Source organism: Neoarius graeffei, chromosome 1, assembly GCF_027579695.1.
Source record: "Neoarius graeffei isolate fNeoGra1 chromosome 1, fNeoGra1.pri, whole genome shotgun sequence".
NCBI lineage: Eukaryota > Metazoa > Chordata > Actinopteri > Siluriformes > Ariidae > Neoarius > Neoarius graeffei.
Genome location: NC_083569.1, coordinates 95110964 through 95255142, shown reverse-complemented (window position 1 = coordinate 95255142; position 144179 = coordinate 95110964). Strand labels below are relative to the sequence as shown.

Here is a 144179-nt window from a genome sequence, read left to right as displayed (position 1 = left end):
ATTGCGGGGAACTTAAACAACATTGGCGCGAAACAGCGCGCGTCAGTGATGGAGGGCAGAAAGAGGCCAGGTGGAACCGAAAGGGCGAAGCTTAAAAAAAGGAAGGAGGTGGCAGCAAAATGTGCCAAATTGACAGATATGTTCTCAAGACCAGCTGGTAGGTTACGAAAGATATGGAGTATGATAACCCTGTTTGTCAATTTTATCAGTCTATGCTAGGCCTATAATGTGTCGATAGTTTGCGATGTCAATTCAGCTTTTTGATGTCATGTGAAATCTCGCAATTTACACGGTATAGATGTGGTGTATGTCTTAATTCTAAGAAGAACCGGACATTGCTTTACATCCCAGTTATTAACAATTTTAGATGAACAGGTCCCAAATGTGCTGTTGGGCGTTATTTCCTCATCCAGCCTATTTCATCTCGCTGTCACACCGTGCATTTCCACAGGCGTGCGCACATTGTGGTTATGAACACATAGGCCTAGAAGTCATATTTGATGTTAAATAATTGTTGTTAAATATATAACTTAGAAGAGGTGTATGCGTATGCCAATATTCTAAGCAGAATCGAACACTTGCTTTAGCCTACATTTCATTTAACCATTTTTGAGTTGCCTAATGCGCCCTCACGCTTTATCTGCCGGTTGCTGAGTACCCAGCATTGTTGATTTGCCATTATTTTTGAGGCGTATGCGGCATGTAATGCACAAGCATTGGTTCAAATGCACGCGAGATGGGTGCTTTCGGTATTTTAAGACTATGTGACTAAAAATGTGTTGTGTAATTCGTCTTAAATAACGCGAAACAATCGGCCATACTCGCTGCTTTGCTATTTGGAGTGGCAGTCAGCTGGATTTCGCCCCCGACGTAAAAGTTCATTCCCACACCCGGGCCGAAGATGCCGATTTCTGAAGATGCATGTCCTTTGGATGTGTTTTCAAATATTTTCACTAAGGAACTTTGGGACATGTTGGTGACACAGATAAATGTATATGCGGATTAGACACGCGGCCACACACCATCCAATTTTAAGTGGAGCCCCGTCTCAAACTAGATGAAATCGTTCGTCGGTCTCTGCATTACGTTTGTGGTCATTAAACTACCGCGTAATGGAAGTTTTATTAACCCTAAAGTAATGCAGAGAACAACGAACAACATACATTGTCACTACCTGAATTTAAACCAAATAAAAAGCATTGTGAAAGAACAGTTATTTGTTTTATCTTTTTTAATGTACTCAAATTCCTCCTCCATTTCAAAGTGGCCTGAATGTGAATTAAACTCCCGGACTGAAAACAGGGCCCACTCCGGCCCTGTATACAACTGTTCCTCCTTCATTAGAGACCATCACTATACACAGTAATTTTGTGAACTTGGGGCTTAATCAAGCATTTACATTCAACACTTACTGCAAAAGCTACAATTGTATGCCTTTTCTGACAATTTGCAGGACATTGTCTTTATGATTAAATTCATGATTGAACTGAAGAAGTCTAAACATCACTGTGTTTGGTGTTATTTTGCTTCCCCCCCCCCCACACACACACACTCTCTCTCTCAGGGCCTTAAATCCTCACAAGACAGCTGAACCGTCACAGAGTCCCGAAGGCCTGTGCTGAACAGATTGCAGCGGTGTAGACAGACATTTAACTCCTTTTTTACACAGGAAACAATCTCACAAGCTCTCAAGTCCTCTGTTATAGTACCGGAACTTAAAAAAAACAAAACACACCCACAATGAACGACTTCAGGCCAGTAGCACTTACATCGGTTGCTAAGAAGTGCCTGGAAAAGCTGGTTCTCCAATCCATAAACATTGTGGTTCTAGACAAAGTGGACATCCTACAGTTCGCCTACCACCCGAACAGATCAGTAGACGATGTGGTGGCCCTGACACTTCACTCTACACTGGAACACTTGGATACTAAGCGAATATATGGACACATGCTCTTTCTGGATTTTGGCTCTGCTATCAACATGACCTTTCCAATGAAGCTGATTGTGAAGTTGGCAGACCTTGGAGTGCCAGTACCCACTTGTAACTGGATTTTCTTAGATGGACAGACCCCAGGTGGTGAGGATGGGGCAAAAGGTCTCTGGCTGAGCTCACAGGTCAACACAGGAACCCCCTATACACTGCCAAAAACATCTACAATGGGCACAAGAATATCAGAACTGGACCAAGGAACAATGGAAGAAGGTGGCCTGGTATGAGGAATCATGTTTTCTTTTACATCATGTGGATGGCATGGTGTATGTACATTGCTTACTTGGGGAAGAGATGGCACCAGGATGCACTATGAGTAGAAGGCAAGTTGGCAGTAGCATTATGATGGGTTGGGCTATGTTCTGCTGGGAAACCATGTGAATGTTACTTTGGCACATATCACCTACCTAAATATTGTTGCTGACCAAGTACGCCCTGGCATGGCAGTGATATTTCCTACCAGCAGTGGCCTCTTTCAGCAGGATAATGTGCCCTGCCACACTGCAAAATTGTTCAGGAATGGTTTGAGAAACATAAGAATTCAAGGTGGTAACTTGGCCTCCAAATCCCCCAAATCTCAATTTGATCAAGCATCTGTGGGACGTGATGGAGAAACAAATTACTCAATTTCCCCTAAGGATTATTAAAGCATTTCTGATTCTGTCTGATCCTGGAGGTCCCACCTCCTAATTTAGAGGACTTAAAAGATCTGTTCCTAATGCCTTGGTGCCTGATACCACAGCACACTAATATTTTGTTGGACCACTTTTAGCTTTGATTACAGCATGCATTCTCCATGGAATTGTTTCTATATTTATTTCCATCCAGCGCTTCATTAATTTTTCACCGAGATCTTGTATTGATGACAGGTGAGTCGAACCACTCCGTGAAGTGTTCTCCAGCAAATCCCAAAAACTTTCAATGAGGTTAAGATCAGAACTCTGTGGTGGCCAGTTAATGTGTAAACATCATCCCTCATGCTCCCTGAATCATTGTCTCACAATCCAAGCCCGACAAATCCTGGCATTGTTGTCCTGGAATATGCCCGTGACATCAGGGAAGAAAAAAAAATCCATTCATGGGATAACCTGGTTATTCAGTATGTTCAGGTCATCAGCTGACTTCATTTTATTACCACATAACATTACTGAGCCTCGACCTGACCAACTGAAGCAACCACAGATCACAACACTGCCTCCAGTGGCTTCTACAGTGGCCACTTTTTACCCTGCTACACCCATCACTCTGGAATAGGGTAAAGTGGATTGGAAGACAGAATGCGTTTTATGGCAAAGACATTGCCTGATATTTTCTTGTTTAAGGTTTCTATTAATATGCCACCCCATATAAACCAAATAAATACAAATTATTAGGCTTTCTGGCAGATTTTCAGAGAAAGATATCTGCTTAAGTATTCACTTCATAAAATCTTACAAGATAAACCATATGAGTCAATTACAAAAGAGAAGTCTTTATTTAAATCATACAGTCAAGCACAGTGAAATATTTCCTCTGCATTTAACCCATCTGCAGCAGTGAACACACACAAGTGAGTAATGAGCATGCACACACATACAGAGCAGTGGGCAGCTATGCTACAGTGCCTGGAAAACAGTTGGGGGTTAGGTGCCTTGCTCAAGGACACTTCAACCCAACCTCAGGCCATGGTTACCCCATGTTAATCGAACTGCATGCCCTTAGATTGTGGGGGAAACCGGAGCACCTGGACACAGGAAGAACATGCAAACTCCCCTGTCGGCCACTGGGCTCAAACCCAGAACCTTCTTGCTGTGAAGCGACAGTACTAACCCACTACATCACTGTGCCGCCATGCATTACACTGTATCAAACCATTATTGATGGCTATTATTATGGCCATTATTACATATTTACCGTGAGCTGGCCTAGTGGTTAACGCATCAGCCTCCTGATTGGGAGATGGCAAGTTCTACTCGTGGTTGGGTCATACCAAAAGACCATCATAAAAATGGTACCTCCTGCCATCTGGTACCTGGCACACTGCAATACAGATACGAGTAGGGAGTCAAACTTTTCGCAGTTACCAGAGGACTAGCCCCTCACTGTAACCCTAGCTAATGAGAGCCCAAGGGCTATAGAAACGGAAACCAGGGCTGCACCCATGCGCCTCAAGCGATGGCTGGGACAGGAGACTGCCTGGGAAGACTAGATCCTGGCGTAGGAGGAACCTTGACTTGACTTTGAAATGCTAAATTGGGTAAATGCCGGCTAAAGTTTACAAATTAGTATTCGATTTTAAACAAAGTAAAAATCATATAGTTAAGAACACAAAATCATCTCATCTCATCTCATTATCTCTAGCCGCTTTATCCTTCTACAGGGTCGCAGGCAAGCTGGAGCCTATCCCAGCTGACTACGGGCGAAAGGCGGGGTACACCCTGGACAAGTCGCCAGGTCATCACAGGGCTGACACATAGACACAGACAACCATTCACACTCACATTCACACCTACGGTCAATTTAGAGTCACCAGTTAACCTAACCTGCATGTCTTTGGACTGTGGGGGAAACCGGAGCACCCGGAGGAAACCCACGCGGACACGGGGAGAACATGCAAACTCCACACAGAAAGGCCCTCGCCGGCCCCGGGGCTCGAACCCAGGACCTTCTTGCTGTGACACAAAATCATCACACACACACACATCACATTATCTCTAGCCGCTTTATCCTTCTACAGGGTCGCAGGCAAGCTGGAGCCTATCCCAGCTGACTACGGGCGAAAGGCGGGGTACACCCTGGACAAGTCGCCAGGTCATCACAGGGCTGACACATAGACACAGACAACCATTCACACTGACATTCACACCTACGGTCAATTCAGAGTCACCAGTTAACCTAACCTGCATGTCTTTGGACTGTGGGGGAAACCGGAGCACCCGGAGGAAACCCACGCGGACACGGGGAGAACATGCAAACTCCACACAGAAAGGCCCTCGCCGGCCCCGGGGCTCGAACCCAGGACCTTCTTGCTGTGACACAAAATCATGTAAAGTAAAATTTTAAATAGTGAAAAGAAAGTACACATAAGTAACACAAAAGGAATCGTACCAGGAACAGAAATCACTCAATAATAAAACTAAAAATTTTTATTATATTTTAAAGATCTGGGGAGGGGGGAGGCCCAAAAAAAAAAAAAAAGGAGCTGAACCAGAATCCCAGCTGCTCATCACTAAATCTGTACTTACTGACAGAACATACACAAAAACATGTTCGCTACTGCACTGGGAGCCGTTTTTAAAAAACTGGATTCAAAAGGTAAATGTGAAAACTTGCCATTTAATGCTCAGACAGATGCTTCAGCTTCTATCACTCTGTATGGTCTGTTGTCGTCATGGTTCAGCCATAAAATACACATTAACGAGCAGTTCAGTTTAGCCTACTGATAAAGGTTAGTGAGGCATTTTGTGAAGGTCATGATGGTGAATCAGATGCAGTCTTGGTTGCTTTGACAATACTGTACTTTTATGTCTCTTTTTGAGTTTCCTTTACTCCAAATACAGAAACTTCTTGAAAGATTGATTGACAGCACTATAATATTTTTCAATATTTATTGGAGTCACAGACCTTTTTATTCATGGACTTTCCACTGATATAACTGTGCCCAAGTTGACATTATTTATAGGCCTACACGTTTTTAAGATATTAGACTAGATGAAAGCCATTTCATTCAACTGACTACTGTGAGAAAATTTAGTCTCGAGCTTGTGGTTTTAAGCTTCAGAATGTGTTGGGATTTCTGTAGACTTTCTGTGTCTGGAGGCACCAAAAAGTTTGAAGATCTCGGTCTCTGTAGCCACAGTCATGGGCGCCGCCAGGGGGGGAAAGGTTAGAACAATTCTAGGGGCCCAGCACTGCCATGGGGCCCTTTAAGGGGCTGATAATATGCTTTTAATGATTTTAATAAGACTTTTGAAATAACAACAATGCAATATTCCATCTGGTAAAATGAGCTAATTGAACAAGGTTGTCTATTTCTTGAGTTCTTCAACATATTGTCATTTAACCCTCCCCCTTTTGCGAAATGGTATGGTCCAGTTCTGGTAGAAGCGCGATGCGTTAAATCTGTGTGCTGATCAGTGCAACGCTACTTGCTGCTGTGTCGCGGTGCAGCAGCCAGCCAGCCAGCAGTGGAGTGCGTACAGTCTATGATCGCTAAATATGAAGAGTGGCTGTCAAAAATGTAAAGAAAGGCAGCTGAAAGCTGAGAGGGACCGGAGAGGCAGGCAACTGGTCACTCAGTTTTTCCCAAAGAAAGGTAGCTATCGCTCACGTGTGTGTTCAAAATATTAGCGAATGGTAAATGAACAGTATGAACGTGGTTGGATTAGCCTATCAAGAGAACACTTTTACAGTTTGTACAGTGACATTTTTTCCATTTTAATAACTGAACTGACTTGTGTGATAAACAAAATGAAATATTACGTTATGCTGGTGCTAATAACTAGTGTTAATAACCAGTTTCATAACTAATGGGGTGCCCTAAATATGCACAGATTCAGCCTCAGGGGGACCTCCGCCCTACCAAACCACTGAACCCCCCCCCTTTGGAGAAGGAGGTAAGCAGCAATACAACCCATAAATGCTTTAGGATTGAAGTTTTTAATGAGCGAGCGCCATATACAGTTTGCTAGATTAAAGCGTTGCTAATGTAACAGATGTTGCGTTGTGTTGTTCACCAGTCTTTTTATTCTGAAGAAATGAGACACAAATACACTGCTGAGGACGGGCTGCAAACGTCCAGTGGCATTGGCACTTTATTTCCAAACCGAACTGAAAGAGGCCAGCACCTCGTTCCCATAACTACCTGCGCTCTTAAAGGGCCAGCGCAGAATTTCCCCACCACTACACACAATGGCAAGTGGAAAAAAATAAACCCGTTACACTAATAACGGACACCAGTCAAGTGTTTGACATGGTTACGTGTGTGGAATGTTCACATGTTCTAAACCATTGGTTTCAACCATTGGCTAATACATAAAACGTAATAACAAAGTCACAAACTCAAGGTCCATGGGCTATCAAAAGTCAAATAATGACAATAGTGCAATTGTGACGAGGGTGGGCAAAGTTGGGGGCCCCAAAATTCTAATCTTTCATGGGGCCCAAAATTTCTGGCGGCGCCCCTGGCCACAGTGTAGCCGTGGTTATCTTTTTGATCCGTTGTTGACTAGGTTAGAAAGACTGCTCTCCCATTTCAATATTTTATGGACTTCACAGCTCCAGTCACAAACAAACCAGAGAGATACAAACTGTTTTAGTCAATTGTATCCCCAATTAACATAACCTTTCCTGTAACATGCATAAACAATGCAATAGCAGTTTTTCTATTTTCCCAGGTCCATCTGCATTTTTTACTCCTAAGTAGCAGGTAGTAGTAGCAGCAGTAATAAATGTAATTGTAGTAACTTGCACATTATACAAATACGTAAATCTTAAACACGTCAAACTTGTTAAATGCTCATAAAAATAAAAAAAATGGTGCATTTGAGGATAGATGAAACAGCAATTTTCCATACAAGTGTTTATTTCAGAGATTCAATTTTATAGTACTTTTTGCTCCCAAACCCTTAGTACACTGCACTTACATTAGAATGTGCACTTCTTATGGATTAGACAACATCTGTTATACAGCAGCATTATTCTGTATTTGCAGCCAGCTTTGTTTTCTAAAATAGAAAATAAACCCTTGACTTTTTATGCTGTTTATCAGTCAGAATATCAGGGTAGGAATGTAAGGCACATTTTGTGAGATTGTAGAACAACTATAATTGGATTGTAAACCATACATAACCGCACATATTAAAACAAACACTGACCTGCAAGGGAAATGCTGTGCAAGCAAAATCTTAGCTAGTGACTGCTTTAAGTAATCCTAGTGGTTTCTGCTTGAGTGTATAAGCAACAACAAAATCATGTAGTCTGACACCACATGATTTCTTGCATTTCATCTCAATGAACAGATCATGCATTTGTAAACGTATGTTTTTCTTTGGAGCATCATTGGGTATACAAAGCTCGGCTCCAAGTTAACTGTCTGCTTGTACGTTATTTTTGTCTTGTTTCTTCCTCCTGCCTTTCCTCTTCTGACCCCTTTTCTGCTGCTCTTCATCAGAGTCAGACTCGTAACTCTCCAGCTCCACATCAGCAGAAGAGCGCATTCTTCTATGCCTTCTAGGCTGATCTTTGTTCCTTATGGGTCTCCCGATTGGTTTGTTCTCCTCTGCTAGCACACAGCTAGAGTCAGTGATGCCATGGTGCCTCTGCCGGTGGTTCCTCAGGCTGATGTTGTGATTAAAAGACTCTCCACAATGCTCACATAGGAAGGGTTTCTCCCCCGTGTGGAGACGCATGTGGGATTTCAAATGCCCATCCTGGTTGAAAGAACGGTTACACACCTCACACTTGAAAGGCTTCTCCCCTGAATGGATACGCAAATGTCTCTCAAATCTGTGAAGTTGGGCAAATTTCCGATTGCATATGCTGCAGATGTGTCTCTTTTGACCTGAGTGGGTCTTTAAATGCTCATTGCGCGTAACAAAGTCTTTGAACTTTTCTGGACAGTCTGGGCATAGGTAGCACAGCATGTCTTCTGTGTGACTCTGCTCATGCTCTAGCTTGGACTGTTTTGTATCAAACACCATCATGCAGTACCTGCAGGTGTGTTGGTAGTCCCTGTGCAAGCGACGGTAATGCACTTTTTGTCCGATTTCTGTGATGAAGCGTTTGTGACACACATTACAGGAAAACGGTTTGATCTTGTACTCGCACACATGGCCCTTCTTGTTGGGATCCGTCTCCACCCTGATTGTTTTGTTACAGTCCTGACAGATCTTGTGTTCGTAAAGCTTTTCCATGCCACAATGCTCGACAATGGCATGCAGATGAAAACTCTGGATGTCACTAAAATGAACAGAGTAGTCCTTTAAACTGAGGTTCTCGACAGCATCGCCAGAGACGCACTCTGCACAGCAATAGTTCTTCTTGTGCCGCTGAATTGTACAAAACGTTTTAGCTACAGCTTCACAGTCTATACACCAAATTACTGGTTTAATAGTGTTCTGAAATGGTTTCTTGGTAAAGCCCTTATCAGATATTCCTTCATCACAGCTCTCCAAAGCCTCATCTAAGGAGCTCGGCATGTACTCATCTGAATGCTCTCGCAGTCTCTTTTTAGAGGACTTACTGCTCATTTTCTTAGTGAGCTCTTCACTACTGTCCTCATCAGTACATAGTTCTTCCTCTGAGGAGTTTGGCAGGTACTCATCTGTATCATCTTGTGTGTTTTGAGAGGAGTGGTCAGCGGTCAGCGTGTCGGAAGACTCAGGGTAATTTGGGTTAGTGGTTTCATCACTTATCAGTGCAAGGATTGTAACCTCTTCCTCAGCACTGTCCTCGTGTGTTTCCATCAGGAGACTCAGCTCCTCCTCCTTCACATTCTCATCATGTTTCTCTCTCACCGAGATGGAATCAGCAGCAGCCTGAGCATTGTCCTCACACGTCAGCTTTGGAGACTCATCACTTGTGTGTTCCTGGTCAACAGTCACAGGTATGTCATCAGATGACGGTCCACGAGCATCACCACATGGTGAACACTCAGTCACCTGAGAAGAGACAGGCAAGGAATTACCAACCTGTATACTGAAACTATTTCCTGAGTCAACAAACAAAGCTTTCACAGAAATCAAAAAGTCAGGAAAAAACAGCATGGAAGTGAAGTTCACCAGAACTACTATGACGTCCATTAAACATGGAAAAGTTATTCGATTGTGTGTTTTAAGTCCAACTAGCTGTAGGGACTTCTTGTCCTGAAATACACACCTTGTTGTTTGGTAGATCGGCTGCCTGAGAGGTCCACACTCTGTAGTTACAGCAGATCAGGCACTCTTGTCTGAAAGTGAGATTCTGACCTCTGCCTTTCCCTCGGATCCGACACTCACTGGAGCACTCCAGACAGCAGAACATCAGACGCTCAAATGTCTCCTTGGTCAAGGATACATATCTGGTTCTATCACATACATGACTTAATGAGTTATACCATTATTAACTGTAAAATAGTGACATTATATACAACCTCAAATCAGAAAATGTTGGGATGGTAAGGTGAAATTGAATTAAAACTGAACACAATATTTTGTAAATAAACTTTGACCTGCATTAAACTCAAACAATACAACAGTACATTATTTTCCATTTCATCTCATGAATTTCATTTTTTTAAAGAAACACTTTTCAATTTTGATTTTTGCAACAAATTTCAAAAGAAGTTGGGATGGTAAAGCATTTACCACTTTATAAAGGTAATTCCTCCTCACAACACTTAAAAGATGTTTAAGGACTGAAGACGCCAAGTGATGAAGCATTTCAGGTGTTATTTTGCCTCTTTCTTCCTGCAACCAGGTCTTACAGTGTGCAACAGTGAAGGATCACTGATTTTCCATTTTTAATTTCAAAATTCACCACACATTGTCTACTGCGGACAGGTTATGACTGCAGGCAGGCCAGTCCAGCACTCGTTTCTTCCACAGTCATGCCTTTGAAACATGGTTTTGCATTGTCTTATTGAAATATGCATTGGTGTCCCTGGAAAAGACGTCGTCTTGAAGGCAGCATATGTCGCTCCAAAATCTCAGTGTACTTTTCTGCATTGATGCTGCCACCACAGAAGGGCAAGTTACCTTTGGCAAGGGGACGGACAACCTCGTACCATGACAGACCCTGGCTTTTGGACTTGATGCTGGTAACAATCTGGATGGTATTTTTTCTTCTTTGGTCCGGAGCACATGGCGTCCATTTCTTACAAAAAAGGACCTGGAATACTGATTCGTCTGAACACAATACACATTTTCACTGTGTGATGGTCCATCCCAAAATACCTCCAAGTCCAGAGACATTGACAGTGCTTATGGACACAGTTAACATAAGGCTTCCTTTTTGCACAGTAAAATTTTAACTGGGATTTGTAGATTGCTTGACAAGTTTCCCAAGCTCATGTGGTTATACACAGTTTCTGCTGTGAGCAGTGGCTTGACTGCACTGTTTAATCACATCATAATCAGAATCAACTTGTCTGCACACAACTGACAAAATTTCAGTTTGAATAACACTTGCCATACTGTGGTTGCAATACCAGCTTTGTCGCAAGCTAGTGTGAATATCTATAATCATGTTTTAATACGATATTAAATTGTACTAAATTCTTAGAGCTGTCCTTTCTGTTTCAACTGAATATTTAGTCTATTCACTCTTACACAAAACAAACTGGAAATTTTACTATGCATGAGTGATTTTTTTTTTTTAATGCCATGTCAGCACCTGAAGCTATATCATAGCAAGAGCATTTCTAAAAGATTCATTCATTCATTCATCTCTAGCCGCTTTATCCTTCTACAGGGTCGCAGGCAAGCTGGAGCCTATCCCAGCTGACTACGGGCGAAAGGCGGGGTACACCCTGGACGAGTCGCCAGGTCATCACAGGGCTGACACATAGACACAGACAACTATTCACACTCACATTCACACCTACGGTCAATTTAGAGTCACCAGTTAACCTAACCTGCATGTCTTTGGACTGTGGGGGAAACCGGAGCACCTGGAGGAAACCCACGCGGACACGGGGAGAACATGCAAACTCCGCACAGAAAGGCCCTCGCCGGCCCCGGGGCTCGAACCCAGGACCTTCTTGCTGTGAGGCGACAGCGCTAACCACTACACCACCGTGCCGCCATTTCTAAAAGATATTATAGTTATTTATTTATAAAGTAAAACAAATACAAATGAACTAACAGACAGACAGACAGATATTGACAGTAAAAACTTTGGAATTTTTTTTTCTGTTATTAATAAAATTATGACTTCTAATTCCTGGATGCAAACAACTTCAGTTGATCATCAACATTTAAATCAAGTAAGAAAATACAACATACACATCTACTGTATTGACGAATGAAAGATAATATACTTTAACATATGTATGACCCTGTTCACACCTGTCATTAACATACATGTTGGGTGATCAGGTCTCCAGTGGTTAAAGCATATACGCAGAGCTGTAGGTGCAGTGGGCTTACCAAATCAGTCTCATCAAATCAGTCTCATAAATTCATTAACCAGCCTCATAAATTAATTAATCATTAATTCAAGTATCTAACAGTTTATAGCTAAACTATTATAATCAATCAATCAATCAATCAATCAATCAATCAATCAAATCGGTCTCATGTAAAAAGGTATCAGTCTCAAATTCATTAATCAATCAAATCAGTCTCATTTCAAAAGGAATCAGTCTCATAAATTCATTAACAAAATGGGTGAAGGCAATTAGAGTTCTTTTCTTGATAGAGGTTGGAACTTCAGTGAATACTGTAACACAGTTTATTCCAAAGATACCATTTATTGAAATAGCTGACAGGAATTAGCGAACTAATACTGATCAGATATAGCAACAATAGCAGCCAAGGAATAATTTAGTATAAATGATACAATATATACAAAATATATACATATAAGCATCAGTAGTGTATGATAATTAAGGCACTAATGGTGCTCAGAAGTAATAACTAGTCAGTGTTACAGTATAAGGGCGAGTGGATGTTAAAATTATGATAAGGAGGCCGCGTGTGTGTGTGTGAGTGAGTGAGTGAGTGAGAGAGAGAGAGAGAGAGAGAGAGAGAGAGAGAGAGAGAGAGATGGAATGCTACCATGCCCAGAAAGGGGGAGGGTCAGCACAGCGGGTGAAAATTAAGACAAAGGAATCTGTGGTTTAACTAGCCCAGGTAGGCCTTAAACTCAAACTGGTCAGCACAGCGGAAATGAACAAAGAAATCTGTAGTTTAACTAGCCTTGGCTAGGCCTTAAACCCAGACTCTACTGAAATCCCAGTACGGGAAATGTACGACGAAAGGAGTTGAGAGAGAGAGAGAGAGAGAGAGAGAGAGAGAGAGAGAGAGAGAGCATGCACAATCGAGCTAAACACAGATATTAAACAAAGTAAATCAACACACGGTCTAAGACCGACTTTCATGTGAATCAAAATGCATACATTTAAATCATAAATTAATTCAAATAAACAAAACACTGTTCGTGTTAACTAGCTACAAGTAAAAACTAACAACTTTGCCCAGATGCCAGCCTTACTCGTTAGCGATTGGAAGTGTGCCTTCTATGATTCGGGAAGATGGTACTGAACTGAGCCTTCTGATCCGAGATAGCGCGGAATGCAGATCTGGAAAGACGCGGTTTTGCTCCTTCCGCAGCTCGTCAGCTGGAGATCCTTGGCATCTCGTTGGGCACCCAATGATCTAGAAAGAGTCTTGCTTATAATTTCGTCGATGCTGGAAAAGATGAGAGGGAATTCCGGTCGCCTCTCTTCTTTGAAACACTGCGTAGGGTAGTAATTAACCGGTTCAGTTATCACTGCAACTCTGTGAAGGCCAAGCACATTGAACTTTGGCAAAAGTTTAGTATCAATAGCTGGTTCTTTGTTCTCTGTCCTTCTGTAGCGCCAAATGCATCGGCCTCTCTTTCACGTGTGGAGTCCACCAGAGGGGACATCCATGGCCAGAGAGAACGGAATTTGTTTCCCTCGCTGATTTAAAGCAATCGTGACATCACTGTACCTGATATCCGGTATCCTCTGTATCCAATACTGTTACAGGGAGTCAGAGGAAGGGGCGGAGATAGAACATGGCGTTGAGGTGTGTTCCAAACTGGTTGTGAAGGGGGGATGGTTGCTATGGCTACGGGCATGGCCGCTGTCCCTACAGAGCCATGGCCTCACTTTCATTTATAAATGCCTTGAGACCTCAAGAATGGCATAGGAATAGTTTTAAGTGTTAACAATAAATCTAATCTAGTAATTTTTATGATTAAAGTGATTCATATAGGTAGCAGTCTGAGTGAATGACCTTGATGTCCGTAATGTCACAGCAAGAAGGCTATCGGTCTCATCACCATTTCCGCTATACTAAAACACAGAGCTGACTGTAACTCCGATCCTCCATTTTAAGCTAATTTATCACCATGCCACGTAGATGTGTTGCTGGCCGGTGCAGCAACACGACAGAAGGTGGATTTACGTTGCATTCATGGCTCAAGAATGCTCAAACTGCAAAGATTTGGATGCGTTTTGCAAGAAGTTCATGGGCACATTGGGCACCTATGAAGTGGTCTTTCCTCTGACCTGCACATTTTACTGAAGACTCGTACGAGACCTCTGATCTGTTGAGGAGTGTTGGCTATAAGCCCGTATTGAAAGAGGGTGCAGTACCAACAATTAAAGAAAAAGAAAACAAGAAGTCTTTATTTTATTTATTTATTTTTTAAAAGGAAAGTGAGTTCAGTTACACCAGTCCTCCCGGAGTGAGCTGAGGGCTGTTGCTAAAACTTGGGACGGAACGGGACGGGACATATCGCTTGGGCAGTGACCTCCCTGTGGTTGTTGCTAAAACCGGTGACATCCCGTTCCGTCCCGGGATTTAGTAATTGCCTGAGCCGAGCAGTAATGGCGGAACACACAGTATGAAGAAAAGTGAATCAGTGGAGCAGCCACCTGATTTCTAAACTGGATATTGCTGCCATCTCGCGCTTACATGGAAGAAGTGAATGAACGGAGAACTGAACAAATAACTGAAAGTCAGATTGTTTCAAAAACAATCAGCCACAAGATCGGCCTTCAAGAAGCGAGAACACAGACAGGTAAGCTCCGACTCTAATTTGGATAAAAACACAACACGTTGTTTACCTGCATTTAGATTAATACATATAACTTGTATTGTGTGTTCAGGTTACCGGTATAATAATATTTCATTTGCTTCAGAATGTGATTGTCTCAATTCATCTGATTTTTCTGAAAAAGTCTCAGGTCATCTGAAAAACTAGCCTTTTACGTTTTATCAGTGAAAATGCATGCACGTACATGTATGTTGTGTAAGTTATAACACCTATCCTGTTTTAATGAGAGTCAACCCACAATCAGTGAAGTCAAATCAGTCTTAGTTGAGCAAGTCAGTAATGGTATTTCCTACTTTCACCATAAATTTTTATTTATATGACTTTGGTCTGTAGCTGTAAAAGGCCTCGGCCTTAAAACTAGTCCCTGCAATGACATCATGCCCTCAGGCATGGCTGGCTCAGTGGGGCAGCTCGAATGCCAACTTTGCGGTCGATTTTAACTCTCAAAAATGTATTTTTTTTTTATTCCCATTTATGCAGCATACACGAGTCAAGGACAGAGATACTATCCACTCAGACATTTATTTAAAAATAAAGGCTCTGCGTATCTCCTTTAACAAAGTACATCAGTTCACATCTGACATTAGGATGCGTCTCCACATGCATCAAGTGATGACTTGTGATCAGCTCTCACTTCCCTGCTCTATATGCAAATAACCAGATACATCATGTCCGTTTGCAAAGACAATTTTTTTTAACCAGCAGGAGGCAGTAGTGCGCATCCCGTGGCCTGTCCGTCAGAAATGAAAAGAAGAAATCAAAACTTAAATCAAACCAAGTCGCACAATAACATGACACTGTTGGTGCATGAATGAGTATGTACTTCTGTTTACACAGAGGACATCAACTGTGTAGGCAATCCTTCAGTGTGGCTCAGACCACCTCTGAATGTGGTCCAAGTGGTTGAATCACAATGCATCTTTGCAGCAAACATGACGCTGGTCACACCTGTACTTCGAGCAGATCACCTGTGACCTGATCACCCAGGTTGCACATTAATGCCATGTGTGAACAGGGTCTTTATGTAACTGTGTAAACAAAAAGGACATACCGAGATAAATTTATCGGTGTACCTGCAGTGAATGGCTTCCTTTGCACATCTGGGGGAAAAAAAGAAAAAGATTACTTTAAAAACACTGAAATATTTGTCTGCTTCCCCACCCCACATTTTCTCTCCAATTCAGTCTTAATTCCCACCTACTCCCCAATTCTCCCCTCTTATATGACAGCTACCAACCAGGGAGGGTGAAGGTTAACATGTGAAGCCAACTGCATCTTTTTACACTGCTACTTATGTTGCATCACAAGGTAGCATAACACATAGAGGAAAGTGCCATCTACTCTCTTACACATACATGAGTTCAAAGATGCCCACGATTGGACAGTGTCACTGTGATTGACAAGGGAGAAATCGTGTGGTAGGGTGAATGCTTTTCTGTTCTGTCACTCGGGAGCCCTGTCTCCTCACCAAAGCCTTTTAACCCAAAGCCATGACTTCAGCTTCTAAAACTTTTAAATACATCCTTAAATACCATGAATAAAACAACAAAGGTCAAGCACACAATTTTCATTATCTTCGTAAAGGACCTTCCGAGTAATTTTCTGGAAAAAAACAAAAACCCCTCACCTCTTCTGTTCCAGCTGACGACGTCTTGTGAACCTGCCACTGGCTTATTCGTCATGCTTTTTGTTAACACCTATAAAAAGTGAAATTGTCGCATCAGAATGAGTCGAATTGCATTCAAAGGGAAATGATCTTAATTTTCTCAAGTCAACAACCCAGTAGCTGGAATGATACAGAATACACCAAGGGCTGGACAATTGTCTAATAACCAGTCCATACTTGAACCAATTAAAAAAAATATATATCTTAGAAGCGGCAGAGAAGTCTTCCCAATGGCTCTGGCTGAAGAGGGGTGACACGTGGCAGAGTACGCTACCTGGACACAAGTTGGGGTCTGATCACCGTTAGCTGGATCGCTTGGGTGAGGATATCTGATGTCAAGACCTGAAACACCCAATGACCTCAGAAAATATCACTGAGGATGTGTCCAGGCTGCACCACAGTTGTATCATAGAACCTGTTCAGCATGGCGTCACCACTGACATCCAGGAAGATGCTGGATAACAACCATGAAGAGGGTGGTGACAACTGGAGAGACAGTGGACAGTTCAGAAAGATGGGAACCAAGACAGGTGAGGGTTAGCACCCCAAACCACAGCTTTCATGAAGGAGCAGCCACAATTATGCTACAAAGAACCCTTCAATGATATACCCTTAGGGGTGCCCATGAGGGGGAGAGGATGAGCACCCTGAACAGATAGAGTCACCAGTAATGACCCAAGGAATGGATATAAGGATGATGCTGCTTTGCGACAATGTTTATTGTTAAAAGCGCTATACAAATAAACTTGACTTGAGTTGAACTGTTGCCTGCAGATGTAGCAAAGTCTGCAAAAAACCAAAGGTTCTAAAGATCCATCAGACCAATGTGGGCTGTTTGAGGAAGGAGCACTGCCAGTCTTTGACCTGGCAGCTGGTGAGACAGAGGAGGAGCTAGGCCCACAGCCACCCCACAGTACACCGCATCTCCAAGCACCAAACACACCAACCCCAAACAGACCCTGGGAACAGGCTAGTGTTGTGGCCAGCCGTGAGCCAAGGAGTGAGATGGTGCCAGTTTGATGATGATGTAGCAGCCATACTAGATACAACAGCCAAAGGGAATGTGGACCGAAGACTTCAGACATTGAGCACTGTCATAGTCAGCAGTGCCACAGAGAAGTTTGGTGTCAAGGAACAATTCACCACCAAGAATGTTCCAGCACCAAAACCAAATAGATGAGAGATCAAGATCACTCACAGCTTAGACAGGAGCTGAAGTCACTGAGGAGCCAGTTCAAGATAGCTTGTAAGGATGAGGAAAATAACCCTTGCATAACTCAGAGGCAGTGAGGGGGAAGCTAACCACCCTTCGATGTGCTGAATGGCATAGAAGGAGGGGCCGGAATAAAGCACGCAAGTAAAGTGCCTTCTTTGCAAACCAATTGGGATTTGCAAGGAAGCTGCTGCACCAGAAGCACAGCAGATTCCTGTCATGCCCCAAGGAGGAGATCAACAGCCACCTTAGATGCACCTATAGTGACAGCTTAAGGGATCATGACCTTGGTCATTGTGCTTCCCTCACACGCCCACCTCTGCCCAGCATCCTCTTTGACCTCAAGGAACCTACACTGAAGGAGGTCAGGGAGACCATCATGTCAACGAGGGTATCTTCATCCCCAGGCCCAAGTGGAGTTCAATAGAAGGTCTTCAAGCAATACCCCAAACTTCTGGAGAACCTCTGGAAGATCTTAAGGGTGGTCTGGAGAAGGGGGAGAGTACCACAGCAGTGGAGATGCACAGAGGGTGTTTGGATTCCCAAAGAGGAGAATGCTAATAACATTGGGCAATTCAGAATCATCTCACTCCTTAGTGTGGAATACAAGATCATCTTGAAGATAGTTGCAAACCACCTCATGGATTTCCTCTAATTTTTACATAGACACTTCGGTGCAGGAGGGAGGAGTTCCAGGTGTTTCCCGCTGTATGGAAAATACTAGGGTGGTAACGAAGCTGATCAGAGAGGCACAAGGGAGCAGGGGTGACTTGGCAGTGCTGTGGCTGGACCTTGCCAATGCCTATGACTCAATCCCACAAAAGCTAGTTGAAAGAGCCCTGTCCATCTACCAAGTTCCCAAAAAGATCCAAAGTCTCGTAATCAACTATTCCAACAACTTTTTTCCGAGGGTGTCTTCAGGAACAGCAACATCAGTATGGCACGGTTTGGAGAACAGTATCATTACTGGCTGCACGAGCTTAGTCTCCCTGTTCGTACTAGTGATAAACATGATTGTGAAGTCAGCAGAGGTAGAATGCAGAAGCTCATTGTCCAAGTCAGGAATCCGTTAACCTCCAATCAGGGCATTCATGGGTGACCTGACGGTCACTACTACATCAGTGCCTGGATGCAGGCAGCTTCTGCAGCGGCTTGAGAGGCTCATGTTATGGGCAAAAATGAGCTTCAAGCCCAAAAAGTCCAGGTCACTGGTCCTAAGGAAAGGAAGGAGTTACAGACAATTTCTATTTCTTTCTTAGAGATAGTAAAATTCCATCACTCACACAGAAGCCAGTCAACAGTCTATGTAAGATCTTCACCAGCAAGCTGAAGGACACAGCAGCATTGCAAAAAGCCAGCAACAACCTCAGTGCCTGGCTTAGCACAGCAGACAGGTCAGGGCTTCCGGGAACATTTAAAGCCTGGATTTACCAATACAGAATCCAGCCCAGTCTCCTCTGGCCACTACTCATGTATAAATGTTCCAACCACCATCATTGAAGGTCTTGAGAGAAACATCAGGAGTTTCTGTGCAGATGGCTAGGCCTACCACAAGGCTTAAGCAGCACTGTGCTTTACAGGCACAACACCAAGCTGCAGCTACTGTACCATTCAGCAGTCTGGTAGAGGAATTCAAGGTCACTCAAGCCAGAGAAGTCCTGCTCTACAGAGGCTCCACTGACCCAAAGGTCTCTCTAGCTGGAATCAAAGTCAGAACAGGAAAGAAGCAGCACGCACATGAGGCAGTTGAGCAGGCAGAGGCAAGGCTGTAGCACAGCATGCTGGTGGGCACAGTGGCAACTGGTTGGGCTGGCCTAGGGAGCAGTACGACATCTTGCTTCAGCAAAGCCAGTGGCAAGATCAACCTCATGCGCATACAGCAGGAGGCACGAGCCGAAGAGGAGGAAGCTCGTGACTGCATGATGGTGGGCATGAGAAAGCAAGGAGCCTGGACCAAGTGGGAGCACACAGCAGGCTGTAAGATCACCCGGGCGAAGCTCTCGAAGGCAGAAGCATTCTGCTTCAAATTCTTGGTCCAATCTATGTATGACATCTTGCCAAGCCCCACCAACCTGCACAGTCGGGGCCTAATGGAGTCACCTGCTTGCCAACTCTGCCAGCAGAGGGAAACGCTGAAGCATATTCTCAGCAGCTGTCTGAAGCGTTTGGGAGAGGGAGGGTACCAGTGGAGTCATGACCAAGTTCTCCATGCATTAGCAGATATCATCTGTGTTGGCATAGTCCACAGCAAGCACCAACACCCAGTGAAGGTCGCCATCACCTTTGTCCAAGCAGGGGAGAAGTCACAGCCCCAGCCAAGATCCAGGGGTGGGTTACTCGCATTCTCAAGGGACTGGCAGCTCCTGGTCGACTTGGGGAGGCAACTTAGTTTCCTGGACATCACATCCACCACACTCAGACCGGACGTGGTCCTGATGTCTGGGGAATCCAGACAAGTGGTCTTGACTGAGTTGGGAAGACCAACTGGAGGAGGCTCAGGAGAGAAAGAGCCAAATATGCCAATCTGGTGGTTGACTGCCAGAGACAATGGTGGAAGGCCCGCTGTGAGCCTGTGGAGGAGTGATGTAGAGGGTTTGCAGACCAGTCCCTATATTGGGTCCTGGGTCTTCTGGGAATCTGTGGGCTGCAAAGAAGAAGGGTCATCAAAAACATCTTGGAAGCCACAGAGAAGTCTTCCAGATGGCTCTGGCTGAAGAAGGGTGACACGTGGCAGAGTATGCTACCTGGACACAAGTCAGGGCCTGATCACCCCCGGCTGAGTGAGGGTGTATGATGTTAAGACCCGAAACACCCGACCATGACCATGTGTCTAAGTTGCACCACAGGTGCATCGCAGAACCATACTCTCAAAGCCCAGTGGACTCCCTGTATAACTCTGACACTGTTTCAATTTTAAATTCATTTAACTAACTTAATTTCAACAACTGCTACTCTGTGAGCTAGTTCTGAGCTAGCAAGCTAAGTGATATTCATATCTGTACAGCATGTCTGAGAAATGCTCAGGTTAGCTTCCAAACAACTCTAGCATAATTATGTATTTATAATTAATTATAAACAATTACATTATTCCTAGACATGACAATTACAAGACATGACGGGTGAAATTAAATTTAGGATCAAAATTATTAAATAAATATAATGAAAGCAGAGTACAAAGAATGTGTGAAATGCTAAAAGACTAATGACAAAAGGAAACTAAATAGTGACCTTCAGTGCAGTTTTTTTACTCCACAAACAAAGGATGGGCTACTAGAACATGTACATGGATTAGAGGATTTAGAAAAGCCAGTAGCCCATCAGGCTTCTCCAATTATCTACAATTTGTCCACCCTGACAGACACAACAGTATGTACCAACTCAATCTCCACCGGTGCTGAGGCTGCATCCTCTTGTTTTAACTTTCTGTCGTCACTATAAATGTGCAGAAGAAAAACATGTTTAGAAAGATTTAAGGTTAGTATTCAAGCAGTAAGATTAAGTAATATCTAATTTACTGATCTGTATAACAATTATGCTACATTAGGATCCTTTTATTAATATGGGTAAACTATCAAGAGCTTTTATTTTCTGCTTTCTTCATTCATGAATTTTCCCTGTCGCTGGAAATACGTTATTTTACCAAATCCTACAGTAGTCAGTGAATCAATTATATCAGTACATCATACCGTTAAATAGATTACACTTCACCCTTTTACTTTGTACCATGCAGCCATAAACCTGACACTGCAAGGACATATAATTTACCGTAGAGGCCTGCAAGTGCAAAACCACCAACCCAAAAAGGCAACAGCAAAAAATATGCAAGAGAAAACCAAGACCAAAACCATTAGGGAAACCCACAACTGCAGAACCAAAAGCAATACAGGAAAACCAAAAACCACAACTTTGTGGGGAGAACAAAATTAATTTGAAATTGGTACAACAAAACCAAAACAAAAGGTGAAAACACAACAGCAAAACTAAATCCATATCAACATTAACTCAACAGAAAAAGGCGGTCCTTATTGAACATCACATGCTCGTGGCTGATTGGCTGCAGCACACGTCAGTCAGTCGACTGGAGGATGCTTTTCAGTAAGAGGAATTATGAGCCCAAATTAATCTACTGATGCTTTTCATGTTTAATTTTATCCAGGACATTCATATGATGTCATTTTAAAAAGATGCTGTCCATGTTACACAGTATTAAAACTTGTATAAAGCAACCTGAGTTAATCAGAAGAAATAATGCGTGTCAAATATATCAAAAGTAACTTTGCAGAAAAATCATAGTAACTCCGCAAACTAGACTTCAGACCAAAAAATAAATAAAATAAAATTTGTTCTCGTGATTTGAGCAACATGTAATGCTCAATAAGGACCTTCACTTTCTTCTAGCTCATGATGAGGTTTTGGTTTCACTTTTAGTTTGTGTTTTGCGCTTACGGGCCACCGTAGTTCACACTAACAATTCTCCTTCAATTTAATCTCCACTGAAACACACCACTGTAAACAGCCTGCTTAATAAAACAATAAAGCAGTTAGCAAAAGTTATTCTTTACACCAAAACACAATGTGAAATAGCATTTTAGGATTACCTCCCTGAAGCTTCATCTGTTGATGTCCAATCTGCTCTTGTTGCAGCTGGCAAGCGCGTTACATTTGAAAAGCTGTAAAAGCAAAAGGACAGATTATTAAGCCGACGTGTCAGTTCATTTTTTCCCCCAGAAAACGTTGCCCGATTGGTTAATATAGCTGCTAAAATGTTTAATTTCTGATTGCATACTTTGGGAGAGTCACAGAAATACAACCCCGATTCCAAAAAAGTTGGGACAAAAGTACAAATTGTAAATAAAAACGGAATGCAATAATTTACAAATTTCAAAAACTGATATTGTATTCACAAGAGAACATAGACAACATATCAAATGTCAAAAGTGAGACATTTTGAAATTTCATGCCAAATATTGGCTCATTTGAAATTTCATGACAGCAACACATCTCAAAAAAGTTGGGACAGGGACAATAAGAGGCTGGAAAAGTTAAAGGTACAAAAAAGGAACAGCTGGAGGACCAAATTGCAACTCATTAGGTCAATTGGCAATAGGTCATTAACATGACTGGGTATAAAAAGAGCATCTTGGAGTGGCAGCGGCTCTCAGAAGTAAAGATGGGAAGAGGATTACCAATCCCCCTAATTCTGTGCTGACAAATAGTAGAGCAATATCAGAAAGGAGTTCGACAGTGTAAAATTGCTAAGAGTTTGAACATATCATCATCTACAGTGCATATCATCAAAAGATTCAGAAAATCTGGAAGAATCTCTGTGCGTAAGGGTCAAGGCCGGAAAACCATACTGGGTGCCCATGATCTCCGGGCCCTTAGACGGCACTGCATCACATACAGGCATGCTTCTGTATTGGAAATCACAAAATGGGCTCAGGAATATTTCCAGAGAACATTATCTGTGAACACAATTCACCATGCCATCCGCCGTTGCCAGCTAAAACTCCATAGTTCAAAGAAGAAGCCGTATCTAAACATGATCCAGAAGCGCAGACATCTTCTCTCGGCCAAGGCTCATTTAAAATGGACTGGCAAAGTGGAAAACTGTTCTGTGGTCAGACGAATCAAAACTTGAAGTTCTTTATGGAAATCAGGGACACCGTGTCATTCGGACTAAAGAGGAGAAGGACGACCCAAGTTGTTATCAGCGCTCAGTTCAGAAGCCTGCATCTCTGATGGTATGGGGTTGCATTAGTGCGTGTGGTATGGGCAGCTTACACATCTGGAAAGACACCATCAATGCTGAAAGGTATATCCAGGTTCTAGAACAACATATGCTCCCATCCAGACGATGTCTCTTTCAGGGAAGACCTTGCATTTTCCAACATGACAATGCCAAACCACATACTGCATCAATTACAGCATCATGGCTGCGTAGAAGAAGGGTCCGGGTACTGAACTGGCCAGCCTGCAGTCCAGATCTTTCACCCATAGAAAACATTTGGCGCATCATAAAATGGAAGATACGACAAAAAAGACGTAAAGCCTAGTTCACAACTGGACGTATGATTTTTTGGCCATGCGATTTTTGGCGTTTCCCAAATCGCTGCGTTTTTTTTTTTGTTCGTGGAGAAAGACGCACGTTGGCCATAAGTTTGTCTTGCAACCTGAAAAAAAACATAAGCGCCCGTAGAGTTTGTTTGACATGACAAAGAACCTCTGCGTCCAGTCTGCGGCCAGTCTACGGCTCGAAAATCAGCACGTCACACGCGCGCCCTCCGTGCGTTTCTTGCACGTAGACTGGCCGTAGGAGCACGTACGGCCGGTTGTGACCTAGGCTTAAGACAGTTGAGCAACTAGAATCCTACATTATACAAGAATGGGTTAACATTCCTATCCCTAAACTTGAGCAACTTGTCTCCTCAGTCCCCAGACGTTTACAGACTGTTGTAAAGAGAAAAGGGGATGTCTCACAGTGGTAAACATGGCCTTGTCCCAACTTTTTTGAGATGTGTTGTTGTCATGAAATTTAAAAATCACCTAATTTTTCTCTTTAAATGATACATTTTCTCAGTTTAAACATTTGATATATGTCATCTATGTTTGATTCTGAATAAAACATGGAATTTTGAAACTTCCACATCATTGCATTCCGTTTTTATTTACAATTTGTTCTTTGTCCCAACTTTTTTGGAATCGGGGTTGTATTATTTTTCAAACAGAACAATTTCAGTGGTAGTATTCATAACTTTAAGTTATACTAAACAGGGCTCGTGAGTGCGACTGGTTTAGTCGCGCTTGCGACTAGAATTTTGAGGGTGCGACTATATTTGAAATCACGGTCGCACGGTGCGCCAATAAAAAAATGAGCAAAAATTAAAGCCTGTGCCTAGATAATGGCTGCAGAACAAAGCTGCCGTCTGAAAAAAAAAAAAAAAACAAGCTTCACGCTGGCTGGCTGACTGAAGCGCGCCCCGCTGGCTGACTGAAGCGCAAAAGCCAAGTCCCCGCTCACCCCCGGCAGAAACACGCGATCAAATTAATTTTTATAACTTCCCAGCCAGCTGACACATGCAATTCGCCCGCTACGTGAAACCCGGAAGTAGCACTAGTGCTGCACCGGCCGTTCCAAGAAATTTTCCATGATGTAATGTATCCTGCGAGTCAGCTGATCATGATTGGTGAATCAACTTGCTAAACGATCAGCTGACCGTAATCAGCGAATCAAGGAGCAGATTGATAAGGATAAACAAACACGGTTAGTAAGCGTGTGTATGATTGGTCAGAAGTTTCTGCGGCCCTGTGGTCTCTGTTCAGACAAGATGAAGCGCTCCATTGCAGAGTTCCACATGACTCTGCCTGCTATTATCATTTTTTGTTTATCTATTTTTTTCAACAGTTGACTTGTGTTCTATAGGATATTCTGTCACGTCAGTATGCCTGTGTTAGTAGGATGTTCTGCCAGGTCAGTATGCCTGTGTACCACTCTATAGGATATTCTGTCAGGTCAGTATGCCTGGCTGTGTATTTGATTTGACATCATCACTGACTACGTTTAAATGCACGTCCAAATTGAGCTGCTGTTGGTAATCGAGCAAAGGGTCCCAGCAGGGGTGCCAGAGAAATCCAATCCTACATGCACAAGTGAAATCGGGCTATTGTGCAAGGTGCATTGTGCACCCGAGCCACACGTGGCGCTACACGCCCCATCGTGTTGGTACACTTCCGGTTGTCATCATGAAGAAGAGCTATAGTGTTGCCAGATACTGCTGACGTTTTCCAGCCCAAAACATGTTCAAATCCGCTAAAATGCACTTAAAACCCCCAATCTGGCAACACTAGCAGTTCCGTGTTCAAGCTGTTAGGCTTGCTCTAACAGACTATGGCTACAAACTGTCTGGCACAGACCACTGTTTTGTAGGACAACTTATTTTGCACAATAATATTTTTCTAAAGTCCATTTTTTGCTTACAATTTAACTTATGTCTTAATAAACACACAAAAAGTTCAATTGTTTTGTTTTTATTGACATTCTTCAGATGTTGGGCATTTTTTATATATATATATATATATATATATATATATATATATATATATATATATATATATATACAGGGTTCTCGCCAGCGCTTTATATGGTTGCGGCCCGCTACGCTAAAATTTCAGACCGCAACGGTAATTTCCCCCCGCTACGCTAAATTTTTAATATAGCGTAACGGTTGTTTTCAGTTGTTCATCACCATCGCCAAAAGTTTTTTTTTTTCCTGCGCACTTGAGCAGTTTTCAAGGTGTCAAAATCAGCCTACGTTTGTTAGGAAACCCATGCCTGGAAATCAGTTCCGAGAGAGAGAGAGAGAGAGAGAGAGAGAGATCCTGGCGATAACTTTCTCTTGAACTGGACTTCGGTGAATGACAATGGATGACGGACCCCCTCGCAAAAAAAGAGACATTCGCTCTTTCTTCACAGTTAGAAATGTAAGTGCACCACTTCTACAGGTTTTCCATCACGCTTGAAAACTTAACCCAAAGCCCTTTGATGAATGAAAACGTCTACTTTGTAAGCAGGTTTAGCAATATGACAGGGCGCACGTATCGGATGATTAGCGCTAATTTACTGGATCCCACTGTGGCTAACATTAACACACTGGTAATCTGCCTGCATGCCATCCATCGTTATATTTCTATAAGGAGACAGGCACAAGAGAGGTTGGAGGAGATGAAGGAAAGGACATAGGAGGCAGAGGAAAGGAGGTAGCAGATAAACGGGCAGAGGATGGAGGGAATGGCTAGGAGGAGATTAAATGTCATTTAATAGTTTTAGATTATATATTAATTATTTATTAAGGGGGCTGGGTGTATGTTATGCCTGAATGAAAATGCAATTTGTTTTTTTTTTATTTTTATGTGCTCAGGCATTTCTTAATTTCTTAATACAATAAAACATTCATTATCTCTTTGGTTGTGTCTGAGTTTACATATCTTTTGACAACACCCTTTGTAGTTCAGTGAAATACAACAGTAGGTAACACATTGCCAAGATCCAAAGATGTAACAATTTTCCATCAAGGATATACAACATAAAAAATGCAATTTATCCCCTCCAGGAACGTCAAATATGGCCAATTTTGGGCATGATTTTTCAAAATCTCCGCACCATCCCCCCGCTCGGTCGCTACGCTCCCTCGCCATAACCCATTACGCTAAAAAAAAATCCTGGTGAGAACCCTGTATATATATATATATATATATATATATATATATATATATATATATATATATACACACACACAAATACAGTGACTTGTTTATGTACACAATTCACAGCTATGCAACAGCTGTACAGATGTATTTGGTGATACAGTAAGTGAGCTAAATTTTAACAGTGCAAACAATGCCACAAAAAGAAAAGATTCATGCCGTTGTCATGATTCGTTGTCATGCCGACCGAGGCTGTTGTGTTTCCCGCTTGTGGTCTCGTCACTTGTCACTTCCGGAAGTAGCTCGACAACTAGCTCGATAGGGTATAGCACAAAGTAGCTCGGCAGAAAATCACAGAAACTAGGTCGTGTAGCTCGATTCCGAGAAATCAAGTTCGGTTCAATTTCAGCCGAATTAAGGTGTATACCGTATTTTCTGTACTATACAGCGCACCTGTATATAAGCCGCATCTGCTCTATTTTAAAAAAAAAAAAAAAAGATATACAAGCCGCACCGGGCTATAAGCCACAGATATCTATGTTGAAAAATTAGATATTTACTGCATGTACAGAACGATTTTGTACTGTAAATGTACATGTATGTACCTGAACAGATTCTTTCCGAACAGTGCCTTTTAACACGGCAGCAACTTTGCTGATTAAAACGGAACAGAACCAAGAGAAAATAACCGGTATTTATTTACCTTCATTTCTCCTGTGTTTGAAACCACAAGTCACTTTAATCATCTCCAACGTCTCACCATAGATTCATTGACGCTAAGCTTGCGTGCAGCAGCGCGGTTTCCTTCCTGGATAGCAAGCTCGATGGCCTTCAACTTAAAACTTGCATCATACGAACTTCTTCGTGTGGTTTCCATGATGAAGGGGCGAGGATTTGAAAATAATTACCAGTTAGTAATTTGTTATGCGTGTTCTATCTGCTAAAGATCTGCTAATTCTTCTTTGCATTGATTTTTCGTCTATCTTATTTTTGATTCTACTTCCGGTTAGAGCGCCCCTAGCAGTGGAAGAAAAATCCACAGAATAGCCGCACCTTTGTATAAGCCGCATGGTTCAAAACCTAGCAAAAAAGTAGCGGCTTATAGTCCAGAAAATACGGTACATGGCATTTTGAACTTCGATTTCAGTCGAGCAATGGCAGAAATTCGATTCTCTCTATGTGCATGTAAACGTAGTGAGTGTTATGCCTGGACATGACTGCAGGTTCAAGTCTGGAATAAAGCAGTTGGTTGTAACAAATGGCGTGATTTGTCCTTCTTCCCCAAGAACAAATACTTAATGGAAGGTTGTTAACATTGATTAATAGGAGTAATACTTGGTATAGCAAAGACGTTTGCTTGTGCTCCCAACCTTTTATAGTGGTGCGCCTAGATTTTTGCTGGTGCGCCCAATTTTTAGGGGTTGGGAGCACAGTGCTCCTAGGTCAGAAAGTTAGTCTGGAGCCCTGCTAAAGCGGATTTTGAAATAAATGAAGAAATAATGAAAACTCCATCAGTGCAGCTTTATCAGCAGTCTAGAGATACACTAACATGCACTCTGAAAATGTGGCCTACCACTATTTTGTTCCAATCACCATTATTAAAAAGTTACTATAATTTAATACAGTTGGCAAGATGGCACTTTTTTCTCTCTCGATATGATACTGAAACCTTGAATATCAACCAATATCGATACCCATTTGTCAGTAACAGCACTGAAAACCTAAGTTCAGAGCCACCTCCAAACATAGCTGCTCCAGGCTACATTTCCCATGATACACAGCACCCCCCCAGTCACCAAACTACATCACCTGTCTCCAATTATCCTGCAAATCACCCTCCCTATATAACCTCAGCAGTTACAAACACTTCGCAAAGTCTTGTTCCATGTCCTGTACCTGACTTTACCAAGCTGTTTGTTTTCTGACTGACTTCCTGTTAAAGGCCACCGTTTACGTTTACTTCCTAATTCATCATCTCATCTGCCCTGCACTGGTTGCCGATTGAGCGACCTCTGCCCATTTCCTGATTCACAATTTGGCTTTATCTGCAGTTTGCGTCATACCCACTCTCCCCTGCATCCGTAAATCCCTGCAATCTGACAGGATACTTCACCATCCATGGATGCAGCAGAGAAGGCAAAGCAGACTGCAGTCAAGGTGCAGGGGGGTCTATTAGGAGAGCACCAGCAGATGATCAGCAATCTCAACAACAGGATGTCACAGCTCACTGCTGTGATGTCGCAGGCCATCCTCACATGCCCCTCGAAGCATTCCTTGGTCTGAAAAATTTTCCAAGGAAGTTTCGAATGGCAAGGGATTCCTTCTTCAAATGTTCTTTATATTTTTCATTACACACAGGAATAAACAAAGAACACAAGCTCTCCCAGTTCATCAGTCTTCTCACTGGTAAAGTTCTCCAGTGGGCAAGCGTGGTTTGGATGCTTGGGGCGAACACATTACTTATGACCATTTTCTGGAGCTGTTCACAAGAGTCTTTAACCCTCAACCTGAGGGAAGAGCAATCGGAGAGAGTCTACTGACTATCTGACAGGGAGAAATGAGCCTCCTGGAGTACGCACTGGACTTCCGCACCTTAGCCACCAGCAGTAGCTGGAATGAGCCAGCCTTGAAAGCCACATTTTGCCAAGGTTTGCCTCCAGAGGTGCTCAACGAGCTGGCATGCCGTGATGAACATCTCTCTTATTGACCTGGCCATCCATCTACATCACCTCATCCAAAAGGACACTCACTACAACTACCTCTTTCTCCCCCCCCCCCAACACAAACCACATAACTCCTATGGCGGTCTCACATACACAACTGTAGCGGTCAGAGAGGGAGAGATGATGTGAGGGCCTCTGCTTTTACTGCGGTAAGGCCGGTCATCTGATCTCGAAGTGCCATACTCGACCCCCACGGGACCATCAGCCCTACTAACCCGGTGAGTCCAGAAATGTCTCGCAACTCACAATCATTTCAAGTGCCAGTGTTATTAAAGCTGCCAGACTCCGGGGCAAAGGGAAACTTCATAAACAGTGTGATTGTACAGAGATCAACTCACCACCCATGAACTTTTGAGACCAATCAAGCTGAAGGCCAGACAGGAGACTCATAGGTGAGGGACTGGTCTCAACATGAACCATCTCCCTCAAGATTCAAGTAGGTGCCATTCACACTGAACGCATAACCCTTCTTGTCATCCCAACTTCACATCATGACCTAATATTGGGAGACCCTTGGCTTCAACTCCACAATCCTCCGATTTTCTGGCTGCAACAGGACGCTCTTCAGTGGTCACCTTCCTGTTTTCAGAACTGCTTGAGACTTTCCCAACTCACGCTCTCCTCCATTTCTGTAGAGAGCCCTCAGCATGACTCCCTCGACAACGTCCCAGCTTGTTACCTTGACTTAAAGGAGGTATTCAGCAAGGGGAAAGCCTGTGGTCTGCCTCCTCACCATTCCTATGACTATACTATTGACCACCTCCCAGGTACAACTCCTCCTCAAAACCACATTTACCCTTTGTCCCAGATGGAATAAGCAGCTATGGAAGAGTACGTACAAGAAACTCTGTAGCAGAAGTATATCAGACATTCAACATCTCCAGCCTTGGCGAGGTTGTTCTTCATCAAAAAGAAAGGAAGGGGTCCCCGGCCATGCATAGACTATTGAGGCCTGAACCAGATCACAGTAAAGTACCCATATCCACTCCCACTGGTACCTTCAGCTCTACAAAGATATTCTCAAAACTAGACTTTCACAGCACCTACAACCTGGTCAGGATTCGTGAGGATGACGAGTAGAAAACCACTTTTAGCACCACCGCATGCCACTTTGAATATTTGGTCATGCCTTATGACCTTTCTGGCGCTCCCACTGTCTTCTAGTGCCTCATCAGTGACGTGCTCAGGGACATGTTGGGGAGGTTCGTTATTGCCTACATTGAGGACATCTTGATCTATTCCCCAGATGAGAACATCCACCACAATCACATCAGGTCAGTATTTTCTCACCTGCTCTAGAATCACCTGTATGTTAAGGCAGAAAAACGTGAGTTCCATGTCAGCCAGATCTCATTCCTGGGCTATATTATCAACTTAGAGGGAGTGAGCATGGGCCAAGCCAAGGTCACAGCTGTGATGACATGGTCCACTCTCACTTCAGTCAAGGAACTGCAGCGCTTTCTCGAGTTTGCCAACTTCTACCACTTTCATCTGTAGGTTCAGCACCATCACAGCCCCTCTCACCGGTCTGAAAAATGGACCTCGTCACCTCCATTGGAGTCCTGCAACCGATCAGGCTTTCAATCAGCTGAAAACCACTTTCACCACAGCCCCCATATTTCAGCACCCAGATCCTTCCAAACCATTCGTAGTGGAGGTGGATGCTTCAGAAACAGGAGTAGGAGTAGTTCTGTCATAGCGCCTTGAGAACGATCCAAGTTATACCCCACTGCGTTCTACTCCAAAAAGCTCACACCCACTGAGAGAATCTATGACATTGGTAATTGAGAGCTCTTGGCCGTCAAACTGGCCCTTGAGAAGTGGAGGCACTGGTTGGAAGGTGCAATGCACCTATTCACGATCCTGACTGATCATAAGAACTTAAAATACTTAAGAACAGAGAAGCATTTCAAATCTACACGTCCTCACCTCACCCATCCAAACCTACCTTGCTGCAAGCCATAACCTGGGACGTCGACAGAGATTAGACAGACACAGACCGCAAGCCCACGGGAAAACTGCTCCCTGGGACTTTTGCACATTCCACCCAGACTTGGAGGCAAACTAAATCAACTGGGCACACTACACTCCTCTCCTGCCACCGGACGTCCCAACAGCCATCACACTTACCAGCTCCTCCAACACAAGTACTGGTAGAAAAACATGATTTCAGACATCAACTATTATGTCTCCTCATGCTCTGTCTGTGCCCAAGCCAAGGTTCCCAGAGCTCCCCCTGTCGACATACTATGTCCTCTTCCAGTACCCCAGGTCACACATTACCCTTGATTTCATCACCGACCTACCCCAGTCTCATGGCAACATTGTCATCCTGGTCATCACTGACAGGTCCTCAAAGACACTCAGACTCATCCCACTACTGGGTCTTCCCACTGCATTTGAAACTGCTGAACTACTATTTCAATCACATTTTCCGCTACTATGGTATTCCCAAAGACACTGTGAATGACCGGGGCCCCCAGTTCATATCACAGTTATGGTCATGTTTCATGGACAGGCTGGGAGTGTCAGTTAGTCTCACCTCTGGATACCACCCACAGTCCAATGGCCAAGCAGAACGAGCAAATCAAGAAGTGGGCTGCTCCTTCCACATGTACTGCATGCGGAACCAGAAGGATTGGGCATGATTCCTTCCATGGGCCGAGCACACACAGAATTCTCTCAGACATTCAGTCACTCAGCTAACACCATTCCAGTGCATACTTGGATACCAAGCCCCATTTTTCCCATGGGATGATGCTCCTACGCAGATTCTGGCCATAGAATACACTAACATGCACTCTGAAAATTTGGCCCACCACTATTTTGTTCCAGCCACCATTATTAAAAAAGTTATTATAATTTAATACAGGTGGCAAGATGGCACTTTTTCTGTCTTGATACGATACTGAAACCTTGAATATCAACCGATATCGATACCCATCTGTCAGTAACAGCACTGAAAACCTGAGTTTGAAGCAGCCTCCAAACATGGCCACTCCAGGCTACACTTCCCATGATATTCCCCCCCCCCTCCTCTCTCTTTCCCTCTCTACACGCTGTTTGCACCGTTATTGGAGATGCTTTAATCTCATTGTACTTGTGTATAGTGACAATAAAGGCATTCTATTCTATATACAGTGCCCCCCCATCACCAAAGTTTTAACTACATCACCTTCCCTAGATAAGCCCAGCAGTCACAAACACACCTTGTGAAATATTGTTCTGTGTCCTGTATCTGACTTTGTCAAGCTGTTTGTTTTCTGACTGACTTTCTGTTAAAGACCACCGTTTATATTTACTTCCTACTTTGTCTTCTTGTCTGCCCTGCACTGCTCTGTTTGCTGATCAATCGACCTCTGCCCATTTCCTGACTATGATTACTGATTCACGATTTGGCTTTATCTGCAGTTTGCGCTGTACCTGCTCTCCCCTGCATCTGCAAGTGCCTGCAATCTGACACCATCCAATTTTTATTCACCAATTCGATACTCGACAATTTTTCCCCCCATTAAACCTACTGTTTTAATTAAGTAAAACACATACAATACCAGAAAAAAAGTATACAACTGAATTTTCTTCTCCGATATACAATGCCATTTTTTCCCTGTGTATCAGAACAGTGTCATAGCTATAAATTAATATTGCATTTTACATGTTGTCGGCCTGTTTGACTGCTCACTTGAATTAAATGGGTTTAATCCGAAACTTATCTTAAAAATATAAATAAAAATGTTATGTAGGTCAATAATATTGACTTCATGCTAATGTCAAAAGTGATTAAAAAATGCTTTCTTTAGCAAGTTCAGAAATAAAATGCTCTACAGGGCTCGAAATTCGCGGTGGTCCGGTCGCCCGAGGCGACTTAATTTGTTACTTGGCGAGTAATTCCTGTCACTAGCCAGCCCAGCTGGCTAGTTGAAAATAAAAAAAGATATATGAAGCGAAGATTCAGACACACCGTCAACTAAAGCAGCCACATATTAAGCACGTGCCGTGTCTGTGTTAATCAATGTGTTTATCGGTAGGATGGTCAGGCTGTCGGTTTTTTCACTACTGCGCATGCATATAACAGACATCCCAAGTCTCCCGGAAGTTCCGGAAGTCTCCCGCATATTGATAGTGGCTCCCTGATGCCCGCAAATTGGATAATATCTCCCGGAATCTAGAGCAAGCGAGCAAGAGCGTGCACACGAAACATTAATGTCTGCATCGCGCATATGACGGAGTGCGCGAGGGAGCGCAAGAGAGACTGCGCGTGTGCCTGTTCATGAAGCGCATGCTAGAAAAAGAGCATCCTGAATGGTTTACAGACATCCCAACCTGCAGACGACCCCCGCGCTGATGGGGAAAAAGTCCAATATATTTTGTTGATATTATATTATGGTGCTCTGTGTTTTTCTCATTTATGTATTTAACAACAGTATCAAAATACTCCGGTTCTTGAAATAAATGCACATTAGTCATGAACAATGGTAACGACTCTCTTTTGTGTTATTTTTGACAGAAGTAAAATTCATACATGAACAAATTTTGGCGAGTTGATTTTCTGTTTGGCTAGTTACTTTGGAAGGTAACTAGTCCGACTGGCTAGTGAAAAAATATACGAATTTCGAGCCCTGCTCTATGGTTACAATAAAGAGCTTGACCATTGCTCTGCATATATAAATATAATTTTTTTATTGCAATTCTTGTACAGCTGTATAGTATTTATAAATATAAGTACATGGAACTTAGTTACAAGTTTGAGACGCCTGATATAAATTGACCATTTCATGCACAAGTTATTTTCACACACCACTAGTGTCTTATATTTTTGATTATCTTGTATTATATTTTTTCCTGAAAATTGCATGTATACATTTTTATTCTGTCTAAATATTAACATAGTCAAAAGTAAATGGATGGTTCAGGAGTTAAAAACAGGCTACAACAGTAGGCGTGAAATAAACGACCAAAATAATCTTCCAGCATCCAAAATTTTTAACATTTAGGTGAAACCAAGGCAAACAAATTTTGAAAATAAGGTTTCTGAACATAAATTTAGTCTGTTGCATGACAAGGAAATACAAAGAAATTCTTCTTCCCAAAAACTAGTGTTTTTTAAAAAAAAAAGCCCCAAACAAACATGGGATCAGTGGAATTTGGCACAAAAACTTTAATATTATCTGCTTTGTATTGCAGAAAGTAGATGAAGAATGACACAGTCTAAAGAACTACAGAGATGTGGATTAATTTACAGTAAATGCAAAGTGATCTGGAGGTGGTTTACAACTTTAATTTTCCTGAAACACAAATACAAAAAGAGAAGAGAAAATAAACAGCACCCCCCCCCCCCCAAAAAAAAGTTGACCTGGGATTAAGAGTTGGCAGTCGGAGGGGTTTTCACTCTTCTCATTGAATGGAATGGAACTTTTTACACTTCTCATTGAATACTCCTCCCACTGCCAACCCTTTATCCCAAAACAATAGGACACATTTTTTTGATGGCCAGTTAACTGTCCAAATCAATGCAGCAGATTTAAGTTTTTATACTTGATACATTCGTAAGACTGAACAGAAATCACCTCAAATGACCAAAACAGTTCATCACAATGGGTAAGGTCATGTTTTTCACACATTCCAACACTGTTCTAAAACTGCTTTTTGCAACGTTGCATTTTTTTTTTAAGTCGCCATATAATTATTTATAAAAAGCAAGACGTGATTAAAAAGCAATTGGGGAGAGAAATGAGAGTAAATCTCTGGAGAGGCGTTTACAAGGCTGCAGATGGAGGAACAACAATTTCCTGAAGGAGGGACAAATATTCAGATACATGTTTTCATTGTAGAACAAAAGGTATTATCAACTGGCTGATCTTTGTTTTCCTGCTACTGTGTACTTTTTGGTTTAGTTTTACTTTATTCAGAGGGTTACACTACCGTTCAAAAGTTTGGGGTCACCCAGACAATTTTGTGTTTTCCATGAAAAGTCACACTTTTATTTACCACCATAAGTTGTAAAATGAATAGAAAATATAGTCAAGACATTTTTCTGGCCATTTTGAGCATTTAATCGACCCCACAAATGTGATGCTCCAGAAACTCAATCTGCTCAAAGGAAGGTCAGTTTTATAGCTTCTCTAAAGAGCTAAACTGTTTTCAGATGTGCTAACATGATTGTACAAGGGTTTTCTAATCATTCATTAGCCTTCTGAGGCAATGAGCAAACACATTGTACCATTAGAACACTGGAGTGATAGTTGCTGGAAATGGGCCTCTATACACCTATGGAGATATTGCACCAAAAACCAGACATTTGCAGCTAGAATAGTCATCTACCACATTAGCAATGTATAGAGTGTATTTCTGATTAGTTTAAAGTGATCTGCATTGAAAAGAACAGTGATTTTCTTTCAAAAATAAGGAAATTTCAAAGTGACCCCAAACTTTTGAACGGTAGTGTATGTCTGCTCAGGGATGGACATTAAAGGTGATTTAGGAGCATTTTTGTTATATTTTTTGAAGTTCTCTTTCCATCCTGAGAGCAAGGAATAAATAAAATGCTTGGACAATAAAAATATGAAAAAACACATCATTTGTGGCAGTCGCAGGGCTGTAAAAAGCCCGTCCAATCATTTCATTTGGTCTTAATGAAATGATTGGCTGTCTACCTGCTTGTCAGCCTGCGTGGACTTTGTACATGCACTCATTACATGTCTTCCACAAAGCGAAACAGACAGATTGCAGACAGGTGACTAAAGTTAGAGAGCAAGTTGCAGAAGAATGGTAGAGAAAGGGCAACCAACAGTTCCAGTTATACCTACAGTAGCTTACACTGTTAGAGACTGTATGGGAAAGTGCTATGACAAAAAAAAAAGAGGCTGGATAAAGCCAGAGCTCAAACCAGAGTGAACATCGGGTTGGCTTTTCAACAGTGGCAACAACTGAGGGAGTTGACAGGTCTGAAAAGTGACACGATGATTGCTGAATTTCTGTTGGAAAAGTTAATGGCTTTTTTGGTGATAATTCTAAAAGCTCTCATAAATGACTGTTATTGTGTCTTAGAAGGTAAAATTATGATCAACCTTAGTTCAGTTCAATGATGGGGCTCAACCACTTGAAGAACCCAAGATGTTAGTGGTCACGGCAAAATGGCCGCCAATCAATATATGGCTACGAGCTATATCATTTCTAGGGGTGGCACGGTATTTGTACTCATATTGGACCGTCATGGTACAGGGGTCACGGTCCGGTACATGCATTGTCACGGAGAATACACGGTACTCTTTTTTTTTTTTTTAATAAGAACTAAACGCGGAACTGCTGTGTCGCGTGAGGATTCATTCAGGGCATATTAACCATTTGCACCTGGAAACTCTTGATTGGTCTAGCTTTTCCAACCCCGCCCAAACGCCTTCAAAATACAACCACTGCTTGGTATGGCTCCTTATTTTTCTTTGCGGCTGCAAGTTTGAAGAGAAGTATGCACGAATGCAAGAATGGCGAGTGACAGCACACCGGAGTTAGAAGACCCGCCTGCATCGTGTGTGATAATTTCGGGTTCCCCGTGACTTAAAATAAAGGTGAGCGAGAAGTAGACAAAACGAAGACTGTCTGTCGGCGTTGTTCAACAGTGGTTGGTTATGCGAATGGGAACATTTCAAACATGCTAAAGCACATCCGACGACATCACCCAGGCATCCCCATAACTGGAACAAGACCGAAAAAAAAAAAAAAAGTGTCCAGTCACTTCTCCCCACCATGTTTCACCAACCACTAGACACAAACTCTACTAGAGTGAAAAAAATTACCGACGCAATTGGGATTTATATTGCATTCGCAATGCGCCCATACTCCACTGTGGAAGAGGAAGGCTTCAAATATTTGTTACATGTGCTAGAACCACATTTCACAGTGCCATCCCACAGCCATATTAAACAAACGGTAGGGTGTTTTCAACAGCCGGTGACATATGCCGCTTTTCCACTACCAATGCGGCTGAGTTGGGCTGAGCCGTGCCGTGCTGAGTTGGGCTGAGTCGTGCTGAGTGGGGCTGTTGGAGTTGCATTTCGACTACAACCGCGCTGAACCGTGCTGGCTGGAAGTGGGTGGACACATTGGGTGGAGTTAGCGAAAGTGGGTGGACGTCACGTGATGTCGTTAGGCGGCGCAAACAGTGACATCAGTGACCTTTTAAGCGGTAGTCTCACGACCCGGAGAGTAAACAATAAACATGGAGGACATGGAGTCGTTAGTGTTGCTGGTCTTGGTGCTGTGGCTTGTTATCACCAACAACACCAACAGATACTGGCAAGAGCGTATAGATGAGGCGAGGTGCATAAGGCTTTGTAATTCTTCTTCTTCCGGGTTTACGGTGTTTACAGATCCCAGCATGCTCGCGGGGCGTGTGTGGGCATGTGAGGACACTCCTCCTCACCAATCAGTGCACAGGGGAGTGTCTCCTCACGCCCCTAGCCCCACTCGGCTCGGTTTGGCTCGCTTCAGCCCCACTCCAAAACCGTGCGAGTTTTGGGTGCTGAGCAGGGCTGAAGCGAGCCGAGTTGTGCTGCTCTGAGGTAGTCGAAACACGAGCCATGTCGGGCTGAAGTGAGCTGAAGTGAGCTGAAAAGGGTAGTGGAAAAGGGCCAATAGTTACTGCCACTAGATCTACACTCAGCACTGATAGTGCGGGCAAACTAGTTTTTTTGAAGAAAAATTTAAAAATTGAATGAACATGTAATATATTGAGGTACATACTGTAGTTTATAATTGCAAAAATGGATTGAAGTTTATTACTGTTAAAACATTGTACCTCAGTATTATGTTGTGATCTGTGGCCTTGCCTTGCCTTCATTGTTCCATTTTTCATTTTGATTCAGAATATTTCAGCTACCTATTTTTGAACAATAAATACCCTTAAGGACAACCTTTTTGGCTGTTTTTTTTTCCCCCTGCACCATACCGAAAACGTACCGTACCCGTGGGGTCTGGACCGAGGTACGTACCGGACCGTCACTTTTGTGTACCGTGCCACCCATAATCATTTCTGATCCTTAACTCTAAAACCTGATAACAGGGTTTGTGCAGGAATTTGTGAAGACATGCAAGGACATTTCAAGGAGTATTCAAGGACCACACCATGATGGGTACAATCAGGTTAATGAACGTTTGATTGAACTTTTGAATGAGGAAAACTGGCATTTTGGGTTGCAAAAACCTTTCCAAAATACTCCACAACCAGTTTCACAACCATGATATCGACATAGTTTGTGTTTATATTTAGCATTCTTTGCTTTTTGAGGTGTTTAGTTTTGGAATTTACGATCGTTAAAGTCGCTCATGGTTCGAAGCTTGGTAGCCAAGCCTTTTGTTTCATTTGTTATTAGAAAAAAGCATGGCCTTTGCACGGGTGTTACATTTTATTCGTTTCTTTTATTTTCGCTTGTTATATTTTAAAACACATTTTGAAAACAATCGTTAGAAACACTGTCACTGATATAATTGAAATCTGTTACATTTCAACAACAAATTTAAACATGGAAAACTTTCTAAAAAAACTGTATACGGCAGAATTTGTTTGCAACAAACTGTCTCTATGTTATAGCAATGTAACCATTGCGGCTAAGCGATTTGGTTCACTCAAAATTAAAAACGTTAATGCTTGAGCTTCTTCTTCAGCACCTCAATTTTGTCATTTAGCTCATTAGCCTCGAGTTCCATATCCTTCTCTTTATTGAACGAACAAAAATCAGCAACATGTGCACGTCTGCACACCCAACAGGAGAATTCAATATGGCGCCAAAGAACCAAAGCCCATGTGCGAAAACACAGGAAGCCCAGAGTGTTCATTTTAAATGACAATCATGTCATAATTTTTCTATATTGATTTCGCTTCATTTCTCTCATTTTTCCTTTTTAATTTAATTTTTTAATTATTACACCTAAATACACGGGAAGAATTTAAGTATTTTTTTCAAGGAGTATTTACGATTTTTCAAAGAGTTTTAAGTGCCCTTGAAATGAGTTTTCAAATTCCAGCACTTTTCAAGGAGTTCAAGGACCTGCACGAGCCCTGTGATAAATTACTGTTATTGGTGTCTTATAAGGCAAAACAATGATCAGACTTAGTTCAAACCAAAAGATGAGGCTAAACCACCGTACCATAATTATGCTAATTAGTTCAAGCTCTTTGCATTCGGCTGTTTCTGTAAGGCCATACCGTGTACCCAAGCAGTTTTTCTGTGAGCAAATACAGTTTAAAAAAAAGTATATATGTTTGTTTTTAGATCATTTATTTTCATGTTTTTAAATGATCTACTGTAATTTATTTGTAAAAAACCCACAGAAAGACAGCTTAGGCTGATTATTCTTATTCTTATTATTATTTGGAAAAGTCAAAAAAAGACTTTCAATAAGTAAATTGTGCATGAATAACTACTAAAACTTCCACCGGGAGGGGGTTGATTCCCAATTACTTGGTGAATCAGATCACGACATCATTCTAATCGACACCTTTGTTCACAGTTAGACACCCACATTTTTCTTCTTTTTTAAATCATCACTGGCATGTAGTATTAAGTGAACAAAATGTTTTTTTATTTGTTTTACACAGACTTATATTTCGTGCAAAATATCTTTTATATAAATATATCGATGTCTGTGCTTACGTAAATGAAGCGATTCTAAGGTTTGTAAACAAATTGATGTTTAACCTGCATCAGAAAATCTTTTAGTTCCACTTTCTACCCACTTTAAATATTTTCGGACATGACATTTTGTTAAATCAGTCGCTGTTTGTTTTCATTTCTAGTTTTGCAGTTTACCAAAAATGTCACCAGGCAATGGAGCACTTGCATGTGACGTCACAGCCGATCCAGATTGTGACAGACGCCATTGTGTCGGTCAAACGCCATATTCCGCCTTCTACTTCTGGTTCTACTTCTGCTTTTACTTCTACCTTTTCTTCTGGAAAACCCTACTATATACAATTCTACTACAACGGCTGCGGCTACAAGCTCTCCCTACCTGTGCACGTTTATGTTTTTTGTGTGTATTTTTGCGTGTTGTTCGTCTGTACCGGACTTCAATATCCACTACAACCGTATGGACTTACTGGACATTGGTTTCCAGCAGAAAATGACGGTTTGTAGCGATTTCCATCGCATGCACAACATTCCGGACGAGAAAAAAAAAATAATAACATTCCGGACGAGACAGCGAGGTCTCCGTGGATTGTTATTGGAAGCAAAGCGAAGGAGGCGGCGCCGGGAGCAGAAGCAAAAGCGAGGCTACAGGCAGAGCCGGCCTGTTGACTAAGCTCAGAAAACAGCTACTCAAACCTCCACTGCCAAGCCTCTACCTCTCCAACGCCAGATCCATGTAAACAAGACGGACGATTTGGAATTACCTTATTCTATTCTATAATCGGCTGGTCAGTGCTATACTCAATACTTAAGTGACATACCCATCCAATGAGGATTATTTTCTTGTTTACAAGATGCCACATCTGAGTCGCTGACAAATCCTGAATTTCTGTAGAGAAAACTGTCCACGCAGTGCTTCACCACTGAACAGCGAGGGAAAGTTAATGAGGTAATCATACACGTCCGGGTATTCCGCTGGCAGTTCAAAATCCGGTCGTGAAATCTCCATCCGGAAAGCCATAAGAGTCACAAATCTGTAGATCGTTTATTTTAGACATATATCTAGTTATCTGTTCATTAGAAAAATGAGCCGTGTAGTCCGTCGGTTGTAATTGATCCATTCTGTACACGAGTGCAGCAGTATTCAGCGGTGTTTTTGACCGACAAGATGGGGGTTGTGTACTTTCCGGTCACGTGACTGCAAGATCTCTATTGGCATTGTAACCACATGAAAATCCAGGTCAAAGGTCACGTGTCATTCCTCAAAGCAACACTTTATATTTTTACATCTAAAACTATAAAATGTCTACTGATATTGTAATATCTGGTAGATATTTACAACAAACTGCAAAAAATTGTTTGGAATAGTAAAATCTGAATATTTGAAGCATGTAATTTTTTTTTTTTACATGCTAGGAATTTAATTCTGGTCTACTTCTATTTATTGCAATAGGATTCCAAATACTCTATAAGCATTCCATTCTGTTATGAATCAGAAAAAAAAATTATAAAATCACAGCACTTAAAATACTTCACCTACTTCAACAAATGTTACACAAAGATCGATCCATAACAGTTGTAAATGTCACTTAATTCCACAGGGTGTCAATAATGGTGGACATCAGTGAAAGTGATCACTATTATTGACACCTCACGTGACTTCTCAAACACGCGTTTAGATACAAAATGACGACTGTCAAATGAAAGATTAAGAAAAAGTACGTTTCGACTTTTGAATTTGAGAAGTAAAAATATGTCCATGATCTTTCCACCATGTTTACCTGTGATGATAACATACGGGTTTTCCTCAAATTGCTGATTGTGCAAAAAAAAAAAAAATCTAGCTCGGGTAACGAGATGTGTCATCAGACAAGATCGAAGCACGAGGCAGGTCTTCCGGTTGATTAATTAACCAGTAATAACTTTTGTAACTGAAACTCACCTTTGTAAAATTGTTTATTGGTAAATCTGAAAAGGTATAGAATTATGGACTGTTGATAATTGTAGCCGCTGCTCGACTGTGATTAGAATTTATTTACATGTGTATGCTTTTATTTCTTATGCGATATCCACTTGTGATTGTGTATAATTCAGCAAGCTAGTCAGAGTTTTTAAAGCAGATACACAGAACCTTTATTTTTAAATAAATTTCTGAGTGGATAGTATCTCCACCTTTGACTCTTATATGCTGCATAAACAGGAATTAAAAAAATATATATATATATATTTGAGAGTTAAACTCGACCGCAAAGTTGGCATTCGAGCTGCCCCGCTGAGCCAGCCAGCCCTGAGTGCGTGACGTCACAGCAGGAACCGGTTTTAAGGCTGAGGCCTTTTACAGCTATAGACCAAAGTCATATAAATAAAAATTTATGGCAAAAGTACCGTTACCAACTTGCTCAGCTAAGACCAATTTGACTTCACTGATCATGGGTTGACTCTCATTAAAACAGGATAGGTGTTATAACTTATGCAACATACATGTACATGCATGCATTTTTCACTGATAAAACATAAAAGGCTAATTAAATAATCAGATGAACTGAGACAATCACATTCTGAAGCAAATTAAATAATCTTATACCAGTAACTTGAACACACAATACAAGTTACATGTATTAATCTAAATTCAGGTAAACAACATGTTGTTTTTGTTGTTTTGTATCCAAATGAGAGTCGGAGCTTACCCGTCTGTGTTCTCGCTTCTTGAAGGCCAATCTTGTAGCCGATTGTTTCAAAACAATCTGACTTTCAGTTGTTCGTTCAGTTCTCCGTTCATTCGCTTCTTCCACGTAAGGGCAAGATGGCAGCAATATCCAGTGAAGAAATAAGATGGCTGCTCCACTCATTTTCTCCATACCGAGTACTCCATCATTACTGCTTGGCTCAGGCAATTACTAAAACCCGTGACGGAACGAGAGGTCACCAGTTTTAGCAACAACAGCAGGGAGGTCACTGCCCGAGCAATATGTCCCGTCCTGTTCCGGGTTTTACCAACAACCCTCGGCTCACGCTCCAGGAGGACTGGTGCAACTGAACTCACTTTAAAAAATTAAAATAAATACTTTCCTTTTCTTGTTTTATTTTTCTTTAATTGTTGGTACTGCACCCTCTTTCAATACGGGCTTATAGCCAACGCTCCTCAACAGATCAGAGGTCTCGTACGAGTCTTCAGTAAAACGTGCAGAGCAGAGGAGAGACCACTTCATAGGCACCCAATGTGCCCATGAACTTCTCACAAAACACATCCAAATCTTTGCAGTTTGAACATTCTTGGGCCATGAACGCAACGTAAATCCACCTTCTGTCGTGTTGCTGGCACATCTACGTGGCATGGCGATAAATTAATTCAAAATGGAGGCTCGGAGTTGCAGTTAGCTCTGTGTTTTAGTATAGCGGAAATGGCGATGAGACCGATAGACTTCCTGCTGTGACGTTACGGACATCAAGGTCATTCACTCAGACCGCTATGTATATGAATCACTTTAATTGTAAAAATTACTAGATTAGATTTATTCTTAATGCTTAAAACTATTCCTGTGCCATTCTTGAGGTCTCAAGGCATTTATAAACAAAAGTGAGGTCATGGCTCTGCTTATATGCTTTAAGGTCCTTTAATAAAGGTCTTCTTATTACCAATCAACAGCACCAACCACATCATCAAGTTTGCGGACAACATGACCATGGTGGGCCTGATTACTAACAATGATGAAGCCAACTACAGGAATGAGGTGAGCCAACTGGTCCAATGAAGCAAAGACAACAGTCTCTTCCTGAATGTGGGGAAGACCAAAGAGATTGTGGTCGAGTTCAGGAGAGGTCACTCACAGCATCCCCCTCTGACCATCGACGGTGCTGCAGTGGAGAGGGTGAGCAGCACCAAATTCCTAGGGGTGCACATCGCTGAGGACCTCTCCTGGTCCAACAACACTGCATCACTGGCCAAGAAGGCTCAAACTCGCCTCTACTTCCTCCACAAACTGAGGAGTGCACGAGTCCCACCTCCCATCATGTGTGCTCTTTCTACAGGGGCACCATTGAGAGTGTCCTCACTGCGTGGTACGGACTCTGCAACGCATAGTGAACATGGCCAGCAAGATCATCGGTACCCCTCAGCCCTCCCTTACGGACATCTATCACTCCTGTCTCACCTGCAGAGCCATCAGCATCGCTGGTGATACCTGCCACCCTTCACACTCACTCTTCAGCCTCCTGCCCTCAGGGAAAAGGTACCGGAGCCTCTGGACCTGCTCCGCAAGACTGCTGAACAGCTTCATCCACCAGGCTGTCAGGATGCTAAACTCTGTCCACTACCTACCCCTGGTCCGTAACACATTCACACAAGAAACTCTCTCATCCGTTTGCACATCATTTGCATTACTGCCGTATCTGCTGTTATTGCTCCTTTGCACCACTGTTCATAAGCTGCTCTTCTAAGCACCTTCTCCGTTACAGATATGTACTGTATCTGCACTACTGCTATTTTGTACATTGATTTTAGAGTGCATTTTTATCTATCTATCCACACATGATAAACGCCAAATTAAAAAAAAAAACGAGTTTGTCGCACTATTCTGCTGTGTACTGAGCCTATTCACTGCTCCATTAATGTTTCATGTCAAATCACTATATTTCCTTGTTTATATTTGTGCTGCAAATTGTAGTTTCTCTCTAAAACGCGATAGGCGCTACACCTGTTTTTTGGTTGAGTGCGACATTTCCTCTAGACCAATCAGAGTTCTGTCAGCGTTCTACACTATCCCACATGGCGGCGCCCTGAAGCGAGGAGTTTTGTTTGCTTGTGTAGCTTCTTGAGCACAAATAATTTTTGCAAATGGTGGTTGTGAATACTTTTGATGGTTCTGAAGAACCTGCGAGACCTACACCAGGTGGTAGAAGACGTTGTTTAAACAAAGATAACCATGAACGAGAGCAAACAAAGAAAATTCTGGTGGCGGGCTGATTATTGTTATTTAATTAGTGGTTTTGTCATGCTATTTAAGGTGGCACTTTGAATGGATTGCATTTAAAAAATTTAACTAACAGGCCATTTGTTATTTAGTTAGTTGTTTTCTGTGGTGGACAGTCTTAAAACGCAAGATTAACCATAAATGAATGTTAAGTGTTTATATAACTTATTTGATTTTTTTATAAATTGTATGATGAAAGTTCCTGATGTTATATATCTACAGCATGTTCTCTTGTTTTAAAAACAGAAAGACAGAAAAAATGAATGGATTTATAGCATTTTGAAAAAATATATAATAAAGTTTGGATTTATAATCAACTAGAAAAGCACTCGGAGAGCGCAGACCTCTGCCAAGCAACTCATCTCGCAATGATAAAGAATCCTTAAAAAAAAATCCTGGATCCAGAAGGTGATCCAGATCACCGCCAAAATTTAATGGATTGTTACTTGTGCCCAGTCACACCTCTGGAAAAAAAAAATTTCAGAGCAATCCGTTCATAAATTTTTCCGTAATGTTGCTAACAGACAAACCAACAAACAAACCAATGCTACCGAAAACATAACCTCCTTGGCGGAGGTAATAACGTTGTTAGATTTGTCAGTTATTTTTGAAAATGTTCAGACTGAACCAACTATCTATTATAACAGGATAAATTAAATATTTGCAAAATTTATGGGTCTGGGTAAATAAATGTCATTTTTCTGAAAACAATCAAAATGGATTTATAGCATTTTGGAGAAGAGCTCTACATACATATACACACTATATATATATATATATATATATATATATATATATATATATATATATATATATATATACATACATATACATATATATATATATATATATATATATATATATACACACACACACACACGAATACTTTTATTCGAACCCACGATTAAAAATTAACATACAGGATTCAAATATCAAGGTTTACATCAAGGGTAAAAAAATGCATCACCTACGCCACACTGCAAGGCTGCCTATTACAGCTGATATCGAGCAGAACTTCGCCAATTGTTTAGATTTTACTCTGGAAAGCCCTGCCAGTCTTAACCCACTCACTGTTCATTTACGTATGTTCCCCAGGCTACCAAATATCAGGACGATGAGTGTACAGGAATAGCCAAGGCTGGTAATAGCTGCAAGTAGGGACTGATATTTGGCCATTTTGTCATAAAAGGCCATGTCCATATATGTATCAAAAACACATCCTACTTCAACTACTACTGCCTGCTTTCTATCCATGTCCTGAAGTACAATGTCAGGGGTGTTGGGGATATTGCCAAACTATTAAAAATTAACATATACAGGATTCAAATATTATCAAGGTTTACATGAAGGGTATAAAAAGCATCGCCTACGCCACACTGCAAGGCTGCCTATTACAGCTGATATCGAGCAGAACACACACACACACATACATACATATATATATATATATATACACACACACACACACACTATCAGCTGGATAGTACAGTGGTAATGCTCACTGACTACGACGCGGGGTTCGAATCCCGGTCGGGGCAAAACATCATCCAGTAAGGGTCCTTAGGCAAGACCCCTCATGATATATCAGCCTACCTCAGGAATGAGTGAAGACATAACTGATAGAGTCATACCGGCTCAGACGTCGCCCGGGTCAACAAGGTCTGCGTCAGTTGCTAGGGAACCAGGGCAAACTGATGAGAAATGGGCTACTGGAACAAGACATTGATGGACGAGGACAGAAAATACGGATTTGCTGGAATGCTACTATACAAGCAATCCCAGAGAGCGGGGATACATGCAGCAAATGTGGGACCATTGGATACTTTGAAATTTTTTAACAAATAAACAGCTATTAGCCCAGTGTTCCAACATCCGTAATCGAAATCTACTATCACAACTAGAGATTAATGAAATACAACAACGATGCTACGACAAAGGGGAGCCAGGAAGACAGGTCAGCGGGGAGATGTCATCATCATCCCCACAACCAGAGATTGGGTACCAAGCCCTAACAGCTAACAGCCTCAACACAAGAGCTGCTGACCTGAGAAGGAAGATCGTGACCCAACTGGAAACCTGGAGCCCCCGACGAATACCGAAGCTGAGTTGCCAAGTACCTTCAGAAGATCTACTAGTAGATGTGAATGCTGCTCTGAAGACAATCTCCACAAGAACCATCACTGAGACCAACAAGCTGATACACAGTACAGCAACAGTAATCATGGAGATGCTTGGACACAAGGTGGGCTCGGGACATAACAAACAGTATCTACCATGGAAGAGACGATTAGAGGCCAAGATAAAGGCAGCACGGAGAGAAGTTAGCCAGCTAGCTGAACTACAGAAAGGGAACATGGTGAATAAAGGGGCACCCAGGAAGTACAACTCACTCTCCATACCAGAGGCACTCGAAACTGCCAAACAGCGACTAACAGCTCTGGCCACCCGGTTGAAGAGATACACCAAGGAGGGAGAGGCCAGGAGAATAAACACGCTGTTCTCCACTGAACCAGCCAAGGTGTACTCTCAGTGGCAGGGGAACAACAACCGGTCAGACCCACCAAGAGCTGAGGTGGAAAAATACTGGAAAGACATATGGGAAAGAAAGGCATCACACAACACCGATGCCCAATGGTTAGTGGACCTAAGAGCTGACCACAGCAACCTCCCAGAACAAGAACCAGTAACCATCTCAATGGCAGACGTCCAAGAAAGAGTGTCAAAGATGAAGAGCTGGACAGCACCAGGCCCTGATATGATCCATACGTACTGGCTGAAGAAGCTAACTGCACTCCATGAATGCCTAGCAGCACAGATGAACCAGCTGCTGAGGGATGGGACCCACCCAGAATGGCTAACCCAAGGCAGGACAGTCCTAATCATGAAGGACCCCCAGAAGGGACCCATCCCATCCAACTACCAGCCAATTACCTGTCTCTGCACAACATGGAAGGCCCTGTCAGGCATCATTGTGGCAAAAATGAATAAGCATGTGGCTCAATACATGAGCGAGGCACAGAAAGGAACTGGCAGTAACACCAGAGGAGCCAAGCACCAGCTACTGGTCGATAGAACAGTCGCCCGAGACTGTAAGAAGAGACAGACCAACCTGTGCACTGCCTGGATTGACTACAAGAAAGCCTACGACTCAATGCCACACACATGGATACTGGAATGTCTGGAACTGTATAAGATCAACACGAACCTAAGGACCTTCATCCAGAACTCAATGGAAATGTGGAAGACAACCCTAGAGGCCAACTCAAAACCCATTGCCCAAGTCAACATCAAGTGCGGCATATACCAAGGAGATGCGCTATCACCACTGCTGTTCTGCATAGGCCTGAACCCCCTCAGTCAGATCATCACGAAGAGCGGCTACGGGTACCGATTCCGTAGTGGGGCAACAATCAGCCACCTGCTCTACATGGATGACATCAAGCTGTATGCCAGGAACGAGTGAGAAATAGACTTGCTGATCCACACCACCCGGATCTACAGCGATGACATAGGGATGTCATTCGGATTGGACAAGTGTGGCCGGATGGTCTCAAAGAGAGGCAAGATGGTCCGGACTGAGGGGATTGACCTACCAGAGGGCAACATAGGTGATATCCAAGACAGCTACAAGTACCTTGGCATCCCACAGGCTAATGGAAACCATGAAGAGGCCACAAGGAAGTCAACCACAGCCAAATACCTCCAGAGAGTAAGGCAGGTCCTGAAAAGTCAGCTGAATGGTAATTACAAGGTCCGAGCCATCAACATGTACGCACTACCAGTCATCAGATACCCCGCTGGTATCATAAACTGGCCAAAGGAGGAGATAGAAGCCACAGATATCAAGACTAGAAAGCTCCTCACCATGCATGGAGGGTTCCACCCCAAGTCCAGCACCCTGAGACTATACACTAAGTGGAAAGAGGGAGGCCGAGGGCTAGTGAGCATCAAGACCACGGTCCAGGATGAAACATTGAAAATCCGAGAATACATCAGAAAGATGGCCCCAAAGGATGAACTGCTAAGTGAATGTCTCAGGCAGCAGAACCCTGATGAGACTGCAGAGGAGGAGGAGGAACAGACAACCTGGAGGGACAAACCCCTACATGGCATGTACCACCGTCAGATAGAGGAAGTGGATGATATCAAGAAATCCTACCAGTGGCTGGATAATGCAGGACTGACAGACAGCACAGAGGCACTAATCATGGTAGCACAAGAACAGGCCATAAGCACAAGAGCCAAAGAGGCCAGGATCTACCAGAGTAGATCAGACCCAAGATGCAGACTGTGCAAAGAAGCCCCTGAAACAGTCCAGCACATAGTAGCAGGGTGTAAGATGCTAGCTGGATCAGCGTACATGGAGAGGCACAACCCAGTGGCTGGGATAGTATACAGGAACATCTGCAACCAGTATGGAATAGAAGTACCCAAGTCCCAATGGGCCATACCACAGAAGGTGGCTGAGAACAACAGGGCCAAGGTTCTGTGGGACTTCAGCTTCCAGACTGACAAACAGATCCTGGCTAACCAACCGGACATAGTGGTGGTGGACAAAGAGCAGAAGAGGGTGGTGGTGATAGATGTGGCGATCCCAGCTGATGCCCACATCAGGAAGAAGGAACATGAGAAACTTGAGAAGTATCAAGGGTTGAAAGAGCAGCTGGAACGGATGTGGAAGGTCAAGGGTTGCGTGGTCCCTGTGGTAGTGGGGGCACTTGGGGCAGTAACCCCCAAACTGGGAGAGTGGCTCCAGCAAATCCCAGGAACAACATCTGAAGCCTCAGTCCAGAAGAGCGCAGTCCTAGGAACATCGAAGATACTGCGCAGAATCCTCAAACTCCCAGGCCTCTGGTAGAGGACCCGAGCTTGAGGATGACATGGATACCACCCCCCCGCCGGGGGTGAGAAAGATATATATATATATATATATATATATATATATATATATATATACACACACACACACACACACACACACACCTTTTCTCTGTTCGTGCTTTTGTGTTCTTTCTGTGTAAGATCAGCAGTAGGTGTCCCCCCCATCCCCAGACTCACCAATCCAAGAACAATGCTGCAAATTCTTCATCAGATTTCGCCCCTGTTTCACCCTTCAGTCGCTTCCAGCGGTCAATCTGTCCCTTCACGAAAATTCTTGCGGCCAACCTTTTGGCCTCCATCTCTTTTCTGGCGAGCTTTCTAGCTGCTTCGCTTTCATATTTTCCTCTTCTTTTCCTTTTCTTTTTGGCTGGAGGGAGAGCCGAGTCCGCCATGTTTGCCCACGCCGACTTGTTTTGGTTCAAAGTAGGTCAAACACACCCCCACGGTGGTCACGTGATTCTCCCCCCCAGCAATTTCCGGAATCGTAAAATGCGGGGACGCATTTTATTCCAGTAAAACATTTACACACAGGCTACACGGTGTGTGCAGCAGCGCAACATCTCCAAACTACAACAGCAATAGAAGTAGAACATTTCTGCCCAGAATTCAACTTTGTGAGTCAGAACCTTGAACCTTGTCGCTTTCCGTACTTCCAGTTACGCTTCTTACATACGTAGTTACACTAAATCTGTGACCATGTACGGTGACCTGGCAACTACACAAGATTTGTAGTCTAGTACGGCGGCGTAAAGTGTTTCACTAGCTGGAGGTTCATATCATCGAGGCAGTCCTTTTCAGGAGGTTTTTACAATTCCTCGCTAATATATAAATTACCGACCACTTGCCATATTGGCTAGTTAAAGGTGCAGTACGAGATTTTGGAATAAAGGTTCCTGCAAGCCATATTTTGAAAAGAAACACGCCCGCCCTCGCCATGCTCCCACCCCCCGCATCTCCAGCCCTCCTCCCGTGTCTCCACCCCCCTCCCTACCCGCGTCTCCACCCCCCTCCCTACCCGCGCCTCCAAAGCACATGAACACGCATTGCTAGTTCCCGAGCGTTCAAGGTTGTCGCGAGGACTGTTTGCATTAGCTCAGTGTGTTTCAACCAGTCAGTGCGTTTACATGCACATAGAGAGAATCGAATTTCTGCCGTTGCTCGACTGAAATCGAAGTTCAAAATGCCATGTATACACCTTAATTCGGCTGAAATTGAACCGAACTTGATTTCTCGGAATCGAGCTACACGACCTAGATTATGCGATTTCTGCCGAGCTACTTAGTGCATGTATACCCTATTGAGCTACGTATTCGAGCTACTTACTTCAGCACTGCCCCTTCTGGAAGTGACGAGTGACGAGACCACAAGCGGGAAACACAACAGCCTCGGTCGGCATGGACAACGGCATGAATCTTTTCTTTTTGTGGCATTGTTTGCACTGCTAAAATTTAGCTCACTTACTGTATCACCAAATACATCTGTACAGCTGTTGCATAGCTGTGAATTGTGTACATAAACAAGTCACTGTATTTGTGTGTGTGTGTGTGTGTATATATATATATATATATATATATATATATATATATATATATATATATATATATATATATATATGTCCAACATTAGGGCTGAACGATCTATCGTTTTCGACCGAAAATCGCGATCTCAGACAACACGATTTTGGGATCGTCAAAGCCGCGGTTTTTCTCAGTGCTCCTAAACTGACCCATGTTTTGTTTCGTCAATAAATTGTCCTCATTTTTTACACTACAGACAAAAAAATTACGTTCAGGAAAGCCTTGTGGCACTCAGTGTGAAAGAATTTTGTGAATATCTCCTTCCGTTTTCGTGTAAATCCCCATTGTTTGGAGGGAGCGCTGTGAGGAAAAAGTGCGCTTTCTCTGTCTCTATGTCTGAGCGCGCGGGTGGTGGAGGGGCTGCTTGCTCTCTCACACACACAGGAGGGAGGGGCCCTGCAATAGCGACTGCTACAGCCACTGCATCACTCTTATTTCCCACAGGGGAATTGTTGGCTCTAGTTATAATTTATAATGCTTATGTACATTCTTTTACAAAAGTGCAATATTTTGATGCTGCTGAGCCATTGATCAACCTTTTTTTATGTCTGATATGTTGTAGATGGGAAAAGTAAAAGAAGCAAAAGTTTACTTAAGAAAGATGGCTCTCTTTATTTTAAGTTATTATAACTTGTTCCTCAGGCACTCAATGTTAATAAACAGGCCTACATTTGAAATCTGTTGACCTCAGTTTTCATTCTTGCATTAGCTTTATGGAATTCATTGTATTAATTAATTTGCACTGAAACTTGATTTAAAGAAAAAAAATCGTGGTTGAATTCAAAATCGCAATATCTGCCAGAAAAATCGCAATTCAATTTTTTCTTAAAATCGTTCAGCCCTATCCAACATCTGAAGAATGTCAATAAAAACAAAACAATTGAACTTTTTGTATGTTTATTAAGACATAAGTTAAATTGTAAGCAAAAAATGGACTTTAGAAAAATATTTTTTGTAAGCAAAAAAAATTTTTTTTGTAAGCAAAAAATGGACTTTAGAAAAATATACAATTGTGCAAAATAAGTTGTCTTACAAAACAGTGGTCTGCACAGGACAGTTTGTAGCCATGCAGTCTGTTAGAGCAAGCCTAACAGCTTGAGCACGGAACTTGTGAACACGGAACTGCCAGTGTTGCCAGATTGGGATGTTTTAAGTGCATTTTGGCGGATTTGAACATGTTTTGGGCTGGAAAACGTCAGCAGTATCTGGCAACACTGCTGATAACTTTGTTTATACTCTTGAATAGCTCTTCTTCATGACGACAACCAACACGATGGGGCGTGTAGTGCCACCTGTGGCTCGGGTGCACAATGTACCTCACACAATAGCTCGATTAACTTGTGTGCATGTAGGATTGGATTTCTCTGGCACCCCTGCTGGGACCCTTAGCTCGATTACCGACAGTAGCTCGATTTGGATGTGCATGTAAACGTACTGACTGTTAGCGCGGAAGGAGAGATCATCAGGTGTGCCGTGGCGTCTTCTCAGGTAAGACTGAACAACATCGTAGTGAAAGTAACCAACTAACATGATTATCATTTCAAGAAATATTTGTCTGCATACTACATTAGAAGTTGACTTTTCACTTGTTTTCATACTTGTTATACCTAATCTAATTGTAGCAAGACTGATATGTCGGGGGTTCTGTAGCAGTCACCGCCCTAGCCCAAGCAGTGTTCATGGCTAAGGTTCATGTTGATAGCTCTAATCTGCATTTTACTATTGTTTTTTCGCGGAACAGTCCCAATTCATACATATACCGACCTAACATTACAGTCCGTATGGAATTATGTTACTGACGAATCTTGAAGGCGATTTTCTCATCCTAACTTTGCTAAACTTTGAAACTGGAATACTGCCTGCATGTAAAAGCAGTCATTGTCAGATGCCATTGTTTCTCAAGGGCAGAAATAATCGTTTCTCAAAACACATATCTGCAACTGTGCAACATTATACCCGCAAGCAAGCACTATTTTTCAAAGCACTACATTTACTATCGAAGACCATGTTGCCAAAACCATGTGAACATAATGGTACTTACAGGTCAGAGCCTGAGAGTGAATCCGAACAAATAGTGGATACGGGAGGAGGAGGAGGTGGTTTCAAAAACCCATGCTTCATTGGTGTCGAACTGGCTTGTGCCATGCCTTCATAACTAAGAAAACAGTAAATAAGAGTTATCGTTTGTGCCAAATACAGCTAAGCTAACAAATCGTTTGTATGCATGAAATAAATACCACGGAAAAACTACCATCAAGGACGTAATACGACTATACGCGTTAGTATAACAATGTCAGCTAACTTTGCAAATCATGCTAACTTAGCAAAACCTACATTGTGGTCCGTATCATCGGTTATGCTCTCGCTGCCAGGGTGTACACTTGTTAAAACGACAACACTGTCCTATCTGAAAATGTAATAAATACATAATGTTATCTTACCTATCAAGTAGAAACAGGGCCACCATTGCATCGGTTTGAAGTCCTTTTTGTTGTTTGAGTCGCCGCCAGCGGTCGAACGCTGCGCCAATGTTCACTCTGGTCTTGACTCGTCCTTCTTCATAAAGTTTCCTGGCAGTTGCCTTTTCGAATACAGATTTTCGTTTTCTTTTTTGACCAGTTGTGTGCGTCTGTTCTGCCATAGTGTTATGTAATTCTTGTAGGCCAGTATCTAAAATGGGCTAGTATGGTAGGCTATCTATCCGTTGCTTTGAAATGGCTTAGTTCACCTGGAGTGGTCCCTGCGCATACTGTACGCGCAAGGGTAGGGGCGGGGGGATTTGGGGTCGCGGGCTTCAGTCTGATTGACGTGTCAGTATCCAATCATTTTGAGGTGGTTACCTCGATAGGATTTGATGGCGTTTTTCCTTTATTTTACACTGTAGACTGGATTAAAATATTTCAGTTTTGGGTCAAACCTTCTATTGCACTGCTTGCAACATGGGTATGAGGAGCTTTTCAAGCAATATGGTAAAAAATACTCCTGAAAAAAAAATCTCGTACTGCACCTTTAACTACTTATACTAAACCAGACCGTTAAATCACTGTATACACAATATATGGTTGGTTTTATTTTCTCCGCACCACTGTGTACGCTAGGCTAGGCTAACTACAGATACTTCACTGGAAACACTCCAACCGGAAACCGGAAGTGATGCACTTCTGCATCCCGGGGTTAAATCTCTGATCAGGAATTAAAACAAAAAATACATACTGACCAGAGTAGAATTAAACATTACGCACTATGATTACGCACGTGTCAAGCAGAAAAACAGCAACTTCCGCATCTGTCTTCATGTCCTTGTCCTCCCGGAAGTCTCTCCACCGTTGAAAAGCCTCACCGATGTTAACGCGGCTCCTCGCCCTTGCCTGATCATAGCCCTTCTTTTTCAGTTTTTGTTCCTCTGACCTTATCCTCTTCGGCTGTTTCCCAGCCATCCGTCCTCCGATTATGTTGTGGAGGTTCAAGGTGCAGTAAGCGATTCTAATGCAGCAAATATCTCCTCACGTCCACTACCCGTCCATTCTATATAGGCGCTGGGGGAAAAAAATCCGGTGTCTGTTCGCAAATCTGGTTTTGTAAATCAGAAACAAACAAAGTGGCTCGGACCGAGCCACACAACACCTTTCCAGCCAATCAGTAGCAGGGGGCGGAGCTTTCGTGAACGGGATGGGGGAAAGGCATGGAGCTAAAGGCCCGGTCCCACTGCACTTACGGATGCAAAGAGGATGTAAAACGTAAAAAAATCTTTGCCATCCGTTGGAAAACGCTATGCATCCGTTGTGTACTCATTGCATACGTGCTTCATACGCTCTATCCATCGAGCATCCGTCCACTGTGATTTCATCCACGCAAAAAGTTTTGAGCTGCACAAAACTTTTAGAACGGATGAACTTTCCGCCGTGTACGATGTAAATCCGCGACATATACGAGCAACAAACGTTCTATGTCCGTTATCATCCGTTAAACGTCTGCTGTATCCTCTCTGCATCCTCTGGGCATCCTCGCAACTCACATCCGCTGCAGCTGAAAACGGAAAGAGGGAGGAAAGATAAGGTACATGAAACGTCTATTCATCGTTAGTAGCATGGAAATAGAAAGGATGTAAGCATATGCATCTCGTATATAAAGTATTCAAAACGGACAAAGCGTTTATATCTGGGATGTATCTCGTATATTTAGGATGTCTGGAGTATGTCTAGAGTATGTAGAAGGACACCTAGCGGACAATCGATATTTTGTATAAAAAGGGGGAGAAAATCATCTAGTAGTAGAGATGTATCGATGTAGCCGCCAGCACGTCTTTCCGCTTTATGCTGACGGCGTGCGTGCTGCATCCCTTTATATCCGCGGAGCAGACGCAATTCATACCCCCCGCATGCGCAGTGAACGGTCTGCATCCGATATACATCCGCGCAACATCCCCTTTGTTTCCGTTAGGCGTACGTGATGCATCCCCTTCATCTGCTATGCATCCGCTCTTTCTGCTATGCGTCCGCTTCTCAGTTATCACCGGTAACCCCTTCGGAGCTGTCATCCACTTCCATCCGCTTTCATCCGCTAAGCTTCCTATGAACATGCGTTTAACATCCCCGCTATATACTACCCACGTCCGTTCTTTTCCTTTCTGTTTTCGCAAATTTTCGCCAATTTTGTCCATTTCTGGAGCGGATGAAAACGGATAGAGCCACCCCCGAAATTTTGCTCGTCCGCTGTGTCCTTTTTGCATACGTTTTGTGTCCATCAGCCAGTGGGACCGGGCCTTAAAGCAGAGAATAAAGCCAGTATCTCACTGGGCTGCGACAGCTTGCGAACATCATTCGCGACAGAGTTTCAAAAGTGTCTTGAAACATTCGCGGGGCTTCTCAATTTCCTCGCATGAGTCGCAAAATGTTGCTCCTTCGTCACTGAAAATTTTAACATGTTCAAAAAATTTGTGCGACAAAATATGCGTCACGAACCCTTCTCAAGTCAGTTTCCGTGAGACAGGAAGTACGAGTTCAGCCAGTTCTCACTGGGCTGCGACAGCCTGCGACTAGTTGAAGACAACAATTGCGATAAAATATGTGAATATCAATTCAGTGTGATTCCAAGTGAAAATTGTCGCTAATTCGCATATTTTATCGCAATTGTTGTGTCTCCAACTAGTCGCAGGCTGTCGCAGCCCAGTGAGATACCGCCTTACATTTGGCATTGGGGCGGAAAAAAAACAACAAAACAGACAAAAAATAAATAAACTGAAAGATAGAATTTGTATTGTACAGAATCTCAGAAGTGACAAGGAAGAAGAGAAAAAGAGATTTTTGCAAGATCTTGCAGATTGTCAAATAAAAAATAAACTCAGTGTCCTCCTGGATCAGTTTGGCTCCCTGGAAATCATGATGGAAACCACAATAATAGAGCAAGCATACACCCAGCCCTTTGTTTCACTATCCCTGTGAGAATCTTCCATTGACTGACTATTATTGCAGTTAATTAATGCTGTGCCTGCATCTCAACCTAACCTTAGCCTCAGTAATGAAAAGGAAACTTTTTGGCTCTTTTTTATTTTTAATGTTTACAAAACACAGCAATTTCCCAATGGGGACCATTAAACATCTCCATAAGGTCAAAATTGTCGGATTTTACGATCCTTGTGGGGAACATCTGGTCCTCAGTAGTGTGTATATAACACACCCAAAAAAAAGAAAGAGGTTCACAGAATTTGGAGATTGGTCTCAAATATATACATTAAATCCATTTTGTTGATGTTTGTGTTTTTTTTCCATAGCATTCAAGCTGAATACTAATGCTAACACACTTGCTCAGTGAGTGTAACTGCAGTGACCTCGACATAAGAGAAACATGGTGTGACTGGTCACATAGCTACCCGAAATGCAGCTCAATTTTGAATATAATACAGCTTGTGTGGTCAAAACAACAGGACACCAAAACGAGCAAATGTTAAAGTTGTATAAACTCTTAAGAGGTGCGTGTATGCCATTTCAGAAATGTAGATGTGTGTAAATGTCATTTTTTGTATGTTTAGCCTCCACTTACTAAAGCCCTGTTGCCAAACTGACTTGGAAATGCATGGACCTAAATGAAAAACTGGGTAACATCTTACATAAATTTAACTGAATTTTACTTTCAGATTGGCCTCAGATATAAAAGATATTAAATCAGTGTTTGGCAGCAGGCAGTTTTTACACAAGTAAGAGAAATCTGAATGAGTTTTGAGAGATTCCTTTTGTTTTACCAGTGCAAACTGATAACATCGGTCATATTTATGCAGTAATGTAGAAAAATGTAAAGGCTTCACACACTGTCAAGCACCACTGTACATTAAAGTGCATATCCTGGACCAATTTAGTTTTTTTTATATGAAAGTATGTCCCTTTACAGACTCATCCAGAAGGGTAATTTTGCACAAGGCCATCTGTCTACAGCAGAAAAAAATAAAATAAAACGCATCTGGAAAAATCCCAAGGGAGTCTGGAGCCAGATTCGTGACGTTACCTGCGGAAGCGCCAGCAGGCTGCAAGAGCTTGCACGGTTTCAGTGCACAGCCTGTGTAGACCAAGTTTAGCAGCTAGCAATTTTGCATTGAAATATGGTGTGGCAGTGGGGGCGTGGTCAAGCGCCTGTCTGTGACCGGAGGGCGGAGTCAGGGAAGGTAAGTGGCAGAATCACTGCACCTGATGTCAATTAACCTGTGTTTGTGTCTTCCCAGTGACCGCACCCTATATAAGGAGAGAGAGAGCAGAGGAAGAGGGCTCTCTCCTGAACCAGACGACTTGTGTGCGCGTACCTGGAAGAGAGTAAATATTGCGTCTGAAAAGAGCAATGAAAGAGTTATTGAACTTTATTCTGGCCTGCCGTCTTTCTGTGCTCGGTCCCAGGTTTCAGCACCACTGTAGCAGTTCGTAGGAGGGGGAGGAGCACAGAAAGACGGCAGGCCAGAATAAAGTTCAATAACTCTTTTATTGCTCTTTTCAGACGCAATATTTACTCTCTTCCAGGCAGGCAGGTGCGCGCACACACACACACAAGTCGTCTGGTTCAGGAGAGAGCTCTCTTCCTCTGCTCTCTCTCTCCTTATATAGGGCGCGGTCACTGGGAAGACACACAAACACAGGTTAATTGACATCAGGTGTCGTGATTCTGCCACTTACCTTCCCTGACTCCGCCCTCCGGTCACAGACCAGCACTTGACCACGCCCCCGCTGCCACATATGGAATTGTCACCTGAGCACAATGTTACTTCACCTTTGGATGAAGAATATAATGTCAGAATTATTTCTTACCCTGGCAACAGTCAACTTGTGAATTGCCGATTTTCTTGGTCTTTTTCTCGGCTCTGCTTGGTCCTCAGCTTCGAGGGCCTTAGTGGATGCGGCACTTCACTTTCTGTCAGGGGAGACGAACATGGCTGGCTCCTTTGGTGACGCTGACACAGATGGAGATGGTGTTGCTTTGGGCATTCTGACAGGTGGAACTGCATCTTTTTTCAGATCAAGTTGCCTCGCGAAGCCCATTTCCCACTGCAAATAGTTCTCAAAGTCGTCGGGCCTTGTGAAGTGAGCACTGCAAATAATGCTGTAGTCTGTATAATGTAGCCAATTTTTCCAGGTGCCTCGCACAAAGCGCTCCCATTTCTCTCTCATTGTCCGGTCTTTTGGGAAACGATGAGTACTAATCCCATTATGATTGGTGTTGCTACACCCTCCTACGATACATCTGTTAACCATTTTAATAATTACGCGATAACATTGAAGAAATTTGCAGAAAATCAACAGGTCATTTTCTCATAAACAAACCAGCGCTGATGTAGGATTCAGAAGGAGGTGTCCCGCACGTGACATCATGAAAATCAATGTTTGCCGGAAAATCCAAATGCCAAGTTTTTTCAGAGGCGGACCAATTCGCCTCAAATGGCTTGATTTCAACTGAATTTTTCTGGTATTGCGCAAGGTAAAAAATTGCACAAAATGCAAAATGTGACAGATACTTGACCAAAGTTTAATATAACATAAGAGAATTACATTGATCTTGCTCAATGTACACAGAAATAATACAAAGGAATTGTACCAGGAACAGAAATCCCTCAATAATAAAACCAGAAATCCTGATTAAAAGTTAAAGCTGTCTTTTTTTTTTAAGCTTAAATATCACAGCCACTCTCCTCACTGCACTTCCTGACAGCTCCCACTGCAACAGAGAATGCGTGTGCACGTGCGCTGTTATTTAAACGGTAGGGTTTGATTTTGCAGTGAATAAAGACATCCCAGTGAGGTATTTCGTGAAATCCAACATTGCATGGGTGAATCAGATGCTGTCTTGGCTGCTCTTACTAAACTGTCCTTTGTCTCTTGGATTTCCTTTACTCTAAATACACAACTGACATCTGGATTAATTGACCACAGAATAGTTTCATACATCAGAAACAATTTTACTCACCACTTTACAGGAATTGTACACAAAACCCAACATGGCTGAAGAGCCTCGGAAATACAGATCAAGACAACGGAAACAAACTTCAGAGGAGCACAACATTATACAATTACTTATTGTATCAGAAGACATTACTTTGCACATAAAGGCTTAGAATGGAAATCTCGGTTGATACTAGTGGTTCCATTTTGAACCCAAAGGCCCCTTTAACACAAATTTACTTTCATGAACTATTCTCATATTAATTATTCCAATTTATTCTGTAATATTTGATATTTACTGGAGCCATGGAGCTTTTTATTTCTAGACTTTCCACTGAAAGAATTGTGTCCAAGTTGACATTATTTAATCGGCCTGCAGGTTTGAGATTACACTAAACCCGTTTAATTCAAGTGACCACTCAAAGAGGCTAATAAATCGATAATCAATACAATAAATTTTCATAACGGTACTTAGAGTTCCGTCACTGTAATAACCCCTGTGTCCGAAATCGCTCCCTACTCACTATATAGTAAGGATGCCATTTTGTAGTGCTGTCCGAAACCTTAGTGAGGATTATTTACACCCTATGCATCACGAAAAGTAATGTACAACCAGGGCCAGTCCTGGGGGCGGGCCGACCGGGCAGCTGCCCGGGGCGGCACGAGTGCAGGCGCAAAAAAAAAAAAAAGGTCCCCCCCCAAAAAAAAACCTGAAAAAAAAAAAACAAGATGGGCGGGTGTGTGTGTGTGTGAACATTTTGGATGGGGAAGCCCAATAGACCCTTTTCACTGAAGTCACCAGAAGTAAACAAACCCTGCGCCATATTGGAAGACCAACAAACTCGTGATTAGGGGGAAATAACGGCAGCGCGCGGAATTTAAACCCACGAGGCACTTGAGTCATCATAAACCTACAATGGTAAACTTTTGTGCTGTGTTAGGGTGTTCCAACAAAGCTGATGGGAAAGGTGAAAAGAAGTCTTTCTACAGAATACCAGCTGTGATTGAGACACAAGCAAACCAAGGAGCTTTCTGCCAGGAGACAGAGAATAAGTGCATTACTGAGTGTTTCTGAGCAAAGGAGAGCCTGAACGTTGCAACATCCCTATTGGCTGTTTATTGGTTGTTTGTAAAAATGTATCAATTGTTGCCCTTCCCACGGGAATCATCGCGGACTCGAGAGACGAGACCTGACGAGTTAGTTCGTTGGTAGCAGAACAAAATGTCTGGACACAAATCGGGTTTTCAGAAAAGGAAAGAAAATAAACGGAGGGTCGAAAATACAAAAAAGGAGGCAGAAAATGCAAAATGAGTTTTAAGGTAGGACAAATGGTTACTTTTCTGAGGCAGCCCGCCGTGGCTGCAGGCTTTCAGTTGTGTCATTGAATGGTTACTTTTCTGAGGCAGCCTGCCATGGCTGCCTGCAGGCTTATTTATTATAGCCCATTTAGTTAAAATAGTTGATATAAAATGTTTATAGTTATGTGATGGTTGTCCTGATTTAGACTGGTGTGTTTTTTTTTTTGGGGGGGGGGTTTGCACGATGTTGCACCCGGGTCCAGATTAGGGCAGAACCGGCCCTGGCTACATTTCAGGTGTAGTTTGTTTTATGAATGTATGTACTTGCATAGATGTGTACTTGGTCTTCCAATATGGCGCTTAACAAAATCTCGCGGCACGTTGACGTCATGCGGTAGCCCTCGATACCAAAGTTGCACAGGTGATGTCATCAGTGTGTGTGTGTGTGTGTGTGTGTGTGTGCCTAACTTGTCGTAGCCCCATAATATGCACAATCCCGCCAGCGGAACGTTGTACTAGTCATCAAAAAGACTTTACTACCATAGTACTACACTACTATGACATTACACAGAGTCTTAAGTAATACATTACAACTTGATCATTGCCATTCTGGTAACAGCAAATTTATAACGGGCCGTGTCCGCAACGTACAACACACGACGAGAAATGTTTAAACGACCATGTAAAGCTGTTAACATTCTGTTGGCTAATACAGAGCCCAACGCGGGGGGGCGGCACGAGCGCGGGTGCGAAAAAAAAAACGGTCCCAAAAAAAAACCCCGAAAAAAAAAGACGGACGGGGGGGCGCCAGCTAGGATCGCCACTCAGTACGTTTACATGCACGTCCAAATCGAGCTACTGTCGGTAATCGAGCAAAGGGTCGCAGCAGGGGTGCCAGAGAAATCCAATCCTACATGCACAAGTGAAATCGGGCTATTGTGCAAGGTGCATTGTGCACCCGAGCCACACGTGGCGCTACACGCCCCATCGTGTTGGTACACTTCCGGTTGTCGTCATGAAGAGCTGTTCCAGCTGTTAGGCTTGCTTTAACAGACTGTATGGCTACAAACTGTCCGGCACAGACCACTGTTTTGTAAGACAACTTATTTTGCACAATAATATTTTTCTAAAGTCCATTTTTTGCTTACAAAAAAATATTTTTTTTTGCTTACAATTTAACTTATGTCTTAATAAACACACAAAAAGTTCAATTGTTTTGTTTTTATTGACATTCTTCAGATGTTGGACATATATTTGTGTGTGTATATACACACACACACAAATACAATGACTCGTTTATGTACACAATTCACAGCTATGCAACAGCTGTACAGATGTATTTGGTGATACAGTAAGTGAGCTAAATTTTAACAGTGCAAACAATGCCACAAAAAGAAAAGATTCATGCCGTTGTCATGATTCGTTGTTATGCCGACCGAGGCTGTTGTGTTTCCCTTGTGGTCTCGTCACTCGTCACTTCCGGAAGGGGCAGTGCTGAAGTAAGTAGCTCGAATACGTAGCTCAATAGGGTTTACATGCACTAACGCTACGTTCACACTGCAAGGCTTAATGCTCAATTCCGATTTTTTTGTGAGGTCGTTCACATTAACAAATATATGCGACTTGTATGTGATCCTCAGTATGAACGAAAAGCGACCTAAAAGTGTTCTGCATGCGCATTGCAGGATACGACGACGTCACACGCAGTGAGCATGGCCAGTGTTTACGGAAGTAAAACCGCCCGGTTGCGGTATGACCCATCCAATCGAGCTTGAATAGCTGTATCCTCCCAAAAGGAAATCAGCTCCCTAACCTCTGCGTCCTTCCATTGAGAAGATTCAGAACCTTCACAGCCCGAAGCGTCCCTCGCATTGATGTCATGCGCAGGGGCGCAGATACGTTTTTTGAACTGGGGGGGACAAAAAACGGGGGGGACAAAGCTGCCAGCAAACCAACCCCAACCCCGATATGCCTGTCAAACTTGTTGTGGGTTACCATAGCAACCAAGCTCGAGCTCGCAACCTGTACAGTCTGCGCAGCTCAACCAACCGAATATCAGTCTTTGTTTTGTTTTATGTGAATTGTTGCAACTATGTATATACTTCTGTGCACCTCAATAAACCGAATGGTAATTAGTCTTTTGATTTTTCCGTGAGGTTTGCCTTATGCAAAGAAAGACAGCATAGACGTTTTTTCCTCCCTATAAGTGGGGGGGACCGAGCGAGGTGAATTTAAATCTGGGTGGGACGAGTCCCACCCTCTATCTGCGCCCGTGATTATGCGCCATGTTGTTGTAACTTTTTTTGAGAGACCCGCCGCCTACTTCAGCGCAGAATAGTGACGTTTGTGGCTTGTTGATGACGTGTAAGTCGGATGAATGCGACCTGGCAGTTCAGACTGAAGTCGCATATGAAAAGAGCGGATAGGAATCGGAATTAGGACCACATATCCAAACGGCCTGGGTCGGATTTGAAAAATCGGATCTGTGTCGTTCATATTGTCAATAAAAGATCGGATACAGGTCACATATGGGCGAAAAGATCGGATTTGAGTCACTTCAGCCTGCAGTGTGAACGTAGCCTAAGTAGCTCGGCAGAAATCGCATAATCTAGGTCGTGTAGCTCGATTCCGAGAAATCAAGTTCGGTTCAATTTCAGCCGAATTAAGGTGTATACATGGCATTTTGAACTTCGATTTCAGTCGAGCAACAGCAGAAATTCGATTCTCTCTATGTGCATGTAAACGCACTGACTGTGTACAACCCATAGATTTACATAGAAGACTAGATTCCTCACCGCGTATTCCAGAACGTCCGCACAGGGCGGCCAACTTACCACAGACAAGGCGTATGAAGACTTACGCAAGCACAGCACACACATGATGATTTACAGGAAATCAAAGTACTGACTTTGATGACAAGATGATGTGTGTGTGTGTTTTAATTGTAGATGTTTATATCAGTATGTTTAGTTTTATTTTAACTGCACATTGGAGCCTAGTCAAATGAAATTTCAATCTTCTGTGCTAACATATATTGACTTTGACATGATAATCAGCTTTGAATGTTCTTTTTGTAAATGTAAAGATATCTTTTTATCCTTGGAAGTATAACCACAAGTGATTAATTAAATGCTTTTTTTGTCACAAACTACCGTGAGTCGCTGTCACTGTTTTATACTATTACTTACTCGGGCAGTGCATTTGTTATTATGCTATGATGTGAGTTTACATTTGTTATTATGCTATGATGTGAGTGCATTAGGTTTTTGAGGTGGATGAAGTATTTCTGAAGTTTCAGAAGTGAGTAAGCTGTTTATTTAACTTTAGCTTCTCCTACGGCCCTATCACATGTAAAAATATTTTCACTAAAAATTGGAAATAAATTGTATGGTTATTTGTCCTAAGGCTGCAGTTATCCATAAGTATGCAGTGTTAGGCTTCTCACAGCATAGGAATTTCAGCATGCATCCTGTCTTACAGTCTGTAGTATACTGAAATATTTTCGCCAAGCTATGCGTATTTTTTTAAAACATAAAATGATTATTCATCATTAATATCAAATACATACTTCCGTTTGTTTTGGTTTTTTTATATAACAAACCAAACCGTTTGAATATCGATTGAAATTTGAGGAAGTTACGGTCATCTGAAAAGTACATATCGCTACCAACACAATGTAATGGGTAAGCCAGCTGTCTGAGGTAAGATGGCCGCCATGTGCGGACGTTCGACTTCATTGACGGGCAACGGGGACGAGGCATCTAGTCTTCTATGTAAATCTATGGTACAACCAATGGTCACTAATCAAAGCAATATATCCCATCATGCATTGCAGTCGTGCTGAAAGAAATCAAATTAAAAGTCTCAGATTTGATTTAATAAAAGGCAGTGATAAAGAAGAAAGTATTCAGCCTTGATTAAAAAAAAACTGAAAGATGCAGGTACTTTGTATTGATTAATGTGGGAAATATGCTCAGTATAATACAGTGCTCAGCGTAAATGAGTACACCCTCTTTGAAAAGTAACATTTTAAACAATATCTCAATGAACACAATTTCCAAAATGTTGACAAGACAAAATTTAATATAACATCTAACTTATAATGTGAAAGTAAGGTTAATAATGTAACTTGGATTACACATTTTTCAGTTTTACTCAAATTAGGGTGGTGCAAAAATGAGTACACCCCACAATAAAAACTACTACATCTAGTACTTTGTATGGCCTCCATGATTTTTAATGACCGCACCAAGTCTTCTAGGCATGGAATGAACAAGTTGGCGACATTTTGCAACATCAATCTTTTTCCATTCTTCAACAATGACCTCTTTTAGTGACTGGATGCTGGATGGAGAGTGATGCTCAACTTGTCTCTTCAGAATTCCCCAAAGAAAATAATTTCTTTCCACCACAAAGGTGAAGGCTACAAGAAGATCAGCAAAGCTTTACTTATCAGTCAGAATACTGTAGCAAAAGTGGTACAAAAATTTAAGAAAGATGGAACTGCAACCATCTCACAGAGACGTCCAGGTCGTCCACGGAAGTTAACACCTCGACAGGAGCGTCTTCTGATGAGAAGGGTTGAAGAAAACCGGCATGCAAGTTCACTGCAGTTATCTAAAGAAGTAGAAAGCCAAACTGGGGTGACTATTTCCTGTGACAATACGGCATACACTGCAGAGGAATGGCATGCATGGATGCCGTCCACAAAAGAAGCCTCTCCTAAAGCCCAGGCACAAAAAAGCCCGCCTAGAGTTTGCCAGGGCCCATGCTGACAAAGATGAAGACTACTGGGACTCTGGAGTGATGAGACCAAGATAAATGTTTTTGGAACTGATGGCTTCAAAACTGTATGGCATCGCAAAGGTGAGGAATACAAAGAAAAATGCATGGTGCCTACAGTGAAACATGGTGGTGGCAGTGTCCTTATGTGGGGCTGCATAAGTGCTGCTGGTGTCGGGGAGCTGCATTTCATTGATGGCATCATGAATTCACAGACGTATTGCTCTATACCTAAAGAGAAGATGCTACCATCACTCCGTGCCCTTGGTTGTCGTGCACTTTTCCAACATGACTAAACACACATCGAAGGCCACTGTTGGATTTCTGAAGAAGAACAGGGTGAAAGTGATTTAGTGGCCAAGTATGTCTCCTGATCTGAACCCAATCGAACACCTATGGGGAATTCTGAAGAGACAAGTTGAGCATCACTCTCCATCCAGCCACTAAAAGAGGTCATTGCTGAAGAATGGAAAAAGATTGACGTTGCAAAAGGTCACCAACTTGTTCATTCCATGCCTAGAAGACTTGGTGCTGTCATTAAAAATCATGGAGGCCATACAAAGTACTAGATGTAGTAGTTTTTGTTGTGGGGTGTACTCATTTTTGCACCACCCTAATTTGAATAAAACTGAAAAATGTGTAATCTAAGTTTATATTATTAACCTTACTTTGTCCCGTTATAAGTTAAACAAATGTTATATTAAACTTTGTCTTGTCAACAATTTGGAAATTGTTTTTGTTCATTGAGATATTGTTTAAAATGTTACTTTTCAAAGGGGGTGGACTCATTTACGCTGAGCACTGTATGTATTTATCATTGTGAAAACCCACCAGCCGCCTGATCTGGCATGTTTTAATTGTGCGACAGTAATAACGTAAATATCATCGCGATGGACTAGTGTCCGAAAACTTTTTTTTTTTTTCATTTTACCAATGAGCTCACTATATAGTCCTCTATCTAGTAATTCCCTATATAATGAGTAGTGAACAAGTGAGCTATTTCAGACACAGGGAAAGTAATAACTCACAATAAATCTGATATCCCTTGAATGTGGCTTCTTCTCTATGGCATCTTCTGTATCCCCAACTAACAAACCTCGAACCCTTCCCCGTAACATGCACAAACAATGCCACAGCAGCTTTTTCCCCCTCCATTTTTCCAGGTCCATTGACATTTCCTGCTCCTAACTATGAATATGGAAAACACACAACTAACTTGTAATGCCTATTTAAAACCAGAAGCACAGCAAAGTCTCACCTGCTCAGAAGCAAGCAAACAATTTCACATTGTAATAAGACAAAAGATCAAAGTTCACATTTAAAAAAAAAACCCTAGGGGAGAAGGCCTCTTTAGGGTGGATGTTAAAATGTGGTCGTCATTACATACAGTTCATAACTTTTGGAGATATTTGAAAAATGTCAAAAGTTTCGTCAAAGGTTGAAATTTAAAAATTCACGACTAGGGTAGAAACCCTCCACAAATGGCAAATATGCAGATGCAGTATGGGCACAGGATCACCTTTACTTTTGGAGATATTTGAAAATGTCGAAGTTTTTACATGCAGATGGACGTCCGGAAAAGTGACCGCCATGTCTTGCAAAACTGCTACGCAAGCGAGACAAAAGCTACTGCATGAGGATAAATGAAACGTACATTTTCAAAACTGTTTATTTCAGAAGTTCGGTTTTATAATTCTCTTTGGACTGATAAGAATGTGCACTTCTTATGGACTGGGTAATATCTGTTACACAGCAGCATTATTCTGTACAGCAGTTGCAGCCAGCTTCATTATCTAAGATATAAAATAAATCCTTGACTTTTTATGCTGTTTATCAGTCAGAATATCAGGGTAAGAACGTGAGGCGCTTTTAGTGAGACTGAAAACCAACCATACATATTAAAATGAATACTGACCTGTAGGGGAAACATTGTAAGCAAACTTTTACTTACTAGCGGCGTACTTTCAAGTAATGCTGGTGGTTTCTGCTCGAGCGTATAAGCAACTATAAAAGTCATGTGGTCTCGGACACCATATGATTTCTTGCATCTCCTCTCAATGAACAGATAGTGCTTGTGGAAAAGAACATTTTTCACTTCGTAGCTATACAAAGCTCTGCTCCAAGTCAACAGTCTGGTTTGTACGTTACTTTTTCCTCCTGCCTTTCCTCTTCCGACCTCTTTTCTGCTGCTCTTCATCAGAGTCAGACTCGCAACTCTCCAGCTCCGCATCAGCAGTAGTAGAGCACATTTTTCTTTGCCTCCTAGGCTGATCTTCGTTCCTTATGGGTCTCCCGATTGGTTTGTTCTCCTCTGCTGGCACACAGCTAGAGTCAGTGATGCCATGGTGCCTCTGCTGGTGGTTCCTCAGGCTGATGTTGTGATTAAAAGACTCTCCACAATGCTCACACAGGAAGGGTTTCTCCCCTGTGTGGAGACGCATGTGGGATTTCAAATGCCCATCCTGGTTGAAAGAACAGTTACACACCTCACACTTGAAAGGCTTCTGTAGGTACAGGCCACTGTCTCTTTAAGAAACTACATTTCCCATCAGCCTACTTCTGCCTTGACCTACGTCACGCCGGGGCGGGATCATCTACGTCATCCTCCAGGAAGGCATAAACCGCCTGGAATTCCTCAGCCCTTTGTCTCTCGTGTCCGGTTTCCGAGGAGTCTAGACACATAAAGAGATGCTCTCAAACCCGAAAACACCTCTTTCTTGCAAGATCCATCATTCAGCGCGATTTCTTACCCTTGGCCAAGGTAAACTCTAGAGTCGCACGATCTTTAAACTCAACCTGAGTTACAACCGGTTTACTCGTATTAGAAGTGACGTCACGACTGCAGCCCAGGCAGTTAAAAGTTAAGAAGCGATTGAATCCTTTTTAACTCAAAAGCGCTGTGCATCTTATTCTGATCAGAGACTTTTCCTCACGAACGCTGAAGTTCGGACCAAGAGTCCTCTACTTTCCATGGGAACCACCCAAGTGATCTGCTGGACCAGAAAGCTCTCTGCGCCTTCTACACGAGCGACTCACATGCTTCATGAACAGCGAAGCTCTGCAACGGCGAACATCTTCATATCTTGCTAAAGGCAGGATTAAGTAAGATTTTGGCATTTGGGCATAATTAAGATAGTCTTAGGAATTTGCTTTTATTGAAATAGTGTGAATTTAAACCCAGGTTTATTCATTACACTGTTAAACACGCAGCGTGTTGAATTGTTGATTTTTGTTAATCTCTCAATTGTTTTAATAGGCTGTGCATGTCTCTCTCTCTCTTTCTCTTATTATTCTTACTAACATTTTAATTTCATTATTATACATCTTGATCTCATCAAGATTTCAGTGGATTCAGTATGGTTATGAGCTAGTGGGTTAGCTACAGCTTCCCTTTGTCTGCTTAGCAACACAAAGCTAATCTAGGCCTACCTCGTGCTCAGTAGGCCTCACCAGGCCTAACCAACACACTTTAGCTAGGCCATAGGGCCTTTCACAAACACACATTAGCAACACAAGGCTAATCTAGGCCTCCACCACGTGTAGTTAGCTACACGAGGCTAAACACATGGTCAAGTCCTTCCCACACACACACAAGCACACATTAGTAACAGAGCTAATCCTTTGTTCTATTTAGATAACATTCCTTGGTTTTAGCTAGCAACAAGCTAGGCCATACACACACACATATATATATATATATATATATATATATATATATATATATATATATATATATACACACACACCTCACTGCTTGTATATATTGATTTATTATTTTTATCTTTGTATAATAAATTCATTTATTATCGAAGCTATGTGTATTCATCTTGTTGGTGTGAACAATATCTGAAGTCCCCAATCTCTTGAAGAATTCAAAAAGGTGCATATAAGTTATGTAATCTGGTAAGTGATCGTAATAATTTGGAAATATACCATAATTTAACTGTTTGGTAATTTATTATTAAGCACCCGGATTAATGGTATGATTCACTAAATGATTCATTGAACGATTCACTAAATGATTCACTGAATGATTCACTCCAAATGAGACTGATTCTATGGTATGATTCAATTCAAATGAGTCAAAGTAAACGATTCAATGGGATTGATTCATTTTAATTATTAACCTTCAAATTTAATGAGACTGATTTAATGAGATTGATCACTTAATTTCAATAATTAACTGATTACACCCACAGTAAATTGGTGCCCCGTGTGAGGAGATTGGTTTGTTGACTTCTTGAAATATTGTTGCAGCAACAAATAAACTATCAGTTTAATTCAGCAACTGCTAAGGTATATCCCCAGGTGTGCTAAAACGGTTAACAGTAGTGTGATAACCATATCACAAATACTCATAACCTATTTAACTTAGGATAAGAGAGCATTTCCAAATAAACCTTATTAATTAATTACATCGTTAATGTTAATTAATAATGATTAAATTAATAATTAACTCATTGATTAATTATCTAGTATCCAGCCTAAGTAAAATGGCATCCCCTCGTGTCTCAAAAATGGAAGACAACGCTCAAGACGTGTCTCTCCTTGAGGTCATCGCAGACCTCATTCACTGCTCTGCCTCCGAAAAGGCAAACATTAAGTACACGAGTGAGAGTGAATGCCAAAACAACTTGGATAACTCAAACAAACATATGAGAGATCCAAAAAGAACAACTTTTAATGTCCAAGCGGCACTAGGTAAGCTATTCCTATCATACTTCCAAAATGCTGATTCAGAAATCAGACGCCTCCGCGGAGAGGTTGAAAGGCTGACTACCAGCAACGCTGAGCTGACAGCCGATAATAATGATTTACATAGGGAGCGTGAGCTCTTGAAGACCTCCCTTGATGATTGCACCGAACGGCTAGAGAAAGCCGAAATGGTTGCTAAGAGGGCTGCCCAGGAGCAGACCCCCCAAGAGCAGCGCGAGGGGCGTGAAAGACCCCCAACAATGTGCCAAAGCTCAGGACGGGAAGAGGCGTCCGAACCGGACACCGTAAATGATCTGGTCGAGGACCAGACACCCCGCCAAACTCCATCAACTCGCTACTTGACTCCGTCATTTAGCCAAGATGGAGCCATCCTGCGCTCATCCGGAGCCCAGGACCCTAGTACACCCAGGTCAGTGTGCTACAGTACCCCTGATCAATCTTCAGATGAATCAGACTATGAATCTAGTGTGAAATGGGAACAACACCAGAGTAGCTTAGATAGTGAGTGCTCAGAAGAGCCAAGAAGGTCGCACAAGGACATGCACCAAACCCTTCGCTTACGGCAAATTGACTTACTTGCCAAAGATGTCGAACAATTCGATCCCGACAATCAAAGAACTAATGTAAATAACTATTTACGAGAAATTGATCGATGCCTGATGGACCTGCCGAACGCCACAACACGTGAAAAACTTAAACTAATCTGGAAGACCTCCAGTAGTAGCGTTCGTGCCTTTTTAGAGACACTACCCCCAAACATTCGTGATAGTTATTCGAAACTTCACAATTACATGAGGGAAGAATATGCGCCATACACAGACGAAACCTCCGCAACATTGTGTGCATTACAAATCAAACAAAAACGGTCTGAGGCGCCTCGTGAATATTACAGACGGCTCCGTACTGCCTATTTCCAAGGTAGTAGCGCACCAGGGTTGGAAGAAGATAGAGGTTACATATCTCTCTTCTTACATAACCTCCACCCAAGCGTGCGGACCCATGTCACACTGACATGTCGACGAGGTCGCTATTCGATGAGGGAAATTAGGCGACTAGCCCAAATGACCTGGAAGACCATTGTCAAAACCGCAAACAGAAATGATGATGAACCCAGAGTCCTTAGGCTCCAGCATGCAAATGGGCCCCCGCTAACCTTAGAAGGAGGCGAAGCTCCAAAAGGGGGACCCCCCTGGAGAAATCCCGGTCCGAACCGCCCCTTGCCGAACCATCACAAGGGTGAGTGGAAAAATCGACAAGGTAAGGCCAGGAGGGACTGAGGGCAAGTCCACAGTGACTATGGCAATCGCCCATCACATGAAAAGGGTCGTAGGGAACAAAACGGTTGGCAGCAAAACCGTCATCCCCGCTCTGACCAGAAACGGCAGAAGCATTCCGACCGTAGCTCTAAACGTAAGGGTAGAGACGACCAACACAGTGACTCAGACCAACCTGGTGAGTTCCCCTCAGAGCTGGACTCTTTAAAAGCCCAGTTGGCTGAGATTAAAGAACTGTTACAGGAGACGTCAGACCCCTCAACAGATAAAACAAAAGAGCCCAAGAAAAATGACAAAAAGCTATTCGCTGGCATGACTAGGCCAGGAACCATGGGTATATCTCGTGAAACGGGGAGGAGATCCCTCTGAAACAGCAGGCGAGGGTCAGGATGTAGGGCCCCCCCTGGTGGTGAAGGAAAACCCACAAGACGCACCTCTCATGCGCGCTAAAGTCTTCACCACCATCTCTCAGACACACGGCTCTCACAAGGCGACCCAATCCCAACCAAGCCCTGCAACATAAACGTAGTCAGCTTCACACAAAACAAAACCCCACAGTCGTTGGATCCCACAAAATATGCACAAACCCGTTGCGACGAGATTAGTGCGAACACCGATCAACCAAGCGCCACGCGAGATCAAATTTCTGATGAACTTCAGTTCATGTCTTTGCACACCGAGTCCGGTGTCAAAACACCCAACATCGCGATTCCCCCTAGTGGCCACAATTCTTTGAAAAACCTCCCTCTATCCATCGACTCAGACACAGACACCCATTTCACTGCTGGTGTAATGGGTGCGCTGTGGAACATGTTAGGCGTCGAGGCGAAATTCCATATCGCGTACCACCCTCAATTTTCTGGTCAGGCTGAACGAGCCATTCAAACCATTGTGAGCATGCTGCGAAAGTATATCACAAACCATGGTAAAATTTGGGATGTGAAACTTCCCTTGGTGCTAAGGGCCATTTGGTCCACCCCTCATTGCGCCACTGAAGTCACACCCTTTGGGATGATGACTGGGCGAGAGTCGGTTCTTCCCCCACATCTCCTATACAAACCAGAGGCCATGAGCGTCGCGATTGCATACACCGCACATCAACATGTCGCCGACCTATGATGCCACCTACAGTCAACCTTTACAGGTGCCCAAAAGAATCTCGATTCAAGAGTAGGACACAAAGCCTACTACGCCCGAATCTCAGAGAAGTTCCTACCACCCTGGTCGAGACCTTTCGATCGTGGGAAAACCGTTCCCCGTCGCGTATCACATTAGGACATCTAGGCCTAATCAAACGCTTTCATATAGATTTCCATGATAATCGAATCAAACCTTTTGAACAGTCCTCACTCCAAAAGGGGGTGGACGACAGCTAGGCCCATCATATCCACCTAGCTTGTACGCATCACTCAACCATAAGCGTACACTAACATTCCCGGTCAGACTTCACCAACCCAATGAAGTAATAACTCTTCAGTATAACATGGTAGATAAAATACTAAAATCCGCTATTCTTACTAGTGTGTATTCATCACAAATACACCCGGCATATAGTCTTGGCAGTGCTATCCTTATTTTTGTGAATCCACAAGACTTAGAGATATGCACCCCCACTAAAGACATCCACTGGGTCTGTCCAGGCAACCCATACATAACACTATGCCAAGTTAGATAAGATGGTCTGTGTCCCTGACAGCTTTAGCCTCAGTAGCGCACGCTCTCTGGCCAGACCACCCACTGCGATTACCAAACACAGAAGATGTCTAGAAGATTAGGTTTGCCAACCCAAACACTAATACTTCTTTCCTTTCTTCATTTCTTCTCTTTTCTTGTTTTTTTATGCATAAGAAATTGAACACTACATGTTTGATGTTCAATGTTTAATATTTTTTTTTGATGTGGTTTTGATGTAGTTAGTTAGATAGTGATTATATGCCCAAAATGCCTCTGCCTCCAACTGTCTTACTGGAATTCATGAGTTTAGACAGTTTTCACAGGACACCATGGACTGTGCAGAGCAAGGCTACCTCAAGGACTATGGACATGTGGACTGTACGGTACTGTGCTCTCAGTGCTATGACTCCATCATACCCCTGAGACCAAAAGGGAGACTGTAGGTACAGGCCACTGTCTCTTTAAGAAACTACATTTCCCATCAGCCTACTTCCGCGTTGACCTACGTCACGCCAGGGCGGGATCATCTACGTCATCCTCCAGGAAGGCATAAACCGCCTGGAATTCCTCAGCCCTTTGTCTCTCACGTCCAGTTTCCGAGGAGTCTAGACGCATAAAGAGATGCTCTCAAACCCAAAAACACCTCTTTTTTGCAAGATCCATCATTCAGCGCGATTTCTTACCCTTGGCCAAGGTAAACTCTAGAGTCGCGCGATCTTTAAACTCAACCTGAGTTACAACCGGTTTGCTCGTATTAGAAGTGACGTCACGACTGCAGCCCAGGCAGTTAAAAGTTAAGAAGCGATTGAATCCTTTTTAACTCAAAAGCGCTGTGCATCTTATTCTGATCAGAGACTTTTCCTCACGAACGCTGAAGTTCGGACCAAGAGTCCTCTGCTTTCCATGGGAACCACCCAAGTGATCCGCTGGACCAGAAAGCTCTCTGCGCCTTCTACACGAGCGGCTCACGTGCTTCATGAACAGCGAAGCTCTGCAACGGCGAACATCTTCATATCTTGCTAAAGGCAGGATTAAGTAAGATTTTGGCATTTGGGCATAATTAAGATAGTCTTAGGAATTTGCTTTTATTGAAATAGTGTGAATTTAAACCCAGGTTTATTCATTACACTGTTAAACACGCAGCATGTTGAATTGTTGATTTATTTTGTTAATCTCTCAATTGTTTTAATAGGCTGTGCATGTCTCTCTCTTTCTCTTATTATTCTTACTAACATTTTAATTTCATTATTATACATCTTGATCTCATCAAGATTTCAGTGGATTCAGTATGGTTATGAGCTAGTGGGTTAGCTACAGCTTCCCTTTGTCTGCTTAGCAACACAAAGCTAATCTAGGCCTACCTCATGCTCAGTAGGCCTCACCAGGCCTAACCAACACACTTTAGCTAGGCCATAGGGCCTTTCACAAACACACATTAGCAACACAAGGCTAATCTAGGCCTCCACCACGTGTAGTTAGCTACACGAGGCTAAACACATGGTCAAGTCCTTCCCACACACACACAAGCACACATTAGCAACAGAGCTAATCCTTTGTTCTATTTAGATAACATTCCTTGGTTTTAGCTAGCAACAAGCTAGGCCATACACACACACACACATACATATACATATATATATATATATATATATATACAGTGGGGCAAAAAAGTATTTAGTCAGTCACCAATTGTGCAAGTTCTCCCACTTAAAAAGATGAGAGAGGCCTGTAATTTTCATCATAGGTATACCTCAACTATGAGAGACAAAATAAGAAAAAAAACAGAAAATCACATTGTCTGATTTTTAAATAATTTATTTGCAAATTATGGTGGAAAATAAGTATTTGGTCAATAACAAAAGTTCATCTCAATACTTTGTTATATACCCTTTGTTGGCAATGACAGAGGTTAAACGTTTTCTGTAAGTCTTCACAAGGTTTTCACACACTGTTGCTGGTATTTTGGCCCATTCCTCCATGCAGATCTCCTCTAGAGCAGTGATGTTTTGGGGCTGTCACTGGGCAACACAGATTTTCAACTCCCTCCAAAGATTTTCTATGGGGTTGAGATCTGGAGACTGGCTAGGCCACTCCAGGACCTTGAAATGCTTCTTAGGAAGCCACTCCTTCATTGCCCGGGTGGTGTGTTTGGGATCATTGTCATGCTGAAAGACCCAGCCACGTTTCATCTTTAATGCCCTTGCTGATGTAAGGATGTTTTCACTCAAAATCTCATGATACATGGCCCCATTCATTCTTTCCTTTACACGGATCAGTCGTCCTGGTCCCTTTGCAGAAAAACAGCCCCAAAGCATGATGTTTCCACCCCGATGCTTCACAGTAGGTATGGTGTTCTTTGGATGCAACTCAGCATTCTTTCTCCTCCAAACACGACAAGTTGAGTTTTTACCAAAAAGTTCTATTTTGGTTTCATCTGACCATATGACATTCTCCCAATCCTCTTCTGGATCATCCAAATGCTCTCTAGCAAACTTCAGACGGGCCTGGACATGTACTGGCTTAAGCAGGGGGACACGTCTGGCACTGCGGGATTTGAGTCCCTGGCGGTGTAGTGTGTTACTGATGGTAGCCTTTGTTACTTTGGTCCCAGCTCTCTGCAGGTCATCCACTAGGTCCCCCCATGTGGTTCTGGGATTTTTGCTCACCGTTCTTGTGATCATTTTGACCCCACGGGGTGAGATCTTGCGTGGAGCCCCAGATCAAGGGAGATTATCAGTGGTCTTGTATGTCTTCCATTTTCTAATAATTGCTCCCACAGTTGATTTCTTCACACCAAGCTGCTTGCCTATTGCAGATTCAATCTTCCCAGCCTGGTGCAGGTCTACAATTTTGTTTCTGGTGTCCTTTGACAGCTCTTTGGTCTTGGCCATAGTGGAGTTTGGAGTGTGACTGTTTGAGGTTGTGGACAGGTGACTTTTATACTGATAACGAGTTCAAACAGGTGCCATTAATACAGGTAACGAGTGGAGGACAGAGGAGGCTCTTAAGGAAGAAGTTACAGGTCTGTGAGAGCCAGAAATCTTGCTTGTTTGTAGGTGACCAAATACTTATTTTACCGAGGAATTTACCAATTAATTCATTAAAAATCCTACAATGTGATTTCCTGGATTCTTTCCCCCCATTCTGTCTCTCATAGTTGAAGTGTACCTATGATGAAAATTACAGGGCTCTCTCATCTTTTTAAGTGGGAGAACTTGCACAATTGGTGGCTGACTAAATACTTTTTTGCCCCACTGTATATATATACACACACACACACACACACACACACACACACCTCACTGCTTGTATATATTGATTTATTATTTTTATCTTTGTATAATAAATTCATTTATTATCGAAGCTGTGTGTATTCATCTTGTTGGTGTGAACAATATCTGAAGTCCCCAATCTCTCGAAGAATTCAAAAAGGTGCATATAAGTTATGTAATATGGTAAGTGATCGTAATAATTTGGAAATATACCATAATTTAGCTGTTTGGTAATTTATTATTAAGCACCCAGATTAATGGTATGATTCACTAAATGATTCACTGAATGATTCACTCCAAATGAGACTGATTCTATGGTATGATTCAATTCAAATGAGTCAAAGTAAACGATTCAATGGGATTGATTCATTTTAATTATTAACCTTCAAATTTAATAAGACTGATTTAATGAGATTGATCACTTAATTTCAATAATTAACTGATTGCACCCACACTTCTCTCCTGAGTGGATGCGCAAGTGTCTCTCGTATCCCTGAAATAAGGCAAATTTCCTATTGCACATGCTGCAGGTGTGTTTCTTTTTACTTCTGTGAGTCTTTAAATGCTCGTTGCGCGTAAAAAAGTCTTTGAATTTTTCTGGACAGTCTGGGCATAGGTAGCAAAGTGTGTCTTCTGTGTGACTCTGCTCATGCTCTAGCTTGGACTGTTTTGTATCAAACACCATCATGCAGTACTTGCAGGTGTATTGGTGGGCCGTGTGCAAGCGATAGTAATGCAATTTTTGTCCGATTTTGGTGATGAAGTGTTTGTGACACACATTACAGCAAAACAGTTTGACCTTGTACTTGCACACATGGCCCTTCTTGTTGGGATCTGTCTCCACCTTGATCGTTTTGTTACAGTCCTGACAGATCTTGTGTTCGAAAAGCTTTTCCGTGCCGCAATGCTTGGCAATGGCATGCAGATGAAAACTCTGGATGTCACTAAAATGAACGGAGAAGTCCTTTAAACTGAGGTTCTCGACAGCATCACCAGAGACGCACTCTGCACAGCAATAGTTCTTCTTGTGCCGCTGAAATGTACAAAACGTTTTAGCTACAGCTTCACAGTCTATACACCAAATTACTGGTTTAACAGTGTTCTGAAATCGACTCTTGGGAATCCCCTTGTTAGGAATTTCCTCACCACAACTCTGCAAAGCCTCATCTAAGGAGCTTGGCATGTACTCATCTGAATCCTCTTGCTGTCTCTTTTTAGAGGACTTGCTGCTCATTTTCTTAGTGAGCTTTTCGCTACAGTTTTCATCAGTAAATAGCTCTTCCTCTGAGGAGTTCGGCAGGTACTCATCATCTGTATCATCTTGTGCGTTTTGAGAGGAGTGGTCACTTTCGTGCTCAGAAAGCGCTTCAATAAACAGTTCCTCATCAGCCATCAGGGTGCCAGAAGATTCAGGGTAAACTGGGTTAGTGGTTTCATCACTTATCAGTGCAAGGTTTGTACCCTCTTCCTCAGCACCGTCCTCGTGTATTTCCATCAGGAGACTCAGCTCTTCCTCCTTCACATTCTCATCATGTTTCTCTCTCACCGAGATGGAATCAGCAGCAGCCTGAGCATTGTCCTCACACGTCGGCTTTGGAGACTCATCACTTGTGTGCTCCTGGTCAACAGTCACAGGTATGTCATCAGATGACGGTCCATGAGCATCACTACATAGTGAACACTCAGTCACCTGAGAAGAGACAGGTGAGGAATTACCAACCTGTATACTGAAACTATTTCCTGATTCATCAAAGCATTTTCATAAATCAAAATCAGAAAGAAAAAAAACACCTTTGTTATTGAAGTTCACCAGAACAATTACGGTTTACAAGTCAGATATGAAAAGTGATTCTATTGCGCTTTTCCAAATTCAAGCATTAACTTGCCATAGGGACGACTTGTCCTGAAATACACACCTTGTCGTTTGATATATCGGCTGCCTGAGAGGTCCACACTCTGTAGTTACAGCAGATCAGGCACTCTTGTCTGAAAGTGAGATTCTCACCTCTGCCTTTCCCTCGGATCCGACACTCACTGGAGCACTCCAGACAGCAGAACATCAGACGCTCAAATGTCTCCTTGGTCAAGGATACATATCTGGTACTATCACATACAATACATGACTTAATGAGTTATACCATTACTAAAGGGGAACTGAAGTCATTTTTAAACTTGCTTTATTTCTTAATTAACGTGTTTTCAATTACGTTTTTGGTTTTAGTAACCTTATATCGTGACTCGTATTGGCAACTAATTGCAATTAAACATTATACTTAATTGGCCTGTTCAGTTTTTAGCCATGTTGAATTTAGTTCATTTGGTCCACGGCAGGCGTCGCTTATCCACGCGATCTTCACGAGACTTGGAGACTTCAAAACGTGACGTGTCAGTGCCACCATTTTGAAAACTGTTTTCCAAACTAAATATTGCACAAAAACGAGTTTAAATGACGATTACTGCCTACTTTTTTCAAACTTTCCTGATTGCTATCAAAACTTCCAGCTTGATTGTATCAGCATTCGAAAGAGGGCGCGCGCATATTTTCACAACGTAGGCAGATGTTGCCCTGTGTCCGAAATCACTCCCTACTCACTATATAGTAACGATGCCATTTTGAAGTGCTGTCCGAAACCTTCGTGAGGATTATTTACACCCTATATAGTGCACTCAAAGTATCACATAATGTATCACGAAAAGTAGTGTACAACGATGGTCATTAACCAAAGGAATATATCCCATCATGCATTGCGGTCGCACTGAAAGAAATCAAAAGTCTCAAATTTGATTGAATAAAAGGCAGTGGCAAAAAAGAAAATATTCAGCCTTGATTTAAAAACAACTGAAAGACGCAGGTACTTTGTATTGATTAATGTAGGAAATATGCTCAGTAGAATATGGATTTATCACAAAAATACATGCATGTATTTATCTTGAAAACCCACCAGCTGACTGAGCTGGCACGTTTTAATTGTGCGACAGTAATGGCGTAAATACCAGCGCAACGGACTAGTTTTTTTTTTCTTTAGCGCGATGGACTAGTGTCCGAAAGCATTTTTCATTTGACCAATGAGCTCACTATATAGTCCTCTATATAGTAATTCCCTATATAGGGAGTAGGGAGCAGAGAACGAGTGAGTGATTTCGGACAAAGGGTTGGTTCCGCTGTACATTTTACTTCCGTGCTACGATGTCTCGCACAGGTCTCAATGAATCTCGTTTACAGCCATTGCTTTGACATATGGACTGATATTACATATCATATTTCAAACAAACATTCATAACTTGCTATAGCAGTGACAAAATAGCTGTCAAAAATGCTTTCCTATATTTAATAAAATGATATAAATAGAACTGATTTAAAAATTTGCCACACATTGTCTACTGGGGACAGGTCATGACTGCAGGCAGGCCAGTCCAGCACCCTCTTCTTCCACAGTCATGCCTTTGGAATGTGGTTTTGCATTGTCTTTTTCAGGGATATTTTAACAAGACATCGTCTTGATGGCAGAATACGCTGCTCCAAAATCTCAGTGAACTTTTCTGCATTAATGCTGCTATCACAGAAGCATAAGTTACCTTTGCCAAGGGCACTGACACAACCCCATACCATGACAGACCCTGGCTTTTGGACTTGTTGCTAATTAATAGTCTGGATAGTATTTTTCTTCTTTGGTCCAGAGCACATGGCGTCCATTTCTTACACAAATGGACCTGGAATACTGATTCATCTGACCACAATACACATTTCCACTGTGTAATGGTCCATCCCAAATGCCTCAAAGTCCAGAGACATCAACAGTGCTTATGGACACAGTTAACATAAGGCTTCCTTTTTGCACAGTAAGATTTTAACTGGCATTTGTGGATTGCATGACAAAAGTTTCCCGAGCTCATGTAGTTATGCACAGTTTCTGCTGTGAGGGGCGGCTTGACTGCACTGTGTAAATCACATCAAAATCAGAATCAACTCGCTGTCTGCACACAGCTGACAAAATTTCAGTTCAAATAACACTTGCCATGTGGTTGTAATACTGGCTTTATCGCAAGCTAGTGTGAATATCTAATCATCGCATTTTAAGGTTATATTAAATTCTGCTAAATTATTAAAACCTGTCCCTTCTGTTTCAGTGGAATATTCATGTGGAACATTTAATAATGGAATATCTGAAATGTTTAGTCTATTCACTCCTACACTACAAAACAAACTGGAAATTGTAGGGGTTTTTTTGATGCCACATTAGCACCTGAAGCTATATTATGGCAAGAGCATTTCTCAAAGATAGTTACTTTATACATAAAATAATTAAAATAAATCGAATTAAAAATCAAATAAGCGAGCTGCTTTAAAAATGCATGTGACAAGAACTAACACTTTTCGTGGTGGCACCTTCTGAAAAACATCATCCAGCGTATTTTGACAGTAAAAACGTTGGAAAATTTTATTCATAAAAAAATCACTTCTAACTTACAAAAGGATGCAAATAACTTCAGTTGATCAATATTTAAATCAAATAAGAAAATATACACATCTACTGTATTGACGACTGAAAGGTTATATCAGCGTGTAGTTCAACCATTCGCCAAATGAGAGTTGTGAAAGCCAATGGCAAGTAAAGACCGCCCCAGACTCGCCTTTCTCAGCGAGTGCGGTCAAAACAATGGGTTCCTACCTAGTATTCATGTAAAATCCAAGAAACATTTGACAAAAAAAAAAAACCTCCTTCCTCGCGCATGTTGGGGGCCACCACGGCCGGCCCAAGGCATAAGCGAACTAAGTGCCCGCTTAGGGCCCCACACACCACCAGGGGGCCCCCAAGAGCAGTTGGAATGCCCACCTGTGAAAATATTTTTAATTAAAAAACCGTAATATCAATGACATGATATAGCAGAAACAAAAGACACAAAAATAAGACACAAAATAACGTTTTTTGTATCATTTTCATAGTTGGTACAAATGTAGGTTAACTAATCCTTGCTGTTGGTTGCTGCCACTGCGCTCCTGCACAACCAGACGCACGTGACAGGAGTTATTCACTTCGGAAGATAGGTGGACTAGATGGCTAAGCCATGTCTCAAAAAAGAAATTATCCATCTGGGGCAGAGAAGAGGAAGAGACAAGAGGAAGAAAAAAGCAGCAAGAAAAAGGTAAATTTGAATGTCCAATGTTACTATTTTTGTGTCATTAAGGTTGTCTATGTTCTGGCTAGGTTGGCTGGATTAGCTAACAGAATGTCCGTCATAGTAGCTAATGTTATGCTACCCAAAACAACAAAATGTAGCCTCGGATATCATCTTTAGTTCTAACCTGAGAGCCGTCGCTTTACTTACAAACTCCAACCTAAATGTCATGACCGATATTAGCTCAAGTGGACAAAGTCATACCAATTTATTAAGATTGGCACAGTAGTGTGTTCAATAAGGTGAGTGCAAGTTAGCGCAAAGCTAGTAGTGAGCTGTAGTTAGCGCCTAGCACAAATGCCATCCAAGCTCTAATTTGGGCTACAAGTTTGATTGTAGGGGATGTAGTTGCTGGCCTCGACATGGTTTAATCTACATTCACATCTCAAAGTGCCTTCTTCTTGATAATTGCTGTCAGGTCACTAGTGTGAGTTTAACAATCTGTCAATAGCTGTTATTATTAGCCTTTCTGCCTGCACGATAGTCTATTGCCATTAACTGGTACTGCCCTCTGCTGGACGACACAGTGCAATACATAATTCTGCCTCACCAATGTTGGCTTGGATTCTGTGAAAAAGATTTTAAAATTTGAGTTCACTGTTATTGATATTGTGTGTAGGCCTGCATGTATGAAATGCATAGTAATTAAATCCTGTTACACAATGTAGGCAAAAGTCATCGCCAGATATGTCAGCATGAGTAATTGTATGCTCTTGAATATAAGTAAAGATACTAAATTAATTCAATTAAAATAATTTATTAATGATGTACTGGTGTACCATTATTTTGCAGGAGCCCTGCTGAGGTTTTTTGGGACACAATCAACCACATCAACAACTGGTTAACTTGTTTACATATACAGTGTCTTGTCTACTGATTTGTTGTTTTACTTACAAATATGCCACACGTCACTCTGAATATTTTATATTGCAATAGCCACAAGTTGCAGTATAATGTAAACCAACTAAAAACGCAGATTATGGTGGGTGGCTAGACTAACTAGACTAACTGTGTAGCCTAAGAAATAATAAGGCAGCTAGCAGTGTAGTTTTGGTGGTGTGGGGGGCCCCCAAATCAAATTCTGCTTAGGGACCCTTAAAGGCTTGGGCCGGCCCTGGGGGCCACCATTGCAAAATGAAAACAAAACTGGAAATGATGGAAATCAGCTAGCGTCAACTTCGGGCGAGTTCAGCTGGGGCCGCTTATCGGGAGAGAGTTTTTAATTAGACGAAATTACAGAGAAAATCTATACTTGCACTCGTCAGATATCCTTTTTTGGGCCCCCAACTATTAAGTGGGTGTCAGTCCTGTGTGCACACCAAAGCGCTCCAGACTGCACCGAATGGACTCTCACATGCGTGCTGTTAACAAGGCTCATCTGCACATGATCAAGAGGCATCAGCATGCCTATGGACCCTTTTCACGTGACGTCACGACAAACGTGGCCGCCATTTTGGACATGAACTACCAGTAGTTTACCACAGCCAACACTGAGGAACGGCAGCAAAGAAAGTTTTTACTTTCAGCAAGACTTCCATCATGCCACTATATTGTTGTGCACCTGGATGTAGTAACCATCAACAAACAAGGCAAGGTTTATCATTTTATCGGATCCTGACGGAGAAGATGGATAGCGGCCATTAACAGGAAAGATTGGCAGCCCTCGGCATACCAACGCTTGTGTAGTGACCACTTTGTTGGAGGTAAGACGAATAAAATTAGCCAGAAAAGGCATTACATTGCTGTTAACATTCTGTGGCGGCAAGTGTGTAACCAAATAGGTTAAAATAACCCATTGTAACCTCTTTGTTCTTCTGTAGTAGCTATTGACTAGCTAATGTCAACAGGTAGCTAGTATGTTACTGTAGTAATGTTTACGTTCAGTCATTTGGATGACTGTTAAAACCTTTCAGTCTCAAGTTTTTCCTTTACTGTATTTACTACTTTACTGTAATTATGATCCGGCAGCTATTTACACCGGATCCAGTGTAAATAGCTGCCGGAGCCAACGTCCGAGGTTCCGGAGCGCGCTCCGGCTTGCTCCCCCTCAAATTAAGCAGCGCGCTCCGGCTTGCTCCCGGAGTGCTCCGGCCAAGGTTCCGGAGCGCGCTCCGGCCGAGGTTCCCCTCAAATTAAGCAGCGCGCTCCGGCTTGCTCCCGGAGTGCTCCGGCCGAGGTTCCCCTCAAATTAAGCAGCGCGCTCCGGCTTGCTCCCGGAGTGCTCCGGCCGAGGTTCCCCTCAAATTAAGCAGCGCGTGCCGGCTTGCTCCCGGAGTGCTCCGGCCGAGGTTCCCCTCAAATTAAGCAGCGCACTCCGGCTTGCTCCCGGAGTGCTCCGGCCGAGGTTCCCCTCAAATTAAGCAGCGCGCTCCGGCTTGCTCCGGAGCAAGCCGGAGCGCGCTGCTTAATTTGAGGGGGAGCAAGCCGGAGCGCGCTCCGGAACTTCGGCCGGAGCACTCCTGGAGCAAGCTGGAGCGCACTCCGGAACCTCGGACATTGGCGTGTATGTGTATGGCGATGGGTTTTTAACGACATAGGTATACAGATCATGTGGGCCGAAGTCAGGTAAAGACGAGGGCTTCGTGTACTTCCGTACGTCAGTGAACAATCCTGGTGGAAGCAGGTAAACGTCGTTCTCTAAGCCTGCTAACCTCAATTTTTGCAAATACCTCTCCCTCTGCTCACCCTGTAAATGCCCTACGTCGCTGGATAGTGAAGGTGTTTTCTGCATCTCGCTCCTTTTTCTTTTATGTTTGTCGCCTTCCTCGCATTCAAACTGATTCGAGCCGAAGTCCACTACATGTCCAAAATGGCGGTCGCGTTTACGAAGGTCACGTGACTGAAAAGGGTCTATATAAAGACTGAGAACACACACGTTCAGTGTGAAGTATTACGCCACGTCAGTGCGCATTATCGAGCCTTATTCTCCCACGTAGATACCCTGGGTTTCCGATCCCGTTTCCTGTTCATTTGTTTTTGTCTTTGCCTGATTTAGCCCATTTGTGCCTTGCCTGACCTTTTGCTAGTTTCACGTTTATGAGATTGCCTGCCGTTTTGAATTGTTTGCCTGCGTTTTCACTATTGTTAATAAACATTACTTCTGCACTTGCATCCGTCTCCTACCACTGTCTGACACTGGAAGGTACATATAGGTTGTTGGGTATATAAATCGCAATTTAAGCACGAGTTTAGCATGGTAGACCCCCATTATTTTTGAAAAAATATATTCCCTATAAATATTTTGTCAACTTTGTAAAGCATAAATTGCTCGATGAACATTATCAACTGTTTAAAAAGTCAATGAACAAAAAGCTATTTAAAAAAAAGTATTGTTCTGTCAACTTTGTGTGAAAATTGTCATTTTTACTTTATTTTAAAATATAAACACATTATATGAAATTTTTATTGCATTACATATACTTTAATACATACAGATACAGAAAATGCTTTTATATGCATGTGAACTATAACTGCTATCTCCAATCATGTTTGTAACAATTTATTAGGGCCATACAAAGCAGGGGTTCAGAAGAGTTTGTATATAGCGCAGCGGTGGCTTATCAAAATGTGATCATAATGTGATAATTTTCTGTGACAAAAAATGTCCATAAAACCCACCAGGGATCTCATGGAGCTATTAATTTGTTCTAATACTCATTTAGTTAATACATAAAGGAGTTAAATTATATTGAACTTAAGAATATTTTATGAACAACTGTCAAAATGACCCCCCAAATTAAGTGATGTATGGGCCTGATAGACGTGGCGAGTGCTTCCTAAAAAAAAAAAAAAAAGTTAGCCAATACGCCGTTATATACTTTGTGTGTGACCCTGTTCACATCTGTCATGAACATGCATGTTGGGTGAGCAGGTTGCCAGTGGTTAACTTTCAGTACATCAGTTCACGCCTGACATTAGGCTGTATCTCAAGCAATGATTTGTGATTCACTTCCCTGCTCTATATGCAAATAATGACATACATTTCCGTTTGCAAAGGCAATATTTTTTTTAACCAGCAGGAGGCAATAGTGCGTGTCCCATGGCCCGTCTGTCGGAAATGAAAACAAGAATTCAAAACTTAATATCACACCAAATCAAACATTAATACGACACCACTGGCGTGAAGGCATACATTCTTCTGCTTGCACAGAGGACATCAACTGTGCAGGCAATCCTTCAGTGTGGCTCAGACCACCTCTGAACGTGGTCCGAGTGATTGAATCACAATGCATCTTTGGGACCCACGACGCCACTCACATCTGTACTTCGAGTGGACCACTTGTGACCTGATCACCTGGGATGCATGTTAATTCCATGTGTGAACAGGCCTCTGTGTAACTGTGTAAACCAAAAGGACATACCCAGATAAATTTATCAGTGTATCTGCACTGAATGGCTTCGTTTGCACATCTGGGGGGAAAAAATAGATTACTTTAAAACACTGAAATATTTGTCTGCTTTCCACTCCTACATTGTCCAGTTCAGTCTTAAATCCTACCTACTCCCCAATTCTCCACTCTCATATGATAGCTACCAACCAGGAAGGGTGAAGGTTAAAATGTGAAGCCAACTGCATCTTTTCACAATGCTGCATCACAAGGCATCATCACATATGGAGGAAAGTGCTATGCCCTCTGACACATACATAAGTTCAAAGATGCCCATGACTGGACAGTGTCACTGTGATTGACAGGGGAGAAATCGTGTGGTAGGGTGAATGCTTTTCTGTTCTGTCACCCGGGAGCTCTGGATCCACACCAAAGTCTTTTAACCCAAAGCCATGACTTCAGCTTCTAAAACTTTTTTAAATACCATGAATAAAACAAGAACAAAATGTCAAGCACAATTTTCATTCTCATCGTAAAAAAAAACTCCTGAGTAAACAACTTTTCTGAAGAAAAATATAAAAAGTTCAAAAACACCTCACCTGTTCTGTTCCAGCTGACATCTCGTGAACCTGCCACTGGCTTATTCGTCATGCTTTTTGTTAACACCTATAAAAAATTGAAATTGCAGCATCAGAATGGGTGAAACTGCACCCAAAGGGAAATGACCTTATCAATCTATTTTCTAAAGCCAGCAAACCAATAGCTGGAATGAAACCAAATATACCAAGGGCTGGACAGTTGTCTAGTAACTAATCCATACTTTAACTAATAAAAAACCTCTTGGAAGCGGCAGAGAAGTCTTACCAATGGCTCTGGCTGAAGAGGGGTTACGCATAGCAGAGTACGCTACCTGGAAACAAGTCAGGGCCTGATCACCCCCAGCTGGGTTGCCTGGGTGAGGGTGTCTGGTGTCAAGGCCCCAAACACCCAATGATCTCGGGAAACATTACTAACAATGTGTCCAGGTTGCACCACAGGTGTATTATAGAACCTGTTCAGCATGGCATCGCCATCGACTTCCAAGAAGAGGCTTGAGACAACTGGAAAGACAGTGGACAGCCCAGAGAGATGGGAATCAGTGCACTGAGGGTTAGAACCCCAAACTGCAGCTTTCATGAGGGAGCACCCAGAATTACGCTACAAAGAACCCTTCAACAATATTACCCCCTGGTGTGGATGAGCACCCCAACTAGACAGAGTTACCAGTAATGACCCAAGGAATGGATACAAGCATGAATATAGTCTGCAGATGCAGCAAGGTCTGCAAAAACCCAAAGAGTCTGAAGATCCATCAGACCAAGATGGGCTGTTGAGCAAGAAGCAAGTGGTTCAACGTATACTGCCAGTCTGTGACATGGCAGCTGGTGAGATGGAGGAGGAGCTTGGCCCAGAGCCACCCCACAGTGCCCCGCACCTCCAAGCACCAAATACACCAAACCCAAGCAGACCCTCAGAACAGTGTTGTGGTCAGCCGCGAACCTAGGGGTGAGATGCCATCAGTTTGATGAGGTAGCAGCAATACTAGATACAATAGCCAAAGGACATTGAGCACTCTCAGAGTCAGCATTGCCGAGGAGAGGTTCGGTGTCAAGGAACACCACACCATCAAGAATGTTTCAGCGCCAAAACCAAACAGACACGAGACCAAGATAATTCAACTTAGACAAGAGCTGAGGTCACTGAAGAACCAGTTCAAAAGAGCTTGAGAGGATGAGAAGATTGCCTCCAAGTTACACAAGGGCTATGAGAGGGAAGCTAACCACCCTTCGATGTGCTGAATGGCATAAAAGGAGGGGTAGGGAGAAAGCACGCAAGTGCAGCGCCTTATATGCAAACCCATTAGGATTTGCAAGGAAGCTGCTGCGCCAGAAGCACAGTAGATTCCCGTCATGCCCCAAGAAGGAGATCAACAGCCACCTTAGATGCACCTATAGCGATAGCTTAAGGGATCATGACCTTGGTCATCATGTTTTCCTCATATGCCCACCTCTGCCCAGCATCCTGTTTGACATCGAGGAACCTACACTGAAGGAGGTCAGAGAGACCATCATGTCAGCAAGGGCATCTTTAGCCCCAGGCCCAAGTGGAGTTCCATAGAAGGTCTTCAAGCAATGCTCCAAATTTCTGGAGTGCATCTGGAAGATCCAAAATGTGGTCTGGAAAAGGGGGAGAGTACCAGAGCAGTGGAGATATGCAGAGGGTGTTTGGATTCCCAAAGAGGAGAATGCTAATAACATCGGGCAATTCAGAACTCTCTCAGTCCTCAGTGTGGAATGCAAGATCTTCAAAGATAATTGCAAATCATCTCATGGATTTCCTCTTAAAAAATTTACATAGATATTTTGGTGCAGAAGGGAGGAGTTCCAGGTGTGTCCGGCTGTATGGAAAATACTAGGGTGGTAACGAAGCTGATCAGAGAGGCACAAGGGAGGAGGGGTGAATTGGCAGTGCTATAGCTGGACCTTATCATCCATGAACGCCCTGACTGTCACAACTACATCAGTGCCCGGATGCAGGTGGCTTCTGCAGGGGCTTGAGAGGCTCATATCATGGGCAAGAATGAGCTTCAAGCCCAAAAAAAGTCCAGGTTGCTGGTCCTCAGGAAAGGAAGCGTGACGGACAATTTGTTTCTTTCTTGGAGACAACAAAATTCCATCACTTTCACAGAAGCCAGTCAAGAGTCAATGTAAGATCTTCACCAGTGAGCTAAAGGACACAGCAGCATTGCAAGAAGCCAGCAACAACCTCACTACCTGGTTTAGCACAGTGGACAGGTCAGGGCTCCCGGGAACATTTAAAGCCTGGATTTACCAACATGGAATCCAGCCCTGACTCCTCTGGCTGGTACTTATCTATGATGTGCCAACCACAAATGTTATAGGTCTTGAGAGAAAGATCAGCCAGTTTCTGCACAGATGGTTAAGCCTACCATTCCACTGACGATGTGTCCAGCTTGCACCACAGGTGTATCATAGAACCATATTCTCAAAGCCCAGTGGACTCCCTATATAACTCGGACACGGTTTCAATTTTAAATTCATTTAACTAACTTAATTTCAACAGCAGCTACCCTGTGAGCCAGTTCTGAACTAGCAAGCCAAGTGAAATTCATATCTGTACAGCAGGTCAGAGAAATGCTCAGGTTAGCTTCCAAACAACTTTAGCATAATTACATGTATCCATAATTATGTTATAATTAGTTACCATATTCCATTGAAATGAAATGTTGGATCCAAATGAATAAAAGGCTGAGAGAAAGGCTTTTTTTTTGTACTAAAACAGAATAGCAGTTAAATTCGGTGAGGTTTATTGAGTCCCTGGACAGAGGCAACTATTCTCTAAACCGCACAGTAGCGGATCTATTCGCAGACAAAAGCTGAGTAAATTTAGCCCCTTTAGAACTGCCCGCCAAGCAACCGGAAGTAGCAGACGGGAGCTGCGTGATGTCACGGGTGTGTGTCGGCCACAAACAACATAAGCAACCAAAGAGAGCAGGAATTTAGTGAGGGAGAAGCTTCAAGTTTTAGTAGTTTGTCAGTTCAAGTTGATGACGATGTACTGACAGAAGAAGTGGCCAGTGATGGGGAAGAAGAGAGAGGTATCGAACCATACCGATTTGAGCCAGAAATGTCCAATGAGAGCAGGGTCAGTGAACGTGACAATGATGAACCCGAGGACGATCATGAAGACCGGTTTGCAAATATGGAATGGTAAGCTTTCCAAAAATGTTCTTAGAATTCGAATAAACTTTTAAAAAAAGACTAAAGATGATATGCTAGCCTAGTACAGCTACAGCTGACAGTCTTCAGTTCAACTTTTCCGTGGCCGTGCATAGTCTATTGCTGGCTTGCCATTGCAGCATTGCAACAAATCCAAGATAAAGCAGGTCTGATATTATATACACTTTTTTCAATTTTTATTGCTACATATAAATTTATATAACAGTAAAAATTAAAATTGTAGGAAAATGTGCAATGCTAGGGATAAAGCTCAAAGGAATATTACTTGATTAAAATGAAGAGTCCATGGCCTCATTAACAGCTCTGGAGTCAGAAGTGTAACACAGAGACTTCAGTGACTCCCATTGTGAGTGTATCTGTAAATCCACAAAGCAGTAGACTACTGGCACTACTATACCTGGTTTGTAAACAGGGAGCCACTGATATTAATACTCAGAATTTTGTAACCAACTGTGCTGTAACAGTTGTACAGTTTACTACTTCAATGTAGACTATTGACAACTGGTAGGCCTACTACTACTACTGTAGACTGAGTAGTGTACCACGGACTGGCAGTAGCCCACCCAGTAAAAGCGCGACCGGGGGTGTGGGGGGTTGGATAACTGGAAGTTGAAGATGCATTCCTCAAGTTAGTAGTATGACAGTATGTTGGAAACAAAATGCTTTGCAGTTCATTGTAGCAAAGTCTTGACTAATTAGTGATTACCTTTATTTTTCGGGAAAAGGAACAGGGCCACTCCCTCCACGGCATTTGTGTTGCTGCACCCGGCAGCGATGCATCGCTTTCTGGGCGCGTTCCCTTTTTTCTCTCTCCCCTTTCTTCTCCACAACAGTCGTAGATTGTAGTTTAATGATTTGTCTCTCTATGTCGGGTTCTGTTGCAAGTTTCCGTCAAAATGAATGCAACCTAGCAGAGAGTCGGACAGAAGTGGGAAAACTGCCGGTAAAACCACTCACACTAGTGATGTCACATGAAAGCCAGCTAATAATGGTGACATTTCCTTTGGCAGGAAATTTAAACTCGACAAATTCTGAATGTTCCTGAAATTCACGACATGGGCTTCAATGATAAGTTTTCAGTGTCGGGACCTGTACTATTATTATCCAAGGGAGAAAGGGGTACAATTCTCTCAGCCTTTAAATAAATGTATTGGAAGCAGAGCACAAAGGTGAGGTATGCTAAAAGACTAATGATGAAAGAAAACTAATTGGCAACCTTCAGTGCACTTTTTTTTCCTCCACAAACAAAGAAGGGCTACTAGAATGTGTACCTGGATTACAGGATTTGGAAAAGCCAGTAGCCCATAAAGCTCCTACATTCATCTACAATTTGTCCACCCTGACACACAAAAGCTGGAGCCTATCCCAGCTGACGATGGGCAAGAGGCAGGGTACATCATGGGCAAGTCACCAGGTCATCTCAGGGCAGATTTATAAAATTTTTATATGGTGTAGTGATTTTAAGTTACTACTTTTGGTGAGGTCGTGACCTTGACCCTGAGGCTTTCCGTTTAGATCAAAACACACGATCGTATTGGTTTTGGGTATGCGGAAAATGGAGTTACAACGGTGATCAAATATTTTGCATGATGTTTTATTACGGTTATGATTATTCTGTGAGCGCACCAATCCTTAGGTGTATAAAGTTACAACTTAAAATACATTTAGTGATAACTGTATGCTTTTCAGTGGACTACAACCTTTTTAAGGGAATGCTTTGTAGTCAACCATTTATCATGTCCCAGATCAAGCCGCCATTTTTCCACAAATTTGCAGAATTTTTGCCAAATTCTGAATATTCACATCAAAGATTTAGTTTTATCTGTATTATTTCTTTCATCATTTTATTTCAAATTAAAACCAACATCACCATTCAAAAACATGTATTTTATTGACTGAGTATGGTATATTTAGTGGGGTACCCCCACAGTACCCAGTTTCTGAGACAGACCCTTTATATATACACAACCCCTGGCAAAAAATATGGAATCACTACTCTTGGAGGATGTTCATTCAGCTGGTTTACTTTGTAGCAAAAAAAACAAATCACAGACATGACACAAAATTGTTTTATTTAACAGCTGAACATTCTGGCCTTGTAAAATATACCTCAAAAAAGTGATATGAAATTGTTGTAATTAATGGCACATTTTTTTCAAGATCAAGTAGAAGAATAAATTATGGAATCACTCAATGATGAGGAAAAAATTATGGAATCAAGCTATAACTTGCATTTCTAAAACAAATATCTGCACAAGCCTAAATGTGCAAATTAGTCTGCAGTTAAAAGAGACTGCTAGTAGACCTGAATGAGCTGTTGCACCTGGCTGATTGACAGAAAACATGGCCCCAACAAGAGAGCTGTCAGTTGAAACAATGGAAAGGATTATAAAACTCCTTAAAGAAGGTAATTCAACACGGAGTGTGGTAAAAGATGTTGGTTGTTTCCAGTCAGCTGTGTCTAAAATTTGGAGCAAGTACAAACAAAATGGGAAGGTTGTAAAAGGGAAACATACAGGTAGATCAAAGCATCAGAACAGGAAACTCAAAGCAGGATGCCTTGAAAATAGACAATGCACAAGAAAAGAAATGAAAAACAAATGGGCAGAAACAGGAGTCAATGTTTGTGACCAAAATGTAAGAAATCGGCGGAAGGAAATGGGATTTACATACAGAAAAGCCAAACGTTAACCATCATTAACACCTACTGGTAAACAGAAGAAAACAAGGTTACAGAGGGGTTAAAGAGAAGGAGTCATGGACTGTGGGTGATTGGATGAAAGTTATATTCAGTGATGAATCATGAATCTGCATTGGCCAAGGAGATGATGCTGGAACTTTTGTTTGGTGCTGTTCCAATGAAACATATAAAGAAGACTGCATGAAGAAAGCAAGCAAATTTCCACAGTCATTGATGATATGGGGTTGGATGTCAGGTAAAGGACCTGGGCAGATGGCAGTCATTACCTCTACAGTAAATGCACAGGTGTACATTGAAATTTTGGACACTTTTCTCATTCCATCAATCAAAGGTACTTTTGGTGGTGATGAAGTCATTTTTCAGGATGATAATGCATCTTGCTACAGAGCAAAGAGCATTCAAACTTTTCTTCAGGAAAGGCAGATCAACTCAATGGCATGGCCAGCAAACAGTCTGGATCTCAATCCAATTGAAAATATATGGTGGAAACTGGAAAAAAAAAAAAAAAAGTCCATGACAAGGTTCCATCCTGCAAAGCTGATCTGTCAACTGCTATACAAGAAAGCTGGAACCTGACAAAGAATATTCTTTTTCATTAGTGAAGTACACGCCTCAAAGAATTCAAGCTGTCATAAAAGCCAGGGGAGGTGCAGCAAAGTACTAATTGTGATTTTTTTTTTTATGATTCCATAATTTTTTCCTCATCATTGAGTGATTCCATAATTTATTCTTCTACTTGATCTTGAAAAAAATGTGCCATTAATTACAACAATTTCCTATCACTTTTTTGAGGTATATTTTACAAAGCCAGAATGTTCAGCTGTTAAATAAAACAATTTTGTGTCATGTCTGTGATTTGTTTTGGGTTTTTTTGCTACAAAGTAAACCAGCTGAATGAACATCCTCCAAGAGTAGTGATTCCATATTTTTGCCAGGGGTTGTGTGTATGTGTGTGTGTGTGTATATATATATATATATATATAAATAAAAGAATAGGGTAATCCTTAGACACAAGAGTGCTCAAACTAGGAGCAATAATACAACAAAATAGAGAGAGAAAATACTTCAATTTGTACGCATGATTTTATTGTGCACGACAAGCCTGTTTCGAGAGCGACATGCTCTCTCATCAGGTGCAGCAAGAATATCAGTACACGGCTACTTTTATACTCAAAAGATGTTTGCTAAAAGAAACCTACTAGCGAACAGTAGTATTAGGTAGTTGTTTTTAGCAAACATCTTTTGAGTATAAAAGTAGCCGTGTACTGATATTCTTGCTGCACCTGATGAGAGAGCAAGTCACTCTTGAAACAGGCTTGTCGCGCACAATAAAATCATGCGTACAAATTGAAGTATTCATCTCATCTCATTATCTCTAGCCGCTTTATCCTTCTACAGGGTCGCAGGCAAGCTGGAGCCTATCCCAGCTGACTACGGGCGAAAGGCGGGGTACACCCTGGACAAGTCGCCAGGTCATCACAGGGCTGACACATGAACACAGACAACCATTCACACTCACATTCACACCTACGGTCAATTTAGAGTCACCAGTTAACCTAACCTGCATGTCTTTGGACTGTGGGGGAAACCGGAGCACCCGGAGGAAACCCACGCGGACACGGGGAGAACATGCAAACTCCGCACAGAAAGACCCTCGCCGGCCCCGGGGCTCGAACCCAGGACCTTCTTGCTGTGAGGCGACAGCGCTAACCACTACACCACCATGCCGCCTCAAATTGAAGTATTTTCTCTCTTTATTTTGTTGTATGTATATTATATATATAATTTTTTTTCAAAGAGGGTGAGTTTGGCAATCATCAATACATATTTTGAGAAGAAAGAGCAGCACAGGGTGACATTTACGAGTGGAGGAAGATCTACACAGGTGGACTACATACTCTGCAGAAGGGGTAACCTGAAGGATATTGGAGACTAAAGTGGTGGCAGGGGAGAATGTAGCTAGACAACATCGACTGGTCGTGTGCAGGATGAGCTTGAAAGTGAAAAAGAGGAAGCATGAAATAGTGGAGCTGAAGATTAAGTGGTGGAAACTAAGAGGTTGAACATTAGAAGGAGTTTAGGGAAGAAATGAGACGAGCATTGAGTGGTCATGGAATTCTGCCAGAAGATTGGAATACTTCTGCTGTACTAGTAAGAGAGGCAACAAGGAAGGTGCTAGGGTGGTCATCGGGAAGGAGGAAGGAAGACAAGGAGACATGGTGGTGGAACAAAGAAGTGCATGAAATTATAAAAGGGAAGAGGCTAGCAAAGAAGAATTGGGACGATCAGAGAGACAAGGAAAGCAGACAGTTATACAGAGAGACGAGACAGAAGGCAAAAAGAGCAGTAGCGAAGGCAAAAGCAGATGCATACCAGGAGTTGTACGAAAGACTGGAGACCAAAGAAGGAGAGAAAGACCTGTACAGACTAGCTAGGCAGAGAAACAGGGAAGCGAGGGATGTACAGCAGGTAAGAGTGATGAAAGATGTAAATGGAAATGTGCTGACAAACAAAGAGAGTGTATTAAGAAGGTGGAAAGAGTACTTTGAGGATTTATTAAATGAGGAGAATCCAAGAGAGAAAAGGTCAGATTCATTGGAGACAGCAAATCAGGAAGCAGATTTGGTTAGTAAGGATGAGGTGAGGGCAGCCATGAAAAGAATGAAGACTGGGAAAGCAGTCGGACCAGATGGTATCCCGATTGAGGCTTGGAGATGTTTGGGTGAGACGGCTGTGGAGTTCCTAACGAGATTGTTTAATAAGATCCTAGAGAATGAGAAAATGCCAAATGAATGGAGAAAGAGTGTTTTAGTCCCAATATACAAGAATAAGGGAGATGTACAGAGCTGCAGTAATTACAGAGGAATAAAACTGATGAGCCACACCATGAAGCTATGGGAAAGGGTATTGGAGGCGAGATTGAGAAGAGGGGTAGTAATCTGTGAACAGCAGTATGGGTTTATGCCAAGGAAGAGCACGTCGGATACAATTTTTGCTTTAAGAATGTTAATGGAGAAATACAGAGGAGGTCAGAGAAAGCTACACTGTGTTTGTAGACCTGGAGAAGGCATACGATAGAGTACCGAGAGATGAGTTATGATATTGTATGAGAAAGAGTGGAGTGAATGAGAAGTATATTTGAGTGGTGCAAGACATGTATGAGAACAGTGAAACAGCAGTGAGGTGTGCAGTTGGAACGACTGAATAGTTCAAGGTGAAGGTGGGACTCTATCAAGGATCTGCTTTGAGTCCTTTTTTGTTTGCCTTAGTGATGGATAGCTTGACAGACGAAGTGAGGCAAGAGTCACCATGGAACATGTTTGCGGATGATATTGTGATGTGGTGAAAGTAGAAAGGAGGTTGAGTTGGGTTTGGAGAGATGGAGGTATGCATTGGAACAAAGAGGAATGAAGGTGAGCAGTAGCAAAACAGAATACATGCGTATCAATGAGAATAGGGATGAGAGTGTAGTGAAGGTACAAGGAGTAGACGTAAAGAAAGTTGGTGAATTCAAGTACCTGGGGTCAACTGTGCAGGAAAATGGGGGCTGCGATAATGAGGTGAGAAAGAGTGCAGGCAGGGTGGAGCAGGATTTCGGGAGTCATTTGTGATAGGAAAGTCCCAGCAAAAGTGAAAGGTAATATGTATAAGACAGTAGTGAGACCAGCTGTGATGTATGGATTGGAGACTGTACCCTTAACAAAGAGACAGGAGGCAAAGTTGGAGGTGGCGGAGTTGAGGATGTTAAGGTTTGCGATGGGAGTGACAAGGTTGGACAGGATAAGGAACGAGCACATCAGAGGGACAGCACATGTGGAGAGCTTGGGAATTAAAGTAGTTCTAGAATTTGAAAATCGACTTTGCATGTAACGATGAATACTAATATTTGTAGTATATTACAACAAAAAAATCACTAAAAAATGTTTATCCATAATGATTTTATAAATGATTTTATAGAGGATTTTCTGCGATAGCCCATGAGCAAAACATCGCGCCGCGATCACGTGACCGATGACGTAGTAAATTGACAAGCTAGACAGCTCACTGCCTGTACATACTGTGACTGTGAGTGACAATTCGCGGATCTACGGATTATTTCCACTGTATACGATGGTAAAAAAGTGTGTAGTGAAAGTTCATTATGTCTACCTATTGAAACTATTCTTTAAATTCGTTTCTTAAGACAAGGATTTTTTAAAGATGTTACCTTGACAGTTTCGGCGATAAACTTCCGCCTTCTTCAAAACAGTCACCAGATGTCGAGTGGTGACGTGCCTTATCAGCTGATGTTACTCTAAGGAGGCGTGAACGTCCCGCCCAATTTGACAGGAGCCGTAGAGGGGACATGGTGGCGTGAACTACCTGTCAAAGGAGGCGTGAACTACCTGTCAAATTGGGCGGGACGTTCACGCCTCCTTAGAGTAACATCAGCTGATAAGGCACGTCACCACTCGACATCTGGTGACTGTTTTGAAGAAGGCGGAAGTTTATCGCCGAAACTGTCAAGGCACACACGGACTGGCCATCGGGAGTTTTCCCGGTGGGCCGGTGGTTCAGTGTGGGCCGGCGGAGGAAAAAACAGTTGCGCGCTGGCCTTTAATATACGGAGCCGTAGAGGGGACATGGTGAATAAAAAAATAAAGCGTGGGAACGACTTATAAGGCGTGTGCACGAGTTATAACCCGTGCGCACGCTTTGCATTAAGGCGCGCGCTCGGGTAGTTAAAAGTGAGGGGACGAGTTACAAATCGTTCCCTCGCTTTCATTAAGGCGTGTGCACGAGATATTAATACGTGCGCTCGAGTTATAAAGGCGTGCGCACGGGTTATTAAAAAGTGAGGGAACGTCTTAAAACGCGTTCCCTCGGTTTATATCCAAGGCATGGGAATGATATCCTATGTCGTTCCCTCGACTTATTAAAATATTCCCACAATATCCTTGTTTTCGTTGCCTCCACACACACGTACACACAGGCTGTAGCTCACCATGGTAGCTCCGGAAATACTAGACGCTATTTTATTCTATTTTAATATTGGACTCAGATACACAGAAATCCTCGATGCACTTGCATCTCAACATGGCTTTATTATAAGTCTTTATAACTCGAGCGCACATATTAATATCTCGTGCACACGCCTTAATGAAAGCGAGGGAACGATTTGTAACTCGTCCCCTCACTTTTAACTACCCGAGCGCGCGCCTTAACGCAAAGCGTGCGCACGGGTTATAACTCGTGCGCGCGCGATAAGCAATGTTAACAGTTTCTTTAAGAAACTGTTAACATTGCTTATTACAGTTAGCATTGCTTATTACAGTTGCGCGCTGGCCTTTAATATGATAAGCAATGTTAACAGTTTCTTTTTAATATGATAAGCAATGTTAACAGTTTCTTTAAGAAACTGTTAACATTGCTTATCATATTAAAGGCCAGCGCGCAACTGCTTTTTTTTTTTTTTTTCTCCGCCGGCCCACCGGGAAAACTCCCGCTGGCCAGTCCGTGTGTCAAGGTAACATCTTAAAAAATCCTTGTCTTAAGAAACGAATTTAAAGAATGGTAAAAAAGTGTGTCGCGTACAGCTGTTCTAAAACCAACAAAGACGGAGTCTCTCAGCATCAGTTCCCTGATCCTGATCAGAATAATGGATACGATCTTGCTGAGTGGAACCGGCAAGTAAAGCGGACGAGGGCAGACTGGTGCTAGTTGACGGCTAGTGCACATATTTATGCTGGTGAGTGTAAAGGGAAAAGTGGTTTTTATAGTCCATGGGAGAATCTTGAGGCGCGCTTTGAATGGGCTTCCCGAACCTTTAGGACAATTAAAGGGTTCTTTAACTAAACAAGAACTAGACGATCCCTGGACGAGTTCCTGCTTTGCACTTGTACGATACAGCCGTGACTGTCCCCATTCAGGCCCGCATTTTTCTTCTCCCCAAGCTCCGAACGCACACAAAGCAGACTTTGACAGCTGCAGTCATTTCCGTGTTGTTGGAAAGGCCGCTTGAACGCCATCGGTTCGCCCCAAATATACTGCCGATCACGACGCACATTTCGGCCCAGACCTCTGATTTAGTAGAAAAAATGTTGTGCATCGACTCACCTCGACTGGAACACGATTCACTTTCGTCTTCAGACGCAATTTCGTCTGAATAATCGCTGTCTGATTCACTCATTTCGCTTGTGTTTATACTGGATGCTGCCATCCTGGTCAATTTACTACGTCATCGGTCACGTGACTCCCGACTGGGACTTTCAGGAAATGCTTCCCAGAAGCTCGGTTTTGTCGCTCAAATACACCCCTTTGATGGGGAAATTTTTTATTTTTAATTTGCATACATTGAATATATACCCTTATACTACATTTTCATCAATAGTGGGTTCTAAAATTCTAAAATTCTAGAACTACTTTAAGCTAAGAGAGATGAGACTGAGATGGTATGGGCACATCCTGAGAAGAGATACAGAGCATGTTGGAAGGAGAATGTTGAGGATGGAGCTGCCAGGCACACGAAAGCGAGGAAGGCCAAAGAGAAGATACCGTACATGGATGTGGTGAGAGAGGACATGAAAGTGGCAGGTGTGGTAGAGAAGGATGCGGGAGACAGGGAGCAATGGAGATGAAAGATCCACTGTGGTGACCCCTAATCGGGAGCAGCCAAAAGAAGAAGATATACATATACCGGTACACACACACACACACACACACACATTTTTATATAAAACACAATTATATTAATTTTCTTATTTGTATCTTTATTACAAGCTCTATGAACATCCCATAGAAGTTTTAATTCGTGTCACTATACTGTACGGGTGTGCATTTGAGCCTTTTAGCCTCAGTGTGAAATTTTGCACCTCCTCTTCCTCTAAGTGATCTATTTATTCTGACAGTAACTCTGAAGTTGTAGAAAAGTGACAACTATTTTCACACCACCCTAGTGATGCGTGTGACATTTTCACATTTTCACTCAAGTTTTAGATTAATATGCCAGCCGATATAAATACAAATGATTGGGCTTGCTGTTGGATTTGCAGAGAACGATATCTACCCAGGTATTCACTTCATAAAAAATATTACAAAATAAACCATAGTTGAGTCAATTAAAAATATCACACTGCATCAAACCATTATTTATTAGTAGTCAATATTGGTCCTTATATCCATCATCAAAAAATTCCATGCAGGGATTGGCCAAGGATGGCTCATGTGACAAAATAATTCTACCACTGATTAAGCAATGTTATCTCATGGGGTCAAAAAAAGAAAAGAAAAAAGGATATGGTGTGAGTCAGTCATGGTATAGCCTGGATATACCATGAACTGACGTCACAATTTCAAGCTATACGGCTGATTCAAGTCCCAGTTGTGGCTCCGCGAGCAGTTGTGTGTGTGTAGATCTATGCATCACGATCATGCCTAGCGAGGCAAGCAATAGATAGCATGGTGCATTGCACATGTGCAGGTCAAAGGTCACGCCAACATAAACAAACATACATAGCTGCCTGCAGTGAGTTTATGCCGAGATTCAATCATAACACTTTTAGCTTGTAATTTTTTGATGTGGACTATACATCGAATATACCTTGCACTGTTAGGCTCAGGTAATTATGGACTCTCTTCGGTGACTGACATAAGACTATTTTCTTCAGGGCTGCATTGCTTACAAAATAGTTCTATGCCAGTCACCTCAGAGAATCCATAATTTCAAGCAGAGCCTCTCAGTGCATGGTATATTTGATTATTAGTACATATTTATCCCTGAGTAAATGCTAACTTGATTAAATGCTGGCTATAGGATAAAATTATTATTCAACTTTAAACAAAGTAAAAATCATATCACTAAGAACACAGAAAACATCCATCCATCCATCCATCATGCTTATCCTGTGCAGGATTGCGGGCAAGCTGGAGCCTACCCCAGCTGACAATGGGCGAGAGGCGGGGTACACCCTGGATAAGTTGCCAGATCATCACAGGGCTGACACATGGAGACACACAACCATTCACACTCTCATTCACACCTACGGTCAATTTAGAGCCACCGAATAGCCTAACCTGCATGTCTTTGGACTGTGGGAGAAGCCGGAGCACCCGGAGGAAACCCACACAGACATGGGGAGAACATGCAAACTACATACAGAAAGGCCCCCATAGGCCGCTGGGCTCGAACCCAGGACCTTCTTGCTGTGAGGTGACAGTGCTAACCACTACACCACTATGTCGCCCACACAGAAAACAATAAAAGTAAAATTTACAATAGTGCAAAGGAAGTACATATTAGTAATACAACGAAATTGTACCAAAAATCACCCAATAATAAAGTCAGAAATCATCACAGCTGCTCATCACTAAAACTGCACTTACTGACAGAACACACAAACACACTGGGAGCTTTTGTTTTTCAAAGCTGGATTCAAAAGATAAATGTGAAACCCTGCTACAGTTACAGTGGGGCAAAAAAGTATTTAGTCAGTCACCAACTGTGCAAGTTCTCCCACTTAAAAAGATGAGAGAGGCCTGTAATTTTCATCATAGGTATACCTCAACTATGAGAGACAAAATGAGAAAAAAAAATCCAGAAAATCACATTGTCTGATTTTTAAAGAATTTATTTGCAAATTGTGGTGGAAAATAAGTATTTGGTCAATAACAAAAGTTCATCTCAATACTTTGTTATATACCCTTTGTTGGCAGTGACAGAGGTCAAACGTTTTCTGTAAGACTTCACAAGGTTTTCACACACTGTTGCTGGTATTTTGGCCCATTCCTCCATGCAGATCTCCTCTAGAGCAGTGATGTTTTGGGGCTGTCGCTGGGCAACACGGACTTTCAACTCCCTCCAAAGATTTTCTATGGGGTTGAGATAGGGTGACCAGATTTCCCTAGTCTGAAACCGGGACACTTTTGCGTGCGACCATGCTCGTGCACGCACACCTTTTTTTTACGTAAACGTGACACTCAGAGAGGTGCTCTTATCATTTTATTGAAGCTCACATTTATCAACATCTCACATGAAATAAAACAAACAGGCATTTTGTTATCTAGTAGCATAGTGGTATACAGATCAGTTAAATTATGGTCAGACAACAGATTTTGTAATGGCTGAGAATAGGCCAGGCTATGTCCATAGGCCAAATTTAAACTGATTTATTTCACCTGTTTGTGAGAACACCAAGAAGAATGCATATGCACATGTAGGCTATAGCTCTAAAATTGTATGCACTATAGCATGAACTTAAAAAGTAGTTATGTGACCTCAACATAGCCTAGGTCAGAATCAACCTTACTAACCATTCCCCACAACTGAATGAATAAAGCAAGAAGATGTGTACAAAAGTGAACACTTTAATGGAAGACAAGCTGTTCAACACAGCAATATGGCCAAACCAGGGGCGCAGATAGGATTTTTGAACTGGGGGGGGGGACTGAGCTGTCAGCAAATGATTCCATTTTGTGTATATATGTATGTGTGCGTGTGTGTGTGTGTGTGTATATATATATATTATATACACTACCGTTCAAAAGTTTGGGGTCACTTTGAAATGTCCTTATTTTTGAAAGAAAAGCACTGTTCTTTTCAATGAAGATCACTTTAAACTAATCAGAAATACACTCTATACATTGCTAATGTGGTAAATGACTATTCTAGCTGCAAATGTCTGGTTTTTGGTGCAATATCTACATAGGTGTATAGAGGCCCATTTCCAGCAACTATCACTCCAGTGTTCTAATGGTACAATGTGTTTGCTCATTGCCTCAGAAGGCTAATGATGATTAGAAAACCCTTGTACAATCATGTTAGCACAGCTGAAAACAGTTTAGCTCTTTAGAGAAGCTATAAAACTGACCTTCCTTTGAGCAGATTGCGTTTCTGGAGCATCACATTTGTGGGGTCGATTAAATGCTCAAAATGGCCAGAAAAATGTCTTGACTATATTTTCTATTCATTTTACAACTTATGGTGGTAAATAAAAGTGTGACTTTTCATGGAAAACACAAAATTGGCTGGGTGACCCCAAACTTTTGAACGGTAGTGTGTATACATGTTATTTCACCTCCCTCACTGCCATCACCAGGAACTACCTGCAGGCCAGGACAATGATAACATTTTAACATAGCCTATGGAAATCCAAAGTTTACACATTATCATCACGCACAGAAATTGCAAAACTGCAAAACTAGTTTTAAAACCGCTAAGTTCCAACTGTTAAACATAGCGAGAGGTTGGGCTACGCGTGTGTGTGTAAAGTGTAAACCAGTGCATCCTGACTTTCTAACTATGCCTGTGTGTTGCGTGAGCGGCAGTCAGTCAACAACTCTTCGCAAAGTTTCCTTATGAAACAATAAGCTCGCTGATATTATGTCAGGGAACGCCAGATTAAACATTAAAACTGCCTTCTTATTGTTAAAAGCGCTATACAAATAAACTTGACTTGACTTCTGAGCACTGTATCTACAGGCTACCACCGAAAGAAGGAGGCTACCAGAAAGGCATCACTCCGTACGATTTTACTTTCACTACGACATTACTTTGAACAGACTATCAAAACATTGCAAGGTGATATGATAAAGTAAGGCACAGTTTACTTACAGTCTTTTTTTTTTTTTGAAAAAACGATGCAATCGTTTTCTGCCTTTCGGCACCCTTCATCATGCCGTGTTGGGGTCCTGAACTAGGAGGAGCTGTCCCCGATATGCCTGTCAAACTTGTTGTGGGTAACCATAGCAACCAAGCTCGAGCTCGCAACCTGTGCAGTCTGCGCAGTTGCAACTATGTCTGTACTGCTGTGCACCTCAATAAACCGAATGGTAATTAGTCTTTTGATTTTTCCGTGAGGTTTGCCTTATGCAAAGAAAGACAGCATAGACGTTTTTTCCTCCCTATAAGTGGGGGGGACCGAACAAGGTGAATTTAAATCTGGGTGGGACGAATCCCCCCGTCCCCCCCTCTATCTGCGACCGTGGGCCAAACTGTCAGAATGGTATGTTAAACAGAAACAAAAAAGAGACAAGTGATTTGAGAATATATACTACGGAAGCCGAGAGAGGATATAATCCTTTTTTTATTCACCTTGTTATCCCGAGATAACGACATAATTAATTCAGGATCTCGAGAAAACAACACAACTAATTCGAGATCTCGAGAAAACAAAACCGTTATTTCATGATCTCGAGTAAACAGCTGAGAAATGGTTCATTCAGGTGCGCCAAGAGACTTGTGATATACTGACTTTGGGGCTATTTCTCATTCTGTATAGACGCAACTTTGGTGATTAGAAGGCAATATTTTGATCAGGGGTTGACACAGGGAGAGATTGCATTAAGTCTTTTAATAAGGGATAATTTCAAAATTAGCCCGCGGCACCTCCGCAGAAGACTGGCCCGGCCTCGTCTCTACCGACGGAGATACAGTGATCCAGCTGAGATCATGAAATAATTGCTTTGTTATCTCGAGATCTCGGAATAACGGTTTTGTTTTCTCGAGATCTCGAATTAGTTGTGTTGTTTTCTCGAGATCCTGAATTAATTATGTCATTATCTCAGGATAACAAGGTGAATAAAAAAAAAGGAGTGCACAGCATTTGCAGCATAGGCTACCCAACTCAGTACAAGAACAAAGCACTTACAGTGTGTGCAGTAGGCTTCGTGCGCGTTGTTCTGCACCTCTTGGAGGAAGGGGTAGGTGCCCTGTAAACCTTTGGAAAAGGTACATTTTCTTTTCGGCATAATTGCTGCAGCATTACTGCTGCGAGCTGCTAGACAAAGAACATTCATGCCAGTTAATGTTTATTTTATTGTTGCATGGCAACACGTTCTGTTGTCTGGAATAATGTAGCTAACTAAACACCCATGCCACAGGGCCAGGGGGCAGTAACCAGGAAAGTTTGCGATTCCTGTCAATTCATCAAAATAGTAAATAAAGACATTTCTCCGCTAATGATTCCCACGCTGCTCAGTCGCAAACGTCGCGAGTGGCGAAAACCGGGACATATCAGTGTCCCGATAGACTTTTGTCGGGACTCGGGACACACAACCCCAAATCGGGACTGTCCCGGTAAAACCAGGACGTCTGGTCACCCTAGGTTGAGATCTGGAGACTGGCTAGGCCACTCCAGGACCTTGAAATGCTTCTTACGAAGCCACTCCTTCATTGCCCGGGCAGTGTGTTTGGGATCATTGTCATGCTGAAAGACCCAGCCACATTTCATCTTCAATGCCCTTGCTGATGGAAGGAGGTTTTCACTCAAAATCTCACGATACATGGCCCCATTCATTCTTTCCTTTACACGGATCAGTCGTCCTGGTCCCTTTGCAGAAAACCAGCCCCAAAGCATGATGTTTCCACCCCCATGCTTCACAGTAGGTATGGTGTTCTTTGGATGCAACTCAGCATTCTTTCTCCTCCAAACACGACAAGTTGAGTTTTTACCAAAAAGTTCTATTTTGGTTTCATCTGACCATACGACATTCTCCCAATCCTCTTCTGGATCATCCAAATGCTCTCTAGCAAACTTCAAATGGGCCTGGACATGTACTGGCTTAAGCAGGGGGACACATCTGGCACTGCAGGATTTGAGTCCCTGGCGGCGTAGTGTGTTACTGATGGTAGCCTTTGTTACTTTGGTCCCAGCTCTCTGCAGGTCATTCACTAGGTCCCCCCGTGTGGTTCTGGGATTTTTGCTCACCGTTCTTGTGATCATTTTGACCCCACGGGGTGAGATCTTGCGTGGAGCCCCAGATCGAGGGAGATTATCAGTGGTCTTGTATGTCTTCCATTTTCTAATAATTGCTCCCACAGTTGATTTCTTCACACCAAGCTGCTTACCTATTGCAGATTCAGTCTTCCCAGCCTGGTGCAGGTCTACAATTTTGCTTCTGGTGTCCTTTGACAGCTCTTTGGTCTTGGCCATAGTGGAGTTTGGAGTGTGACTGTTTGAGGTTGTGGACAGGTGTCTTTTATACTGATAACGAGTTCAAACAGGTGCCATTAATACAGGTAACGAGTGGAGGACAGAGGAGCCTCTTAAAGAAGTTGTTACAGGTCTGTGAGAGCCAGAAATCTTGCTTGTTTGTAGGTGACCAAATACTTATTTTACCGAGGAATTTACCAATTAATTCATTAAAAATCCTACAATGTGATTTCCTGGATTCTTTCCCCCATTCTGTCTCTCATAGTTGAAGTGTACCTATGATGAAAATTACAGGTCTCTCTCATCTTTTTAAGTGTGAGAACTTGCACAATTGGTGGCTGACTAAATACTTTTTTGCCCCACTGTAGGTCCATATATATTTGGACACTGACACAAAGTTTTTTTTTTTTACCTGTTTACTGAAACATATTCAGGTTATAGTTATATAATGGACATGGACTTAAAGTGCAGACTTTCAGCTTTCATTTGAGGGTATCCACATTAAAATTGGATGAAGGGTTTAGGAGTTTCAGCTCCTTAACATGCGCCACCCTGTTTTTAAAGGGACCAAAAGTAATTGGACAATTGACTCAAAGGCTATTTCATGGGCAGGTGTGGGCAATTCCTTCGTTATGTCAGTCATTCTCAATTAAGCAGATAAAAGGCCTGGAGTTGATTTGAGGTGTGGTGCTTGCATTTGGAAGATTTTGCTGTGAAGAAAACATGCGGTCAAAGGAGCTCTCCATGCAGGTGAAACAAGCCGTCCTTAAGCTGCGAAAACAGAAAAACCCCATCCGAGTAATTGCTACAATATTAGGAGTGGCAAAATCTACAGTTTGGTACATCCTGAGAAAGAAAGAAAGCACTGGTGAACTCATCAATGTAAAAAGACCTGGACGCCCACAGAAGACAACAGTGGTGGATGATCGCAGAATAATTTCCATGGTGAAGAGAAACCCCTTCACAACAGCCAACCAAGTGAACAACACTCTCCAGGAATTAGGCCTATCAATATCCAAATCTACCATAAAGAGAAAACTGTATGAAAGTAAATACAGAGGGTTCACTGCACGGTGCAAGCCACTCATAAGCCTCAAGAATAAAAAGGCTAGATTGGACTTTGCTAAAAAACATCTAAAAAAGCCAGCACAGTTCTGGAAGAACATTCTTTGGACAGATGAAACCAAGATCAACCTCTACCAGAATGATGGAAAGAAAAAAGTATGGCGAAGGCGTGGTATAGCTCATGATCCAAAGCATACCACATCATCTGTAAAACACGGCAGAAGCAGTGTGATGGCTTGGGCATGCATAGCTGTCAGTGGCACTGGGTCACTAGTGTTTATTGATGATGTGACACAGGACAGAAGCAGCCGGATGAATTCTGAGGTATTCAGAGACATACTGTGTGCTCAAATCCAGCCAAATGCAGCCAAACTGATTGGTCGGCATTTCATAATACAGATGGACAATGACCCAAAACATAAAGCCAAAGCAACCCAGGAGTTTATAAAAGCAAAGAAGTGGAATATTCTTGAATGGCCAAGTCAGTCACCTGATCTCAACCCAATTGAGCATGCATTTCACTTGTTAAAGACTAAACTTCAGACAGAAAGGCCCACAAACAAACAGCAACTGAAAACCACTGCAGTAAAGGCCTGGCACAACATTAAAAAGGAGGAAACACAGCATCTGGTGATGTCCATGAGTTCAAGACTTCAGGCAGTCATTGCCAACAAAGGGTTTTCAACCAAGTATTAGAAATGAACATTTTATTTCCAATTATTTAATTTGTCCAATTACTTTTGAGCCCTTGAAATGAAAGGATTGTGTTTTAAAAATGCTTTAGTTCCTCACATTTTTATGCAATCATTTTGTTCAACCCACTGAATTAAAGCTGAAAGTCTGAACTTCAACTGCATCTGAATTGTTTTGTTCAAAATTCACTGTGGTAATGTACAGAACCAAAATTAGAAAAATGTTGTCTCTGTCCAAATATTTATGGACCAAACTGTATTTAACATTCAGACACTTCAGTTTCTATCACTCTGTTGTCCTCATCAGATTCAACTGTAAAATACATGTTAATGAGCAGTTCAGTTTAGCCTACTGATAAATGTTATGGTTCGATTTTATGGCTAATAAAAAGACACCTCAGTGAGGTGTTTAGGGAAATCTGACATTGCATGGGTGAATCAGATGCCACCTCTGTTGCTCTGACTAGACTGTACTTTTATTTCCCTTTGTCTTTTGTGTTTCCTTTACTCAAAATGCACAGATGACATTTGGATTGATTGACCACAGAATAGTTTCACACAACACAAATAAGTTTACTCACCACTTTACAGGAATTTTACACACAACCCACCATGGCTGAAGATCCTCAGAAATACAGATCAAGACAACAGAAACAAACTTCAGAGCACAGCAACATCTCATCTCATTATCTCTAGCTGCTTTATCCTGTTCTACAGGGTCGCAGGCAAGCTGGAGCCTATCTCAGCTGACTATGGGCGAGAGGCAGGGTACACCCTGGACAAGTCGCCAGGTAATCGCAGGGCTGACACAGACACAGACAACCATTCACACTCATGGTCAATTTAGAGTCACCAGTTAACCTAACCTGCATGTCTTTGGACTGTGGGGGAAACCGGAGCACCCGGAGGAAACCCACGCAGACACGGGGAGAACATGCAAACTCCGCACAGAAAGGCCCTCGCCAGCCACGGGGCTTGAACCCGGACCTTCTTGCTGTGACGCGACAGCGCTTACCACTACACCACCGTGCCGCCCAGAGCAACATTATATTATTTATATTGTATCAGCAGACATTACTTTGTACTTCAAGGAATCTAAACAATAGAGTACTTAGAATGAAAATACCAGTGGTGCAATTTTGAAGCCAGGGGCCTCGAGTACAGATTTATTTTCATGAACTATCCTTATATTAATTATTCCAATTTGTGCTTTAATATTTGTTTATATTTGTTAAAGCAATAGAGGGTTGTTGTTTTTTTATTAACAGACTTTTCACTTGTAGAACTGTGTCCAACTTGGCATTATTTATAGGCCTGCAGGTTTTTGAGATTAGATTTGACTAAACCAGGTGGCACGGTGGTGTAGTGGTTAGCACTGTCGCCTCAGAGCAAGAAGGTCCTGGGTTTGAGCCCAGTGGCTGGCGAGGGCCTTTCTGTGCGGAGTTTGCATGTTCTCCCCGTGTCTGCGTGGGTTTCCTCTGGGTGCTCTGGTTTCCCCCACAGTCCAAAGACATGCAGGTTAGGCTAATTGGTGGCTCTAAATTGACTGTAGGTGTGAATGTGAGTGTGAATGGTTGTTTGTTTCTACGTGTTAGCCCTGCGATGACCTGGCAGCTTGTCCAGGGTGTACCCCGCCTCTTGCCCATAGTCAGCTGGGATAGGCTCCAGCTTGCCTGCGACCCTGCACAGGATAAGCAGCTACAGATAATGGATGGATTTGACTAAACACATTTAATTTGTCTGTGAAGATTCTCAGTCATCCAGGTCATAGTAAACTGTGGGTGGTAAAAGGGAGCAACTGGACTTGCTTGAAGATTCTTGAAGACGTTTCACCTCTCATCCGAAAGGCTTCTTCAGTTCTGTCTGATTAACAGGAAGTATCAGGTATTTATCCTCTCATGGATGAAAAGCAATCCTAAGGTGTTGTTGAGTCATCCTGTTGGTGTGGGACACTGGGGGCTGGGTATGAACGGCCTAGAGAGTTGTTGGGGTGATCAATGGGTTGTTGGTTCTCTCTGTCCTCCTGTGAGTCACTGAAAACGGCTGGGTTTTGGTGCGCATTCAGTTGTCTGGGAAGTGTGCCAAGGACTGACCCACACCAACAGAATGACTCAACAACAACTTAGGATTGCTTTTCATCCATGAGATGATAAATACCTGATACTCCCTATTAGTCAGACAGAACTGAAGAAGCTTGTCGGATGAGAGGTGAAACATCTTCAAGAATCTTCAAGCAAGTCCAGTTGCTCTCTTTTACCACCCATAGTCAACCCATTTAATTCCAGTGATCAGGTAAACAGGATAATAACTCAATAATAAATGTAATCACTTCCATAATGGTATGTAATGGATTATGTCACTAACATCATAATAATAAATCAATCATAATAAATTTGACAATCTCCCATAAATGTGGCCTCTTTGCTATGGCATCTTCTGGATCCCCAATAAACATACTAGTGCATCTCAAAAAATTAGAATACCATGAAAAAGTTCATTTTTTTTCATAATTTAATTCAAAAAGGTAAACTTTCATATATTCTATATTCATTACATGTAAAGTGAAATATTTAAAGCCTTTTTTGTTTTAATTTTGATGATTATGGCTTATAGCTCATGAAAATCAGAAATCCAGTATCTCAAATTATTAGAATATTCCCTAAGATCAATCAAAAAAAAGGATTTACAATACAGAAATGTCCAACTTCTGAAAAGTATATTCATTTATACACTCAATACTTGGTTGGGGCTCCTTTACCATGAATTACTGTATCAATGCGGTGTGGCATGGAGGTGATCAGTCTGTGGCACTGCTGAGGTGTTATTGAAGCCCAGGTTGCTTTGATAGTGGCCTTCAGCGTATCTGTATTTTTGGGTCGGGTGTTTCTCATCTTCCTCTTGACAATACCCCATAGATTCTCTATGGGGTTCAGGTCAGGCAAGTTGGCTGGCCAATCAAACATAGTAATATCATGGTCAGCAAACCATTAGGTAGTAGTTTTGGCACTGTGGGTAGATGCTAAGTCCTGCTGGAAAAGAAAATCAGCATCTCCAAAAAGCTCGTCAGCAGATGGAAGCATGAAGTGCTCTAAAATCTCCTGGTAGATGGCTGTGTTGACTTTGGACTTGATAAAATACAGTGGACCAACACCAGCAGATGACATGGCACCCCAAATCATCACAGACTGTGGAAACTTCACACTGGGCTTCAAACACTTTAGATTCTGTGCCTCTCGACTCTTCCTCCAGACTCTAGAACCGTGATTTCCAAATTAAATGCAAAATGTACTTTCATCTGAAAAGAGGACTTTGGACCACTGAGCAACAGTCCATTTCTTTCTCTCCTTAGCCCAGATAAGACACTTCTGACATTGTCTCTGGGTCAGGAGTAGCTTGATATTAGGAATGCGAAAGTTGTATCCCCTTTCTTGAAGATGTCTGTTCGTGATGGGTCTTGATACACTGACACCAGCCTCAGTCCACTCCTTGTGAAGCTCTCCCACGTTCTTGAATCAACTTTTCTTGACAATCCTCTCAAGACTGTGGCTATCCCTGTTGCTTGTGCACCTTTTCCAGCCACTCTTTTCAGCAATGACCTTTTGTGGCTTACCCTCCTTGTGGAGGGCATCAATGATCATCTTCTGGACAACAGTCAAGTCAGCAGTCTTCCCATGATTGTGGTTTGTGTACTGAACTAGACTGAGAGATACACTGTGTTCATACTGTTTTACTCAAACTCGAAATGAAATATTCTAATATATTGAGATGTTTTTGTACTGTATGCCATACTGATTAAAATTAAAATAGAAAAATGCTTGAAACATTTTAGTGTAATGAGTCTATAATATATAACATTTTCACTTTCTTAAATAACTGATAGAAAATATTGAACTTTTTCACAATATTCTAATTTTTTGAGATGCACTAGTACATGGAGAACCCTTTCCTGCACATGCACAAACAATGTCATCAGTGTTTTTCCATTTTCTAGATCCATCTACATTTCCTACTCCTCACTAGTGGTTGCAGTAGTGGTGATGGTACACTACAAATACAGAAGTCTTCAAACCCATGGCTAAGCTAGTTATATGCCATAAACAAAGATGAAAAAAGTGCATGAGTATTGATGAAACATCCAATTTCATAACGTATTTCAGAGATACAATTTGTATAATTCTGTTTGCTCTCAAACCTGAATAAACTGCACTTGTATAATAATGTGCACTTCTTATTGGTTGTACGACATTACATATATTTTGTAGTTTCAGCCAGCTTTGTTTTCTAAAACAGAAAATAAACCCTTAGGAATTAGGAATGTAAGTCACGTTTTATAAGACTAAATAATTATGGAACAACTATAACTATTTTATTTAAACAGTATATAACCACACATATTAAAATGAACACTGACCTGTTTTAGCAAACTCTTAGCTCATGAATGTTTTACTTTTGAGTAATCCTGGTGGTTTCTGTTTGAGTCTATAAGCAACAATAAAAATAAAAAAAATCACATGATCTTGGCCACTGTATGATTTCATACATCTCAGTGAACAGAACCATTTCTCTTTGTAACTATGATACAAAGCTCGGCTCCAAGTCAACTGTCTGCATGTACATTATTTTTTCCTTGTTTCTTCCTTGTGCCTTTCCTCTTCCAACCTCTTTTCTGCTGCTCTTCATCAGAGTCAGACTCGCAACTCTCCAGCTCCGCATCAGCAGTAGTAGAGCACATTTTTCTTTGCCTCCTAGGCTGATCTTCGTTCCTTATGGGTCTCCCGATTGGTTTGTTCTCCTCTGCTGGCACACAGCTAGAGTCAGTGATGCCATGGTGCCTCTGCCGGTGGTTCCTCAGGCTGATGTTGTGATTAAAAGACTCTCCACAATGCTCACAGAGGAAGGGTTTCTCTCCTGTGTGGAGACGCATGTGAGACTTCAGGTGTCCATCCTGGTTGAAGGAACGGTTACACACCTCACACTTGAAAGGCTTCTCCCCTGAGTGGATGCGCAAGTGTCTCTCATATCTGTAAAGCTCAGAAAATTTACTATTGCATATGCTGCAGGTGTGTTTCTTTTGACCTGGGTGGGTCTTTAAATGCTCATTGCGTGTAACAAAATCTCTAAATTTTTCTGGACAGTCTGGGCATATATAGCACAGCGCGTCTTCTTTGTGACTCTGCTCATGCTCTAGCTTGGACTGTTTTGTATCAAATACCATCATGCAGTATTTACAAGCATGTTGGTAGTCTCTGTGCAAGCGACGGTAATGCACTTTTTGTCCAATTTCAGTGATGAAGCGTTTGTGACACACATTACAGGAAAACGGTTTGATTTTGTACTCGCACACATGACCCTTCTTGTTGCGGTCCGTCTCCACCCTGATTGTTTTATTACAGTCCTGACAGATCTTGTGTTCGTAAAGGTTGCTACCATGCTCAGCAATGGCATGCAGACGAAAACTCTGGGCATCACTAAAATGAACAGAGAAGTCCTTTAAACTGGGGTTCTGGACATCACTGCCAGAGACACACGCCGTACAGCAATAGTAGTTCTTGTGCCTCTGAATTACACAAAGCATTTTAGCTACAGCTTCACAGTCGATACACCAAATTACTGGTTTAATAGTGTTCTGAAATGGTTTCTTGGTAAAGCCCTTGTTAGGAATTTCTTCATTACAGCTCTCCAAAGCCTTGTCTGAGGACTTTGGCAGGTGCTTGTCCGAATCTTCTTGCTGTCTCTTTTTAGAGGATTCATCACTCGCTTTCTCAGTGAGCCCTTTACTTCTGTCCTCATCAGTAAGCATTTCATCATCTGCACTCACATTAGCTTCGTCCAAGGAACTCAACAGGTACACGTCAAAATCCTCTTCCTGTTTGTTTTGAGAGGACTTGTCACTTTCTTTCTCAGCAAGCTGATCACCATTACACTCATCAGTAAAAAGTTCCTCATCAGCTGTCAGCGTGTCAGAAGACTCAGTGTAATTTGGGTTAGTGGTTTCTTCACTTATCAGGGCAATATTTGAATCATCTTCCTCATTACTGTCCTCATGTGTTTCCATCAGGAGACTCAGCTCCTCCTCCCTCACATTCTTGTCATGTTGCTCTCTCGTTGAAATGGAATCAGCAGCAGCTTGAGCACTGTCCTCACATGTTGGCTTTGGAGACTCAGTTGGGTGTTCCTGGACAATGGTCACAAGTATGCTGTCACACGATGGCCCATGAGCATCATCACATGGTGAACACTCATCAGTTACCTGAGGAGAAGAGACAGGCTTGGAATTATCACAACCTGTATACAGAAACTATTTCCTGATTCAACAAATGAAGCTTGTGCAGAAATCAGGATCAGAAAAAAAACACCTCTTTATTGGTTACTGAAGTTCACCAGAACAATTATGGCATAAAAGGCAAACATCAAAAAGTGATTTCTATTGCACGCTCCAAGTCCAAGCATTGACTTGCTGTAGGGACTTGTTTTCCTTAAATACACACCTCGTTGTTTGGTAGAACGGCTGCCTGAGAGGTCCACACTCTGTAGTTACAGCAGATCAGGCACTCTTGTCTGAAAGTGAGATTCTCACCTCTGCCTTTCCCTCGGATCCGACACTCACTGGAGCACTCCAGACAGTGGAACATCATATGCCCAAACATCTCCTTGGTCAAGGATACATAACTGTACAACAGTTTAAAAAAAAAGTTATGCATGTGGAATGTTATGGAATCAAAACAAAAAAAAAGTAACAAATTGCAGCTTTCTTTCCTGAGGCACTAGCATGCGACAAAGCATGATGGACATAAAGCCGCAATTAAAGTTTAAATGCGACACACTAGCACGTGACAAAGCATGACAATGCAAAAAGCTGCTTTTTATAGTAAATTCCACAAAATTCTTTTAGCTGTCCCATTGGTTTTAATTGGAATTTCCAGTAGCTCTGTCCGTCTAGTGCATTTGTTGTTTTCCCTTTAGTCCATTCTTTGACTTTTTTAACTCTTTGATTACACACTTTGTGTAGTGTTTTACTGTCTCCTATGGATATGGCTTTTTCTCCTCAACAGAACGGTGGCAGCACCATTCAAGAGATCAGCTGTTTGCACTACAAAGAAATGCTGGCAGTGTTTACCCTTTTTTCTCTCCGCCTACTCAAGCGAGTAGGATGCTTCTTTGCTTTGCTCCTGCTTGATCTTTATTTTACTTTACTTTCTCATTTAATTTCCACTATTTTTTCATTTCATAAGCTTTTAATTTAATTTTAATTTAATTTCCACTATTTTTTAATTTTATTTTTCATCTTTATAAGATAAGTTAGTTTTTAAAACAAAATGCCAGGGGGCAAAAAATCCAGGAGATCCTGCAGAAAATGCACAGAACTAGAACAGAGGATTTCTATCCTGGAATCAAAGATTGATGCTCTGCCAAAGACGGACGAATTAAGAGCGATATCTCAGGAAAGGAGTACAGAAACAGTGGCTGAGAATGCAGAGATTGCACCCCGACAGGCCGATGGCATTGCAGATCGAGTGGATGAATTCATCGATCTAACAGGGCAAAATGTGAGTACAGAAAACTAGCACATGATGGGTGGCAGGCCCAAAAATAAAAACAGAAGAGTAATTACCTCAACACCAGCTCATTCTGATACTATGCAACCAATGCTCCACAGCCATGCTATTAGAAATAGAGCTAGGTCTACAAATTACAATAGGATTTACAATCCTATGGAAAATCCACAGCCCATAAGGCTTCAGAACAAATTTGAATGCCTCAGGGATGTGGAAGCGGAATTTTCAGGCGGACAAACACATCGTAGAAAGAGATCGCACCATAACCGAAGAGCTGTGGGAAAAGGCAAAAAGCAGCTCGTAACACCACCTGATCCCACAACCCTTGTTCTTGGTGATTCCACTGTAAGACATTTAAAAGGACATGGGATGATTATTTGCTGCCTTCCAAATGCATCCATCTCTGACACCAAAGACAGCATTTTGAAACTCATGTCCGAGCATAAAACTATCAAACGTATTGTTGTGCATGTGGGAGCAAATGATGTTTTCAGAGAACAGCTGTTTGTCCAAGAGGATTTCAGAAAACTTTTTTCTCATCTCTATAAGACTGGAATACAATCTTTTATCAGTGGCCCACTCCCTGCAAGGGGAAGCTTTGCATTTACTCGACTCTTCAGTCTTAACACCTGGCTTGGAAAAACTTGTTTTTCATCTGGTATGAACTTTATAGACAATTTTAACCTTTTCTGGAATCGCAAAGAATTCTTCAAGCTGAACAGCACTGAACTCAGCTGGATTGGGACCAAAGTTTTAGCAGATCATTACAGACTTGCAATTTTCTCTCAGCCAACATTGAGGAAAACAGTTGATAAGATGTCGCAGACTGACCTAGTTACAAATATCAACAATACCTCTGCAAAGCCAAAACAATCATCTATGCAAGTCTTCACCAAGGACACACAGCCATCTGGGGCAGACTGCCAAGAACCATCTGGGGCAGACTGCCAAGGACATCAACAATCACACGGAGAATGTGAGCATGCGATTCCATCCAGATTGAGGACCTGACCAAAGATAATCATGTCAAGGCTGCATCACCCACATCTCGACCCCATGCAAGTATCACAGAGACTATCAGGGAGACAGTCACCACAGAGACAGTCATGGAAACACTTACAAAGACCTCACCAAAGTCTCGCTCTTCTGATTTTATTGTACCATCTCTGGCTCCCCCCTGCATGGATTTCCCTAATAGTATGCAGAGACTGCTGCCAATGGCTACACTCTCTTTTTCCAGCCCAAATCTGTCGCGACAAGTAGTGTACCCAGTTCATCAAAAATCAACCAACAGACTGAACTGTGTTTGCCCAGGACTTTCAGCTGGCTACCAATCTTTTTCACCATCTAAAAGATACATGACATCTCCAATCTTTCCACCCTCAAACCAAATGGAACATACAGAGAGTCTTGTATGATGTGCTGTGGGTCCCTGCATTGGGTGTAGTTTTGAAAACAAGCTGGGACCCAGTATGCCTATGCCATTCTCTATTCCTGTGTTGATAAGAAATAGAAAACATAGAGCATATTTAACCCAGGGGGTAAACCAGTCTAGTCTCCTTCCTGTTTCAAAACAACATCAGAGTACCCAAGCGGATATTACTTCTAGACTTTCTGTAAAGCTAGCTCTTCTGAACGTTAGATCACTTTCAAACAAGTCATTTTTAATTAATGATCTTATCTGCAAATACAATCTTGATTTTTTGCTTCTAACTGAAACTTGGCTGGATCAAGCAAATAGTGCTACCACCCTTATTGAAGCAGCTCCCCCAAATTTTAATTTTATGAATGTTACCCGACAGGGGAAAGGTGGAAGGATCGCAAATATATTCAAAGTTTCTTTTCAATGTAAACAATCCTCACTGGGTGATTTTACATCCTTTGAACACTTATGTGCACTTATTACATGCTCTCCTAACATATTGTTATTAACTATTTACAGGCCTCCGAGACATTCAACCAAAGTTTTTCAGGAAGAGTTTGGTGAACTGTTGTCAGTCATTTGCTTAGAGTTTGACTGCCTTATTATATCTGGGGATTTTAACTTGCATGTAGATAATCCTGCAAACACTTATGCCAGCGAACTACTTGCACTTATTGACAACTTCAACCTAGTACAACATGTACAGGGGTCGACCCACTCTCGTGGTCATACTCTTGACCTCGTCATCACAAAGGGTCTTACTGTTTCTACTACTGTTGTTGACCTGGCCTTATCTGATAATTTTTGTTTTTTCTCTGATGTTTCTATGTCTCCTCACATTCAGAACAGCTCAACGACTATGGGTAGGAGAGTCATAAACGACAACACGTGTTCTCTTTGAGCAAGCTCTCTCTCGGATCTCAACCAAAATGTCAGACTCTGTAGATGATTTACTGGAAATTTTTAATTTAAATATGACCCAAATTATGGATGATATTGCTCCATTCAAAATCAAAAGAGTCAATGACAAGCAGAAAGCACCATGGAAGCAATACCCAGCTGTTAAATTGCTAAAGAGAGAATGTAGAAAGACTGAAAGAAAATGGCGCAAATCTAAACTTCACATCCATTATCAAATCCATAAAGAGATGCTTTGTAAAGATAATTATGAAATTCATAAAGCAAGACAGTCTTTCTTCTCCAACATCATCAACAGGAATATGAACAATGCCCGTGTGCTATTTTCAACAGTAGAGAAGCTAACTAATCCCCCACCACAATTAGCACCTGAACTTCTCTCAGTTAATAAATGCAATGAGTTTGTATCCTTCTTCAAAGGTAAAATTGATAAAATACGGTAGAATATTGCTCATAATATATCTCAGTTGCAAATAATTGAAAAACTGCAATCACCAGTGACACAGACAGATAACTTCAACACAATGTCAGAATTTTGTTTAATTGATTATGAGACTCTTGAAAAAACTGTACAAAATCTCAGTTCCTCAACATCTGAATTGGACATTCTGCCCACCAACTTTTTTAAGTCTGTTCTTCATCTTATAATTACAGATGTGCTTCAAATCATAAATACATCCCTAGAGACTGGCATTGTTCCTGTGTCCCTGAAAAAAGCCGTTGTAAAGCCCCTACTTAAAAAGAATAATCTGGATGCTTCAGTATTAAACAACTACAGGCCAATCAAATCTACCATTCATCGGGAAAATCCTTGAAAAAATTGTCTTCAATCAATTAACTGCCTTCTTGATATCAAACAGCTGTTTTGATAACTTTCAGTCAGGATTTCGTGCCAATCATAGCACTGAAACAGCGCTGATTAAAGTTATAAATGACATACGTCTTAATACTGATGCAGGCAAAACATTGGTCCTGGTGTTACTGGACCTCAGTGCAGCTTTTAATACTGTTGATCACAACATACTGCTATATTGACTTGAACACTGGGTTGGGTTGACTGGTAAAGTTATCAATTGGTTAAAATCATACTTAAAAGACAGAATCTTCTTTGTTACCATGGGAAATTGTACCTCAACATCAATGTCCTTGACCTGTGGTGTCCCCCAGGGGTCGATTCTTGGACCATTACTATTCAACCTTTATATGCTCCCACTTGGGCAAATTATCAAGAACAACTCAATTTTGTATCACTGCTATGCAGATGACACCCAAATTTATTTTGCTCTGTCACCTAATGATTATACCCCCCTTGAATGTCTCTACCAGTGTATCGACCAAATCAATAACTGGATGTCACAAAATTTTCTTCAGCTGAACACAGATTAAACAGAAGTAATTCTATTTGGGAAAAAAGATGAAAGACTCAGGATTACCACTATTCTTGACACAAAGGGGATTAAAACAAAAGAAATGGTTAAAAATCTTGGTGTTTTCATTGACAGCGAGCTAAACTTTGACAGTCACATGAAAGCAATCACTAAAACGGCATTTTATCACCTAAAAAACATTTCCAAACTAAGAGGACTTATGTCAAAAAATGATCTGGAAAAACTTATACATGCCTTCATCTCTAGTAGGGTTGATTACTGCAATGGCCTTTTCACAGGCCTGCCAAAAAAGACCATCAAACGACTTCAGCTGGTTCAAAATGCAGCGGCTAGGGTTCTCACACGAACAACAAGAACAGAGCACATTACTCCAATTCTAAGGTCCCTTCACTGGCTTCCAGTAAGCTACAGAATTGACTGTAAAGCATTGCTGCTGGTGTACAAATCTCTAAATGGTACAGGGCCCAATTACCTCTCTGATATGTTACAGCGGCCTAACCCAATCAGATCTACCAGATCGCAGCAGCAAAATTTACTGGTAAAACCTGTTGTTAAAACAAAGTGTGGTGAAGCAGCTTTTAGCTACTATGCAGTACAGCTATGGAACCAACTGCCAGAGGACATCAAAAATGCTCCTGCTGTTGGCAGCTTCAAATCTAGATTAAAGACCAAGCTGTTTTCAGATGCTTTCTGCTAAATTATTAATATTGTCATCTCTACATCTTTTAAACTCTTAACTTTTACAGTCTCTGCATGTTTTAAATTTTACTTAACTTTTATTCTATTTTATTCTGCTGTTTTTTTTACTGAACTTTTACTTCATTTTATTATTTTATTTCTACTATTGTTTAATTCTTATTATTTTTCTTCCCCATTTATTTTATGTAATTTTATTTTCTATTGTTTACTGTTTTGCTTTTACTTCTGTAAAGCACATTGAACTGCCACTGTGTATGAAATGTGCTATATAAATAAACTTGCCTTGCCTTACCCTATACCGGAGGAACTGAGGCGGAACTACCAAGGCTGCAGAGCCGGCACGAAGGTGAGACCTAGGCGCCTGGAAAAGCAGTGGAGCTACAAGCCCTCTATTCCATCGATCGTGATGGGGAATGTGAACTCACTGGCTAACAAGACCGATGAGCTGGCTGCCCTGATAAGGAACCAGAAAATCTACAGGGAACGTAGCTTGTTGTGCTTTTCTGAAATGTGGTTAATTAGCAACATTCTGAATGCTAACATGGATCTACCTGGATTTACCACCGTAATGGCAGACCGACACCAAACTGTGTGGCAAGTGCAAGGGTAGGGGTCTCGCACTCATCGACAACAGGTGGTGCAACCTGGGGCATGTCACAGTTAAGGAGACTATATGTTGCAGGGACATTGAGCTGCTGGCAGTGAGTCTACAGCTGTATTACATGCCTACGGAGTTCTCGCATGCCATTGTTGTGTGCGTTTACATCCCCCCCACGAACGCTTGCAGAAACTGTGTGACATCATCCACTCCACAACTGTGAGGCTTCAAACTCAATATACAGAGGCTTTTATGGCGATCTCTGGTGATTTCAATCATGTCACACTGGATTCCACCCTCTCTGACTTTCATCAATTTGTGGACCATCCCACCAGGATAAACAGGACAATAGCCCTTATGTATGCTAATGTGAGAGATGCATACACAGTGCTACCCCCCTGCCCCTGCTAGGAAAATCAAAACACAACCTAATCTTTCTCCAGCCAAAGTACAAGCCACACGTGCAAAGGCAACCCACAACCACACACACATTCAGGAAGTGAATTGCTGAGGCAGAGGAGGCTCTGAGGGACTGTTTTGAGTCTACAGACTGGAGTGTGCTACAGGAGCCACATGGTGAGGATACAGAGGTGGTCCACACTGTACAACTGACTACCTTAACTTCTGTATGGAAATTGTGGTTTCTACAAGGACTATACGCTGCTTTCCAAATAATAAACCTTGGATTACCAGGTGATGTCAAGGACCTTCTTAATAAGAAGAGGACACTCAAGGATGGAGACCAGACGCAGCTGAAGTGTGTACAGGGTGAACTCAAAGTCAGGCTGAAAGAGGCAAAGGAGTCATACAGAAGGAAGGTGGAAAAAAGATACAGGAGAAAAACCCACAGGAGGTCTGGAATGGCATGAAGACCATTACAGGATGCGGGAGGAGTAGTGGCACAAACCAGCCCAACAAATTTTACAACAGGTTTGATAGCCCTGCTGCTGTCTCTGCCACCGCTGCAGCAACCACCCCGATACCTCCCCCATCAGCTTCTTCTATTGCTGACTGCACAGCTAACACCCCCACACCTCCCCAGCCAACTGCTGGTGACTGTCCATGTTGCACACACCCCTCTCCCTCACCTCAGCTATCAGACACACCTGGGGCCTCCCCACCATCACCACAGACCAGGTCAGAAGAGAGTTAAGGAGACTACACCCCAGGAAAGCAGGTGGCCCAGACAGAGTATGCCCTAGAAGGCTCAAGACCTGTGCTGTGGAACTGGGAGAGCCACTTCAACATGTCTTCAACTTGAGTCTGAGACCGGGTAGGGTACCTACACTACAGAAGACATCATGCCTCATATCAGTCTCAATGAAGGCACACCCCAGTGAACTCAACGACTTCAGGCCTGTTGCCCTTACATCACATATAATGAAGACCCTGGAACAGCTGCTGCTCTATATCCTAAGACTCCAGGTCTGCCATGCACTTGACCCACTGCAGTTCACCTACCAGGAGAATCTGGGTGTGGAGGATGCCATCCTCTATCTGCTACACAGAGCAAACTCTCGCCTGGGTAAAAGGAGCAGTGCTATGAGAATCATGTTCTTTGATTTCTCCAGCACCTTCAACACCATACAACCCCTTCTACTGAGAGACAAGCTGTTGCAGATGAGAGTGGGTCCACGCCTACTGTCCTGGACAATGGACTACCTCACAGGAAGACCTCAGTTTGTCAGACTGAGGGACTGCACATCTGAGACTGTGGTCAGCAGTACTGGTGCGCCACAGGGAACTGTGCTCTCCCCGATCTTGTTCACTATGTACACTGCTGACTTCACATACAACTCTGAGTCATGCCACATGCAGAAGTTTTCTGATGATACTGCAATAATGGAGTGTATTAGGGATGGACAGGAGGGTCAGTACAAGAGCCTGACTTTGTAAAATGGTGCAGCTGCATTTACCTGTCTAACCTCCAGTTTGCCAGAGATGGAGCGAGAGCATGTAAACACAAAGGAAAGTGGGTGCAATTTGTTCCAGCTGCCCGTGTAAAACGCACATTTAAAAACCCACTCAGTACAGTTTTAACAACAGGCTCTCTCAAACCTCTTCTCACACTCCTCTATGTTGATCTGGACAAGAATAGTCAAATTCATTCCCAAGTTCAAATGTTTTCATACAACCTTGTAAAACTGCAAACGCCCTCTTTCTTGGCATGGTCCACAAAACAAAGCCTCTATTCTGGACACCTTTACGATCAAGCATTCTTCCTCTCACAGCTTTACAAATCTTTCTTGTTCTTTGGGAAGTTCCTTGAGGTCATCCATACTGCTAACAAACTTTCTCGTTATACCAACAACGTATTATTCTTTTGTCTTTGGCCCTGCAACCACTTGTTCTTCAGCCAAACCTGCTTCTCCTACTACTTACACTTCCATCTCAGCTTCAGTCTTGACCTATAATAGCTTCTGCTGAAGACACTACTTCTGTTTCACCCAAAATAACAGTGCTTTTTCCTTCTGTCCCTCTTATATGGCCATTCTCTCAATAGATGTTAGTGTTGCACGGTCGTCTGGTCTACAGATAATCAGAAACAGAAAATGGTGAAACTTATGTATTCTGAAACATAATGAATCAATTCGACAATAATATAATTAATATAATGATAAATCACCTGGTGTGTGAGGCAATATTCTTGATAAAGCAGCATTTGTGAAAACAGCACAATAACAGAGGATCATATCCTATTACGTACATCCTTTGTATAGGACGGATTTTTTCCACATATTAGAGTACTTCCCCTCAAGATTTGTTAATGTACACCATATGCACCACTTCATGTAAGTGACACAAGAAAACTGTCAATTTTATTATAAACATGCTGAATCAAATTCTGCATAATAAATCATTACTTCATACTGAAAAGCTGTATGTACAGTTTAATTTCAAGCACCTCTATTTATACGTCCAATTCATCTGTTTCACTTCTGTATTTATTTTCTTCCTCAAGTGCATCACTAAAATAAAATTAAGTTCCAAAATTTACAAAATCAAAATGTTCAAAAGAAACTTTTAATAATACTAGTTTTCGTGGATGTGCAAGTTTTTTAGCCAAACCACAATGGCTAAACCAATTTATCAGTAACATTATATAGACCTTTTTTTTTTATTAGTGATATTATTATTCATAATGAATAAACAGGAGCCAAAAATGGAGAATAACAAAAGATAGAGTTCTATAGACACAAAGGTACAGTTTATAAGGTCACAGGAGTTAACTTAGTTTGTTGTTGGTATGCCTTTTTAATCTCTAAACATCAATAACTACTTACAGCTGCAGTCAGAACTTTACATCCATTCATCATGGACAGGAATGTCATGGCAATATTGGTGTGGCAGCGGGGGCGTGGTCAAGCGCCGGTCTGTGACAGGAGGGCAGAGTCAGGGAAGGTAAGTGGCAGAATCACTACACCTGAGAGCAATTAACCTGTGTTTGTGTGTCTTCCCAGTGACCGCGCCCTACTTAAGGAGGGAGAGCGAGAGCAGAGGGGCTCTCCCGAACCAGACAGCTAATGTGTGTGCGTGTCTGAGTGTGTGAGAGTGTTTAAATAAGCTGAAAAGCTGAAAATAAAAAGAGTTTTGTGAACTCAGTTCTGGCCTGCCGTCTTCTGTGCTCCGCCCATACATACAAACTGCCACAGTGGTGCCGAAACCCGGGATCTGGAGCACAGAACGCCGAACCGCCCCATGGAGTCTTCCCCGTTCGCCGACCTGGTCCACGCCCTCGCCACGGCCCAGCGAAGCCAGCACCAGGCACTCGTCACGCTCTGTAAGGAGCAGGAGCAGCGCTTCGAGGCCCTGGTGTTGGCCCAGCAAGAGGACCAACAGGTGTTCCGGCACCTCCTCGCGTCGGCGGGGACAATCGATGCTTCCACCGCGGGCCCGTCCCCCCTCACCCTGACAAAGATGGGCCCGCAGGATGACCCCGAGGCTTTCATCATGCTCTTTGAGCAAGTCGCGGAGACCTCGGGGTGGCCGATGGATCAGCGCGCGGCGCGCCTCTTCCCCCTGCTAACGGGGGAGGCGCAGCTGGCCACGCTACAGCTCCCCGCCGACCGCCGGCTGGCCTACGCGGACCTTCACCGGGCCATCCTCCAGCGTGTGGGGCGCACCGCCGAACAGCAGCGCCAGCGCTTCCATGCTCTGCGCTTGGAGGAAGTCGGCCGCCCGTTCGCGTTTGGCCAGCAACTCTGGGACGCCTGCTGGCGGTGGCTGAGGGCCAACAACCGCGACGCCGAGGAGATCGTCGATCAGGTGGTGCTGGAGCAGTTCATTGCGCGCTTGCCCACAGGAACCTCGGAGTGGGTCCAGTGCCACCGCCCGGCGTAGCTGGATCAGGCTATCGAGCTGGCGGAGGACCATTTGGCGGCTGTTCCGGTGGCAGGACAGCAGACAGTCTCTTCTCTTCTCTCCTCTTCTCTCTCTCTCCCCCTCCTTCTGTGTCCCGTCCTCGCCCCATTCCCCCACCGCGGAGGCGGGGGCTGGCCCCATTCCCCCACCGCGGAGGCGGGGGCCGGCCCCATTCCCCCACCGCGGAGGCCGGCACCACCCCAGCCGGCCTGCCGCACCCGCGGTGCCCTCCCGTTTTGCCCTTCTGTGTCTGTCTCTCCCCCCCCCCCCCCTCAGGTGAGTGAGCCCCAGAACACCAGTGCAGAGAGGAAGCCCGGGCCGGTTTGCTGGCGCTGCGGGGAACCGGGCCACCTCCAACAGCAGTGCACAGTAATGGAGGTGGGCGCAGTGGTTCGGATCTCCGACGCGCCAGAGGCCGCCCTCGATCGGGCTGGAGCATATCGCATACCGGTGAGTATCCAAGGGGATACATATCAGGCATTGGTGGATTCGGGTTGTAATCAGACCTCAATTCACCAAAGCCTGGTGCAACACGAGGCATTGGGGGGTGCACAGGGGGTGAAGGTGTTGTGTGTGCACGGGGACGTTCACAGCTACCCTTTGGTATCAGTCCACATTTTTTTCAGAGGGGAAAAATTTATAGTGAAGGCGGCGGTTAATCCTCGCCTTACCCACTCTTTAATTTTGGGGACTGATTGGCCGGGATTTCGGGGTTTAATGACACGCCTAGTAAAGAGTGGGTCCTGTCATTTAACAGGGGGAGGTCCCGGTGTCGCTTTGGTGGGAGCAGCTATCACAGAGCCGTCTACGTCATCTCCGCGTCAGAGTGAGGAGCCGCCGGCTCCTCCTCTCTCTCTTGGGGAATCCCTCGCAGATTTCCCATTAAAGCAATCGCGAGACGAGACTCTTCAACATGCGTTTGACCAAGTGAGAGTAATCGATGGTCAAACGCTCCAGCCGAACGCCACCCCGCCCTTCCCCTACTTCGCAATTATGAAGGATAGATTATACCGAGTGACACAGGACACTCAAACTAAAGAGCGAGTCACGCAGCTTTTAATTCCAAAGAGCCGCTGGGAATTGGTATTCCAGGCGGCTCATTTAAATCCCATGGCTGGACACCTAGGGCAGGATAAGACACTAGCCCGAATAATGGCCCGATTCTATTGGCCGGGGATTCGCGGTGATGTCCATAGGTGGTGTACGGCGTGCCGCGAATGCCAGTTAGTGAATCCAGCGGCCATTCCAAAAGTGCCTTTGCGCCCTCTTCCATTAATTGAGACCCCGGTTAAAAGAGTTGGGATGGATCTCGTCGGGCCATTAGATCGGTCAGCACGAGGGTACCGCTTTATATTAGTTCTGGTGGACTATGCAACGCGATACCCGGAAGCAGTGCCTCTGCGCAATATCTCAGCACGCAGTATTGCGGAGGCACTTTTCCGCGTTATCTTCCGAGTCGGAATCCCGAAAGAGATTCTGACTGATCAAGGCACTAGGTTTATGTCACGGACACTGCGCAAACTGTATGGGTTATTGGGGATTAAGCCGATCTGCACCAGTGTGTATCACCCACAAACGGACGGTTTAGTGGAACGGTTCAATCGCACCCTCAAGAATATAATTAAAAAATTCGTAAGTGAGGATGCACGTAATTGGGATAAGTGGCTCAAGCCCTTGCTGTTTTCAGTGCGAGAGGTCCCCCAAGCCTCCACGGGGTTCTCCCCGTTCGAATTATTATATGGGCGTAAGCCACGCGGCATTTTAGATGTGCTGCGGGAAAATTGGGAGGAGGGACCTTCATAAAGCAAAAATGAAATTCAATACGTTATGGACCTGTGCGCAAAACTCCACACCCTCACCCACCTAACCCAGGAGAATTTGCGGCAGGCCCAAGAATGGCAAGCCCGCCTGTACAACAAGGGTACGCGCCTTAGGGAGTTCACACCAAGAGATAAGGTACTCGTACTGTTGCCCACGTTGAGCTCCAAATTGATCACCAAGTGGCAAGGACCCTTTGAGGTCACACGGTGAGTCAGGGACGTCGACTATGAGGTGAGGCGAACGGACAGGGGTGGGGCGCTACAGATTTACCACCTCAATCTGCTTAAACTCTGGAATGAGGAGGTCCCCGTGGCGTTGGTGTTGGTGGTTCTGGAGAAGGCGGAGCTGGGGCCGGAGGTTCAAAAAGGGGCATTGGCATCACGTACCTCTCCGGTCCCCTGTGGAGACCACCTCTCCCCGACCCAACTCACGGAGGTCGCCCAGTTGCAGACTGAGTTTTTGGATGTGTTCTCGCCCCTGCCCGGTCGCACTAACCTCATAGAGCACCACATAGAGACGCCCCCATGGGTGGTAGTGCGTAGCCGCCCTTACAGGCTACCCGAACACAAAAAAAAGGTGGTTCGGGAAGAACTTGAGACCATGCTCGAAATGGGCATCATCGAGGAGTCCCACAGTGACTGGAGCAGCCCGGTGGTCTTGGTACCCAAGGCTGACGGGTCGGTCCGGTTCTGTGTGGACTATAGAAAAGTCAACACGGTGTCTAAATTCAACGCGTACCCAATGCCTCGTATTGATGAGTTGCTCGATCGACTCGGCACGGCTCGATTTTATTCGACACTGGATTTGACGAAGGGATATTGGCAGATCCCCTTGACTCCACTATCCCGAGAAAAAACGGCCTTTTCCACACCGTTTGGTTTACACCAATTCGTCACACTTCCGTTTGGGCTGTTTGGGGTGCCCGTTACGTTTCAGCGGCTGATGGACAGGGTCCTCCACCCCCACGCCACTTATGCGGCCGCCTACCTCAATGACATCATCGTATATAGTAATGACTGGCTGAGGCACCTTGAACACCTAAGGGCCGTCCTTAGGTCGCTGAGGCGAGCGGGTCTCACAGCCAACCCGAAGAAGTGTGCGATTGGGCGGGTGGAAGTACGGTATCTGGGCTTCCACTTGGGCAATGGGCAGGTGCGTCCCCAAATTAATAAGACAGCAGTGATTGCGGCCTGCCCGAGGCCCAAGACCAAAAAGGGGGTGAGACAGTTCCTGGGGCTGGCTGGCTACTATCGTAGGTTTATACCTAATTATTCGGACGTCATCAGCCCGCTGACTGACCTCACTAAAAAGGGGGCGCCAGATCCGGTCCAGTGGACGGAGCAGTGTCAGCGGGCTTTCTCTGAGGTAAAGGCTGCACTGTGTGGGGGGCCACTTTTACACTCCCCTGACTTCTCTCTCCCTTTTATGTTACAGATGGATGAGTCAGACAGAGGGCTGGGGGCCGTTTTGTCCCAGCAGGTGGAGGGGGAGGACTGCCCGGTCCTTTACATCAGTCGGAAGCTGTCAGTGCGTGAGGGGCGCTACAGCATGATTGAAAAGGAGTGCCTGGCAATCAAGTGGGCGGTCCTCGCCCTCCGTTACTACCTGCTGGGGCGCCCTTTCACCCTCTGTTTGGACCACGCGCCCCTCCAGTGGCTCCACCGCATGAAGGATGCCAACGTGCGGATCACCCGTTGGTATCTGGCACTCCAACCCTTTAATTTCAAGGTGGTCCACAGGCCGGGGGCGCAGATGGTCGTGGCGGACTTCCTCTCCCGTCAAGGGGGGGGGGGGGAGTCAGCTGCAGGCCAGACAGCCGCCCGGCCTGAGTCGGGCGGTGGGGGTATGTGGCAGCGGGGGCGTGGTCAAGCACCGGTCTGTGACAGGAGGGCAGAGTCAGGGAAGGTAAGTGGCAGAATCACTACACCTGAGAGCAATTAACCTGTGTTTGTGTGTCTTCCCAGTGACCGCGCCCTACTTAAGGAGGGAGAGCGAGAGCAGAGGGGCTCTCCCGAACCAGATGGCTGATGTGTGTGCGTGTGTCTGAGTGTGTGAGAGTGTTTAAATAAGCTGAAAATAAAAAGAGTTTTGTGAACTCAGTTCTGGCCTGCCGTCTTCTGTGCTCCGCCCATACATACAAACTGCCACAATTGGGCTTCCAGTGATTTATGTTGAACTGTTCTTGTTCTGTGGTAGAATGATTCTTCCTCCAATAATTTGGTACAACATGCATCTTTAAATTAAAAAAGAAGAAGTTCAAAAGTTCAAAAAGTACAGAAGTTTAAATTTAATTTTGGGTTTCCTACAATCAACATGGCGGCATAGTGGTTAGCACAGTCACCTCACAGCAAGAAGGTTCTGGGGTCCGAACCTTGCCGTTGATTGGGGCATTTCTGTGTGAAATTTACATGTTCTTCATGGATGGGCGGGTGCAGGGTTTCCGCTATGTACAATTGGCTGCGGCGGGCCGCCGCACCTTGATTTTTGCCGCTGCACCTTCAGGAATTCCGTAGCACCCCTAGGCAGTCCTATTTAAAAAAATAGGCTAAACCAATATTTTTTGACGTTGAGCGGACTCGAGCCTGGCATGAACCGCTCCGACGCGCTATAATGACGCCAATCTATCACCAGCCAATCAGGAGACTTAATCAAACGCATCCCCCGCCCACCAATCTACCACCAGCCAATCAGGAGACTTAATCAAATGCATCCCCCGCCCACCAATCTATCACCAGCCAATCAGGAGACTTGGATCAAACGCATCCCCCGCCCACTTGTGTCCGCATCTGACGTTGAATTTTCACAGAAGGAGGGAAGAAGTTGACTGAGGTAAGACTGTGTGATAAATTAACGAACGAATAAGAGAGGAATTTCAACATATAGGGCTTAAGTTTGTTACCGTTAAGCATTGCTTGTACAGTAATGTTATGTCATTACAACGTTGACCCACTTTTAACGTGCTGAGTACCGACTCGACTGTAGCCGGTAACATGCTAATTAGCTTGCTGTCAAAAGTGAAAAGACCTTAAATTGCTCTGTGTAAATTAGAAAATGGCGCAACTTCCTCTGTAGCCGTCAACTCAACTTGTCTTGAGTTTTGAGCCGATCACAACAGGGCAGCACTGTGGCCTGAGGTAAAACAGGATAGTTTAAGTTTGTTTAAATTACAAAAATGAGTACACCCAATGACTGTCTCATATACTTTTCATATACTCATACTGTTTAAGTAATGCAATAAAACTAATCTTTAAAAGTGGAATTTACTCAAACTGTTTGCATAGAATGAACTTTCGGGTTAACAGTGTAATAGTGTTGCAGTGTTCTGCAAATTTGCAATTTAATATTTCAGATCTTGAGACATGAAAGTGCTATTTTAAAAAATAAAAGGTCAGAAATGTTTTCTTTGTCGTCTATTTAGTTCATTTTATTTCCTCAATAATTTTCCTTGATTGAGAAATCGGTCTGGGCTCTTATGAGTTAATCAGTAGCCTGGATGCTAGTATATGTTCCATTTACAGTCAAACATTTTGATGTACTCCAGGCTCAGTTTTGATTAATCAAAAATCTGCATAGTAATACAGTCTGAAGATTCTCTTGCACATTCGGTGTCAATTGAACAGAAATTATGGGATGATATAGGTTTAATAAGTTTTACAATTTTTGAAGTGAGTGATGGATTGATAAGTTTAGATGTGTTCAATATTTTCTTATCTTCAGACATAATATTGTAGATGTTTCTTTACCTGCTTGATAGTTTTGACCGGGACTCCAATCTTCCTCAGAAGAGTCATTAGTCCTTAAATTAAATTCGTTATAGACATGAACTTAAAATCATTGTTTTATTTTATGGCCTCGGTGCCCTGGCTTTTGGCCTTCATGCCCTCGGCATCAGCAGAGCGTTCGTTTTCCACACTTCGTCGACTGAAATCATACCTCCGATCCACAATGACACAAAAGAGACTGAATGACTTGATGAACTGCCATATTCACCGTGACATTCTGGAACAAACTGACATGACAGCCATCGTAAAGGAGTTCATGCAGGCCAATGACAGACGCAGGCAGGCCTTTGGGAAGTTTTAAGGGTAAGTCATTGGTTACTTCTATTAGCACCGCCGAGTGCACTGCTTCCTCTGTTTTCAATGTTTCTATACTGCATTGGTACTGATACAAGCAAGTTGTTTAAGTTGAGTTAGCCTACTACCGAGGTGCTTTTGTTGTGTACTGTTGGCTGTTTTAGCATTTTATTCTGCGCAGTTATGTGCTGGCATGTTGTGGGCTAAAGTCATGACCGATGGATTAATCAATGTATAGCCTTCTGTGCTGTTGGCTGTTTTTATCCTCATACTGGAGTGGGATGTCTGAGCGCAGGTCTTGCCACTGCACCTTCAAACATTTTCTAGGGGAAACACTGGGGTGGAATCAAAATTATACATTCAGCACACCTAATATCTGGTTAAATGTCCATTGGCAAGTTTCACCTTGATTATATGCTGTTGGCAGCCATCAACAAGCTTGTGGCAGGGTTTTGGTTGGATATTTGAACACACTTCTTGGAAAAAATAGTAGAGTTCATTTAAAATTTGTGGGTTTCCTGGCATGGACCCAACTTTTAAGCACAGTCCACATGTTTTTTGGACTTTGGGAAGGCCATTCCAGGAGCATAAAAGTTAGCCTGCTTTATCTATTCAACAACCAGCTTGGAGTATTTGGGGTCATTGTCCTTTTGGAACACCTAATTGTGTTCAAGTTTCAACCATCCAGCTGATGCTGAAGAATTCTGAGGTAGCCCTCCTTCTTCATTATTCTATCCACTTTGTTCAACCATGCTTAACAGTTGGTACAGTGTTCTTGGGGTTGAAAGCCTCACCTTTACGCCTCTAAACATACTTCTGGCCATTGTGGCTGAACAACTTTAATCTTTGTCTTATCGGACCATAAAACTTTCCTCCAGAAGGTTTTTTCTTTGTCAATGTGGTCAGCTGTAAACTTCAGTTGAGCTTGAAGGTGTCAATTTTGGAACTGGGGCTTCTTTCTTGGACGGTAGCCTCTCAGTCCATAGCAATGTGAAATTTGCTTGACTGTAGGTGGAGACACTGGTGTTCCAGCAGCTTCCAGTTCATGGCAGGCCTGTGCCTTAGTGGTCCCTGATCATCTGATCCAATTTCCTCTCAACTAAGGGTGACAGTTTGGGTCTTCTTCCAGACCTTGGTAAAGTGGCTACACCTTCCAATAACTTGTCCTTGCCAAACCCACCCTTTTTTATTTTGGCACAGAAAGCTGTAGTCAGTCATGACCGCTAACAGGAATTTCAGAGGTCCTGGCAAGTTAAGACATTCTGGCACTTTCAGCACTACTGAATTGATGATCTAAATTGGTGTATGCATATTTGTAACCTCGTGTTGATTTCAGAAAACTGAAAATGAATTAAAATTGGGTCAATTTTTTTTTTAGTTTTTTCCCCCCTATTGAAGATGTATGTTGTACAATAATTTATCCACAGAAAAGGAAGAGTTCAAAGAAAATCAGTGAAAGCTCAATACTGGCATGACATTCATGCCCATAATATGTAAACTTTTGACTGCAACTGTTCTTTAATCTGAGTTACCTGAAGTGTCATCACTCAATATAACAGAACAAAATCTTCGTGACCATGAAGTTGTCACATAATTAGGTAATTTAATTAAAAATAAATAAATAAATAAATAAAAAATAGAATATACTGTGTACCTAATGAAACACTGGGAAATTAAAAAACACTACCGCCATGACATTCGGACATAAGACAGATGGCAAGAAATGCTAAACATTGTGTGATATTTCTAGCTAATCCTGACATGTGAAACAAATGTAAAAACCTTTCAGAATCAAGAACTACTTCATTCTTACACCGTCCAATGTTTGCATTGTGTTAATTTCTCTACATACCTGCTTGACTGATGACTCTGAAATGGGTTGCCAGTCAAGGACTCATACATGGAGTTTACTTCTTGTTGAATTGAGTTCTCAGCAAAGTAGCAGGATTTCTCTCTGGTCTGTCCAATAATGTCAACGCTAGAAATATACAAGGTCATTGTGGCAGCGGGGGCGTGGTCAAGCGCCGGTCTGTGACAGGAGGGCGGAGTCAGGGAAGGTAAGTGGCAGAATCACTACACCTGAGAGCAATTAACCTGTGTTTGTGTGTCTTCCCAGTGACCGCGCCCTATTTAAGGAGGGAGAGTGAGAGCAGAGATGATGATCCCCGAACAAGACGCCTGTCGTGTGTGTCTGTCTGTTTAGGATAAATATTGTTCACTGAAAAGTGTGGCAATAAAAGCCCTATTCCCAAAACCTGATCTCTGTCCTGCCGTCCTCTGTGCTCCACCCACCCATACGAACTGCTACAGTGGTGCCAAAACCCGGGAAAAGTGGAGCACCAGCCGAGCAGCCCCCTGGAGTCCTCCCCATTCGCCGACCTGGTCCACGCCCTCGCCACGGCCCAGCAAAGCCAGCATCAGGCGCTCGTCACCCTCCGGAAGGAGCAAGAGCGACGCTTCGAGGCCCTGGTGCTGGCCCAACAAGAAGATCGAGAGGCGTTCCGGCACCTCCTCGCATCGGCAGGGGCCACCAGCGCTCCACTCGCGGGCCCGTCTCCCCTCACCGTCACCAAGATGGGCCCGCAGGACGACCCCGAGGCGTTCATCACGCTCTTCGAGCAAGTCGCCGAAGCCTCGGGGTGGCCGATGGAGCAGCGCGCGGCGCGCCTCCTCCCCCTGCTAACGGGAGAGGCACAGCTGGCCACGCTACAGCTCCCTGCCGACCGCCGGCTGGCCTACGCGGACCTCCGCCGGGACGTCCTCCAGCGCGTGCGGCGCACCCCAGAGCAGCAGCGCCAGCGCTTCCGCGCGTTGCGCTTGGAGGAAGTCGGCCAGCCGTTCACGTTTGGCCAGCAGCTCCGGGACGCCTGCTGGCGGTGGTTGAAGGCCGACAACCGCGACGCCGAGGGAGTCATCGATCAGGTGGTGCTGGAACAATTCGTCGCTCGCTTACCAGGAGGAACCGCGGAGTGGGTCCAGTGCCACCGCCCGGCGTCGCTGGATCAGGCAGTGGAGCTGGCGGAGAACCATTTGGCGGCTGTCCCGGCGGCAGGACAGCAGATGGCATCTTCTCTTCTCTCTTCTTCTCTCTCTCTCTCTCTCCTCCTGTGTCCTGTCCTCGCCCCATTCCCCCACCGCGGAGGCGGGGGCCGGCACCACCCCAGCCGGCCTGCCGCACCCGCGGTGCCCTCCCATTTCTCCCGTCTGTGTCTGTCTCTCCCCCACCTCAGGTGAGTGAGCCCCAGATCACCGGTGCAGAGGGAAATCCCGGGCTGGTTTGCTGGCGCTGCGGGGAGCTGGGCCACCTTCAACAGCAGTGCACGGCGATGGAAGTGGGCGCAGTGGTTCGGATCCCCGACGCGCCAGAGGCCGCCCTCGATCGGGCCGGAGCGTATCGCATACCGGTGAGTATCCAAGGGGATGCATATCAGGCATTGGTGGATTCTGGTTGTAATCAGACCTCAATTTACCAAAGCCTGGTTCAAAATGAGGTATTGGGAGGAGCACAGGGGGTGAAGGTGTTGTGTGTGCACGGGGATGTTCACAACTACCCTTTGGTGTCGGTCCACATTTTTTTCAGAGGGGAAAAATTTATAGTGAAGGCGGCAGTTAATCCTCGCCTTACCCACTCTTTTTAATTTTGGGGACTGATTGGCCGGGATTTCGGGGTTTAATGACACGCCTAGTAAAGAGTGGGTCCTGCTATTTGACAGGGGGAGGTCCCGGTGTCGCTTTGGCGGGAGCAGCTGGGACAGAGCCGTCTACGTCATCTCCACGTCAGAGTGAGGAGCCGCCGGCTCCTCCTCTCTCTATTGGGGAATCCCTCGTGGATTTCCCATTAGAACGATCGTGAGACGAGACTCTGCGACATGCGTTTGACGAAGTGAGAGTAATCGATGGTCAAACGCTCCAGCCGAACGCCACCCCGTCCTTCCCCTACTTCGCAGTTATGAAGGATAGGTTATACCGAGTGACGCAGGACACTCAAACTAAAGAGCGAGTCACGCAGCTTTTGATTCCGAAGAGCCGCCGGGAATTGGTATTCCAGGCGGCTCACTTTAATCCCATGGCTGGACACTCAGAGCAGGATAAGACACTAGCCCGAATAATGGCCCGATTCTATTGGCCGGGGATTCGCGGCGATGTTCGTAGGTGGTGTACGGCATGCCGCGAATGCCAGTTAGTAAATCCAGCGGCCATTCCAAAAGCGCCTTTGTGCCCTCTTCCATTGATCGAGACCCCGTTTGAGAGAATTGGGATGGATCTCGTCGGGCCATTAGATCGGTCAGCACGGGGGTACCGCTTCATATTAGTTCTGGTGGACTATGCAACACGATACCCGGAAGCAGTGCCTCTGCGCAATATCTCAGCACGCAGTATTATTTCGATTACGTTCATTATGTCTTATATTAAATATAGTTAGTTTTTTTTTTCCTTTTTTATCAGACATCTAGTTTTTGGGTTTGTTTACCTGACATGTTTCGACGTACGACTGTCGTCTTCCTCAGAGTGTCACCGGATGTTATTGGTGACGCATCTTTTATCAGCTGATGTTTCTGAAGGCGTGGCCTTCCTGTCTGGTTTGACAGGTCTGTCACGCCTTCTACTGTCTGTATTGCGGAGGCACTCTTCCGCGTCATCTCCCGAGTCGGAATCCCTAAAGAGATTCTGACTGATCAAGGCACTACGTTTATGTCACGAACACTGCGCGAACTGTATGGGTTATTGGGGATTAAGCCAATCCGCACCAGTGTGTATCACCCACAAATGGACGGTTTAGTAGAACGGTTCAACCGCACCCTCAAAAATATCATTAAAAAAATTCGTAAGTGAGGACACATGTAATTGGGATAAGTGGCTCGAGCCCTTGTTGTTCTCAGTGCGAGAGGTTCCCCAAGCCTCCACGGGGTTCTCCCCATTCGAGTTATTATATGGGCGCAAGCCGCGCGGCATCCTCGACGTGCTGCGGGAAAATTGGGAGGAGGGACCTTCACAAAGCAAGAACGAAATCCAATACGTTATGGAACTGCGCGCAAAACTCCACACGCTCACCCACCTAACCCAGGAGAATTTGCGGCAGGCCCAGGAACGGCAAGCCCGCCTGTACAACAAGGGTACGCGCCTTAGGGAGTTCACACAGGGAGATAAAGTACTCGTACTGTTGCCCACTTCGAGCTCCAAATTGATCGCCAAGTGGCAAGGACCCTTTGAGGTCACACGGCGAGTCGGGGACGTCGACTATGAGGTGAGGCGAACGGACAGGGGTGGGGCGCTACAAATTTACCACCTCAATCTGCTGAAACTCTGGAATGAGGAGGTCCCCGTGGCGTTGGTGGTTCCGGAGAAGGTGGAGCTGGGGCCGGAGGTTCAAAAAGGGGCATTGGCATCCCGTACCTCTCCGGTCCCCTGTGGAGACCACCTCTCCCCGACCCAACTCACGGAAGTCGCCCAGTTGCAGGCCGAGTTTTCGGATGTGTTCTCGCCCCTGCCCGGTCGCACTAACCTCATAGAGCACCACATAGAGACGCCCCCGGGGGTGGTAGTGCGTAGCCGCCCTTACAGGCTGCCCGAACACAAAAAAAAAGGTAGTTCAGGAAGAACTTGAGACCATGCTCGAAATGGGCATAGTCGAGGAGTCCCACAGTGACTGGAGCAGCCCGGTGGTCTTGGTACCCAAGGCCGACGGGTCGGTCCGGTTCTGTGTGGACTATAGAAAAGTCAACGCAGTGTCTAAATTTGACGCGTACCCAATGCCTCGTATTGATGAGTTGCTCGATCGACTCGGCACGGCTCACTTTTATTCGACACTGGATTTGACAAAGGGATATTGGCAGATCCCCTTGACTCCACTATCCCGAGAAAATACGGCCTTTTCCACACCGTTTGGTTTACAACAATTCGTCACACTTCCGTTTGGGCTGTTTGGGGCACCCGCAACGTTTCAGTGGCTGATGGATAGAGTCCTCCGCCCCCACGCCACTTATGCGGCTGCGTATCTAGATGATATAATCATCTATAGTAATGACTGGCCGAGGCACCTTGAACATCTGAGGGCCGTCCTTAGGTCGCTGAGGTGAGCGGGGCTCACAGCCAACCCAAAGAAGTGTGCGATTGGGAGGGTGGAAGTACGGTATCTGGGTTTCCACTTGGGCAACGGGCAGGTGCGTCACCAAATTAATAAGACGGCAGCGATTGCGGCCTGCCCGAGGCCCAAGACCAAAAAGGGGGTGAGACAGTTCCTGGGGCTGGCTGGCTATTACCGTAGGTTTGTACCTAATTATTCGGACGTCACCAGCCCGCTGACTGATCTCACTAAAAAGGGGGGCCCAGATCCGGTCCAGTGGACGGAGCAATGCCAGCAGGCTTTTTCAGAGGTAAAGGCTGCACTGTGTGGGGGGCCACTTTTACACTCCCCTGACATTTCTCTCCCCTTTGTGTTGCAGACCGATGCGTCGGACAGAGGGCTGGGGGCAGTTTTGTCCCAGGAGGTGGAGGGGGAGGACCGCCCCGTCCTCTAAATCAGTAGGAAGCTGTCAGTGCGTGAGGGGCGCTACAGCACCATTGAGAAGGAATGTCTGGCGATCAAGTGGACGGTGCTCGCCCTCCGTTACTACCTGCTGGGGCGCCCCTTCACCCTCTGTTCAGACCATGCGCCCCTCCAGTGGCTCCACCACATGAAAGATGCCAACGCGCGGATCACCCATTGGTATCTGGCACTCCAACCCTTTAATTTCAAGGTGGTCCACAGGCCGGGGGTGCAGATGGTCGTGGCGGACTTCCTCTCCTGTCGGGGGGCTGGGGGGAGTCGGCTGCAGGCCGGACGGCTGCCCGGCCTGAGTAAGGCGGTGGGGGTATGTGGCAGCGGGGGCGTGGTCAAGCGCCGGTCTGTGACAGGAGGGCGGATTCAGGGAAGGTAAGTGGCAGAATCACTACACCTGAGAGCAATTAACCTGTGTTTGTGTGTCTTCCCAGTGACCGCGCCCTATTTAAGGAGGGAGAGTGAGAGCAGAGATGATGATCCCCGAACAAGACGCCTGTCGTGTGTGTCTGTCTGTTTAGGATAAATACTGTTCACTGAAAAGTGTGGCAATAAAAGCCCTATTCCCAAAACCTGATCTCTGTCCTGCCGTCCTCTGTGCTCCACCCACCCATACGAACTGCTACAGTCATTTACTGTAATGCTATTGTAGAACAAGTAGACATAGTAATGTTGTGTAAAATATTGCACTGGCGGTTGCTTTTACATAAAGCTATCTCAAGGTGCACCATCTAGTCACTCATTACAGAAATGCAAAATATGCTTAATAAGCAACATACAGTACATGAACTGTAGGTTTGCTTTCTGTTAAAAGACAAATGATTCCTTTACTCACTCACTATCATCCAGATTTTCTTCAAAAAGAACAGGAGACAAAGGCTTTGTGAATCCTGCAAATTTGTCACGTATGCTTTTAGCCGGTGCCGAGCACAGTTCATGACAGGATTTCGCTTTGTCTTTACGACTCAAAGCTGAAAAATAAAGTGGAATTATTAGAAAAGGAATTTAAAAGCTCCAACAAGACAAAATACTTTACATAGTCAAACTATAATATTACTTATGTTTCTTCTCACCTCTGGGAATACTGTTTCTGTCATTTGTGCCTGGATCCCTAAACTTCGTTGACACGCGGTGCAGCAAAACCTCCGCAAATTCACTATTGGTGATCCCACTGCAACACATCTCGAACTTTTTCTTCATCCACATGTCGTATGTGGATGTTTTGAACACAACGTGCCTCATTTTTTCCTTCCTTCGTGGCCGCCCGCGAGTCGGCCGAGGCCGGTTCAGATCCATAATGGAATAACTGTCCAAAACAGAATGGACTGGTCAAAAGAATTTAAAATATAGATACTTTGACAAAATATTTTCAATTTCATGTTACAATTTATGGTCTAAGACCTAAGATGTTGCTGAACTGTTGGACTGTTTTTCGTAATACTATGGAATATCGATGGCATCAAAAATGGTGACACTTTATTTGGCGCAGAGATTTCTGGGAAGGCTGAGCTGGCCCTTTAAGTAGTGTGTTGTGGTGATCGAGTCCAGGTGTGTGCAATCAGTAACTGAGTGACAGTGAATGTAACAAACATGGCATGTGGATGTTGTCGTCCAAGGTGTCCATAGCTGTGTCCACTTACTTACTCACTATATAGTGTTTGCTACATAGAAGACTCACTAGGGGATAAGGGCAGACAGCTGTTGATAGATTTCAGACACTATATGGATGTTATGCTGCTACATGATTATGTGCCGGATATCTGGAATTATTATCTTTGTCGCATAAACAAACCCCAGAATATCTGCAATGCCATGGACACTAACGTTGCTGTTTTTGGATAAGTACACTGTCTCCTCACAGCAAGAAGGTTCTGGGTTCAAACCACACAGCCAATGAGCCTTTCTGTGTGGAGTTTGCATGTTCTCCCTGTTTCTGCATGGGCTTCCTCCCACAGTTCAAAGATATGCAGATTAGGTAAAATACCCAGCCACTGGGGTTGCACAAGCCAGTGCATACTTGGTGCCAGTCCCAAACCCGGATAGACTGGGTAGGGTTGAGTCAGGAAGGGCATCCGGTGTAAAAACAAAAACCTATACCAAATCAAATATGCAGATCATGATGATTTCCTGTGGCAAACACTAACAGGAGCAGCCAACAGAAGATGACAACACATTGTAATTAACACCTCTTGTAACAATGTAAAAATAAAAATTTGCGGAACATATCCGTGCACACAAAATTTATTTACAACAATCTTTGGCTGTACTGTATCCTCCTGTGCAAGCAGGATGAGGATTGCAGCTGTAAATATAATATATATGAGAGCAGCGGCTACAATTATCGACAGTCCATAATTATCGACACCTTTTCAGATTTAACAATAAAAAACAAATGTTACAAAAGGTGAGTTTCAGTTACGACAGTTATTATTGGTGAATTAATCCACAAAAAGACTTCCCTCGCCCTTTGATTTTGTCGTCTGATGATGCAGCTCGTTACCCGAGATGGAATTTTTTTTTTAGCACGATCAGCAATTTGAGGAAAACCCGGACGTTATCATCGCAGGTAAGCATGGTGGAAAAATCATGGACATGTTTTTACTGATCAAATTCACCGATATTTCATGATCTCCTTGTTGAAACCTACTTTGTTTCTTACGCTTTCATTTGACAGTCGCCATTTTGTATCTAAACGCGCGTTTGAGAGTCACGTGAGGTGTCAATAATAGCGATCACTTTCACCGATGTCCACCATTATCGACACCCTGTGGAATTAAGGGACATTTACAACTGTTATGGATCGATCTTTGTCTTTGTGTAACATTGTTGAAGTAGATGAAGTACTTTAAAAAAATAAAAGTGCTGTGATTTATTATAATAATTTTTTTTTCCTGATTGATGACAGAATGGAATGTTGATAGAGTATTTGGAATCCTATTACAATAAATAGAATTAGACCAGAATTAAATTCCTAGCATATAAAAAAATACATGCTTGAAATATTCAAAGTTTTCTATTCATTCAGAATTTTTTTTTTTTGCAGTTTGTTGTAAATATCGACCACATATTACAATATCAGTAGACATTTTATATTTTGGTTTGTGGAATGACATGCGACCTTTGACCTGGATTTTCATGTGGTTACAATGTCAATTGTCTGACATTTATTGGTAAACTACAAAACTAGAAATTAATACAAACAAAAATGATGAACAAAATGTGATCTATGAAGATACTTAGAAAGTGGAACAAAAAGATTTTCTGACGCAGGTTAAACATAAGTTCATTTGTTTACAAACATTAGAATTACTTCCTCATTTACATAAGCACTGACTGATATATTTATATAAAAGATATTTTGTACTAAATACAAGTCTATGTAAAACAAATTTTAAATAAAAACTATGTTTTGTTAATACCACATACCGATTTATTTTATTTTTTAATAAATAAATCATCTGGATGTCGATAATTGTGGAACAGTGTCATGTGATCTGATACGCTCAGTAATTGGGAATCAACTCAATTCTCCCCCCCAGTGGAAGTTTGAGTAACTATTCATGCACAATTTATGTACTGAAAGTCTTTTCTACTTTTGCATACATCTTTAATAAAAAAAAAAACACTAGAATTTGATGCACAAGTTTTAACTTTTTTTTTTAGGTTTTCTGAACTTAACACAGGGTCAAATATTTACATATGCTCACTTAGATTATTAATTCAGAGGTGCTGAAACTTCCAAAATGTCTCTTATCTTGCCAAGGCCGAGGTCTCTTAACTTCCTGTTAGTGATCATGATTGACTACAGCTGGTAGTTTCTCTGTGGCTTCATAAAAAGGGTTTGTTTCCAGCACTCATTGGATTGACCAACACACAGTAAAATGGGAAAGTCCAAGGAGCTCAGTGCAGATCTGAGAAAGAGGATAGCAGATATACACAACTCCAGAATGTATCTCGGAGCCATTTCTAAACAACTGCAAATTCCAAGATCAGTTCAAACAAGTTCAAACAACTGTATCCAAGTTATTGTGAAGTGTAGTCACTTTGCCAAGCCACTTTGCTTTAAGAAAACCCAAACGGTCACCCTCAGCTGAAAGGAAATTGGTTTGGATGGTCAGGAACAACCTGGGAACCACCATGGCACAGCCCTGCCATGAACTGGAAGCTGATGGATCACTGTCTACAGTTCAGATCACCATGGACTAAGAGGCTGCTACCCAAGAAATAACCCCCTGCTCCAAAATTGACACCTTCAAGCTTAAAGTTTGAAGCTGACCACACGGATAAAGAAAAAAAGCTGTATGGTCAGATGAGACAAAGATTGAGTTGTTTGGCCACAATACCACCATGTACAGAGGGACACTGTACCAGCTAGTGGTAGTGGTGGTAGGATCATCATGCTCTGGGGCTGTTTTGCTGCCAGAATTCTTCAGCATAAACCATCAGAAACTTGAACACGACTTGGGACTTACAACAGGACAATGAACCCAAACACGCATCAGAGCTGGTTGTGGAGGATAAAGCAGGCTAACATTAAGCTTAAAACAAGTCCTGACTTCAACCCTATTGAAAATATATGGCCTGTCGAGTCCTTGTCAAGGAAAAAAACAAAAATTTAATTGAACTCTACCAATTCTACCATGAAGAGTCGTGAAATACCCAGCCAGAATTCTGCCAGATGCTTGTTCATGGTAAACAAAAATGTTTGGTTAAGGTGAATCTTAAGCCAGTATCTCACTGGGCTGCGACAGCCTACAACTAGTTGGAGACACAACAATTGTGATAAAATATGTGAATTCGTGACAATTTTCACTTGGAATCAAACTGAATTGATATTCACATATTTTATCCCAATTGTTGTGTCTCCAACTAGTCGCAGCCCAGTGAGAACTGGCTGAACTCGCACTTCCTGTCTCACAGAAACTGACTTGAGAAGGGTTCGTGACGGCTTTGCGACACCAGCAACACATTTGTGGCTATTTTGAGAGAAATTTTGTTGCACAAATTTTTTGAACATGTTCAAAATTTCAGCGACGAAGGAGCGACACTTTGCAGCTCATGCGAGGAAATTGAGAAGCCCCGCCAATGTTTCAAGACACTTTTGAAACTCTCTCGCAAATGGCGTTCGCAATTTGTCGCAACCCAGTAAGATACTGGCTTTACGAAGAGATATTTTACTCAAATATTAGGTTAACGTGGGGTGGTCTTGGGCTGAAGTGCCCTTGAGCAAGGTACCTAACCCCTGACTGCTCCCCGGGTGCTCTAGTGTGGCTGCCCACTGCTCTGGGTGTGTGTGTGCGCGTGTGTGTTCACTGCGTCAGATGGGTTAAATAAGAAAGAAAGAAAGAAAGAAACCTTTATTTGTCACATGCACACTTCAAGCACAGGGAACACATGCGCGCACACACACACACAGAGCAGTGGGCAGCCACACCAGAGCACCTGGGGAGCAGTCAGGGGTTAGGTACCTTGCTCAAGGGCACCTCAGCCCAAGGCCGCCCCAAGTCAACCTAACTGCATGTAGACACAGGGAGAACACGCAAACTCCACACAGAAAGGCCCTCGCCGGCTGCTGGGTTCAAACCCAGAACCTTCTTGCTGTGAGGTGACCGTGCCACCCACAGAGGATGAATTTCACTGTGCTTGAAGTGTGCATGTGACAAAGGTGTCTTCTCTAAATATTAGGTGTGCCGTACTATGGGCTCAAACCCGGAACCTTCTTGCTGTGAGGCGACCGTGCTAACCACTACACCACCGCGCCGCTCACAGAGGATGAATTTCACTGTGCTTGAAGTGTGCATGTGACAAATAAAGGTTTTTTCTTCTTCTCTAAATATTAGGTGTGCTGTACTATGTATATTTTTGACCCTATCTTGATTTCAGAAAACTAAAAGAAAATTAAAACTTGTGCACCAAATTCTAGTGTTTATTTTAAATTCAAGGTGTATGCTGTACAATCATTCTGCCACAGAAAAAGAACAGTTTAAAGAAATTACTGAAAGCCCAAATATTGCCATGACAATCATATCACTGGATGTAAACTTCTGACCACAACTGTATATACACTGATCTTCAATAATTCTTTATTTGTGAATTAATGTTACCCATGCACAGCAGCCAATAATAATAAAGTTTTAAAGCAGACATTGTTGTTATAGCTCATGTGCAAATACTTCATAAACAACAACATTTTTCCTACAGTTTAGACTCAGCAACTACAAGCTTCTGGTAGGTGCATTAATGTTTATTTTTTAAAGGAGTGCAGTGAGAGAGGAGGACTCGAGGCGGCTGAAGAAGGGTATTTGTTCACCATTCATTCGCAAAGGGTCAAAACAAACCGGCGGCTAACCTGCTCTGTTAACGAGATGACTTCATTCAATCGGTCACGAGACAGGCCGCAGTGCATGATGGTCGAAGTCGACCGTTGTGCCTCACGACGATTTTGTAGAGCACTAAATTTTATAGTGAATAAGATTTACAGTTGAGAGTTCAACAGCACGACAAAATATCCGATTCCGAGCACAGCTCATGTTTCCGGGGCAGAGGTGCATTGTGGGAAGTGGAGTTCAGTTCAGATTCAGGCATGCGCAGCTGGGTGGTTTATTACAGCATACTTGCCAACTTTTCAAAATTCTCATGAGGGAGAAAAGTGCGTGAACGATATTTTCAATTGGACGAGGGTATGATGCGCGGTTGAAACGATAAAAACAGTGGATCCCAATTAATTGCAAACCATTTGAAATTTATTCAATTAAAGAGTTTTTGAATTGTTGATATTGTTCTATCAGTTACTATAGGTTATGGGATTCATGTATCAGGCATGAGAGAGCTCAGAGTGAAAAATCTGAAATAATACCCTTTTCTTGAATTTTAATATAATAACAATGAAAGGGAAGTCTTAAATCAGATTTTGAGCTGAACAATCTCATGCCTGAATATTGTACAGAGACCCACAGAAAATAACACAAGTGATGTTTTAGAAGAATGTTTATAATTTCTTAAAATAGTCACAGTGAATGAAAGTATTATTGGATTGCATCAAATGTGTTTTCCTTCTGTAAGCTCATGTAAAAATACAGA

General features: G+C 43.1%; 3 protein-coding genes across 8 annotated transcripts; all 3 read right to left on the bottom strand.

Annotated features, from left to right (window-relative positions):
- Nucleotides 1-7550: 7550 nt before the first annotated feature.
- On the bottom strand, nucleotides 7551-55207 carry LOC132872343 (zinc finger protein 3 homolog). Of its 4 annotated transcripts, XM_060907137.1 has the most exons (8): nucleotides 54059-54963; nucleotides 53659-53772; nucleotides 22236-22307; nucleotides 21012-21069; nucleotides 16386-16455; nucleotides 15810-15858; nucleotides 9848-10034; nucleotides 7551-9630 (listed from the first exon to the last, which is right to left on the bottom strand). In XM_060907137.1, the coding sequence occupies exons 1-8, from the start codon at nucleotides 54256-54258 to the stop codon at nucleotides 8056-8058; spliced, it is 2325 nt and encodes a 774-aa protein (XP_060763120.1). In that variant the 5' UTR covers nucleotides 54259-54963; the 3' UTR covers nucleotides 7551-8055. The 4 variants fall into 4 exon arrangements, with proteins under 4 accessions (XP_060763120.1, XP_060763282.1, XP_060763199.1 ...); XM_060907299.1 differs by lacking the exon at nucleotides 53659-53772 and having other exon boundaries at nucleotides 54873-55207; XM_060907216.1 differs by lacking the exon at nucleotides 53659-53772.
- A 13028-nt stretch (nucleotides 55208-68235) lies between these two features.
- LOC132885519 (zinc finger protein 502-like) lies at nucleotides 68236-91240 on the bottom strand. Its single transcript, XM_060920248.1, has 6 exons — nucleotides 91061-91240; nucleotides 87154-87220; nucleotides 86588-86636; nucleotides 78965-79151; nucleotides 77485-78738; nucleotides 68236-68616 (listed from the first exon to the last, which is right to left on the bottom strand). Exons 1-6 carry the CDS (start codon nucleotides 91103-91105, stop codon nucleotides 68257-68259), a joined length of 1962 nt encoding a protein of 653 aa, XP_060776231.1. The 5' UTR covers nucleotides 91106-91240; the 3' UTR covers nucleotides 68236-68256.
- An 18741-nt stretch (nucleotides 91241-109981) lies between these two features.
- On the bottom strand, nucleotides 109982-143624 carry LOC132872193 (zinc finger protein 892-like). 3 transcript variants are annotated; one of them, XM_060906867.1, is made up of 6 exons: nucleotides 143449-143624; nucleotides 138173-138405; nucleotides 137935-138070; nucleotides 132414-132590; nucleotides 114209-114389; nucleotides 109982-113970 (listed from the first exon to the last, which is right to left on the bottom strand). In XM_060906867.1, exons 2-6 carry the CDS (start codon nucleotides 138393-138395, stop codon nucleotides 112318-112320), a joined length of 2370 nt encoding a protein of 789 aa, XP_060762850.1. In that variant the 5' UTR covers nucleotides 138396-138405; nucleotides 143449-143624; the 3' UTR covers nucleotides 109982-112317. The 3 variants fall into 3 exon arrangements, with proteins under 3 accessions (XP_060762850.1, XP_060762932.1, XP_060763019.1); XM_060906949.1 differs by lacking the exon at nucleotides 143449-143624 and adding an exon at nucleotides 138924-138966; XM_060907036.1 differs by lacking the exon at nucleotides 132414-132590.
- Between the last annotated feature and the right edge of the window lie 555 nt (nucleotides 143625-144179).

Bases quoted from the DNA above. Each gene is read 5' to 3' on its own strand.
- LOC132872193 (XM_060906867.1), bottom strand. From the start codon at position 138,395: ATGGATCTGAACCGGCCTCGGCCGACTCGCGGGCGGCCACGAAGGAAG. The intron at 138,071-138,172 runs GTGAGAAGAAAC...TTTATTTTTCAG, and splicing joins CAGAAACAGTATTCCCAGAG to CTTTGAGTCGTAAAGACAAA. The intron at 114,390-132,413 runs GTATGTAGAGAA...ACTGTTGTACAG, and splicing joins CAGAGTCATCAGTCAAGCAG to TTATGTATCCTTGACCAAGG.
- LOC132885519 (XM_060920248.1), bottom strand. From the start codon at position 91,105: ATGCCGTGGAGGGAGTGGCCCTGTTCCTTTTCCCGAAAAATAAAG. The intron at 79,152-86,587 runs GTATGTCCTTTT...TGTATGTGATAG, and splicing joins ACACTGATAAATTTATCTGG to TACCAGATATGTATCCTTGA. The intron at 78,739-78,964 runs GTGTGTATTTCA...GTCTCTTCTCAG, and splicing joins CCGATATATCAAACGACAAG to GTGACTGAGTGTTCACTATG.
- LOC132872343 (XM_060907137.1), bottom strand. From the start codon at position 54,258: ATGGCAGAACAGACGCACACAACTGGTCAAAAAAGAAAACGAAAATCT. The intron at 22,308-53,658 runs GTAAGTACCATT...TTGCTTTTACAG, and splicing joins TCACTCTCAGGCTCTGACCT to CTTTTCAAATGTAACGCGCT. The intron at 21,070-22,235 runs GTAATCCTAAAA...GCACATTTATAG, and splicing joins ACAGATGAAGCTTCAGGGAG to TGACGACAGAAAGTTAAAAC.